This window comes from Hermetia illucens, chromosome 3 (genome assembly GCF_905115235.1).
Source record: "Hermetia illucens chromosome 3, iHerIll2.2.curated.20191125, whole genome shotgun sequence".
Lineage (NCBI taxonomy): Eukaryota > Metazoa > Arthropoda > Insecta > Diptera > Stratiomyidae > Hermetia > Hermetia illucens.
In genome coordinates this window covers 177,684,640-177,828,818 of record NC_051851.1, presented here as the reverse complement: position 1 = coordinate 177,828,818, position 144,179 = coordinate 177,684,640, and the positions used below count along the sequence as shown (strand labels likewise).

Sequence of the window (144,179 nt, the reverse complement as noted above, 5' to 3'; positions counted from 1 at the left end):
GTTGAACTCGCCGGCAGGGATTTCTTTGAATTAACAATTCCTTTCCTCCTCTATCTGCCTCTTGGTAAAAGGAATTGTCTGACTTGAAGGCTTGCTAAGGTGAGACAATGGGAAACCTAGCGCTATTTAATGTGTGATATGAATATTTCTGTAATGAAGGAGAGATGTTTAGTTGGTAGTCGGGAGTTCAAAACTCAAAAAGAAAACAAATTTCTAAGCTCGGAAATTGGAATCATTTACTCTAATTTCAGAGCGGCCAATGTGAATATTATTAACTATGGTTATTTGTTTAAACAATTCAAAAATCAAAAGCCCCGAAATGTTTGGGGAAATACGCAAATTGCTAACATAATAAACAAACCAAACAAAATCCCACAAACATTTATTAGTTCTTACAGTTTTGCGAGGTCAAATGCCTCAGTGGCTTCACGAAAGGGAAGCATTTCTGGTTGTTTCATGGTAAAAAAAGGGTCGTATTTTGTGAGGTCTTGTGTAGAGCAAAACCGTATTTAATGTTTACCCAGCCAGAAATACTATCAAATTATGTACTATCTTTTGAGAATCATTTCCACAGAATAAGATTGTTTCAAGAACAAACCAGCCGCTTAGCATACACTCTCGCATTCTAGTGAGAAAGCTACCGCAACCATCGTAGTTGACCTTAAAACTGAGAGTTGTTTTGCAGGAAATACAGGTACTATGGATGGGGACCTACCTTCCCCCGAGGGAAAATTACCCGAAGGAAAGAAGGAAAGACGGAAGGAACCTAGGCACGGGACGAAAATAAGTTTGATGTGAATATTATGCGGGTCCCCTGTTATTCCTTTCTTTAATTGAAATGTCTATTCCGGACCCCAAGAAAACTTGTGGCCTGGAGGAATCCCTCCACTTCCACCCCCTCTCGTCAGACTGACTGTGAAAGATCATTCTTAACTTTACCGAAGGACCAGGAGCAGGATTTCATAAAGGGACTTATTTTTTTTCGGTTCGGTTCGGTTGCAGTACATTTTGACACCTCTCGTCGGACCTGACTGTGAAATATCATTCTTAATTTTACTGGAGGATCTGGAGCTGTATTTCATAAAGAGACAATAGTTTATCCACTCATCGAGCCACTTTTTGAGTTCGTCGTAATTGGAGAAGTGCTGGTCAGCCAGGCCATGCTGTATCGACCGGAACAAATAGTAATCAGAAGGAGCAATGTCTGGCGAGTACGGCGGGTGGGGTAGGACTTTCCATTTCAACGTTTCTAGATATGTTTTAACGGGCTGTGCAACATGTGGACCAGCATTGTCATGTTGCAAAATAACTTTATCATGCCTTTGCTGGTATTGCGGCTGTTTTTTTCTTGAGTTCGCGGCTCAAACGCATCATTTGACGTCGGTAGAGTTCGCCCGTGACCATTTCGTTCGGTTTTAGCAGCTCATAGTATACCACACCCAACTGGTCCCACCATATACACAGCATGATCTTCTCACCATGAATATTCGCTTTGGCCGTCGATGATGAGACATGGCCGGGGTATCTCCACGTTGTCCGACGCTTGGGATTATCGTAATGGCTGCACTTTTCATCGCCAGTAACTATTCGATGCAAAAAACCCTTCCTTTCTTGTCGTTGGAGCAGTTGTTCGCACGTGAAAAAACGGCGTTCGACGTCTCTTGGCTTCAGTTCATACGGAACCCAATTTCCGACCTTTCAGATAATTCCCATTGCTTTTAAACGGTGGGAAATGGCTTCCTGAGTAACTCCAAGTGTTTTTCCAAGTTCTTTTTGCGTTTGCGATGGATCTTGGTCGAGCAATGCCTCTAATTCTTCATCTTCAAAAATGGTTGGCCGTCCGGCGCGCTCTTCGTCTTCCAAGTCAAAATTGCCACTTTTAAACCGTCCAAACCACCTCTGACACGTTCGCTCAGATAGCGCATGGTCATCATAAACTTCCACCAAAATGCGATGACTTTCGGTTGCTTTTTTTGTTCATATTGAAATAATGAAGTAGAACTCTCCGCAAAAACACATTATTTGGTACAAAATTGGCCATTTTCGTTGATGAAAAAAGTATTGTTGTTTACACTTCAATTAAATAATTTATACTGACGTTTGTGCCTATTGACAGTAGCTTTCCGATGAATGTTTGGAAATGTGGATCAATGGAAATAAAAACAAGCTACGCCATCTATTGTGAAAACCGACAGAACTTATTTGTAAGCCTTTAGTAAAATATTGAAAAAATTCTGAATTTGAAATGGAATATTCTGATTTTGGAATGGAAAATCCGGAATCTGAAGCTAAAATCTAAGTAACTAAACCTAAGTAGCTAAAACCTTAGTAAAATATTGAAAAAATTCTGAATTTGAAATGGAAAATTCTGATTTTGGAATGGAAAATCCGGAATCTGAAGCTTTTTGGAAAATTTGAAATTCTGAATAAGACTTGCAAAGCCTATATACCATATTAAAGAAGAAGCGTCCTTAGTATTAGCAGTACCACAGGAAAACTATGGTCTGCACGGAAGATAATACGCCGAGAATAGCCATTAAGTTATCATTGTTATCAATTAAGTAATATATTTGGCAGTAAAATTCCAACATGAATAATTCCCATTTCAGTTGAAAATTAACACCAGAAAGAACAAAAAACCAGTTTCAAATAAACATGTAAACAACTAAAATGTTGTTTTTGCATTTACGTTTGCCCATCGACAATATAAGTTATTCATTATTGATTATAGGTAAACGTTATTATCGAGGAGTACACACATATACTCATATTAATGGCGACTTTGTAGTTTTTCCGCCGCCATCAGCGATGCTTTAGACCAACAACCATCAGTGAGAATATTTTTCAATTAATTTAATATGCATTTGCCGCAAATAACTTCATTCCCTTCGATTTATTTAATATTTCATAGTGTTATTTGTTACATTTTAATTCAACTTGTGGTATAGATACAAATTTATCTTTTACGAACCGAAAGGCTTGAATTATGATCCATTAATTTATTTCTGCCTTAACTTTATGGAAGTGGTTGCAATAATTCTATACAAAGTCACGATTTCAATTTTCCAACCCAATGTGTTTTCTAGTTATATAATCTTATATATGTATCTATTTATATAATTCAATTAAAATTTATCTTTAATTAACATTGGAATGAGTAAAATGTTATAAGACTTTTCTTAAAAAGCTTTCAAGTGTTATTTGTATATTTCTTCAATGAATTTAATGTTTCTTGGAGCATTATAGCTACTAGATAAGTTGCGCCCTTGTCATGGGTTACTTTGAATGCTATTCTTGTGTTCTCCATGTTAATATCATTTCAACTGAGCTTCCATGGCGGCAACTTCCCGAAAAAAATAGTATTATCTACCAACCCAGGACGCGGCATCAGGATAATCGATATCAAGCAGTATCGGCCTTGCCGTTGAAAGGGAGTTACTTTTTTGAATCCTGGAATGTATGGACCCTGTATTGCACAAAAACAAAATGGGAGCCTCTACAACAGGTGCCTTACTATCTCAGGCAACAAAACGGTCCTGAGGGAAGTAAAAGACTAATTACCCACAATTTTTACAATCGGATAGTCAGAAGGAAGAGGTAGGGAACTCGCCGTGGCATTTGTAGTTGAAGGAAGATTAAGTCAGCTCGTAATTGACCTGAAACCCATTAATGAAATCCCTATCAAGCCGACAATTAGAGCCCTGCTGTAACGAATACAATGGCACCAGTCTATACTGAGAGCATGGCTCACCAATCATAAGCTTAGAGCAGTAAGACAAGCAAAAATACGAACACAAACATTCACGACGAATGGGATTTGAAGCCAAGTAAAAGAGGTCGAAACGCTGGTGCTCAAGCACCTCGAACATCGCACCGAGGAATAATCGAAAAAAAATTGAGGTCGTATAAATATGCCGTAAGCAGAGCATTCAAAATTAAGTTACGAAAATAAAAAAATCTTCATTACTCATACTCATACATACGCTAATCATATTATTTTTTGAGGCTCATTTCTGCAGTAAAAATATTGTCTCGAGAGTATACTATTTTCGAGAAAATAGCGTGCAAGACATACCTAAATCTGTACCGAAATGCAGGGTACGACACCGAAGTTGAAACGCAACTCCATGTTTGTGGCCCGAAGGTCTTTCGTCCGCTCAGTCTTCAACCACAACTTCCATGAATCTCCCACTAGGGTGCAAATCGCTACAACCGGGCAGAGAGTACATGGACCAGGAATTCTTCTGGAACATGTAAATTCGGAGGGCTATCACGATTCCCTTGGTAAGGTTTCGTGGCTCAAGTCACTTCAGATGAGTCCTTATGCAGGGGCTGATTGCCCTAATTAAGCCTTGAATCATTCGGCTACTGCATCACGACCAACAAGTCAAAATGAGTATACCATTTTCCGGTGCCACGACGTGGAGGTTCTCCTCGGCTACTTGGTTTTGGTTTGACGGACAGGGTTGCTTCAACGTCTTCCTCGCCGCAATCTCAGAACACCAGGCTGACCGACAAGTGGATTGGCCTGGATTGGATTGCACAGACTTTATGTCGAGTAGAATCCATACTCTGTCATTCTTTTGGTTGTCAATAGCTTAGCTGGTCATTGACAGTTTTAACTAGACTAGACTAGCATGTAACGGTTTTGGAACGATGAAAATAACTAAATAGATTTTCCAGGTGACAACAAAATCAGTTGAGATTGAGATGATGGTGATCTCCGCAGACAATGTGCCATGCGGATATAATAATCTTTCTTATGGCCCATGCTGCAGGAATGAAATTAAGGTCCTAAACCTATGGCTAATTCTTAATATTGGATTACACTGTCCAGAAGACTCCTTTCCGATCGGTGAGTTCTATCAGTTATGATTGTTTAATTTCTTTTGCTAGCCATAATGGCAAACTATGGACGTTGAATATACATGTTGCTTAAGGAGGCGGCTTCCGATAGTCAATTCAGAATTACTTTTTAAGAGAACTAGGGCTTTTGAAATGTGCGTCAACATCCCCGCTTTTAAGGGTAGTTCACCTATAAGGAAAATTCTTCTTCTATAATATACTAATCTCTCGGATATACTTTTAGTTTTGTTGGTGCTCTTCAAACCGAAAATCGTAGAATCGCCTCTCTGTCTGCCATTATACACGAAGTTGTACCATAAGTCGCTTTCCGTGGGTCTTGTCACCTTAGCACTCGTTTCGGAATTCAGCTATTCCGTAGTCACTCGATATGAATATTCCTTCCACCTTCCGGAGCTTCACATATTTTGATTCTGTTGGTTGTCAAATATGGCAAGCCACAAAATTTGCCGTATACCCACTTCTTTGTCTGGCCCAAAAATCTTTCGCAAGGTCTTCCCCTTAAATGTATAGATTAGAATTTTCGACGCATTTGTCAGGGTCTATCTGGGCAGATTTTGTTACCAGTGAACTTCTTGTATTTACCGAGATTACCTTTGTGACAACAGTTTCAATCGTTTGAAAGTTTGAGTAGTAGGGAGTAAGGCCACCTCCTCGTTTTGGCCCTGACTCAGTCCAGAAACTACGAAATGAGCTCGTTTTGAGTTCGGGCCTGGTACACTATATTCTCCATCATGACTCTTTCTTAGTCAGATTACTTTCGAGGGACTTTTGGCTCCAATAATATTCTATATGATGTGATGTCGTCTATGTTTGTCAGAAATCTAGGAGCATTTGATGTACGTCAACGTCATTCACATCTTAACTATTATTTTTTGGATTTATCTGAGAAGTTCAATCCAGTCTTCTTCCAGAGGTTCTGTAAGAATGATGTTTCCCAGCGAAATGTGTTATGACTGCTGTATTCTGTGCACATGTTGTGTGATATTGAAATGCACTGTAATTTGTGTGATCCAGGCTTCGGAGTGCTACCCTTTTTTGTATGGTTGCTTGCTGCTATTTGCCATCGAGACAAGACCATCGTACAAGGTATTGATCATCGTACAGGATATTAGCGACTTCTTACTTCAACCGCGAGGCTGGCCCCTTTTTTCGCAATGATGGTATGGTCGGGTCGATAGTAATTCACCCGTCGAATGAATGCACTGTACGAAGCAAGTTGAGTTCATTGATAACTTCTTCCTCATCATCAAAGGCGCAACAACCGGTATTCAATATAGGCCTGCTATAATAGAGTTTCCAGTTTTGCGCCGAAGTCCACTCCTGGCCAGGGGCTAGCACGTCTTCTTTTTCTACCATAGACGTTCTCCACCCTCACCCATTCATATTAAGTGACCCCCTGCACACCGCAACCTATCGGCCGGATTTTGTCCCCGACCAATGTGTATGGGACAGATAATACTCTTTGCTAGTAATCAAGCATTGATTCACTCTCCTACACCTTCAGCATAAGTTAATGAACCGCTTGGTGTAGTTGGTAGCCTCCATATTTACCTAGCCTGGCTGTAATTTCTTCGGCTCCTAACGATTTGTGGTTCTTAAGCCGATGGATTGCACGGGCTGTCTCTTCCATGGTTGCTGTTGGGGGTATTTGCCTTTTGCCTTTTGGTCGTTTACCATCGACTTCGATGTTCGGACCAATCTTTGCAAGTGAATTCTCGTTTGCACGAATTGCGTGACCATACCATCGAAGACGCCTCTCTCGCAACTTTTCCACGATCGGTGCAACCCCATAACGATTGCGAATATCCTGATTTCGGACGTGATCTAAACGTGTGACGCCACTAGTTTAACGTAGCATCTTCGTCTCCATTACCGCAAGACGTCGTTCATTGTCTTTTATGGTCGGCCAACACTCAGAACCATAGAGAGCGACTGGAGGGACGACATTGCGGTAAATTTTAGATTTGAGACGTTCGTTGATACGTCGATCACAAAGGACACCAGTTGTGGAACGCCACTTCATCCAGGTTGCGGTAATGCGTGAAGCAATTTCATTACGCAGCTCTCCATTGGCTCATAGCGTTGACCGGAGGTATTTAAATCGCTCAGTTCTGGGCAGATCACTGCCGCTGACAGTGATTGTGTCTGTTTCATGGGGATCGGTCGTCAAAAATTCAGTTTTGTTTAAATTCAATCTGAGACCGTGGCCAATATTTCCTAAGTGGAGTTTAGCACGTTTATTAAGCTTATGTGCCATTGTTTTGCAGTCAACGAAATGTGCTCTAGCTCCCTGCAGGTCTTTCCGACAAGCCTACACTCCTCCTCCTCTCCTGTTGCCTAACCAAAGAAAAGATTTCAACTTATGAATGTCTTAGTTGAGGTGGAATTGTACTAGGAAGCTGGAACTAATTTTGCCGTTAATTAAAGTGAGTAACATTTATACTCCAGTTGCTTTAGTTGATGGTGGTGTTAATAGTGATTTTGGGGAAGTATACGCTATGGGCGTAAGCTTTCTGTAAATTTTGGTAAAGTTCCTTGCTTTAGGCATCGTTTTCTGTAGAGCATTTGCAGTTTCTCCCTGGATCTGAGGGCAATACGTGGGACGAAGTACAATGCCCATTGTGGTTCCGACCCTGTGCCTTTGTTCAAGATACCTAAAACAGAAAGCTTATAGCTGCAGAGCTAGCGTTCATCAAACCATCCCCATTCCCTTTTAGGGACTGCACTGCGTCCTTAAAGAACTATTGTGCCCCTTGTGTCTCAAACAAGCCTATAACTATTCGAAATTTTAGCATATTCCCTACTTCTAAATCTTTCAACTTTGCATCTGGTGTTAAGTGTTCTCCCAGGTGCCTCCACCTACTTTGAACAAGTCCCGGACACTGTCCCAGACCGCGTATAGATGTTTCAACATACTCCGCATAGAACCTGCAGATAGTGTCCATAGATATTCCTAGCTTCCCTAGGTTATAATTTAGTTGGCAGTGACCAGTAAGAATCCCTACTATGATTAGGAGGTTCTTCTTGGTGAGATTTAAACGGTCCTTTGTGCGCTTGGGTTCGTATTCCCCAATAAGCACCCAGGACTGCTCCATTCTTGGTAGGCTTGCCCAGTATAGTTCCCTCCAACGATCCTCTTCATAGCCTACCATAGCTATGAAACTGTTTCCGATTCCACAGAAAGATTCTGGCTGGTGTAAAGGCGTCCCTACCCCTTCTTGTCAGTTCGTCCGCTGTCTTATTGCCTTCTTAACCAACATGGCCTAGAGGCTAGAGTATTCAGACCTTATTGTGCAAGCTAAGACCTCTCAAGGCATTCCCATACAAGTTTAGAGCTCACCTGGTTGGACCTAAGTGCCTTGATCGCCGTTTGGCTTCAGTCAGAATAGCAATGCTCTGTTCCTTGTTGTTCCTTTGGATATTAAAGGAAGTAAATTCGTCTATTGCGTATAATTCGCCTGGAATATGCTACCGTCCTCCAAGTCCATTTTCTTTGGACCAATGACTCCGGCACCCGTTCCCTCTGCTGTGACGGATCTTTCAGTGTAATCAGTTGTTGGGTTAAGCCGTATGTAACAACCACGACCTCCCAGTTTGCTTTGTTACTCCAACGTATTTCAAACTTCTTATCGAAGTGAAACTTCGTTGTCATCTTATCCCTTGGTATCCTTCGGTTCAGACAGCTCCCCGCCTCACTGATACTCCCCGGCATTCTGAAGATTGCCCTTCTTGCCTGCATCTTTATGTGTAGATGGAGAGGGGTTAATTCCAGAAGGATCTGCAGGGATGTCGTTGGGCATGTCCTCATTGCCCCACTGATACAAACCCGAGCCAGTCTTTGGAGTTTGTGTAACTCCCTGGGTTGACCCGATTATCGCCCCATAGGTAACTGTTGACCTTACTATTGCAGTGTATATCCAAATTAGTATCTTCGGAGTGCATCCCCATTTTTGTCCTGCTATGGACATCAGAACCCTCGTAGCACCTCGCCCTTTGGACAACCTAGAGTAGTATTCATGACAATAGAATTTGTACTTGTCGGTTGACCGAGAGATCTCGCGTTGTCTATTTTTAAGGTCTTGTGAAAAACAAAACCTTATTAAAATTGGTTAACTGTTGGTTGCCTGCTATACATGCATTTATGCACTTTACAGAGCCTTCAAGTTAAGGGGTCAGTACAAGGAAACCTTTGCCATCCGGCCCCTCCACTGGTTGAGCTATATCTTCTTTGCAGCGAAAAAGACCCAAACGCAATTCGCAACACAGCTCCACCAGTCAGCGTTCCTCAGCATTTCCTCGACAATGTTGTCTGGGGAGAAATCCCCGCAACTCCATTGCAAATCACACAATCCGGAGATCGTGCCTTTCCAATCTTGTGCAGGTAAAACTGAAAACCTCCATTCAAACTTCAGAACTGGGTAAGGAAATAGTCATTCTCACCATACTTCCGATTTAGCTAAGCATCTAAGTTGGCAATGAGCTGCGCAGTCTATTTGCTTCTAGCTTCATTTTGCAGGTGAGGCTTACCACTCATCTAGAGTGCGCTCTTCTCTTCTCCCTTGCGCTTGTATATGATTTTACGCTCCTTAGCAAGAAGGGCAACGGGGATCAGTGCCGTGCTACCAACGCTGCCGGATCAGTGACAGAGCGATACACAGACGCAACCTCGCAAGGCCCCGTCTCGGTACTTGCGCGAGACGCTTACGATACCCCCTTGCCAAGAGCGTAAGTCCAAATCTCTGCTCCATAGAGCGGGACAGATTGCATTGAACTCAGCAGGAGGCGTCGCATGCTAGACGTGGGGCCCACAATATTTGCCATTAGGCCTTGACTGCTTCACAAAACGTACCTTTGTTTGTTGCCTTTGGACCTAATTCGATTAGGACTCCACCACCTTTTGTTTTTCGAATGGAATACTGGTTGGCTATCTTTGGGGTTGATCTAGTAACGGATTTCACTGAGGGCTTCTGCAAGGGCCTTGCCTTACGTCGGTTTAATAGTAGAGCTGGTGGTCTAGTCCTCCTTCGTCTCTCTACCTTTTGTTTTGGTGCTCCATCCTTCGTGTCCACCCTAATTTTAAGTGGAGGTTTTTCTGATCACGCGATGTGTTTTTGCCTCTTGTCCCTCTCTACCTTCTTCTTTTGAGTCCTGGAGAGTATTTGAATGAAGTCTCCTTCAGATGCCGGTTCCTCTTTTCATTTTTTCCCCAGTTCGCTCTGTAACGGACTGTCTGCGATCTGTTTGGTGCTGGCGGTGCTCCCATCTGGAGGCGCGTTGTTTCTGCTTTCCGCGCATTTACGCTTACTCTTCATGCCCGTCTGTAGTACGAAATTCTGTCCAGGAGCTCCTCCAGCTCCATTAACCTGTTTTTCGCCACCTTTGCTGACGTTTTTCTGGAGGAACGTCGGAGATCACTGGGGGAACGACGCATTTTCGTGTTGGGTATAAACTTAGGCAACCCATTCTCCATTCTCTCGTTCGCATTGTTTGTATTCCTCATTTTTACCAGCTCATTGTGTGCAAGCAAGCGGGCCGCAATAGTTAGAAACTGGTATACCCTTAGAGAAACAGCACTTCAGCGGATTCGCGTAGGCAGCGGATGAAGTGGATCAAGTGTCCGGTAAGTGTGTTGACAATTATGTAGGGGATTACGCATTACAACGTAAGATCCGTGGTAAGATCCGGGAACTAGCAAAAAACCTTACAATCTTACCAATGAATTTTCATAAATTCTAGGAAAGAACTTGATTTGACCATAAAAGGGAACAACATTTTAAAATATCCATTTACATACTTTACGGATTTTAAATTAACGCGTTTTTTCTTCATGTTTTTCTTTTTTGATCCGACTAGAAAGCTGATTTTTAGTCCTCAATGACGTAGTACCTTTGCTCCATTTCAATGATAGGAGCAAGCAGGGCCACTAACATCCAATTCTATTACCTAAGTCAACATTAAACCCGTTTTATAAATTGAATTAATAGTTGATCAGTCCATTCCTAGTTAATAAGATACTTTAATTCGAATCTTTTAATTTTCTAATCAAGTTTGAGAAAGTTAAACCCATTTAGCACCGGATAGCACTGACCTTGAGAATATTTAGTAATAGGGTTCCGGCGCTTTGCGCGAAATTATCAAAAAAGCTTTCAACCATAATATGCGGTACTAACAAACTTAAGCCATTCCGCTGAGTCGGCACTCAAGCGATGAAAGACGTCAGACCAGTAATTCAGATCTAGGATGGCCTTCCGTCTAGTTTGGATATGTTCATATGTTTACTAAAGTGATAGTGATTCGTACTGGATTCTAGCCCTGTTTCATAATAGAATTTCATTTCGATTTTCTCCATTGTTTATCTGAATTTAAATAATCTATTAAACCAGAAACTGGACAATAACGATCTTAAGTATAATTTTATTCATGAATTTTGTGCTATTGCCGTAGCACAACATCCATAGTGCTTCGAGATACGTCACGATTCGCTAAACATAATCATTTGATTATTCAGATTTGTCTATGTTTTATTTTGTGGTTTATTTTGCAGAAAAGCCTTTGATTTACATATTTAGGAATATTTTTTATTTACATACAATTTTTAAGGTTTTGTGTAAAATAAAACCCTATTGAAATCGACTTACCGCCTGTCCGTTTGTCTGTCTGTCACACGCACTTTCCTCGAAACACCTAAAGTCCTAGGCATACAGCGAGTTTGAAGAGGGTTCCCAATACATGAAAAGGGGGGGGGGAGTAGACATTCTTCTCTCTAAATGTATTAATAAGGGGCATCAAATGAAAGATCTCAAATGACACTTTCGCAAGCATAGCTGATATATCTGCTACGAACTAGGGGTCAGGTAGGACTCAATTTCAGAAGCTAATCAAAATCCGTAAAAGTTTACGACGATACCCCTATAGGAAATATGGGTCTCAAAGTAAATCTCATTCCGTTATCCCCTAAAATAACATTTGAAGAAGTATATCACAAGTACAACATTGTGCTGCAATATAAGGCCAATTGAGAGAGGAGTCGGAAGAAGGGAAATCCTTCGAGCCTTTCCGACAGGCCTGAGAATAGAGTCTTTAACAAAATTAGATTGATTGGATTGTGCAGCTCTCACGATGTTTACATCGGGGCTAGATCTCCCCCTTCCTTCTACGTCCCGGCATGGTGCATAATACTGGAAAGTTTCATAGAGATCTTGCTGTTTCTAAATAACATTCAACTTTCACTGGGAACGCTGATACTAACGAAAGTGGATATCGATACAGTACTTCCCAGAATGAAGTCGATACAGTACTTCCCAGAATGAAATAAATGTCTTAAAAAGTGTGGAAAAAATGCACAATTGGAAAAATGGAACTGTCGTTCAGCTAAAATTCTTAACACAAGAAAACACAAAACCCCTTCATACCTGAAAAGGCAGCTTTCGGTTTCCCACTTTGTTATGAGTTAATGAAAAAAGTGGCTCAAAATCTCGATTTTAATAAATTTGACAAGCGAAAAGAGACACCAATTATATATTCTTCAATGGGGTCAAAAAAGTTTGTGATATCAGTGGAATTCCAAACACGTGCTTTACACTTTCGATTCCATTCTTATTTTTGAATATTTAAGCATTGTAGATACTGCTGATGTGATAAATGTTGATGTATCATAAGTTGTTTTCCGATTGAATATTTTTATTTCATATTAAACTCAAGTGATAAATTTGAACTCATTCTTGGCATTCTAAACGAGCTTTTCTTATTATATACATAAAGATAAAGATGAAAGGATCCTTGCAAAAGCTGGACTGTAAATGGGTTCAGTTACACAACGTGAAGCTCTTGATCGCCTCCTATTCAGGAAAGACCAGTAACGATCTTTGGCCATGCCTGAAAAAAAAGTTGGCTCACACTTCCCAATGGTGGTCCTGGATAAACACTAGACAACCGTCGTGTGGTGAGCGAAGGTAAGTGGCGTGCAAGAGCATAATCTAATATTCTGAATCTCGCAAAATGTATAGGGTGGACCCACCCACATGCAATAAAACAACGCAGTGGATTAAATACCTTAGGTAGCAGATCAGTTGTACTGGAAAATCTACATTCTAATCAGGTCGGTGCCACAGATTCTGCGAAGAAGCTTCAATTGCATTTTATCGACCCTTTTAGTAGGAGTTGGAAGCTTACAAGATCACCACCATTGGTCAAAAACAAAACCCAACTTTCAACTTGATCTTGGTATTGAAATAACTGCATTTCCAGATTTTGGACAAGGCAATAAAGGCGGATCTAGTGCTGTTAATGTCTCGAGCAAGATCAAGTTCGCTTCCTAGTTATAGAAATTGGTCAACATGTCCGATGCCCTGCTCATTACTGCAGATAGGGAGAGTACGATGACCCATCAGACTGAGAACCTTGGTTTTGTTGGTGTTTATCTTCCGTCGGACTTTACTTGCTTCTCTTTCCAAATTTAGAGAACTCTGATCTCTGCTCCAAAATGATCCGCAGGGTATAGATGTCTAGCAGGAGAATCATCATCATCATCAATGGCGCAACAACCGGTATCCGGTCTAGGCCTGCCTTAACAAGGAACTCCAGACATCCCCCCCCCCAATTCGATATCCCTAAAAGCTGTCTGGCGTCCTGGCCCACGCCATCGCTCCATCTTAGGCAGTGTCTGCCTCGTCTTCTTTTCCTACCATAGATATTGCCCTTATAGACTTTCCGGATGGGATCATCTTCATCCATACGGATTAAGTGACCCGCCCACCGTAACCTATTGAATCGGATTTTATCCACAACCGGACGGTCATGGTATCGCTCATAGATTTCGTCATTGTGTAGGCTACGGAATCGTCCATCCTCATGTAGGGGGCCAAAAATTCTTCGGAGGATTCTTCTCTCGAACGCGGCCAAGAGTTCGCAATTTTTCTTGCTAAGAACCCAGGTTTCCGAGGAATACATGAGGACTGGCAAGATCATAGTCTTGTACAGTAAGAGCTTTGACCCTATGGTGAGACGTTTCGAGGGGAACAGTCAGGAGAAGCCATAGCAGAAATCAGCCTGCTTCCTCACGGTTAAGTTTTTGGACTGTTCTTTGGGGGATCCAGGATTATTTTTTTTTATTATTTTTACGACGGACAGAAGCACGCATACAAGGGTCAAATTAGCGCATTCAACGGAGGAGACGGGTTCGGATTCTTCAGAAACTTAATGATCATTTCTCTCCTTCACGCACTGGGGAAGATCTCAGATTTCCAATATTTACGGATGAATGGAAGAAGCACCATTGCAGATACAGCCGGAGCCGCGAGGAACAGTTGCCTGGGGAGATGATAAAATCCAGCGGTTTTGCCTCGTTTGAGCGCATTCTGACTAGGCATTTCATCCACAAGAGGCGGACTTTCACCACATCTTATATGGTTGAGAACCATGGTGAAATTTTCCCTCCACCCCTTAAGCTGCCTCTCGTTGTGTTTGAGGAGTGAGCCGTAAACGTTCCTCACAGGACAATCGAGAAATTTGCGACTACTTGTAAGTCCTCTCGTGATGGAGTATGCGGTAGCAAATAGTAATTATGTGAACTGTTCAAGATCCTTGCCGCCTGATCAGCAAGATGATTTTCCCACTGTCGAACAACAGCCAGGTCGCGTACGTGAACCTTGTTGAGCTCTGGGGATCGAAGCTCCTCTTTAATGCGAGAAGATGCAGGTGACCCTCAAGTGATGTTCTCGTTCCAAGACGATGTACACGCCCCTCTTGTTTCCCATAACCAGAAGACAGCTTCTAAAGCTACTGCTAAATTGCGGTTTGATCAATCTGATTATATGTACGTTGCCGGTTAGGTTAGGTCCACCTGACCTTATGGTGGATGCTGTGCTTGAACAATGTGCCAGCAATAACGAAGCGGTGAGAGCTGCAAAAAGGCGCAAGCCCCACCCATGGCGTGTTTTCACATCACATGTTTGAGTAAAGTGTTAACAGAGCCCACTTTGGCCACCCGTTATGATCGTAATGTCCCCTTTAGAAAGCCTCTCCTTGATTACGTGGAGTTGCTCATAGAAAACCTCCTTCTCCTCAACATCGGAAGTTTCCATTGGTGTGCACAATTGAGATGTTCTCTATCCTCGACCAGAATTTCGCAGTTAGTATTCTGTGTAATATCGGTTCCTAGGACAGGAAAGGGCGTTTAATAGATGAGGTAAGTATTCATCCGACATCGGATTACTTATCTTCGTGTGGCAGGAGGGAGAGGAGTCTTCCCCAGACCCCAAAGAAGAGGAAGAAGTTGCTTCTTCTTTGGGGTCCTAACTAGAGAAAGAGTTAAATAGCAAATATTGGCAGATGTACTGACCGTGCTCTCAGCTCACTCAATAAGTTATTCATTTATAAGCAGATTCTAAAGCCCATATGAACGTACGCTATACAGTTTTGGAGCTGTGATAAGCAAACTACAGGGCGCGTACTGTAGCAAACTCTAAGGTGCGTACGGGAGGACATATATGTATGTGGCCATAGCTTTCCGAAACCAGTATATTTCTTTTTGTTCTTTTTCAAATAAGATATGGAGGACTACAACCTAACTCAAGAAGTGAAGCGACATGCAGTTATCGTCGCTATATGCGCAAATGACACCAATTTTCTTAAGTACGCCCGTTCATTCGTTCACAAGGTTTGCCGAGACTTGGAAGCACCAGGTGGCAATGCAGAATCTGTTACAGACGCAAAAAACACGAGGAACGTTCTGACATTGTCCGACCTGCAGAATTATTTCAACAAGTGCAGGCTATCATTGGCGAGGACTCTTCAACATCAACAAGGCCCTTACGAGCTTAATGTTTCTGCCGGTTTTATCCGTCGAGTTGTCCACGAAGATCTCCGGTATAAATCCTAAGTTACGCGCAAAAGACAGTTTATGTCAGAAGAGACAGCGTATTATCTGATCAACACGCCTTCTAAACAAAATTAAACATCCTGGAGTGCCTGAGATGTTATGGTTTTTTTCTGACGAAAAAGTGTTGACCCAGACCAAAACACCAACAGCAGAAATGACAGATTATGTTGATTATGTTACAATCCTACAGAAGTTCCTGTTGTCATGCAACCACCACCAGGACATGCCATGTCACCATACTTCTTTACTCGAGTAAATTCTGCTTCATATATCGAGGTCCTAGAGACAGTATCGAAACCCCGGATTAATAATGTACGCGGTGGCACCTTGTACACCTTCAAGCAAGACTCTCTTCCTTCACACAAACGGATGGAAAACCAACCTTCTTCAACTCTCAAACACTGAATGAACGTTAAGGCTCGGTACTAGACATTACACTCACCAACTCCTCTAGCCCATACTTATAAAATCTCTAACAGCCATCATGTACCCATACCAAAACCTGTCCTCAAAGTTTTCCCTAGAGATTAAGTTACGATTGGATAAAGGCACACATAAGCAAAATTCTGCCACAAACGGACATTCGCGCTCTATCTAGGGAAATGAAGGACAACCACTGATCCTGCAATCCAAATCAAAAACAACAAAAGCCAACCGAAGGCGTGGCGGTGCCTGAACTTCAAACCTTTTTTGAAAAGGTAGTAATTAGAATAGAGACGTTTCACAAAGGTATTGGACACCACAAATTTCCAGCTTTTCTTAGATGCCAAGCGACTATGGTACCTGGCTGTCAACTACACCAAGAAAAAACATTGGAATGAGATATGGCAAGCGTTAACCGAAGCGAGGAATTTGATAACTTTTTGGGGGACAACCATGGGTTTCCGCGAGTATTTCAGTGAAAAACCCCGGTACGGCAGGAAGAACAAAGACTACATAGAACTACTAGTTGGGCAGTTCAAAAACTCACTTCACTTCTCCAACGTCACCTTAAAATACCCCTTAGTTGTTAGAAAGTACTCCACAAACATAAGAAATGATCTGCCCCAGGCACAGACGATATCACGTACCAGTAGACTCATTGGCTCATACCAGAAACCTTCTCTTCCAAGGTCCTCCAAGGTTTAAACTTAATTTGATTACCATTCTGTCCACCGGAAGCTTGGTCAACCATTAAAGTTGTCCCGATCCCCAAAAAAAGTAAAAACCCTGATCTCTTAACCAGTGATCAGTGAGAGATGAGGGGTACAACCCTTCAACTCTCCGAAGAAATGAAATATTTGGAAGTTATTCTAGACAAGAAGCTTCTCTGGAAGAAACATGTAGAGGTAAAGATGAAATGAGCTCTCTGATCTTATGGGCCCTGCAGGCGGACCTTTGCCTCGACATGGGGACCGAGGCCTCAGGTAATAATCTGCATATATGTTGCTATCATTAGGCCAATGTTCGCCTATGCATCCGTACTGTGGTGGGTTAAAGCAGAACAAAAGAATTTTCACTGTAAATTAGGCAATCTGTAAAAAACTGTGTGTCTGGATATCACCAGAGCCATGAGCACACATCCGGCACAGCTCTGAATGCATTACTCAGTTTGCAGCCCTTGGATTGGTTTATTCAGAGCACTTCAATGAGAGCAGCTCATAGACTAATTCGATTAGATCTATGGGAAAACAATGGACGTGGGGTGCATAAAGCATTGGAAGAGTCATTGGGAGAACTGAATCCAGTTTTCGCAATGCCTTCTGATTGTCAGATCCCCATAAATCTGCTTGGTAGAAGATATGAAGTTATCTTGAAACAAAGAGAAAACTGGGGACAAACCAGAAGACTGCATGTCAGAATATACTGAGTTCTCTACACCGATGACTCAAAAACATGGCAGGGGTCTGGAGTAAGGGTCTACATTTCGAATAAAAACGAGACAATATACAACGGGACAGTGTATGCAATCTTAAGGGCGGCAACCTGAATGACTGAGGAGCGATTAAAGGGCAGACGCATCGCAATCTGCAGCGATAGTCAAGCTGCATTGAGTGCGTTGAGTATTACTTTAATCACTTCCAAAATAGTTCAGCAATGTAGAAATCGATTGAACTCGGCTTCAAGATTCAAAACTACTCTGAGTACTCGGTCATTGTTGTGTAGAGGGAAATGAATTCCTCCCTTCAGCAAAATACGGTTCAATTTCCCCCATGCCCGGACCGGAACCAGCAATTAGGGTATCAGTTGGGGTGGCTAATGCAGCTGTCAAAAACTGGGAACAAGGTTCCCATAATGACAGGTGGCTAAGCCTTATAAACATATCAATCTTTTCCAATAAGAACCAAACAAACATACTGCAAAGCTTATCCTGTCGAAAAGCAGGAAGATTCGCAGAAGTATTATGGGTATTCTGACAACGAATCCAGGATATTTCGTTAGACGGGGAAATCGGGTACAATGGACCACTATGGTCTGAGCGCTCAGATGCATCTCCTCCAACTCATAGGGTCCCTTGCACTGTCCCGGAGTCGAATATGATTGTCAGCTTTATCGTTCTGGCTGAGGAGGCTGTGAGAGCTGTAAAGGTTTGGCTGGAAATAACCAGGTTGACCCTGACGAATGAGAAATCAGAACCGGCTTTAATAAGGAATCGTAGGAATCCATAGCGGAGGATATTCGATCGTCCCAAAACAAACTATCAGATACTTAAGGGTAATGATTGATGCAAAACTGAGCTTTAAGAAACACCCAGAGTATGCATGTCAAAAGGCAGGTAATGCCACGAGGGAACTTGAACGAATAATGCCGATCGTCGGTGGATCGAAATACTGTAAAAGATTGCTTTTAGTCGAGGTCGTTATTATTCTAGTGAAAGAAATAAAGAAATAAGTGTCAATATGTATTCACAGTGTTTCCATTTCCGTCCCTAGCGGTGGTTTTTATTTTGAAATGAACAAACAGCATACAGGAATGTGACAAGGTAAAAGCCACCTGATTTCCGATAACGCAAATAAGAGGAGTCTTCGAAGGGTCGGTGGAAGCACAGGCTCATTCCCAACATTGGCCAGTTTCAATTTTCTAGCCAAATTTATTTTATGTCCGGGTTAGGATTTGAATCAGACGTCCAAACTCTTACAAAGTCAAATCAACATTTCGTGACCGAATGTAATAAACTGGGACTTCCACTATACCTAGACAAATCTTAATCTATAACTTTCAGGAGAAGTAGAATGGTGGCCCTTGAAATCAAGATAAATGGCGACATCTCAGTTAGAGATCATATGAATTGTATCGTTCCAAAGGTCCAAAGGCCAAGCAGTTATTTCTCGACTGATCATTTTAGCAGACTTCCACCCCAAAAAGCTTTTAAACTTTATAGATCCTTCGTAAAACCTATCGTCGAATGCTGTTACCTCTACCATGAGTCCTTCAATTCCCTGATTGCAACTTGAGGAGATGCCTCGGTCTCACCAGGATCACCTCAGTATATCAGGTCTTCGCTCAGCCAAAGAACCCCCGCCCACATACAGAAGCACTGTACTTGCTGCCAAAGAACTCTTAAGGTCAAAAGAGAAAAATCCTAGGACTTTCCAACTACTGAAAGGTAATCCTAATGTGGACAATGGGGTGTTTCAAAATCTGTTCTACGTGGTAATCCCAAACTCCATCCTAAAAATCTCGGAAAATTTTCAGGTCATTATGTCCTATGACATAGATGCTACTGGTAGCAGGACCCAGATTGCAACTCCATGTAAGAAGGTCGTTAACCTTGCCATAATGCGGGGTTTATCAGTCCTAGATTTCGCCGGCTCCACTACACAAAATGGATCTGCTGTGTTATAATAGACCCAGGGGAGGCTTTAGTCTCACATTCCGCTCTGCAAGTAAATTCTGTGCTAACGGCCGAACTTTTTGCCATATATCAGGCCGTGATTAAGGCACTCAGGATGGGCAGTATTAAGGCTGCCATAATCTCAGACTCTTTGCATGTTTGCAAGATCCTTAAGCAAATATCATCATCATATTACTTCGGAAATAAAATCCATACATCCCCATTTTCACTGCGGTCGACATCTTTTCCTGTCCAGCACATACTGGACTAAATCCCGAACTATAGGAATTTTTTTTACTGACATTCATTCGGACTGACCTATTATAAAACCTAAGGCCTCATGCCCATTAACGGTTTTGGAAGAAAAACTACTAAACAGACTCCAAACTAATCACTCCTACAACCAAAATTTTCCTAAAAAAAAAATCGGTAACATCAGTTCTGACAGATGTAATTTTGCTAAAGTTAGGGAAACGGACGAACATTTCATTTTTTGGTGCAAGGACTATTTATTTGATAGAGCCAAATGGCGAAACCGATCACGATGAGCTGACCCCGCTTGTGAACGGGACAAAGGCTGAAGAAAAAGAAGAAGCAATCTGGCGCTGGATTTGGTTACAGGGTCTTTCCTCAATAGATTGTGAAACTGAAATATGCATAGGAAGCTGCCGGATGAAGAAACTTTAGTCGTAGTTTAGCGGGAGATGATTTTCATCATCATCATCAACGGCGCAACAACCGGTATTCGGTCTAGGCTTGTCTTAATAAGGAACTCCAGACATCCCGGTTTTGCGCCGAGGTCTACCAATTTGATATCCCTAAAAGCTGTCTGGTGTCCTGACCTACGCCTTCCCGACATGATTTTAGTGAGTAAAAATCTCACATTCCCAGGATACCTCAGCTCTTCCCCCCCACCCCCCCTACCCCTTCTTTTGAAGATATCATTTTTTGGAAAAAATCTTCTAGATTGCGAACCATCCTGCTATCCTCTGTATCATCTGCTCCTTTCCGTTCCGTGGTCGTTAATGATTTTATTTCGATTTTGATTCTATTCTGGTTTTCAAGGTCCTTCCTTTGCCAGTCAACATAGGCTTACCAGAAAGCATCCATATTTTTTTTTAAATGGCCTGTGAGTGACCAAACTGCCAGAGGTTCTATCTTTCAAACTGGTTTGCGTAATAGCCTGACGACGAGTGCCTTTGTGGAGTTGTACTGAAGTAAGGGTGAACTTGAACCTGAACCAAGGTAGACCTTGGTTGTTTCATCATCCTCAAATCAATTCATATTTGTAACAGAATCTAGGGACCGAAAATGCAAAGATATTTGGCCTTGCATTTGAACACATACGGTTTACCATATTTCAGGAACCATTTAATCCCTTCTTCGGAGCATATCAAATGGTTCCCGAGCTGCAGTATATGATGTATTCGAATTTTAGTGTAAAACGGAAAAATCTTCCAATGGTTTTAGTATAAAAGATTACATTGATTGTGATATCATATTGATTCGTTTTTTAGTAACATCATAGATAGTGATAAAGATAGTCGGTTCCATTGGAAGATGCACTATTGAATTAGATATTACTTACGTGCGCCTCTGCAGCTACACACTTGCCGTTACGATGTAAACACGTCAAATCACATTCTCACGATATCACCGATAAATAGTGATAAATCACTTGTTAATTATCTTATGAGGCCAACTTCTTAAGAGTTCGTTTCGACGCCTACGGCAGTGTCTAACTGACCTAGCCACTGATGCGAGACACCCGAAGCCATCACATTTAGATTTGAATGTTAAGTTCTTTTCAGGTTGACTTCATCTAGGTGTTGTCTTACATATGTTGCGACTGTCCACATTAGAAACGCTGATATGTTCGCTGTACAAACTAGGCCCATAGTACATGAATCGTTCTCTTTGTTGGATTATTTCGCGGTAGAGGAGGTTTTCAAGTGTCGGCTTGAAACTTGTAAGTTGACCGAAAGTCAATGACTTTCGGAAGTGATGGAATTTCATAAGTAGTACTGATTTATGTCGATTGAAATTGGGCTGAAAAAATAAGGCTAGATACTTCTAAACGATGGATTTATAGGCGATCTGATTAGAATGTATCAAGCTGGCCAAAGTTTGACTAACATAGCCTGACGATTGGGAAAAGATGTTAAATAGATCCTTATATTCAAACTTACATAAAATGGAGCTATCTTTATAATTTTGTATCTTTTGAATGACCAGTTGACAGACCTTTTTTTTCCGATGGAAGGTGGAAAGCTTCAAAAGCTACCGCAGGCTCCTGCCATCCGGTTATGTGGGACTCTTACCCATTAAAACCACCTCCTTCTCCTTCCACTCTCCCCGCGGGACTCCCATTTGGTATTACGTCGCGGGGCTGGATCAGAATTTATTCTGCGCTCATGTCAACATTCGTGTTCCTCTCGCATTCATTCTTTCAGATGACTTCCTCCTGCCTAAGCTTCTTTCCGATGGCTGTAATCACTTTTTCAATTTCGGTCCATATCCCCTTGACTTTCACCATAAGCTCCATGATATTTTCGGGTGTAAAGTGCTCCCCGGTTGTAGCTTTTAATGTAGCCCTTTGGGTTTCGAATCTGGGGCAGTGAAAAAAGACGTGTTCTGCGTCCTCTGGAATGTTTGCACACTGTGGGTAATATGGCGAATCATCACGCCCAAATCGATACAGATATGCTCGATAGCCTCCGTGTCCGCTCAAGAATTGAGTTAGGTCGAAACCTACTTCGCCGTGAGGTCGCTCGATCCATTTCCGGATATCCCATATGATTTTGTGAGTCCAACGGCCTTTTTCTGACTCGTCCCACTTCTCTTGCCAATCCGCGACAGTTTCAGCTCGTGCGAACTGTCGCCGACGGGCAGGAGATTCTCCGGTGAGGTACGTTCGATCGTAAAGCCGTTGTATTTCTTTCGCCAGAATCTCAATCGGGATCATTCCTCCTATCACGCAAGCTGCTTCATTGGAAATTGTTCTGTAAGCGCAACATGTTCGGTGGACACTTAGCCGATACGCAGCTCCAATCTTTTTCTTATTTATTATATTTTCCAGTGCATCTGCCCATACTGGGGCTGCATACAGTAGGATTGAACTGATCACCCTTGAAATAAGGAGTCGACGGCTCGGCCTTGGACCACCTATATTTGGTAGCATTCTCGCAACCAGCGCTCCGATGTTATATGCCTTGGCTGCTGCACCCTCCACATGCAATCTGAAATTCAACCTCTGGTCAATCATTACACCTAAGTACTTCAGTCAGTGCAGGCTTGGAATAAATTGTTTGCGTTCCAACTTTGATTTTCATGGAAGTGGACTTTCTCCGCTTGGTAATAAGTACTACTATGCTCTGCGAGCTGTAGACCAGCATTCTCTAACCAGGATTTAATCTCATAGACTGCTTCATTTGCATAGAGCTCGGATTCCTCGAGAAGGCGTGCAACAACCGTCACACCAATATCGTCCGCGAAACCAATGGAGGCCACATCAGTAGGAAGCTCTAGGGTCAGTACCCCGTTATACATAATAATCCACAAGAGTGGCCCTAGGACAGACCCTTGTGGAACTCCGCATGTCGTTTGGTAGGATTTCATTCCTTCATCTGATTCGCAGCACAGAGTCCTATCGATTAGGAAGTCGGCAACAATACGCACCAGGTACTTCGCCACGCCTAAGTTAATTAGGGACTCAAGTATCTTGCTCCATCTAGCCGAATTGAAGGCATTCTTCACATCAAGTGTAATCACTGCACAACATTTGGCCTCGTCAAGTGCGGTCTTAGCTGTGTTAGCTACTAGGACAAGTGCATCCGTTGTAGATCTCCCCTTTCGAAAACCGAACTGATTTTCGGAGAGAACGCCTCGACAAACATATTTGAAGCTATTTTTACTGCTGCCTTCAGAGCTTTATTGGGGATGCTATCCAAGCCAGGTGATTTATTTCCAACAATCTTATTCGCAGCTTCGAGGACCTCCTTTTCGTTTACCATGGGAACTTCCGCGGTGTCTATCTCGATAGTGGGAAGGTGAGCGGTACTCACATTCTGTGGGAAAAGATCCGTTACTATTTCATCAAGCAGAGTAGGGGGAGAGATCGGTGGAGAGCGTTTGCCTTTAACTTTCGATATTACGGTTTTATAAGCGCCACCCCAGGGGTTCGTGTCAGCTTCATTACACAGTCGCTTAAAGTGTTCGCTTTTACTTTTCATGATGGCCACATGTAGTTTCTTCCGAGCGTTTTTATATTCTTCATGTAATTGCTCGTATCCAGATCGGTTTCTATTTCGCTGACTGCGCCTTCTGGCCTTGAGGCAGGCCTTGCGGCATTCTCCGATTTCAGAATTCCACCAAAAGTTCGGAACTCGCTTCTGTGGTACAACATACCTTGGCATGGATGCGTCACATGCTCGTCGCAACTTCTCGCCAATCTGCAGAGCTTTATTTTCTGCGCTTCCTTCAAGCGCTGTATTTTGCTGCAGAACCTCTCCGAAAATCTCCTCGTCAAAACTATTAGCTGCCCACCTTTCAGCTCTCGTCCGAGACCGTTTCATTCGTTTACCATGTCTGATTTAAAAAATGATGGCCTGGTGGTCGCTATGTGTATATTCGTCACTGACATACCACTGCAGATCCATCCATCCAAACCTCGCTAACAAAAGTGACATCTATCACGGACCCCATTTCTCTCTTACGAAAAGTGTTCACGCATCCAGTGTTAGCCACTACAAGATTCAGACGAGAAAGAGCTTCGAGTAATATTCGTCCTCTTGCGTTCGTTTCTCGGCTGCCCCATTCGTCAGCCCATGCGTTGAAATCTCCAGCCACTATCTTAGGACTATGGTTTTGTGCGTCCGTTGCTAGCCTCTCCACCAAAGAATGGAACCCCTCTGTCGTAAGGTTTGGAGCCGCATAACAGCTGTAAATAGATATTCCGCCTATTTTTGCTCTAGTGAAGCCATTCTCGAGGATCTTGGTGGTTCCTTCTATGGACCGATTTCCGCATGTCCATATCGCTGCCATTCCGCTCTTATCCGCGACCCATACTCCACTGTCTAGGTTTTTGTACTGCTCGCAGATAATAGCCACGCCGATTTTGTTTTCGAATATCGTCTGCGAGAGCAGGTCCTGAGCCGCTTGGCAATGGTTCAGGTTTAGCTGTAGGAACCTCATTTGCGCATAGTGTTGATCGCCTTCCTATATACCGGACATGTGCTGCTGCCTGTGACATGGGCGCTGTCAATGTCGTTTATTTGCCTGCAGAACAGACAATTGGGTTTTTCTTCGCAGGCTTTTGCAATGTGGCCTTTATTTCCGCATTTACGACACAGGTCGGACCTATCGTGAACGCTAGTACATTTTTTCGCCACGTGCCGAAATTCCAAACACCTGAAGCATCTTTTCAGAGTTATCTGCTCTCGTAGTCGGCAGACGACCCAGCCAATCCGAACTTTACTGGCTGTGATAGCCCTTTTGGCCGCTTCAAGTGTTAGGCTTATGGACGCAGTTTGTGTGCCGCCATATGCATTTCTCAGCCGTAGAATATCTCGCTCCTGGACCGCCTGTATTCCCAACTGGGATCGTAGCGCTTGACAAATTTCTTCCTTCGTTGTGATCTCGTCCAAGTCTTTACACTCAATAACCACACGATTTTGACTGAGCTTCACTTCTGCTGCCTCACCCAGTGACGACTCGATTTTTTTCTGCAAGTCTTCTGACTTGTTTTCGCCTGGTTTGAATTCCAGCAATAGGTCGCCCTTCTGTGTTCGCCTTATGCGGTTCACACTTTCACCTAGCTCCATTAACGAGGTGTCTGTTTTGACCTTGCGCAGAATATCAGCGTACGTAAGCTCACTTGTTTTTCTTATTATTAGCGCATCGGGCCTGCTTCTCTTCTGCAGCTTTTTCTTCTTTTCCACCTTAGTCCAAGTGGAACCTTGATTGCAGTTACCGTCTTTCGCCGTAGGGTCTGGTAGTCTTTCGCGAATTTGCCGTGGAGGCGTTTTCTCCATTTTGCGTTTTTGGCTACGTCGAGGAGATTCTGGTTTCCCCATTAGACTCTCTCGGTCTTTTACGGAGCTCCGGAGTTTCCTTAATAGTGAAGGGGCTGCCCCTAGATGGAAGCAGCACTCTAGGCATTGACTGCAGTGCTGCAGTTTCTCCCTGTTTCTTCCCTTCACTACTTTCTTTTAGTTCTTCTCGTACTTCAAGATACGCAGCTCTAATAGCACGCACTTGGTCTTTAATCGCGTGATGGACATTATGTCGAGCGTTTACATACTCCATGAGGTTTTTTATCATTGTCCCTAGCTTAGTTATCGCCTCCGTTGACAGACCTAGGCGTCCCTTTAGACACCTGAAACGAGGTCTACATTCTTTTCCCTGTGCACTTTCCTAGATTTGATTATGTGGAGGGCCATATAAGCCAATGCAGTTGGGACGGGCACGTGGGTAACGTTGTTTGACAAATTTACCTGAACAGTAACAAACAGGTGTGGATAGACTAGGCTGTTGGAATATGCAAAAAATTGCGCATATCAGTAGACAAGCTTCTAGAACAGTTATGAAAGACGTAAATATAAATGCGCTCCATGTAAATAGATACAAGCTATCTTTAAGATTTAAGGTACAGGAGCTATTTTGTGCAGATCATGAAACCCAGTATGCCAAAGTATACCCGCACTTACTAGAGTTTTTTGAACAACACAGCGCACTTTATCGTAGATGGAGCGTTGGAGAGTTTGTGCCTTTCGAAAGTAAGAGCCAATATTTTATATAATTCTCGCAAAACTTAGAATGTTACCAGGTTCACATCTGAAGACTGACAAAGCAACGCTAGTATACAAGTTGTAGCTGGTCGAACCAAAATCCAAAGACCTAGCGGCAGAAGCATGCCGCCTATTTAAGCACAAGACAGCGAGAGAAATATAACCAAACACTTAACCAGAATAGCAAAGAGAGCGGAGCCAACAGGGGCTCGTGGAGGCGATTATTTAAGGAAAAGAAAACACAAGAGGGCTTTTCTTAAACATCCTGCTAATCGCTTCAAAACACCGAAGGGAACTGATGGAGCACAAATACTGGAAAGGAACCTTTACAAATAAGAATAAGCGCCAAGATACACTCGCATAAAACAGTTCTAAACAATGGAGCCAATAGAACCGACAAGAAACTCGCTAATTCAGTCATGACACTGAGTAAGGTGAAGTGGCAATAAACTCATTCGAACCATATAAGCCACGTGATCCACATAGAATCTATCCCATTCTCTTGCAGCAGGGGATTCCATACGATCCAGTTATAATGTCTAAAATATTGTACTAGGCTATATACTGACAACTTGCAGACAAGTTAGAATGGTTTTTCCAGGAAAGCCAGGCAAAAATCAAACCTTATCTAAAGCTTATACGCCAATGAGCCTCTCTTCCTCTCCTCCTTCTTTGTTAAAACATTCGAAAAACTGGTTGAGAAGCACATGGGGATTGAAACCACACACGGTGTACTGGGTATACCACACCGTGGTGAAGAACATGTTTACCTATTTAGCACTGATATGGTGGACCCCTCAGGGGTCGTCAGTGACTTTTAACGGGTCGGGGTGTGACGTCCCCGAGGTGCCCGAGTAAGTAGTTCTAACCCTTAGTTGGCAGTATACCTGCGTCCTAGGCAGTACTCTTGAGAAAGCCTCTCGGTGAAGAGCGAACCGCGAATGACCGGTACACGTCGGGACACACTGGGAGTCCCCGGAGCCGTCGACAACTCTCTGTCGACGTCGGTGGGGTGATGTGAGACTAGTTCTACCAAGGTGGTAGTTGTGACGTGTATCAGGAGCCAGCCCCTTCGGGACCCGGGCCGGGTTGTGTGCATTGAACTCTGAGCGAGCGTTGATTCCTCCGTGAATTCCAGGATCAGCCAAGAGTAGGTCAGGCCTCAGGGTACACCCGTTCCTGACTACTGTGGCCCACTCCCTTGCACACGATGCGCTGGTGAGTTTTCCATACAGAATAAACCAAAACCAACAAAAAGCCGACGAAATAGCAGTGAAACAGGAAGAGCTGAGTGTGTTTGGGCGCAACATAAAAATGCGTCGTTCACCGCAGCGATCAGCGAAAGAGGCAGCGAGGGTTGACATACCCGATGTGACATCGGGACGCCCAAATAAAAAGGAAGCTTTACGAAGTGGGGCAACTGTCGGTGCGAGGACAGCAAATCCAATCCAATACCCTGTAGCGCCCATGTTCCGAAGAAAGCCCAGTCAGAATCGATAGTCCTGAGCAGATGGATTCCGACACGAACCGAGTCCAAGTGCAGTCGACCATCCTAGCTATAGCCGACGAGGAAAGGCTCATCGGGAAATACGCGGCAGTGATGAAGAGTATGTGGTCGATAACGTTCCTCCAGAGGAACGTCAGCAAAGGCGTCAAAATCGGGCTGATGGAACTGGAGGAACTATTGGACAGCATCTCCTTCAACAGGCGAACGTGGAGAGCAGCGGAGGACGATTGGAGAACAGAAACAGCCGCACTTCCCGCTGAGAACGCTACTTGCGTCAAACGGACTGCAGATAACTCATTTCAAAGCGAACTGGGGAAAAAGTTGAAAGAGGACGACGTGCCGGAGTAGTTTCCAGGGCCCAAAAAAAAAAGGCGAAGAAGGATAAACGGAAACAACTGCCTACGCTGCCAGAAATCCGTCTGTCCAAAGACAAGGAGGCTGCAAATCAAAAGCCACAAAAGACGAGGAAACGAAGGACTAGACAGTCGGCTCTGCTCATTAAGCCATCGGAAGGCAAGAAATTTGCGGAAGTCCTTAGTGAAATCCGCTACAGGATAAAACCCGGGATTTGGACAGCCTCACAGAAAAGGTCGAAGTTGAGGGGGCGATAAAGCGTGAATGTCCAGAGATAACCAATGCCCGGGTAGGTATCTCCTCTGTAAAAGCTCGAGGCCATAAGCTTGCCGTGGTGGAAGTTCCCGAGAAATATGCGAGGAAACTACTTAGCAGCGGAAAGATCAAAATTGGATGGGTATTATGTAAGGTTCGAATGTGGATAGTTCCCACCAAGTGCTACAGGTATCTGGGCTATGGACACACGTCAGTAACATGCAAGGGGCCGGACAGGAGAACAGCATGCCGGAGATGCGGTCAGGTAGGTCACCAAGCGAAGATCTGCAATGAAAGCGAAAGTTGCGTTCTCTGCAGGGATTGTGGCGCGTTTGGTGAGAGCGTCACACACACTGCGGGTTCGGGACGGTGTCCAATCTTTAGGGCGGAACTGGAAAGGGCTAGGGCGTGAGTGGCATGATCAATATTTTACAAATTAACATGCACTGGAGTGCAACCGCTCACAAGTCGCTAGCGAAGTTCTCTGCGGAGGTAAATGCTGATCTAGTGCTAATCAGCGAGCAATATCGAAACAGGGACCCGCCTTCATGGCATCTCGACTTGTCGGGCCCAGCCGCCATCTGTGTTCGGGACGATGTTCAAATTCGTGTTCTTGCCAAAGACTGGGGGAATGGATTTGTCTGGATTCGGTGTTTAGGGGTAACGTTTTTCAGCGTTTACCTGAAGCGGAATGAAACGATGCCGGACTTTCGGCGCCGGCTTGATGCTCCGGAGGACGCCGTTTCGAGCACGGAGGGGCAAAATTTGGTAGGCGGCGATTTTAATACTAAGCCCTTGAATGGGGCATGCCTTACCCAGACGTCAGAGGGAAACGGATTCTGGAAATAGCGACGAGAACCGGGCTCGTAGTTTTAAACACCGTATCAATGCCAGCGTTCGGTGCTCAGGCCGTGAAGGAAGCATTCCTGATATCAGTTTTGCATCGGAATCTCTGGCACCATCGGTGGACGGTTGGCGAGTCCTGGAAGACTTCTCGGCAAGTGATCACCAACACATCGCGTTCGAAGTGGTTGACACTACTTGCCGACGAGCATCAACGCGACGCTCCCTCTGCCTGTGGAATGTATCGAGGGTGAACATCGGGAAGTTCGCCGAAGCTTTTGGAGCAGACAGAGCCGCGCTGGAGGGCGCTCCGCAGCGTGATAGCGTCACAGCTGACACGGTCGTAAATTCAGACATGAACCTGATAACGACGGCGTGTGAGGCTTCCATGCCCCGGAGGGGCCCCAGCTGCGACAAGCCTTCTATGTACTGGTAAACGGCAGAAATTGCAGACATACGAAGGGAGCGCCATAAGCTCCGCCGTTTGGTGCAACGTTTACATGCCAACGAGGAGGCATGTGCCATAAAGGAACAGTATAGATCAGCAAAAAGGAGACTCCGCAGCACGATAAATAAAAGCAAAGCTCGCGGCTGGCAGAACCTGGTCAATGAAGTGAATGAGGCCCCGTGAGGACTTGACTAGAAGCTTGTTACCCGGAAAATCGGGGCTCTGCGGAAGCCATGTATATTAAATACCGACCAGATGGAGCCCATTGTACGGGCGTTATTCCCCAGATATCCTGTACGGGTTGATGTCAATAGTGCGGAAAGCGTCGAGGATTGCCCCCTTTTCACAATGAGAGTTCGAAGAAGCGGTTCTTACTATGAAAAACAAGAGGGCGCCAGGTCCTGATGGCATCCTGGCGGAAGTTTACAAACTGCTGTTCCGCCAACGACCAGACTTGCTGCTTGGAGCGTTCAACGCTTGCTCATCAGGAGTAGACTCACTGAAGTGATCCGCCCAAGGCAGTTCGGATTTAGAACGGGGAAACCCACAGTGGATGCTATTATGGAGGCCGTAGATGCGGCTCATTGAGCCGAGGCATAACGCTTGATGTCAGAAATGCCTTCAATTCCGTAAGATAGGGTAGAAACTAGGCTGAAAATAAGTCTCAAATTATTTTGTTGTTTTGAAGTTGTTGTTATACAAAAATTTGGAGGAAAGGCCGACAGGACTTCCAGTACAGCCTCGAATAAGAATTGAAAACAGTCGATTTTTCTCTCATATAAAAATATTTATTGTTGAAAAACAGTACAAATTACATTTGCCCAAACAAATCATCAACATCCACCTCATCATCCTGGCCCGCACCTGATGCACTTGCTCCAATATTCACTCTGTAAAATTCCTCCGCCTCCTCATCCGTCACACTCACGACTTGTTCACTTTCAGAGGCTGAAATGATACCCAATCGATTTCGCACCACCACGTTTTCCCAGAAATCGACCTTCCTCCTCGTCACAACCGTCGTTTTAACGTTGCGAATCCAATCTGTGTACACATACGGTCCATAGAATTTCGCAAATTCCCGGAATGTTGTCATCGTATCACAAACTTTCTCACTTTGATCCGTCATCGTTTTGAATATCAAATCGTACAGGACATTCGCCAATTGTTCAGAAACTTTCGGGAAAGCGGTTATGTCCTCATTGACAAGCGCTTTGAAATCTTCTTCAGGTGTGACTGTGCCAATTTCTAGGACTTTCTTCGTTTCTTCGGGGAGTTCATACTGAGCGAAGGCTTGGGGGTCAGCATCTGATTCGACGGGGATAAGGCATAGCTTTCGGACGAGTTCCTTTTTGTAAGTTTTCGGTGCTTCTAATGTGAACAGCTCTTTGATTTTCTTAATAGGCTCGACAGATCGGTCCAATACGACCTGGGGCATTTTTAACGCTTCCAATAGGCGATGATCAAATACTTCGACTTTGTATTTAGGGTCCAGTGCTCGCTTCGTCACAGTTTCGTAGATATTTTGAACGACAGGACTCACAAGCTTGTTATGAGGAAAGGCTTCTCCGCCTCCTTCCCCCGCATCCATTAAATCCATTGAATCAATCAGCTCCTCAACAGCCGCGTATTGCTCCGGCGAGGGTTGGGTTTTCTTTGTGCAAAGTTGCGGGAAATACCAATGATGGACTTGGTCAGCAAAGACCATTTCATACATGTTCAACGTCGGAAACGCAGTGCTATTGTTCGGAGTTAAAGCTACCAACTTTGGCTTGTGTCCGTTCATATAAACCTTGCTAGCAATCATAGAATGACCCAGTCGAATCATTGCTTCCACCAACAATCGGAAAAGTTTCTGCGACCGTCCGTCTCCTTCCTTGGCCATAACCAAATAAGTGCCGTTTCCACAGAGAAGTTGAGGAGGAATTGTTGAACTCTTTGTGAATGCCAGGCAACGGAGACCCTTCGTCGTGTTGGGTTTTTTCATGCCAAGCGTTTCATCGTAGGGAATTGGTGTCAAACCAATCATGTAACCTTTTAGTTTGTCCTCGGGGCTAAGCTCAATTTTCTCCCCGTTTTTGAAATATTCAGTTTCCATTTGTAAGGACATGTTTTCGTCCTTTGCAGTTGTTTGGAATTTGAAGTGAGATTCAGCTTTGATCTGTGTAAAATGCGAAGTAGAAGGGAATGAAAATATATCTTACGCATAAAAGCTTGGAACATTGTAAAGAAAGTATTTGGAAATTTTCGAACAGAAGACGAAGGAGGGAATGTGGGAAGGATATAAATATGTATGTTAGAGGAAGGCAGGGGGTGAATTTTTAAATGAAGAATTGCTGCATGCCTGAATCAAATGCTTATGAATTGTCTTTTGTAATGTGTGCAAGCCAGGCTTGGGAATGCAGGGAGGAGGTTATGTCTGTGTGTATCATAGTTAAGAGCCAGACTGTTACTGTGGATCATCCAGCGGTTATTCCCCCAGCAAGAGGAGAGCATCGACACATTCCAACCAACTCTGAATGTGACGGCAATTCCGCCAGTCACCAGAGACGACCTGTTGGATATCTGCGGTAGAATAGGAGACAATAAAGCGCCGGGCCTGGACGAAGTACCGAATAAGGCCCTTAAGCTTGCCGTGAAATCCAGACTGGACATGTTCGCTGAGTTGTTCGAAGCGTGCATGTCCGAGGGGATATTTCCAGCGGCATGGAAGCGGCAGAAGTTGGTACTTCTGCCTAAGCCAGGTAACCCTCCAGGTGAACCATCCTCATACCGACCCATATGTCTCCTGGACACGGTGGGGAAAATGCTAGAGCGAGTAACCTATAATAGATTACTCCCGGTTGTTGAGAGCCCAGGTGGGCTTTCAGATCGGCAGTATGGGTTCCGTACAGCCCGATCAACCATTTATGCCATAAAATTGGTTACTGGCTTGGCCGAAGATGCAATTCACGGAAAGGGTAGTACCAGCAAATTTTGCGTGGTAGTAACCCTGGATGTGAAAAATGAATTCAATTCGGCCAATTGCAATCTAATACGGAAATCTTTAGCGAAGGTTGGTATTGCCGCCTATCTCGCTGCTATCGTCGATAGTTATTTAACTGAAAGGAGGCTCTGGTATGACACCGATGACGGACCCCAGGAGTACGTTGTTTCCGGGGATGTCCCGCAGGGCTCCGTATTGGGCCCACTACTGTGGAACATCATGTACAACGATGTACTTAATCTCCCCTTCCGGGGGAAGCCACAGTGGTGGGTTACGCTGATGACATAGCGCTGGTTGTTGTCGCAAAGCATCTCGAAGACGGTGAGTTATACTCGAGGCAATCGGTGCTGTTAAAAGTTGGCTAAAGAGCTCTGGTCTGACACTTGCGTCATCACTAAGCGCCGGAAGAGAAATTACGCCTGTATTAGGATCGGGAATCATATCATCACTTCCAAGCCGACCATCAAATACTTGGGGGTGGTGATAGACAGGAAGCTTAGCTATAAGCAACATGTGCGGTATGTTTGCGACAAATCATCAACTGTAAGTATGACCCTGGCAAGGATGATCCCGAACGTGGGAGGGCCACGGCATACCTCTAGGTTGTTTATAGCCAGGGTGGTGACCTCAATCATGCTCTATGCAACCCCAGTTGGGAGGGAGGCATTGCGGATGTCAGGGAACGCTACCAAACTGAGTTCAGTCTACAGGAGGACAGCCCTGAGGGTATGCTCTGCCTTCAGAACTGTCTCAAATGACGCAGCATTCGTCATCTCTGGAATGATGCCGATTGGTATCTTGGCAGATGAGATGGCGAACATATACAATGCGAAGCCAACCTCTTCCTCATCGCGGACGAAGAAGACTGAAAGGGAGAGATCCATAAATAGATGGCAAGAGCGGTGGGAACGTTCAGGAAAATGTCGATGGACTCACAGGCTCATTCCTGCCATCAAGGAGTGGTTGGAGAGACGACACGATGAGAGTAATTATAATCTCATCCAGTTTCTCACAGGGCATGGAGGATATCTCCAATACCTTCACAGGTTTAATTTGGAGACCTCACCCGACTGCCCAAAGTGCGATGGAGTCCCAGAGGACCCAGAGCATGTATTCTTCCACTGTCCGAGATTTTTGGAAAAAAGGAGGAATCTAGAGGAGACTCTAGGAGAGGTGCTGGTACCAGAAAATCTGGTGTCGAAAATGCTACCACATCAAGAGAATTGGGATGCGGTCAACTGCATGATCGCATCTATTCAAAATAAACTGCGAAAAGCAGAGAAGAGGAGAAAATATAGAAGAAAGGTGATAAACCTAGAGTGAGCTGACTCCGCCCCGTGATGTAATACCTTATGGTGGTTCCGCGGGGCAGGGAGGGAGTCGGGGGTGGTTTTGGTGGGTAAAAATCCCACACGCTGGTGTGTCCAGACCAGTGTCTTTTGAAGGTTTCCACCTCCTCAAAAAAAAAAGACTGTTACTGTGGAAGACATTAGGACCTGTTAATTTTCACGGACAGAGCGAACTGGACGTTGCGGACGCCTTTAGGATGTCACGCGCGACCGCCTAACTCTACTTCGGGGGATAGTGACTACACTACTATCGCGTCCTGAGAGTTTATTTTTGATGGCACACCGACATCTTTGCCTATCAACCAGTTCCTTTTACACGTGGAAGCTTCTAACACAACTCTCTCAAAGGAGCAGATTTTATTGAAACTATCGCCAGTCTGTCGCACGAATTCAGTGGACCTCTTTTTATAGGGCTCTCGTCAGCAGTTTAAGGGCTCGTTAAAGAACTAGGATATCCTTGGGTTGATGCGATAGCCGAGCAAATTTCTTAACGGAAGACAATTTCGTAGGATTACTATGTTATGAGCTGAGACCCGATGTACAGAGGCAATCTCTTTATTTTACAACCAGTACTGCTCACAAGTTGTATAGGTTCGTGCAGTAAGACCAAGATTTAGAAAAGCATCCCTCTAGTTGGCATTTGACCAATCAAACAGTTTTTCTACTGAGGAAAGTAAATTAAGGATCGAGTTTTCAGATCTAATTTGGTTTGTTGGGAGGATCCTCTAGTTTTCCGCCACGGTTACGGGCTTTCAAAGAGGACCAAGCCCTTATGGTCCAGATGTCGCGTTCCAGATCTCCCACATCCCTCTATCAGAAGCACGTAACTGCATGGTCATTAGTCATAGTACTGAAGCGGTACGGGTCTTCAACTTTGCCACCCAGGGACTTACGCCTCCTCATCCCCTTCCCCTCTCACATTCCTGAGCCAGGCTAGCAGCGAGACGTATAAGCGGGTGTCGACGGGACACTTCAGCAGAGCTACATTCAGTTCCAAGCGGAATTTCATGGCAACGTTCGCAATTTTTTTTTAGCTTTTCGAATATCTCAGCCACCACCGATTCACGTGCGTTGATCTCCTGTGGAAAGTCTCTTGTTCGTACACGATGGAAATTCGCACGCTCCTCCTGAATACGGTACTAAAGAGGAACCGATTGCGCCAAGTCTTTAAGCTCGCGGCAACTAACTCCCCAATGATTGCCGTGCACAGCATTTACAGATTACGGCGACCCCTCCTGGGCTTTGCGGTCGTTGATGTCATCGCCATGAGGAGTATCTCTGCCACCATAAACTGCTTGTCGTTCTTTAAGGTCAACAGCTAATCGGAATCTTCATTGGCTTCACATCAAAAAGCTTCATATCCCCGTCAAATACCACGACATCCGGTCAGATGGCTCGACTGTCAAACTGCTTGACCTTCTAATCCGCCATTAAATACATACGTCTGTCCTGTCGATTATCAAATGCATTCAGGGACTTGTCGACTCCCGTCTCAGGAAGAGTTGAAGCTACTTTTTGCCCTGGAGATCATCCTGGCGAACTCCCTACACCTTGTCCCGAAACCAAAATTAACTTGGCGTGACACGGGCGATTACAGGTGACTCAACGCCAATACAACTGGGGATCACTATCCTCTTCCGATCGTCGAGCAGCTGAGCTAGTCGGTGCCATTCTTTCGGTGATGGACTGAACTCGGTGTTTTATCACATCGCCATCGCGGAGGATATACCGAAGACAATGATCACGATGTCTCATGGGCTTTCCGAGCTTACTCGCTCTTCAGTGAAAAATGTATTATAATCACTTTAGCGATCTCCCATTCGCAAAAGCATATCTGAACGACATCATTATCGTTTCCGATGGTCACACACAGCATCTTTGGCATCCTCGCCGGCTCTTTGAAGCCCTTCGTAGTGCCAAGCTCCGCTGAAAACTGCGTCCTCGGGAAAGAGCAAATAATATACCTGGGATATTTCATCTCCTCCGACGGTTTCAAGCCACCGCGGTCTCCCACCGAGCTTCGTCACTAAATAGGACTGCTCAATTACTATCCCCCACCCGACGATGCATCCCAAACTCAGCCCGTACCATGGTGTCACTTAACAAAACACTCAAAGGTTGAGGATGCAGGGAGTCCGGAGTCTGCATCCACTTGATGACGGACAAGACCACTTGTGAAGTAACTTACTTCCTCTCTCGTGGCACACGGAACTCTCTTTTTGAGTTAAACACTCAAGTTTTTAAAAAAAACGTTGACTGAAGTTATCGTCCAGAGCAGGGGCAACTCATAAGACGCTGCTTTACCTCCGCCCTGAGAGCAGCGTGACCGAAAGCGACGACAAGTGGCAATCGCTCCATTTATTTACAATCGCAAACACGACATGAGTTCGAATTATATTGAAGTGAAATCCGTCCTATGTTCAGACCTAAATTAAATCAAAGTGAATTTTTTGTTGGGGTTGTAGGGAGTCACCAAGTGGATGCGGACTCCATATTCAGTCAACTTTCATTTTTCCACTCAAAGTCGCCATCGTTGAGGATCACTGATCTGAAGCTCTACTGACTTTACTTACTGTCGCTTCGGATATCGCCATCGGTGCGGCCCCCGAATAGCAGGACCCTCACGGATTATGAAGACCTATTGTTTTCTCCTTCAGGAAGCCTTTCGAGAGCCAGTTGCAATATAGCGCCTACGAGTCCAAGGTTTTGACCACTTACGATGCTAAATTCTCAAATGGTGTGTGAGGGCAGATTATTCCTGATCTACACCGATCATAGGCCTCTCGTTGTCGCAATATCCCAATGTTCAAATAAAGCCTCGTCGGGCAAGTGTGCCAGCTGGAGTTTAGCCTTGAATTTAAATCAAACTGGCTCTCGTCAGGATGGCGTAGTGCTCGTCCCCATCGCAACCATCTTCCAAACTCCATTGTCTTGATGCAAGCCGAGAACTAGGAGCTTCAGCAAGTGCATCCCGTGCACATCAAGTCTGGATCTCCAGTCGTTCATAATCGACGGTTTCTCTATCTCCTTCAATGTATTTACGCGGACAGTTAAGCCCTATCTACCAACCACATCCAAGCGCCAGACCTAACATGCCTCATGATTCGCGATCTAAATAGTTGCACGGGCTCGTACGAACTCTTCCAATGAGATAAAATTCATCGGCATAACTGCCCGGCCTTGGGTAACTTTACCACAACGGAGGGGCGGGGTCATCTGTCCTCCTTCCAGATTATCCCCAGAGTCCTCATCGGTGGATAGATCAACCTATATTGGACACCATAAACCATCACGATCGACTAGGGCGCTCATTTTCAATCCGCCTTGTTCTCCAAATTAGTCAAACTCCTGGGATCCTCAAAGGTATGTACTATATAGAAGGGCAAGGTAGAACGATTCCACCGAACAGCTCTCTCGTGTGAACCGAGGACGCCATGGTCAACATTTCTGCTTCTGATCTTCGTCGCTCTCCGCACCAACTTTAAGGGCGATTTGCAGGCATCCTCTGTGGAGATGCTCTACGATTTAGGGTTCTGGAAAATTCTTCGCCACTCAGAGTGATCGAGGCGCCTGCCCTTCTGCTTTAGTGAAGAGTTTCCGCAGCTTTGCACAGACTATGAAACCGGCGTAAGCTTCGAGAAATATTCCAGGGAACTCTGGATGCTCGTACGTATTTAATAGGGTCGAGATAACACCCCCATACCCTGAAGCAAATCAAATCATCCGCCGCAACGACGACTGATCGTAGGCTATAGACGTCACCGGCCACTAACGAAACGTTTCAGCAGATGGAAACCAGCAAATTTCGAAAGGTTTGACGGCCAAACTGACCGTTCTAGTTAATTGTGCAGGAAGTTAAGGAGCCAACATTACTCCCGTAATATTAGGGGTGTCTCCATTAACCATTAGCGACGACTCCCTCCCCTTCCTTTCCTCTTCGTCGCCCCCAGATGAAGTTGCCTTGAAATGGTTGCGTTTTGCCCGCTTACAGAGAACACCACTTAAAGGGGAGTGTTGAGGTCAGGTGAGAGGTGAGGCCAGCCGATCGTTTCTATTGAGCAGGTTGCGAATGTTTGCGAAAGTGACGTATTTTTTTCACTAACGATCACCGAGTGGCGTACCATCGCTACCAAAGCAAGAAAGGAGGAGAACGTTTTCGACCATCAGGTCGTCAGAGCGTGCCCGATATTTTCGTTTATTGTATTTTATCGAATCGCGTTTCGGTTTTAATAAATCTGCTTTTATTGAGGAGTTGTGAGCGGGCTTTCTTTTTCGACGACCTTCTGAAAACTTTAGACAAAATCCCAAAATGATAGCAATACCTGCTGCAATCTTCAACATCTTCTTTTTCCCTTGAGGTCGGCTCATCTGGGTCAAGTTCGCTACAACTCTCCCTTTCGCCTTCGGGTCGTCTTTCGTTGACCCGGATGTTGAGATCAATCTTAGCTAGTGGGTTATCATCTGAGCGGATACCATTGAAAGCGTTTTTCTTGCACTTCTAGACGATCAACTCGATGCCGCATCGACCAAGAATGACCTAATTTCGGAAGGTATTATAGCCAATTATGTGATTGGTCTAGTACTCTATCTTCAAAATCGCGAGGGTGCTTTCGTTGGCCTTGGTTCCTGCTTAACAATTGAAGCTACAGAGCAACAGAGTGGACGGCGCTGCGGTAGAATTTTTAATTTTTTAGGTTCGTTAAGGCGTCGAGTGAAGAGGACGCTAGTTGTGGAATGCCACGCGCTGCAATTTTACGGCGCAGTTCACCTCTGGTTTAGGACACTGATCGAGGCATTTAAGGCACCCATTTTGGAACAGATCACTGTCACTGGCACAGTCCCAAATTTTCCAATTTCAGAAATGGGGGTGGAATCGGAGCCATTTCATGTTTCAATGAGGATTGCATTATTAACAAAAAAGGCGGAGGAGGAGCTAGCAATCGATTCTGGTTAATTAGGTAGGATGAATGAAGATGGTAAAAATCTGCTCCTTAAATTCCAGTAATATTTGCATAGACTCACCGAAATCGTAGCTGCAATTTGCATTTCTAAATCCTTCCCGATCTCTAACTTCGTGTTCCAATACCATAAACGCGATCGTTTCTTCTGAAAGTGCGTAAGATGGTCAATCAAGTACTGAAAGCTCGTCAAGTTGCCATCAGTTTCTTCGATAATTTCAAGAATCAGTCGTTCCGCTTGTACTTGTTGTAAAGGCTTATCGGGCATTTGACTGAACGTAGCTTGCGATGGCCCTTCTGAACCCTCTTCACCAGCACCTTCATCGAAGCAAAACTCGATATTGTCACTTCTGCAAGGAAAAACAAAAACAGGGAACGGTTAGCACTCGTATCTATGACGGAAAGTAGTGAAAATGGATCTACTAGAAAATTTTAGGTCCCGGAAAAATAGGTCAATGCTGTCGTTGGAAGTCGGACGTTTCGTAGGTGAAGATCGTAAAAGACGATTGGAAAGGAGGGAGAAGATAGGAGGAAGGGATAAATTTGATTTTTTGCTTTATGGTCTAAGACAATGTCGGTGGAGATGACAGCCCCTACCCATCTGCTTACATTGCGTCACGCTGCCAAAGATGCATCAAGAAGAATTCCGCTAAGTGGTACCCAAACCGGTCAGACAGCGTCGAGAAAAGGCGACTATATAGCAACAACAGCATAAGTTGGATATCGACGACAGTGACTCAAACGTAGCAAGTCGAGTTCAACTACGACATCAGCCCTAATGAAAAAGAGAAAGAACAAGCCATGATCACAGGTTCTTCTCATCATGCCCAACGAAGGGAGATCTTTTGCGAAAGTTCTTCGAGCAAACCCTAACAATGCCAAACCAGAAGAAGGTAGGGTAGACGTTAAGTCTATCCGGCGGATTCGAACCGACGATATACTTGTCGAGTTTAGATTGAAGACCCATAAGAAGAGTACTTTGTGCGAATCAGTTCAGAGCATTCGAGGCACGAAAGTGGTAGTTTTCAGCCTAGAACCCACGCGTGCTTTCGAAATAAAGGATCTGGGCTGTCTCGCGAACGAAGAAAGGACGATAGAACCGATAAAATGGGATTGCCTAGATGTTAGCAACCTTAAGATGGTTGTAACATCGATCAACTCTAGAGGACAAAAATTGGCCATTGTCACCGTCCCTGAGAAGACACCGAGTCAACTTCCTCGTTGCGGGAAAACAAAGACCAGGTGGATCATGGAAAATAAGGCCAGAAGCCGTTTTGACCTCCTGTTTTAAGTGCTGGGCCAATGGCATATAGCCGTGGTTTGCAAAGGACAGCACGGAAGCAGTTTGTGTTAGAAGTACGAAGAATGCTGTGTTCTTTGCAAGGATCGTGATCTGCATAAAAAAGATGTAATTCATTTTCTTGGCTTCAGGTAGAGCCAGGTCTCCAAAGAGTTGCAAAAAGCGAAAAATGAACCACTACGATCCACATGCTGCATCCTCAGGGTCAGAATTATGTTATTGTCCTAATTATCGGGACCACTTCAACATCCCGATACCTTGGTCGCGAGGGCACTATTCCTGACATGACCATCGCAGTGTAAAGTATGTAACGATGCAAAGTATTGGAAAATTTCACGACCATGGATCACCAGTCATCGGCGCACAAAAGGAGACTATACTTGTGCACTGTATTGGTGCAGGCTGAAATTGCAAATCTACGGTGGAACTGCCTCAGACTTCGTTGGATAGCACAGCGCACAAGAGGCCAAGGTGAGATAAATCTTAAATCCGTGAAACCGTGCGTGTTCAGCGGAGGAACCAGGGATGTGTTTCCGCCAATAGTGTTACCGGGCGAACCTGACGCTTCGCGGATGCGTTTTTTAGCTTCCCCCGGTCCGACGAAAGGTTTTAGTTTCGACAAGGGGACCCATTTGGAACCGCCTTTGAAAGAGTGCTTCCGTTGCTCAAGGACTTCAAAGGGGCCCCTATATGGCGAGTGCAGCGTCCTCCGAAGAGCTTTCAACATGTCAGCATCCCATTGGACTGCGGGTGGTATGCCGTGGTCATATGGCGTTTGAGACCCAGGTCTGGCTGACATTACTGCCCAATCATATGCCGACACCCTCTGTCGAGAATGGATCGCGAGCTTAGGGGCTGGTGATTCATGAACAAAGTCAATGGTCTGCCCTCAAGAAAAAGACGGAAGTATTTAATGGAGAGGTACGCGGCTAGTAACTCACGATCATAGGCGCTGTAGTTGCGTTGAGCTGTTTCGGTTGAGTTGTTTCGAAAAGCGCAACGGTTGCCAGGTTTGGTTCACCCGGCGCCTACCGCTGTGTCTGAGAGATCGATGGACACGGCTAGGGCTGCATCTGGTCGAGGAAGTGTCAGAAATGTAGCATCAACCAGCTGTTGTTTGACGGTTTTAAATGCCTGGACGGCCTCAGTAGACAATGCAACCTCGCGGGAGGTTGGGCCCAGAGGATCGCTTGATGATGAGCGACCTTGGGCAGGAAACGACGATAGAAATTTAACATGTTCAATAACCTTCGCAGATCCTTCACCATAATTGGTAGGGGAAAGTTTTTGATGGTTTCAATCTTGTCTGGGTCTGGTTGAATTCCGTCAGGCGTGATCATTTGACCAAAAAATTTCACCTGCTTTTGTAGGAATTTCTAATGATTAGAACGCGCTCGGCCTCAAGGAGACATGATCCATGTAGATGAAACAGAAGGTTAAGTTTTCTAGGACAAAGTGGACGAATTTTGGAATGTCTGCGCAAATGTCTTCCTGGTGAACTCCAAGAGTTCAAAAGGTATGCAAATAGCCGTTTTCGGTATATCCTCGAGAGTATGGCCGCCATTCAACGTTTGGCTTAGGGACCAAATGAAGTGGAGAGGACCAACAGCTATTGGATGGCCTGCCCTGTTTCATCAAGTCTTCGAACTCTCTCTTTGCAACAGCTAGCTTCTGGGGTGATAAGGGAAGCATCTTTGTGAAGATCCGGGAGTCGGTAGTGTTGGGGGCGGGGGTCTATGTAGTGCTGTATACCGTGTTTAACCGGCTGCGAGAAACTACTTTCGGTATTAATGTTGCGATATTTTCGGAGGAGTGCGCGAATGTGATGGTCGGCAATGTCCTCGAAAACAATGGAAAAAGTGTCGTTTGCGGGAAAAGGTGAAAATTTTTCCCGACGACTTGAAAAAGAGGTGGCGGGGTATATTAAGGCAACAGTCCATAGTGACACAAGAAATAGAGGTGTTAATATCCGCCAAAACGAATCACCACGAAAACGTTCATTACAATCCGAGACTCACGTTCACCTGCCTGTAGCCGTAAGTGCTGATGGGAGAGGAGTTCACGGTAATCACTCGCAAGTTTTGCAGTATTAACCCGTTTGGACGGTGTATGGGCGGAACTGATGCTTCCGTGCCGGTGTCGACCAGAAAGCAACGCCTGCTCAGAGGGTCAAAAATGGTAAGACGACGTGGTACTGCACTTCGGGTAGCCGTCCTCGGGGCACCCAGCGCGCGACTGATCGAACATCCTTCTCAGGAAGAGGACCTCGACCGTGACTGCGATCGAAATTTACTTCCCGAACGCAAAGTACTAAGCCGTAAGCTTGGAACCTGCGTCCACAAGTGTCGTTTAAATTGAATTGAGATTTTCGACCCCATGACAATTTCCGTTGTGATTTAGTGATGACGGACACCTGCTGTGAAGTTGAGTGGATGTTGTGGAGGGACCGATGCAAGCGGTGGCGTGAATCTTCGTGGGATTTTTTCGTTTTTGATGCAGCCACTGAAGGCAACGAATTTTAACTTTTTTTGTAGTTCTTTTTCAATGTTCCATATTGGTTGACAACAGAATAGTTGAATGGTTAGGGCACAAGGCTGTTGTATGGAAGGGCGCGGTTCAAATCTCAGTGGTGGCAGTGGGATTAGTTTTGTGATTTCATGTCGGATACCAGTCGATTCAGCTGTGAATGAGTACCTAAGTCAAATCAGGGTAATAGTCTCGGGCGAGCGCAATGCTGACCACATTGCCTCCTACAGTGTACTGTAGTGTACCGTTACGGTCTTGAATGAAGTGCTCTAACACACTTCAAGGCCCTGATCCAATATAGATTATTGCCCCAACGATTATTATTATTAAAAGAATAAGTTCACACGAGCGTCGGAAGTTCAGATCGGATAGTGGAAGTCCTTGATTTGTCGAAGGTTCGATTGAATGCAATTGAATAGTTCACGTACAAACGCGTCTACACCACACCGTTACTAAATAATCCGTGGTCTTTGCAACAGTCAAATGATGACCACCATCCCCTGGCGAAGAGAACTGATACGTCGAAAAAACTTTTCACGCTATTGGCGTTTTCCTTCCGCTTTGTGCTGACGAGCTTCTGACACAGCAATTGTACTGACGCGAGATCCTCCACAGACAAACTCTTGTACTGAAATTAACGTGAATTTTGAATCAATCGCGAGAATGCGATCACGACCCAATAAGCAATCACAAAACACTTCAATCAGAAGATCGAATTCCATACAATGATTTTGTGCCGTCGTCGGGGTCACCAATTTATCACTAACATGAAAGAAGACAAAACTGTTTTCACAATCAACGATCACTGCCGTAAACTACGGCCGCATTCGCCGGCGGTCGGAACAAGAAGGAAGTGTAAACGCGACGCGCTGACCTCCTGCGGTCTTCTCGCCGATTTGAAACGTTCGTTAATAAGTCGATCACAAAGAACAACACACCACGACTCCAAGGAGCTCTCCCCGCAATGTAAACTCCCACTAGGAGACCAACCGCAAATAACCAGGCCGAGAGCACATCCTCCAGGAATTCTCCTGGAGCATATGCTATTAGAGGACCATCCTGGTTCCCGTAGTACCAGATAACCTCCGATGAAGCTTCGTGGCAAGAGCCACTTCAGATGAGTCCTTTGCAGACTCGGGTCTGATCATCCTTCTCTAGTACGTGGAGACGAGTTGCGCCGACAAGTGGAATTGCTCCAAATGTCGGCAATGCTTCTGAGAGTGGAGGATGAACAAATTCTTCAGTTGAAATCTGCTCGAAATATTCTCGACAGTTGGTAAGTAAAGTACCGTTCTTGTCATTAACGTAACAGAAGTGTTCGATATCCTGTGTGCGTTCGTTTTGACATTTGGCAAGTCAATACAAATCTTTCTCGTCATCCAGAGTGTCCAGTTCATTGTAAAGATTTTTGTGTTTCTTTGGTTCCCGGTTGGCATTCTTATAAATTTTCCAATTGGCTAGCGTTTCATCGTCGGGAAACTTGTGATAGAAGCGTTTTTTTTTTTCACGGATCTTCATTTCGACATTGTCATTCCAAAGCCAAGTATCTCGGTTGATGAACTGCTTACCTGGCTTGGTGACCCCTGAGCGTTGCAGAGGCCGCTTTGTGTATAGTGCCTTCAGTTTGGTTCCACATTCATAATGGGATAATTTTTTCTTTCATCCCACGGAATCGCCACGGTTTTATCGGTGGCTTAATTCACAGGACGGCAATCAACAGCCGATGTTGAGGTGCGATGGTCTGATAGGGAACGGCTTTGCAATCAGTGACGGGGGCCTGTCGTGGGAGCTGTCACCAAGAGAGATCAGGTAGGATTTGGCATAGTGGAATAACTCCAAGTATACCTTATTTATCTCTTTCCCTGATCTCAGCATTTTATTTTTGTTTTACTGAGGATAGTATAAAGTACGTTGCCTCAAGTCCTCCTCGCAGGACAGTTCTCTAAAGAAAATCACATAGATGCAGTGAGCCACCACAATTTCAAACAAAAAAACAAAGTAAACTTTTTAGGGGTTGGGGAATCCTAGGTCCGCATCCACTTGATGCCAAAAAGAGGAGTCCATAGACCATTAAGCGTGGGAGCAAGTTGCTCTCCATTTCGTCCGGTCTGGCATCAAGTGGATGCGGACTTAGGACTCCCCGATCCCTCAAAAAGTTGTCTAGTTCCGGCCAAGCTTTAGTCTGATCTGTAGGCGGATTTGCGTTGATTATAATTCGCACCTTGTCGTGTTTTGCGAATTATAAAGGGGAGCGTATAACATCTGCGAGCCGCTTCAGTCACGCTGCTCCCAGGGCAGAGGTGAGGTAGCGTCTGAAGAGTTGCCTTCGCCCTGGTAAGAAGCCGTAGCTGTCTTCGTCCCTCTTTTAAACAAAGTAAACTTTAGGTTTAGAACCTTTGCTCTAGCGCTTTGGAAAATCTCAGCATATTCTGTGAATCGGACATGGAATGTGGTCAAAGCATCATTTTGAAATGGGTCATCCTCCGTCATTAAGCTTCCCCTGACTACTGGGATCATCATCTCACGTGTAGCTTCATGATAGGTTCGTTGCTTAGTTGGAAGAGTAGGGGGTAGGTAGGTATCGGTGGACGCTCTGAGGAGCCTAATTAGCGCTTTGGTGAGCCGTTTTATTTATTTATTTAATGAGGACAATACACAGAAAGCAAATTTCTTATTACATATTGTCCTCAGAGGGAGGAGCAAGTAAATGACATATTTTGCGCTTAAAGCTAGAGAGGGACATAGAGTCAAATGAACCAAGCTGTAGGGCATTGTACGACCGGCAAAACCTCGGGATCGGAGAGTGAAAGTAAATCTCGAGCTCGGCGAAGGGCACATCAAAAATGTCTGCATTACGTGTGTCATGAGACGAGGCGATACGGAGAGTAATATCCGAGTTGGCGGAGCAGTCCATCAGACCATTGCAGAGTTTGAAAAGAGTACACATATCAAGGAAAATACGGCGTTGCTGTAGGGAGGGGAGATTGAGGGTGCGGAGTCGTGACGGATAATCAACCCGTGGAAGGTTCTTTTTGTAAAAGAGGGTCCGGGTGAATTTGCGTTGTACAGCTTCAAGAGTGCGGCCGTCACGGATGCGGTAGGGGGACCAGACTACAGAGCAGTATTCGAGGATGTTTTTGACAAGGGAATTGAAGAGTGTTAAGGAGGGCTGGATTGAGGTAAAGTCGGACGAGGAACGTAGGATAAAACCAGACATTTTGGAAGCTCTATTGATGATGTCAACGAAGTGGGAATTGAAACGAAGTTTATCGTCGAATATTACACCCAGGTCTTTGAAGGAGGTCATTAGTGAAAGGGGTTGGCCACTGAGAGAATAGGAAAAGGATGATGGGGAGGGTTTCAGGGAATAGCGCATCCAGTGGCATTTGTTGACATTCAGTATTAGCTTGTTGACCGAACACCAACGGGCTAAATTATCAAGGTTGGATTGTAAGAGAGCACAGTCCAATGGAGACGAAACAGAGGCAAACAATTTAAGGTCGTCTGCGTAAAGCAAATACGGACAGGTGAGGATGGAGGCGAGGTCATTGATAAAAAACAGGAAGAGTAGGGGGCCAAGTATAGAGCCTTGGGGAACACCAGAGGAAGGAGAGAAGGAACGAGATGAGTGACCATGTAAAGAAACTTTGCATGAACGGTATGAGAGATAGGAGGAAAGCCAGGAGATGACTGAGGGAGGGAACTCTAGCGAGGAAAGTTTAGAGAGGAGAATGTTATGGTCAACGGTGTCAAAGGCTTTGGAGAAATCAGTGTAAACAGCATGTACCTCCTGTCGTGAATTCAAGCGTTTAGCAACAAAGTTGGTAAAGACCAGAAGATTTGAAGCCGTTGATCTATGTTTCACGAAACTATGCTGCTCTTTGACAATGAGATGACCGAAGTGCGCGGTCAACCAGTCGTTGACGTATCTTTCTAGGATTTTGGAGCAAGAGGAGAGAAGGGAAATGGGGCGGTAGTTCACAGCAAGGGAAGGGTCTCCGCTCTTGAGGATAGGAATGATAAGGGCCTCTTTCCACAGACGGAGAAAGTAGCATTCGTCTAGACTTTTGTTGTAGATTATACACAGGGGGAGGGAAATGTGTTTTCTACAGTTAAGGAGGAAGAGATTAGGAAGCCCATCGGGGCCAGGTCCGACATTGGGGTCAAGGTTACCAATGAGGAACTCAACCAAGGAAGGCGTAAGGAGAGGAATGGCTAGTGATTCGGTGAAGGGCTCGAGGGAGAAAACACTGAAGAGAAGTAGGTGCAGAGAAGGTCGCAGGATTGTTGTGGGGAGTTGGCAGTGGAGTCAGCGAAGCTGATAGAAGAAGGGACAGAATGAGTTGGATAACGAGAGTTGCGAGCGTGAGACCAAAAGAGTTTTAAGTTACCGCGGGTAAGGGCGGCTTCGACGCTCAATAGGTACCTTTTACACGCCTTTCTGACCATTGACTTCACAGTGGATCGTATAGCTTTAAAGTGAGCAAGGTCGGCGTCATTTTTTGAAGCCCGAAACTTCTTCCTCAGTGTATGTTTCAAGCGCATGTTAATATGAAGTTCCGTTGTGAACCAAGTTGGGAAAGAACGTAGGCAGGGAGGGGAAGAAGGGACATAACAGGAGAGGAGATCAGAGAGGATATTGTAGAAGGTGTTAAGAGCTTGATCACACGATGAATTACTTAATAAATGAACCCAGTTGAAAGACGCTAAAGCTGAGTTCAGACCGTCAAAATTGGCTTTGCGGAAGTTGAACTTAGTGGGTTTACGCTTGGTTTTGGGTTTTGAACGAGGGAGCTCCGCTTCAAATTCAACCGCGGGATGGTGAGCGTCGGTTTTTACATACGGGGATGTGCCAGGAAATAAAGAGAGGTGGCGCTCGGGGAGGTTGGAAAGGAAGAGATCGAGAGTGCGGCCCAAGGAGTTTTTGGTGGTGTTGAAATTCAGGGCAGAGCAAGTATACATAAAGGAAGAAAGTGGGAGGGAAGAATGGGAGAGGTTGTTGGAAGGAATTGGAAGACTAGGATGATTAGGCCAGTTGAGCATGGGAAGGTTGAAATCTCCACAAAGGAAGAAAGGGAGGGAAGGGAATCTGACGGTAAGGAGTTCAGACAAACTGTCAAACAATTCTTCATACAGGTGAGAAGGGCTAGCACAGGGGACATAAACACAAGAAACAATGAACGGGAGGAAGTTGGGCGGGGAGACACGAAGAGCAACACAATCAAAAGGAAAGCCAGAGGAGGAGAAGACGAGTTCAGCGGGGAGTGAATCTTTTATAGCAATTAGGACTCCACCGCCAGTGGACTTACGAGAAGCATCCCGGTCCCTGTCACAACGGAAAGTGGAGTACCCTTCGGGGAGCTCGGAGTATAATATGGCATCGTCAAGCCAGGTTTCGGTGATACAGATGGCATGGTGTTGCTGAGCCAGCGCGGATAAATTGAAGGCCCCCAGCTTGGTTCTTAAACCCCTGACGTTCTGATAAAACATACGGACAGTGAACATGGATCCAGTTATATAGCTCGGCGAGGCAGGCGGGTTGCCCTGAAATTTACCCGCGAATTGGGGCGTTTATACGGCTTTATGAATACACCTTCAGGCCAGAAAGAAGGGTTGCCGAGGACATCAACTTCGTGTGGGTAAGTAACCTTGAAAGATGCAATGACCCGGTCGGTGTTGTCGTCTTTTGTGAGTTTAATGCAGGACAGAGGAGAAAGTAAACCAACTTTGCCCCTTATATACTCCAGAACATCGTCCGTAGACGTTGTGAACGCTAGCCTGGAGATGAAGAGCTGTTTAGGTGGGGACGCCAACTTTAACTTGGGGCCACTGGTATGGATGGATGAAGTGCCAGGATATATGGCGGTAGCGGGAAGCGGAGCTTCGTTGGCGACAGGAACGATGTCAGAAAGTGGGGCGGCTGTGTTCCGATTCAAAACTTGCTGAGGAGGCTGCGGATATTGTCTCGTCGTAGGCGCGATGGAGCGAGACAGGATCGGAGGCTCGGTGGACCGTAACTCGTCGCAAGGGGGCCGCTGGATTAGGGGTGAAGAGCCAGTGGAAGCAACCCTGATGTAGAAGGGTATTGCAGGCGAATTCAATACAGAATGAGAGGCCTGGTGCATAGCCTCCTGAGACGATGTTGAGGCCACATTGTTATGCACAGTAGAAAGCGCCTTTTCGGAAGCTACAGTCTCGTCTAACGGATTCATGAGCCGTCGGGAACATGCAGATGACGACGTCGATCGCTGCATTTTTGGCACTGCACCAGTGTTGCGGTTCACGTTATTGGCGGAATTCAGTGATTGGGCTGAATCGGGGGGCTTGGTATGGTCGTCCTTGGCAGAAGGAGATGCAGACACAGCTGGAGGTACAGTAGATACAGTAGATGAAGCCGCCGGTAGAGGGAATCCATTTGACTTCGGTACCAAAGCGGAAGTCTCAACGGCACGCTGAATGGCGGCCAAGGTCGAGGACTGTTTATTGAGCAACTGTATTGCTTGTATGTTTTTAGCGAACTTTGCTCGAATCTCTAAGAATACTGCGGGAATACCTAGACATTTGATGTGGTAAGATTTCCCGCAGATGCCACAAACTCCTAAGACCGTGACTGTTGTTATGGGAGCAGGGAGGCAGAGTCCTGCCGGCTCGGATCTTCAGAGCCAGCCCGCAGCATTCACGAAGGAAAGCAGCTCTCCCACTCTGCAGCTAGAAATGTCTCTGAGATCCGTAAAGAATGGTTTACCCAGTGTCCTCAGCTTGACTCTAGCCAGAGCTGATTCCATGACACAATTTCCAAACGCACAAAAAGTGATGAAATTCCTAAATACGTACATAACGATCAACTCAGTTCCTAAATTCTTCAAATCCCGGACAATAGCTCCCTTCTCGGTGCTGCAATGCCCGACATTAGTGAACGATGTAAACAGGACAATCTTGGTGGCGCCAAATTTCTTTTTCCTGGAAAATAAACTCGCATTAATGTTGATTAAGTTCCGCCTGAATCGGGGAAGGATCTTACTGCAATTCTTCGTTAAGGACGGCAACCGCGACGCCGATAGCGTCCAGCCAATTAGCCTGGGCCGACTCACATGGCGGACACCGATTTATCGCTCTGACTAAATTCCAATTGGGGATATTCAAGTTGAAGGTTTCACAAATGCCTTCATATCCTAGCGATTCGTTGTTGAGGCGGTTTTGCGTTTCCTCTGTTCCCATGAGGATCAGGCCGATCTCGTCCTTTTTTCCCTCGAAAATCTAGGGGAGCGGAAAATGTCAGTTAATCTATGCATAGTTGGAAATATGAGGGTCAGCCTTACTTTTTTCTGGAGCAATTTCGTGCAGCATTGCTTCTCCTTTTCCAGCAGGGTCTGATCGGAACCATCCACGATGCGTGTGGAGTTTTCCCCGATATCGAGGATAATAATGATTGCCTCCTGGAATTGTTGTGAAATTTAATTTGTGGGTTGAGAGTTAATGGGAGAGTGCAACCTACCTTGTTGTACGCCATCGAAATCTTTTGTAAACCTGCTCAGTGGCTGGAAATACCTCTTGACTGAGTCCTTCCCTTTAAACCGGGCGATTTCATGTCAACTTGAAATTCTTCTGAAACAGCTGATTGGCCCAAAACACCAGTGGGGGCGCAAACCGAGAATCCCGCAATCATTTTTTGAAAGAAAACTGGATCCTAAGTATTTTATTGGATTGAGCACTGGATGCAGTTGGAAAAATTGAATGGAAATAGTTTGGTCCCATTATTCTCGGGCAAGAACCATTGTTTTGTGCTATTTAGACAGGAAAAGTGAACTCAGGGGAAATATGCGGAATTAATCAATTGATATGAACCGTTATCTAGCTCGGCGTTAGCGGAAGGCGTAAAGTTCCGTTTTTTACAGTTAAATCTCCGAAATACAGACTTCAGCGGTCAGTTATGTCATTTTCCACTATTCAAAAAAGTTCGCTTCGTCCCACAGAGCAGACTTTCCATTTCTCCCGCGCACCCTTACACCAACACACCCACACTACAAAACCGCTAATCGTCTGCCCAGAAATCAGACAAATGTCAGTCACCTGCCAGCAATCATCTGTCGTGTCGTGTGTGTGTCACCTCGAATTCTCGATCATTTCGAAATCATGTGAAAAAGTGCAATTTAAACTGAATTCGAAGTTTCTTTTCCAATTAGTTTTGTAGGAAATTGATTTTTCACGTGGAAATCGAGTTGCAGAGTGTACCCTGGTGAGGCGACACGTCCAAATGTTTATCACCTTGAAAATAGTAAGTTTTCGTTGGACGAGAAAGACTTCGTTGTTGCCAGCGTCGTAAGCGTGCAATTGAGGACGGTCGGGATTAGAGCGCGGCACGGGCGGATCAGGCGATCATTTGTCTAGAAATATTAGGTGGCAGCGGGCTTGGATAGAGCGCGCGGAGCGAGGCACAGTGGATTGGGGTCGCCTTGAAAACACAAAGAGTGTGAGGTGTCGACTCGCTGACGGGTATCAGTCACGCGCTCTGCCTTTGTCGGACGACCGAGGGCTGTTGAAGGTCTTTCGCACCTGCCCCCGGCCGGAAGTGTACACAAGCGGTCCATACGGAGCGCCCGACTTCCCAATCCGGATCGAGCCGACAGCGTAAGCAATGCTTAACGTTCTGCGGTTCACGGGTGTCTTCAAAAAGCTCCAACTGAACGACCTGACCAAGTTCCTGATCGGTCGCCTGGTGACCGCGGAGAGGACAACACTCGAGAACGCTGCCCAGGCGAAGAGGCAGCCCCAGCAGCAGCTTCAGCAGCAGCGCAACCAGAACCGGGACTCGCACAGCCTGCAGTCGGAGCAACCGTTCGAACCCCCGCCGCGACAGTGCGCGTCATCGTCGCGGAATCACCACATCGCCAGCAAACCTGCGTCGGCGGCCTTAGCTGGTGGCGGTGGATTAGCGTTTGGCAATTGTTCAACGCTCAGCGACCTGGGGACTATCAGTGCCAGCGCCAGCGTTCAGCAGCAACAACAAACGGTTGCGCGCGAGCTCGAGGAAAACATCGAAGTTAGTGACTGTGATCAAGTGATAGAGGACATGTCGACCAAGGGAACACAACACCAAGCGCAGGCCGAAGCCATCAAGGCGGCGGCCGCGGCTGCAGCAGCCTCAGCATCCTCGTCCAGCAACGAGTCCTGTCCCGGAGCCTCCAGTCCTGCAGACATCATCAAGTTCTTGGAGCTTGTGGGGAGTCTAAAGGTAAGTACTCAGCCACTCTATGAATCTATTGTCACTCCCCAATCAACAGTGCCAGAGTGTTCGCCACCCCCCTTTGTGCATCGCGCCCAAGAAAATCTGTCCCTCAGTCGAGAGCGCTCATCCTTCCATTCTTGAGAATAAATTTTCAATTTTGCTTCTTTCCAATCGCATTATATAACGAACGGTTACGTCGGCAGCGACTCCCTCACTTTCGCTTGGAAATAATCGATACACCTTGAGCCCGACGTGCCAGGCTTTTTCCAAGAAATCACTCGCCTGGGCTGGCAGAATCGACGCCTCACACTCCCTGCGGACACTTGCTGGAGCCTTATCGACAGATTAAGTCACTCCGGGATCGCAGCGGTGTCAATAATTCAAAAGCGACATAAACAATGCAGAGCCAATCGCTCCAAGGTCGCTGGCAGAAGGCTACGTAACAATGGTCAGCTGATTCGGTTTATAAATGGAAACGGATATTTTAGACGCGCTCGGCAGCGACAAGTTGGGGATTCGGGCTCGGGAATGGCTTTCTGGCGGAGCAGGCGCAATATCGACCCAAGAAAATTTCTTATTTGCTTCCTTCCCGCAGTGCAGAACGGGGCGGAAGGGTGGTTGCAGTGATTCATTGTGACTGTGCGAGCGGCACACGTGTTTGAACTTTCTTCTGCAGATGCTGCTGTGCATGAAGTCATTGCTTGCTATGGTGGAGAGTCATCGGTGGTTGGGTGATTTGAACATTGGGAAATAACCCGTTTGGTCGCAAAGTTGTCGCAGGTAATCCTCGTCATGAATATCTGGAGCTGAAAACAAACAAGCCAAATGGATGTCGCCTGCATTCTTGAACGGCACTTGTTGCTGCTAAGTAGTTTCCACTGGTTGCACTGGTGGAGTAATTTACGCACAGAGTGTTGCACCCCCGCAACGGTCGGATTACCAACTAAACACCTCCCCATCCTCAGAGAGCTAGCCTGGAACCGTTTGTCACATTACTTCAGGGTAGACCTGGAACTCTCTCGTCTGCGGAGCCTTCAAATTACACAATTCTTTTCATTAACTGGACAGGGAGAGGAGGAAGGGGACTGTCGACTCAAGGAACCCTCTGCCATCCGGCTCCTCCATCGGTCGAGCTCTATCTTCTTTGCAACGATAAGGACTCGAACGTAGTGGGCAACACGGCTCTATCTGTCAGCGCTCCTCAGCATCGCCTCGACAATATTATCTAGAGAAGGATCCCCTTAGCTTCTGACGAATCTCATCCCATCTTCCACAAGAAAAAAGGTGTGCTGGGCGTCGTCCACAACTCCATTGCAAAACCTTCCCAATCTTGTCCAGGTAAGACTGAAAACTTCCATGCCCACTTAAGAACTGGGTAAGGAAATAGTCGATCTCAACATGCTTCCGGTTAACCCACGCACTTAAGTTGGCAATAAGTCTCCAGTTTCCCTCATACCACTCATCTAGGGTGCGTTGCCGTTCTTCACGAGCAACGACCTCTCTTAGCTCTTCTCGCTTGTGCTTGTATATGGTTTGACGCTCCTTTTTTATGGGTGGAGGTGGAATGGATCCTCACCCACTAAAATTACCACCACTTCTCCGCCCATATCCCCACGGGACTACCGTGAAGTATTACTTCGCGAGGAGGGCTTTGGTTTACACTAGCACAAGTAAGTCACTCGCTCCAGTTCCTGCAGCTTCTCCTGTATCGCAGTTGCTGTTCCGTTTATCGCACTTCAGTTTGCCGCGGACTTTAGCATCTCCTCCTCCACGAAATTATGGAGTCCGATAACTACGTTGAGGGCATCGTTTAAACTCCCTTTTTCATTCGCGAATTTCGGACAATGGAACATAACATGCTCCGGGTCCTCGGATGTAGCGGCGCATTCGGGACGGACTGGGGACTCATCCAATCCGAAGTCAGGCAAGTACTTTCTGTATCCACCGTGTCCCGTACGGAACTGCGTTGGGTGGTAATTTAATTCTCCATGCTTGCACTCGACCCATCTCTCAATACACGGCATCCGTTTATGGGTCCAGCGGCCCTTTTTGGAATTATCCCACCGTTGCTGCCATTTCTTGTGCACCTCCTTCCTAGTGCCTTTTCGGAAGCCCGCAGTTACTTCGGCCGGATTCACCCTCCTCCAGTGCAGACAGTGTGCCCTATATTCACTAGAAGATGCAAAATCATCCCCGCGATGACACACACTGCCACACCTGATACCGTCATGTATGCACTTCACACCCTCAGCGCGATTGGCTGGTATGTCGAACTTACCCTTCCCTGACTCACTGTGTTATCCATTTGCAGCATTAGTTGCCAAAGTAGCCAAGTTTCTCACTGCTGAGGCACTGGAGTTGCTGGATATCGACGGCTGGGAGCTCACTTGTTTGCTCTCAAAAACCGCTGGTACTGGGTTTCCATATTTGGTTTGATTTCTGGGTGTCCTTTGCATAGCCAATCTTTATCCACAGGTGGGCGTTTACTTTCCACCTACCCGGCCTGAGCATAAGCACGCCCATTCATGCGCGTCTCCTGATGCGTGCATCCACCAAACGTTCCCTTATCTGCACGATGGCACGCGCCTGATATGGGATTTGGCAACTTTAACGCTCCTTAGCCAGACGGATAACGGGGTCACTCTCGCGATCACCATCACGGCCGGTTCAGAGTCAATATGGTACGCATACGCCACCCACAAAGCTCCCCGTCTCTGTACTTGCGCGATATACCTCCAGCCCATACCTCTGCGCCGTTGTGTTGAACTCATCAGGAGATGTCGCTGCTAGACGTGGGCCCTCAATATTTGCCATTAGCCTGCTTAACACCGAGACACCAGCTGCAGCCTTCTTCGCTGCTGCTTTGATTTACTCAAAAAAACTCATCTTTGAGTCAAGAGTTAGCCCCAGGTACTTTACCACTGTTTTTGATTATCGACTCGCCGAACGATATGGGACGCAGGCTCGGAATTCACAGTCAAGACGACTATTTCGGTTTTTTCCAGTGCAAGGTTGGAACCATGAGCAGTCATCCATCCGCTTACGCGTTGCATCAATATGCCAAGTATGCTTTGCGACTGTTCGACATGCGTCCAGCATCAAACGCCGTGACATCATCTGCATAACCGATCAGGCGCGACTCTTTTGGAATGTCAAGTTTAAGTAGAGTATCATAGGAAGCGTTCTAGACGTCCTGGTTGCATTATACGTTTTTAGTTCGATTCTCGTTTGAGGGTAAATTCAAGCTAGATTTCCTAAACTTTGTTAACGTTGACACAGAGGTGGCCTGAAACCACTTAAAAGAAGAATAGGAAAGTGTATCTTTGGTTGATTACCTGAGGAATATCTAATCATCCCTGAGTAATATACAGGGTGAAACAGGTAGAGCTCGAGGACAGGTGGTTTGACTTCAGCACGGTCAACTTGTCCAGCATGAGCTGCGTCCCAGTGTTGAAGCCGTTTTCACATCCGAAGCAAGCAGGTAAGGATTGGGGGAGGAGCGTTCTAGAATTCGGCAATGAATTGTTTCTACGAAAAGCCCCTGATAGATGACGGATGAAAGATGATTAGCGCTAAATAAGGGCTTTGTTTCGTATGGGGAGGTCGAGATCGATGTTGAGCTTCTGCTTGGGGTCGCACCATCATCTGGGGGAACGTAATAGGCTACGACCCCGTGGAAGGGACTTTGTTCGTAAATGTTTATGATTGCGTTTCTTGACTGTGGAAATCTTATCACATCAAGTGCCTAGATATCCCTGCAGATTAGAGCAAAATTTTTCAAACAACGTGTCCTATCGACGCAACACCTGTCATGGTTCCACGCTGTCGGATGCGATACAGCTGCTTAAAAAGCAGTGTACGATTTTCGTGACAATTTAGGGCGTCGTTGAAGTATAATCCAATATATTTTTACTAATAATAAATTTAATTATAATTTATTTGTTAAATTACAATTCTGGCTGACGGCTGACTGTATAATATACAGTCCGGTTCCTACGCCGGCCCTGTAGCTGCCATCCTGCTAGCGACAGGTAGGCGAGCTACTCAGGCGGGTGAGTTTCGAGTCGTGGTGAGTTTTGCTGCACTAGTTTGGTGTGTAGCTCGGGTGTATCTTCGTTAAGCGCCTCCATGCTACCCCGCCCCCGGCAGATATTGGGTTTCAGCGACAAAACCAGACTCCTGGCCCACCAATTTTAAGGGCGCAGATCGAATCTCACGCGTCGTGTACCTTTCTCTCTTTCTCTTCTTCTCCGAGACCTCAGCCCCGGGAATAAAGGGCTTTATCCTGGACACGGAAACGTTCTTGGGTCTGCCATCGACATCAAGCCTAAAGAAGTGCTCCCCTCTTTTTAATACTTCGTATGGACCCTCATATGGTGGTTGCAGGGGCTTTCTTAAAATATCCACGCGAACCAAGCCATGTTCAGACGTCCAGCTCCTTGAGGACGTGAGCCTTTATCGAAGAATGATGGGATGGCGGGAGTGATTTTAGTTTGGCCAGGGCGTCCGGGAGCAAACGCGAAAGCCCTCTGGTGGAAAGGGCTAACCTGGTGTTGAACATAGGATCGCTAGGGAGTCTCAAATTCTCCCCATATACTAGCTCGGCAATGGGCTGTACGTGGGACTTGCGACCACGAAGAGTCGTCGTGCGTCATTTTAGCGCCCTTCAGTGTGCTATGCCAGCGTTCCAGTATCTCCTTGGATTGTGGGAGGTACATAGTCATCCGATGGCGTCGGAAGCCTAACTCCGAGAGCAGGGTAGCCTGGAACTACACTACCTGGTCAGTAATGACTTTGACTGGAACTCCAAAGCTTGGTATCCACTCCCGAAAACAGCTTCGGAAATTTCGGCCAGAGGCATTTTCTCAGACCACCGCGTGAACCTATCGATGATTGTGTCTTGCAAGGAACCAATGATGTCGATGTGGATCGTGTGAAAACGCTAGGTAGACGGAGGGAATGAGCCTACTTCTTTTTGTACGTGCTTGATGACTTTATATTTCTGGCACGCGATGCACTGTTTGGCCCAGGAGTTAACATCCTTATTCATTGAAAACCCGTCATATTCGCTAGTGAAAATCCCAAGCCGGGTGTTGTCCGAATACCTGGGTGCGCAAGATCCTGTACTGCATGGAGTACTTCCTTGCGAATAGTAGTCGGAATATATGGCTTAGGTCCCTTTGCAGAGGTCCCGCAGAGTATTTCGGAGGTTGCGCCGAAAAGGGGAGACTCCTGAAATTTGAAGCACTGCGTCATCCTTCTGCTGGGGGTGGCTCTGGCCTGGACGAAACCGCAAATCATATATTTTGCAACTTGGGTGCTTGCGCAGTAACGATGCTGCCTGACCTTGCCCTAAAAGCGTTGAACACTATCCCAGGTACTTGGCAATCTGCTTTGAATGACTGCCGTAACCAATTCAACTACCAACTGGACTTCTTTTTCGCTGGATTGTGATCACGGCCGTTTGAGATTTTTTTTCCCTTAGCTCAATCATTCCTGGGCGTGTTCGTTTTTAGTGCGCTTGTGGTCTCCTTAATCTACACTTCAACGCCTTCAGGGTTTCGTGATGACAAAATCGATTTGTCAGGCAACTAGCATTCGTTTTGACCAATCATCGTAAAATAGCTTCGTCGTTTCGTCAGACTATTTCTTTATTCAATGATAGGGAATAGCCAGTTGTAAACAATCCTCTTCCCCTTCCTATCAAATAACAAATCAGACGTATGATGATGGAGCTCTTAATTGCTTTTTGGCCTTCGTCTATAATTTTTTAGTCGTTCTTTCTGCAGGAGAAGACATCGTTACTAAGTTGAGAAAGAGCTGCAGATAGGCAAGTTACTGTGCTTCAAAAACAATTGTATAATTATTCAATGGAACATTGCACACAAAACCTTTCTTACGTCAAAACGATCAGGCAAGGGCTTCTTCATTTGATTCCTAACTGTATTAGTCCCGGTTTTTTTAATTAGATACGTGGATGGCCGCACTTGTTCGGGCCGATGGCACGCTGCACATTCGCTTTGCTTGGTATTACTCCGCCCCTAGGTGAAGTTTCACTGGAGGACCATATAAAGGCCCTCGTATGGTGGCTCCAGCGGTTTCCGTAGGGCATCAGCTCTTACCAGGACGTGGGTACCTACTTTGATTTACCTAGGGGTGTGTACCTTCGTGTGATGAGATGTTGGAGGTGGCTTTAATCTGGGAACGGTCTCTCGTAAAGATGCAACAATTCAATCTCAACAAGGCTGTCTCTTCTGTCGACTATCAGGTCGGTGGGGAGTCGAAGTTTCTCCCCGTACACTAGCTCAGTAGGGTTGGCAGCAAACTCCTCGCGGATTGCTGTACGAAGGCCAAGCAGAACGAAATTCAAGACCTGCGGCCAGGACGGCTCGTCGCGCGCCATTATGGCTGCCTTCAGCGTCCGCTGCCGACGTTTTAGCATCCCAATGGACTGCGGGTGGTGTGTATGTTGTTTTCCGCCGACGTTTAAATCTCAATAGCTTTCCGAGCTCCGAGAAGAGAGTAGATTCAAATTGCATTGTCAGGGGGTAAACCGAACGAAATACTTCCTTACGAAAAGCAGCCGGAATAGATGGCCAAAGTCCCTTTTCAGAGATTTCGCAGTACATAGAGGTATGTGAGCAGAAGATAGGGAACTCTTGAATCTTTATTTGGAGTTTGACTGCAGGCTTTGAAGAACTGCGTCATCCTTCTGGGCTACAGCGATTGCCGAAAAATCGACTGCGATTGGGATGTTGATCCCCGAGTTCCGGGACAAAGCGTCACCGACTAAATTGTCTTTACCGGACATATGTTGAATGCCCGATGTGAACTCGCTGATGTAGGCCAAGTGGGCAGGCAAGGGGCAAAGGGAAGGCAAGGGGAACTTTGCCGGGCTTGTCAGAGCCTTCTGGTTTACAAAAAGCCACGCTCTTTCCAGTCGATGGCACCCCATACATTAACTTGTGGTTCATACTCCTTGCTTTCCTTGATTGTTAGCTATTGTAACCTGAGCCGTCCGAATTGAATAAGGACGAACTAGAGCTTTGCGGAAGGGTTTTTTCGTCATAATTTCGTCAATGGCCTTAAATTGGATGGCGTTCTCTAGCTCTCTGGATGTTTCTTGAACCTACTCCATCTTGCTGGGAGATTTCTTTAGTTCAAGCATTAAATTTCTTTTTTCTCCTATGGTAGGTCCGCCGGGGAACTGTTTTGCTCGATTTTTCCATTTCCAAGGATTTTCCATCAGCTTCACTGACCTTAAATTTTCATGGCGGGAAAGGTTTCAGAAGGATCGAGTTTTCAATGGCACCTCCGGTGCTCGCCTAAGTAAGTCGACGAATGCCCTATTTGTAGAGACTTTGCAATTGGTGTTCTCGGGAGTGATGTATTTCTCCGAAATGTCCCTTTTTTTAGGTGGGGCCAAATAATTCATCACCGAAACAATTTAATGGATATCGGCCATTGGGAACCTGCCTGGTCACTGTAAAGAGCACTAACAATACGGTTCTGCTACTTGCACTTTAAGCTGTCAATTTTCGTTGGCTCCAAATCTTGGGCAATGAAAGAAAGTCTACTCTGGGTATTCAAGGATACCGCCCCAGCTGGCGGAGCTAGGTGAACTGTCCACTTAAATTTAAGCTTGTGGTATTCCCTTGCCGTAAGTTCGTAAGTTCTATTCTCATCTGTCACACCGTTACTGCCACCTATTCAGCGATCCTTTCCTTTTGGCGTACTGATCAGAGGATCTAGGCCCATCAGAGATTCATATGACCTCATCGGTGTGTTAGGTATCGTTTGAAATGGTCCTGAAGACATATCACTTTCTTAGGGTTATCGTTTACATAGGACAATGTTGAAGGGTTTTTTCGGTGGATCCTTAGGGGGAGATGCAGAAATCTACATCGAGTGAACCATTTTCTATTTTTAGAACGTAACCAAATGTTTACCAATTGTATTGGTTACTGAACCTGGTAGACATGGTCATTCTGACTTGTGTTAAAAATAGCGTCGCCTTTTTTATTTAAATCGGTGATCTGCATTACAAAACTGTGTTAATCTTAAAGGCGATTTTGGAGGTGATAAACATGTAGATGCGATTCAAGTATTCAATACTACACGCTTCAGAATATCTTCAATAAAAGATCAGAGTGAATGACTTCTACGCAGGGACTGAAAAAGCGGATTCAATCAGCAACTCGACACGCTCTTGTGAAACGGCCCAATAGGAGACAAGTGGAAATTAACTTTATAGTTTTGGGCCATCATCAGCAGCCTCCAAATCATAATTGATATTCCCAAAACCATATCAAATTGCGAACACATCCCCAAGGCGAATAAATTCACACATTTTTGTAAATTCTAAGAAAAATAGGAACATCAACGTCGAAGCTGATTAACATCGTCTGCGGAGTTAAGATAAGAGCTCAGCGGAGAGATTAGAATTAACGACAATAATCTGTTGTTTACTTTTCCACAATACTCAGGCGTAATCGAGAGAATAAGCTGGTCTGGCCGCTGTTATGAAACCATCGTCGCAACCTTGCACGTGTCAAATAATCTGTTTTTCGAAAAATACCTTGTGCATGTCGATTTCAGTCGGAAAATGGAAAATGATAGAACGCAGAATATAAGGTTACAAACGTATCCAAGATTATTCTGTCCACTTCTTGGCAGCCGTGAATTTATCGTCTATTTTGATGATTAACAATTTGTTGTATTGCAAAACTGAAATCCGAAGATTTTATGCAAAACAAGTTACGTATGTGCTAATTGTGGTTTGCCATTTTGGTTAGAATACAAATAATTGATACCACGCTTGTGATTGATCGTTGTGAATTGTTTGTTACGTCCAATCTTGAAATACGAGCACGACGTTGTCTTTTCACTATCGACGGTCCGTTTTGCAATTAGATTCATTCAATTTTTACTTTGTCAATTGCGTTGGAGAGAATGCAATCAATTAAGTTTAATAACCAAAAAGAGACCTTGAAAAAATTCGCAAGTTATTCTATTTGGTCTTAATTAGACACTTTCTGGTAGTTACTGGTGTCAGAGAGTATTCTGATCATGCAGTTTGCGAGTGACTATCAACCGAATTATGTAAGAAAGTCATACGAACTGGGAGAATGAACAAAATCGAATGACCAGTTAGTACAGATGAAATAGAGACCGCCCTAATCATTATTCTCAGGGAGGTATCAAGCAAAGGATGTTTTCGAGATCAATTTGTTGGTTCGGTTATGCTTTGACAGATCGTTCGATTAAGTTCACGAGGGGTAAGGTCTTGTTTCTTTTTAACCAAAGAGTTCTTTTCCTTTTCCAATCACTTCTTCTTCTTGTTCTCCAGCCTTTTTCCCTTTCACAAGCGGGGTCGACTCGTCGTGATCGGTTTCGCCATTTGGCTCTATCGAACGCCTGATCTGGGAGCGATCTTGAGACTTTTAAACCCCATCCAGCGTATCAAGCCACCGTTGTTTCAGCCATCGACTTCGATGTTCAAACCAATCTCGTTAGCACGAATGACCATACCATCGAAGAGGCCTCTCTCGCAACTTTTCCACGCGGATATCCTCATTTCGGATGTGATCTAAACGTGTGACGCCACTAGTCCAACGTAACATCTTCGTCTCCACTACCGCAAGACATCGTTCATTGTCTGTTGGAGTTGGTCAATACACAGAACACGGGGGCACGGAGGTTTAAGAATTTTAGAAAAGTAATTTGCTTAGGAGCTAGAGTGGGTTCCCATGTGATACTTACCCACTAAAAGACATCCTTGCCTCCGCGATCCTGCCTCCGATCTTGCTTACCTCAAAAGCTGGTGCTGAACTATTATAGCTGCAAAAAGATTGTTACAAATTAGTTTTCATTTGGCTTGAAAATTCCCCAACCTTTATTAAAGGTGCATACATTCGCATCCATTGCGTAGTCCTTCTTTCAAGAATTTGAGGCAATGGAACAGTACTTATATTACCACATTCGAGACAATACGGAGAAACTTCTAGTGAAAAGCGGGGCTTTTTGCCTGTAACAGTCTCTGTGTTCGATGAGAAGACCTGTAAGATTGTTTTTCTGTGACTTTGCTCGATCTATTCCCTGATATTAGGTTTGGAGGTTTGTTTCATCTACGTTGCTAGTGGAATCATTTACATTTTAGACGCACCTTTTTGTTTTGCGCTTATTGCGATGAGTCTATGAAAGTTAAGCATCTTTTCAACTTTAACTAAGTCTTCATCGCATCATGTGGACCCCTCTTAAGTTCAGAAAGGCGCTATTGGCCTCTAGGGAGCTGATAAGGCTCAAAAGATCTGCTCCCTCCTATAGTTTGATCATAGACAATTCCATGGCTAGAAATGGTCTATCGGTAACTTATAAGGATTTCCAGTAAGGCTTTAATAACGCCAAGACGAGGAAAGAGGAGGGGGAAACCTGGTGGTCTGGACTGCGTCAGAGCAGGGAGGGAAAGGGAACAGAAAATGAAATAACCGAACTCAGGAATAGGGGTTTTGCCGTATATGGAACTCATGCAGCAGCATCGGCTGTGGCCTCCAGTTGTGTGGTGAGTCATTGAGGGTTTAACGTGAGCACCTGTGTGGACGACTTAATCCCACGGTCTTCTTGAGACATGGATTGATTTTGTGACCACAATCAGAGCCCCGCTGAGACAAGCAACAACGGTACCAGTCTATACCAAGTGCTTGGCTTAGAATTCATACTGGTGGATGCAAGACTTACCTAAATCTCTACCGAACTAAGGAGTACAGCACCCGTGTTGAAACGCAACACCACGCCGAGGCCCGAAGGTCTCTTCTCGCTTGAGCATAACCAACAACCCCTATGAAGCTCCCACTAGGGGGCCAACCGCAAATAACCCAGCTGTAATCACATACAACGGGAGTTCACCCGAAGTATGAAAGTCCAGGGGCTACCACGGTTCCCATGATACTACCAGTATACCCCTGGTGAAGTTTCGTGACCAATTTGCCACTTCAGATGAGTCCCCGTGCAGACTCGGGTCTAATCGCCCTGATTAGGCCTTTGGAACATTCGCCTACTGCATCACGGCCGGCAAGCCAAAGTGACTACAGCGTCTCCCGGTGCCACCACTATAGAGGTTTTCCTCGGCCACTTGGTTTTGGTTTGGCCGACGGGGTTGCCGCCCGTCTTCCTCACCGCCACCTCTGAGCACCATCAGTTTTGCGGTGGTATCTGACCGTCCTCGAGTTAAAGTTGGCTACAGGATGCAAACAATGATGGTCCTCTCTGCTGCACTGAATGGGATAAACATGGCTACGTAAATGGCAAAGGAAATATAAAAAAAGAAGGTAGCAATAATCACAGACTCCCAAAAACCCTGCTCTTCTGGAGAAGCAAGACATCAGACATTCCATTGTCTGGGAAATAATTGACGCAATAGCGAATTCTGACTTCGAGGAGATAAGAATACTGTGGTGCCTAGCCAAAAGTGAAATTATATTAAAGAAGATGGTGTACTTCGCACCATGGTTTCATTCTTGGCAATTGAGGATGTACTATATTTGGTGCAGGCTCCGACCAGCCTACAACGAGCCTAGCAATACCGGATCCAGTGTCCAAAACCGAGTGACAGTTGGTACACATAGGCCGAAGGCCTGGCCAATTCTCGTCCCTACGTACGATCATCGTGTGCCGGACTTAGCTAGCTCTGTTAGCTTGCCAGGACGTCCTGTTGTAACTAAAACCTGCAATAACAACAACAGTAGATCAAACTATTTGGAGTACAATCTCAGCCTTATCCAGCCTACAGTAATTAGTCGGCATTAGGGAGGCAGGGCAAGAGGCACTCTGTTCCTTGGGAATGAGAGAAGTTATCCCCTTGGTGAAAAATTCTGGAATTAATTTAGGATCCGCAATCATCTGATTAAAATGATTTGCCAATACCCTGTGAGAGCTCTTGAGCCGTTTCAGCCAGAAGTTGTGAATCTTATCAACTCCTGGCGCCTTCCAATTACCTGCCTTTTTAAGGGCTATTTCTACGTCGACTTCAGTTAGGTCAAGCATGGTCATTTCGAGGCGGACCTCGGATGAACGCATAAGGTGTGGGAGCCACGCTGCTCCTAAATTGCAATTTGTTGAGTCCAAATACCCAGAACGGAAAAGTCCTCCTGCGCATACCTCTGTTATTCACTCCAAGATGTTGATTATTGAGATGAATAACTGTGCCAGCTGCAACGTAGACCAGGCTATAAATCTCTGTCGCAGTAATCTCGTTAGCCAAACGATCAAATTCTATCAACGGCAGTATTGATGTTTTTAGTTGCCGAACCGAATTTTAGTTTTGGGATCTTTGGCCTAGCGTCTGGGAGAATCTCAGCATATTCGGTGAATGCGACCTGGAATGCGATCAAAGTCTCATTATGAATTGGCTCAACATCTCCAGTTACTAAGCTTCTCCTGATTGGAGTGCCAAAACATTGAAAAATGTAGGGTCGTGATACTATTTGAAGGAGCTTCTTTCCAATTCGAAGCACTTTGCCTTCTCACCGTAATTTCACGCGCAATTTGCAACTTTGCTCCGAAAAACTGTCTCATCAACTTCCTTCTTCTCATGACATCCTCTCTCCTTCAGAAAATCCTCTAATTTTATAAAATAAAATAAATGAAGACAATAATTTAGTCCCAATCCTTTGTGTCTTTTAATCAACTCTCTTCTCTCCTATCCTCATTTGAATCTTTCCTCAACCGTTGAATTCCGCGTGATTCCAATAAAACGATCACTTCAACCTTAAGAATTTTTGACGGTCAAACAGGAAAAGTGACACTCACTGCATTATAAAATTGTAGGAAAAAATGAAATAAGTTGCACCTCGTCACGGAGTAAAAGATAAAGAAAACCGTGAGAACTCAGCCAGGAACGGAAAACACAGCAATTGCCTATTTTAGCCGTAGTTCCTCCAATAGGTCAAACCCCTTTGCCGTGTCTTATTGATAAAGAATTAGGAATGCTGAAGTTTCACGGTACTGAGGGTAAGGGAATTACAACTCACAAAAAGACCACGAATGCCACTTCAAGAAATTCAGATGGAAGATACTTTACAGCAAATATCGGCTGAGGCGACAGCGACAGTTTAAAGACAGACATAAAACTGCTAACCATTGATGGTATGCTCTGAAGAATGAGTAAAAAAATTACTCAACAATGTATGGTTGCCATTCACCCCTTAGTTAGGCATAGCGCGTCAATCGTGCCTACGCGCCATTATGCAAGGCGTTACAATTCCTTCCAGGATTTCCCGAGACGCTTGCACTCTTCTACTGTTTTGTGCTAATTGGTCCTGGGGCAATTGTCGTCCCTCTTTAATTTGTGACTTATCCATTGTCACTTCTCTCTTCTGATCCAGCCATCTACAGATAAGAGGCCTGTACACCGACGAAGTGCGCTAATGCTACAATGATGAAACCGTAATTGAAGACGAATACAAGTGCACATGGAGTTTAGCCGGGAATCATGATTGAAGGACTAATGTCCTGTCCATCTGTCAATGAAAACCTAAGTTCTTAATTCCTCCGAGTCCCAATTATACTATATTGTAAGATACGTGAAATTTTCTACATGATCTGGGGATGACTGTAGTGTCTAATGAAACTGGCTTACTTTTTCGGGCCTAGCTAGCATAGAGGCAGGCAATAGGACAATGTAGTGCACTTATGTACTTTTTCCTCCAACACGTCGACTATGCGGATGATATCGGTTTGCTCCCTCATCGGGTCATGGACCTTGGTCAAATAACTCAGGATATGGAAAGAGAGGCAAGTAGAGTTGAACTGAAGATAAACACCATCAAAACCAAGGTTTTCAGTCTGACGGGTCATCATACTCTTCCTATGTGCATTAAAGGGCGGAGCATCAAAGGCGTCTAATAATTTATATATCTAGGAAGGGTGGTTGCTGCCAACGGTAGCGTCGAACTGGATGTTGCCCGTTACATTAATGGCGCTAGATCCGCTCCTCGTCGAAAATCTGGAAAGCAGTTAATACCAAGATCGAGTTGATACTGTTCTGTGCTAATGGTCCTATCACATGGAAAGTGACCCCCGCTGCCACTCCCCCTGGAAGGTGGAAGCGGTGACGTATAAGTCATACATTAAGGAGGGCGACAATTGCATTGCTGGCTACATCATGCGGTGGAATCCTCCTTCCCAAAATGAACGACGACGAGACGACGCTCCAAGAAGCATTATAGCGAATGTCAACTTTTTTCGTCTGATTGTTCTCGTTTCGTCTGTAAATATTCCATTGAGTTAAAAAACAATGTCCTTAACAACCCGAAGTTGCCACTTAATCTTTTGCGCTTTGTATGCTTTAATTTTAAGATAAATCGTTGAAAATAATTAGAATCTATGAAAAAAAGATGTTTCGATTTATTCCGGAGCTCACTGTGTACCAATTGAAGCCAAAAATGACAAAACTTGTGGGGTCATCTTCACTCTCCTCTCCTCGTTATTTCATATCAAAGTTTTCTTTGAGGTTCTAAACAAGTCCTCCTTTTTTTTCCTTTGTAAAACCACTTTCAATTCGGCCTTTCTAGGTCAGATCGTCTGATAATTAGATACGTAATCTAGTGAGGAGTTGCTTTTTTTTTATTGCAAAAGATAATTGAATAAGGTTAAATGGTAGATCTAAAGTTTCAATTAAATTAAATTTGATCTCCATTTGGAGATAGTTTTCTTATTTTGATTACGATCAAATTAAAACAGCGAAATGAATGAAGATACGAGGGTCATCGTTTGTTATCTTAAAACTTGATGAGTACGTCAAGAATTCACTGCACCCTTGGCATTCATTTGAATTTATTCATGATTAATTACGTTTTTAGAAAGTCATTCACAAGCTTAGAAATGGCAGCTGTAAAGTAATCATACTGGCAAAGACAGAGGAAATATTTAATCTAAAAACAATGATAAGGTTCCGGTGGATTCATTTGAAGATAAAAGCTAGTTTCGAAAATATATTTTTTTTTGTTGATTCATTATCACATTGTATTCAGTTAGTCAATTTGATGACACTTAGTTGCATAACATGAGGCGGAGTATTATTACGATAAGGTGAAAAATGCTTAGTAATGAAACAAGTGATATTTGGTGATGTTTGGAGAATTCAATATAAAATAAAGATTTAATAATATCCTGGCCACGAAAGATTTTAATGTGGAAAGTATGAACAGAAAAATGTTGTTTTGTTCTGGATTTTGTTTTCTGCAATGGACTTCGTACTATACACATAATTTCGATTCATCAGCTGACTAATCATTATTGTTGCGAAAATTCTAATTAATCCCTGAAACACATTCATTGCTGCGCTGATAAGATTTGATTTGTGTACACAGACGGCGATTATTTTGGACGTTGTCTAGAGTGCACGTGTTTAGTGTAGACTAAATGTCTTCTAGGCTGACGTGATATAGAAGTTCGATTGCTTCTATGAGACTAAACACAATTTTGAATAATATGTCATCATGTGCAGATTTAAATACTATAATCAGTAAGTATAGATGTTCCTCATGTTGGAGGAAGTGAATGAACATATCCAGATAAGAACCACATCAATGAATCTAGGTCACTAGATGTTTACTTCGTTAGTTACAATCGAAATTCTCTCCTTAACCTCAATTGAAATACTATTTTCAATCTTCAACGATTATTTCGGTCCCGGAAAATATCTCAAATTTGCAAAAAGGCTATTTTGTAACTTTGGAAACCTTACTTTACTCAGAATACCTATTTGTTAGTAGACCTTCCCTTTTAGCGTCTTTCCTTTGTTATCTTAATATAAAAAGTAAACAGTTTTGAAAAAATAAGATCGAACTAAATACGGTGCTAATATGATTACGTAATCAGAAAGCTATGAACTATTATGAGTTGTTGCGACTTGTCGGAAACCACAACTAGCGATGTTTATCGCCCACAACTAATCTGTTTGAAATGAGCTAGTGAGCAAAGAACGTCAAAAATGGGGGAGCAGACATAACAATCTAATTTTTCAAAATGGGTCGTCAGATCACTTGTTACTTCCGGCAGGAGTGTGAAGCGTTACTTGATTCGCAATGTTCTTCTGACATACTCCCTCGGATTATCATCGGTTTCGATAGATATCCCCAGTCCTTAGTGGAGAACGCTATGTTTCCTATAAAACTTCCAAAATTTGATCTATTATAATAATTGTCTCGCTTCAAACTGCACAAACTTTAGACAGAGAGTATATAAACTGCGTGAAAGATGACCAAATCGTACAATATACATAAGGTAAGATAATCAATCATTAAATTTCAGATGATCTTGCACTGAGGAAGGAAAAAATGGTTCCCGAAATACTGTACCCCGCGATAGGAAAGTGGAATTTAGCCAAAAACGGAGCGATCTTCCACTGGTTTTTATTTAGATGGAGAAAAGTTGTAGCTGCAGATAGACCACGTTGAATGCTCAAGATCTAAACGAAAGATTGTTGACCTTTAGCAAAGGTCGGAAATTGTGCAAATATTGTCTTGCGTAGAATAATTGTAGCGTATGACTCTCGAATAATATTTATTGGTTCACTCAATAAATAATGAATGTGAGAATTAGATTAGACCAGCTTAACGCAATGTAAGAGAAAATAATAGATATTAACACTTCACTTCACTGTATCGGTGTTATATTTTCCAACAGATATTTTTTCTGTGTATAATTGATGATGTATCTTATTGAGTCTTTCCTAGAGGACATGTAGAAGGTCAATGGATAATGACTGTTTTTATCAAACTTTTTATATCGATGAACAGAATGGCGGAAGTGTTGAGTGGATGTATGTATATTTTGGTAGCGTTTATTCTACTGAAGGGGCCCAAAAGTATCTAGATGTGGTGCATTTGTAATTTTTTTCTGGCACTGTTTGAGGCACCTCTTTAAATTTGATACTGTATAGTGCCTATTGCGGAGATGTTTTAGATTTTTTTCCATTCTCCGAAATAAGAGCAAATGGCACAGAGCTAGGTCTGGTAAATACTGTGGGTGGGGAACGATAGACCACCCCTGGGACGCCAAATAGCAGTTCACTCATAATGCCATGTGTTGGAAGGTGCTAACATAATGAAGTCACCTGACCCTAAAATTCCAGACCAGGGGAAACAAATTCCCAATGTACAATTCCACGATCATCATAAAAGACTGCTCCTGTCTTTTTTTGGCCTGGAGGACTTGGGAGCCTTTCACAGACTTGCGCTTGCTTGGTTTCTAGCTCATACTCATAACATCAACTCTCATCACCTTTAATAGCTTTGGATTGAATCACTTTGAACCTCTTTTTTTTCAAGTCCTGCCTCAAAATTAATCGATTGTTTTTAAGGTTTCGTGTAAAGCAAAACCATATTAAAATCGATTCACTTTCTGTCTGTCTGTCTGTCACACGCACTTTTCTCCAAAACGGCTAAATCGATTTGAACGAAATTTGGTGGACAGATGGGAACTATGAAATCCCACGCATACAGTGAGTGATATAAATTCAGGTGGAGTTTAAAGGGGGGTTCCCCATACATGCAAAGGGGGGATTTAAAAAAAATTTCACCGGAGATAGTCAGAAGAAGAAGTTCAAATGAAAGGCTTCGATTAGTGCTTGACCCGGGATATTTAAATCGCTCAGTCCTGGGCAGGTTACTGTCATTACAGGACTGAGCAATTTAAATATCTCGAGTCAATGCTATCAGCCAATGGAGAACTGCGTTATACTCCTCACATAGAGAAACACAAAACCTTTCCCGACTTTTGTTATCTTGGTTGAGAATTCTTGCAAAAAATTTAGCGGTAGTACGTCTCGTTTACAAATTTTCTGACCAAGTCCCTTTGAAATTCCATCGTTCTTGAAACGACGATTCTCGTTGATTTTTTGTTGGATGTTTATCAACGCTTTCATCGTTTCGAAATGATTAGGGGCACTGAAAACGAGTCTGGTCTACAACACTCATCGCGCTATTTTTAAAGCGGCCAACTTTCAAAAATTTAGGTCCGGCTCATATCCTTGAACGCCTGTTAAAGTATTTGGTAAGCTTCTACAGGCGATTTTTCAATCAGGGAACAACATTTTAAACAGATCTTTTCTCCTGCAAATTTTCCATAAAGTCTTCTTAGGCGGAACACAACAGCAGTAAGAAAAACACACGCAGTGTTGACTTTTTAGTACCAAAAGTACTAAATTTTGTACCTTTTGAAGTCCCATCAGTTTCTTAGTACTCTTTTATTTTTTTAGTACTTTTTTAATAAAATAAGTACTTTCAACAGCAACCAAAGCGAAGTTAATATTTGGTAGTTCGTCACCAAGACAAAATTTCATGTGGCTAGACCACAAACATTATCTTTGGGCGCAGCCGTAGAAACATTACATCGATGACTTCCCTACGACGCGAGGTCACGATCTTCTGCCCCGATGCTATTTCAGACAGAAATCTTTATTCCCATGCAAATCAATGGCCTATAAACAAATTGATTGGCGATATCCTGGTAAAGTGCACCTTTTTTTTCCTTTTTCCAATCGATCTGATGTTTGGGGCGCTCGAGAACTTCTTCATCTTCTTATAATTCCAAGTTGGCTTTGGTCTCCAGAAGACTTTGTCTTAATTTTTTTCGAACGAATGACCGCGTTGTCGAATTGCGGAAGCAGAACAGTGTGCAATTGCCATTTATTACTAAGTCGTCCCATATATTTGAGTAGCAGTGGGGGTCACTTTCAATGTGGTATTCCTATATAGCATCACAAATTCAAAAGTTCCAAGCGTGCGCCAACACCTGTCTCTTAATGGAATAGGCGGGCCTGATTCTATACTATGAAGAACTTGGTCGGTGTACAGGCCTGGGACCTGGCGGAAATGGTAGCGGATAGGTCACATATTAAGGAACGACGACAATTTCAAGACAAGATACCAGAACAGTAGAGAACTAGTGCGGGCGTCCCGGTAAGTCATGGAGGAAACTGAAGTGCAGTTCAAGTAACCGGGAACGATGACGTGTAGTTGTGGTTGACGCGGTATACCCCGCCAAGGGGTAAATGGCAACCATACAGGTGTGTACTCCTATATGTTGCGGGGCTTTCAAAAGATACAACATGCAGAGGCGACGACTGCATGTTCTGATCATTAGAGCTTTCGAATTTTCTGGTTCATCGTATTAAAGACATAATGTTGCAATGACTCGTCAGACTGAGAACCTTGTTTTTGTTAGTATTTGTCTTCAGCCCAACTCTGCTTGCCTCTTCTTTCACATCCAGAGCCATTTGGCCAACGTCCATGATTCTGTGAGAGCAAACAGATGTCATCAGCTTAGTCGAGATGTTTGAAAAAGATGCCATCGTCCATTGAATTTTTCCAGGCCTTCACAAAAAAAATAATATCGGTGACAGGATGCAACTTTGGCGGACTCCGCTTTCGACTTCAAAATCTTCCGAGATTTTACCTTGGTGCAGCAGGTGACATTTTGCGCCATCATATTTTGCTCTGATATTAGCTATTAGTTTCTCCGGAATTATGGATGAGAAATCGACCGTTAATATCCTTCACAAAACCATAGACTATACTGAACTTCTCGGGACTTCTCTTGGTATCGGAGTTTGAATGCGTCATGCCCGCCCGGTTAGTGGAGCCTTTAACCCATTCCGTTGATCGATCCGCTTCCACGACTCCGCAGTCAGCTAGATCTTATGAGGCAGTTTCCAGACGTGGCCGACGACCTGTGCAGCACTCGAGAAAAGAGCATGTTTGATGGCGGTCCAATGCTCATCGATATTCTTAGGCGCGTTACTCAGTAAATCTACCGTTCGATAAGCAAGAGAGCTCTCCCACTGTCGAGCGACAGCTGGGTCGTACAAGCGGTCGATGTTGAACTTAGGGGGTTGCAACTCCCCAACCATGCGAGAGTGACGGACGCAACACGCAAGCGGAAATAAGCAACCATTAGATGGAGATCCCCTTCGAGGCCGATGCCAGCGCCTCTCTTGTTACGTACATCCAGAAGAACACTCCTAAACCTACTGCTAATCGCGAAGTGTTCGATAGGATTGCTCATATGACGTCGGTCAGTTGAAATCCAACTAACCTTATTGCAGGCTTTATGCTCGAACAATGTGCCAACAATGACGAGGTGGTGAAAGTTATAGAAATTCAAGAACCTCCTACCATTACTGTTACGATCGCCTGAGCGTGCCTCTCCATCACATATCCGGGCAAGGTGTTTTCCAACCTTGGCATTCAAACCACCCATCACGATCACAATGTCGCGTTTAGTAAGCTTTTTATTGCTCATAGAAGGCATCCTTCTTCACTAAAATTGTGATGCCTCTTTGATGATGATTTCTAGGTCTTCCCCGATTTTTCGACAACGCATTAGGTAAGGGACTTTCCGCGAAGTTAAGAAAAATCCACCCAAGCACGCATCGGATATGTAAAGTGACTACGCTAAGGGGGGTTGACCTATCTGTAGAATGTTAGCCAATTTTTTGGAGTGTGTATTGACGCTTGGCTTTAATGATAATATGAAAGAATAGATTCACAATATTCCTTTAAACGTGATAGAAGGGTCGCTGAAGTCCTTTTCCTTATTTAGAAAGAAAATGAAAAGATATTAAGCGCTCACCTAATTCATCATCATCATCATCAACGGCGCAACAACCGGTATCCGGTCTAGGCCTGCCTTAATAAGGAACTCCAGACATCCCGGTTTTGCGTCGAGGTCCACCAATTCGATATCCCTAAAAGCTGTCTGGTGTCCTGACCTACGCCATCGCTCCATCTTAGGCAGGGTCTGCCTCGTCTTCTTTTTCCACTATAGATATTGCCCTTATAGACTTTCCGGGTGGGATCATCCTTATCCATACGGATTAAGTGACCCGCTCATCGTAACCTATTGAGCGGGATTTTATCCACAACCGGACGGTCATGGTATCGCTCATAGATTTCGTCATTGTGCAGGCTAATAATAATATAACGTGTGTAACGACGAAAACTATGAGCCATATCGTGACTGGCACTACAAACGTTTATAAATGCAGGTGTATCGAGTAGCTGTCACTCGTTTGGACGAATGGGGAGGAGCTGCAGTAGAAGAGGATAAGGTAGGCTCCACTGTCAGTGAGGGGCGTATGCTAAGATACTAGGAATATGTAAGTAACAATGAATTGTTGATCTTGACGTGAGATCGGTGCGAACCAGAGGCAGCACTGTGAATGTGTAATATAGGATCTCATCTAAACACCACTTAAATTTTAGACCTGCTCGAGAGCAGCGTAACAATGAGGTTCGGCAAGTACGAGCAATGCGTGGCTATGCTTGCCTTATATGAGTATGAAAAAACGGCCAAAGAGATTCATAAAACGCTTAAACGGTACAGAGAAGAAGATGACATCGTAGATCGGCTTACCGGCTAATCGCTTAACCTCTGTGCACCCCTACCAGGCAAGAAGTGTCGAAGAGAGAGACAATGGCGGGTTTTAATGCAGAGTTCACAATTTGGCAAGGCCTTAAGAATGTGGCCAATGTGGTGGAGTTACCCTCCAGATAAAGTTGCCTCATGAGTGGATTGGGGTGATTCTCCGTTCTTTCGAAGAATCTTTCTAACAGGTTGAGAGCGAACTCTCGAAGAGGTTTAACTTTTGCTCGCCTGTACACTTCGGCGTTGCGGCCGCACTTCTTGGTTTTCCAATTGTACGACAAGCCGACGCAGTGTCTCAAAATTTTGCGCTCGAAGGACTCGCACTTCTTCATAGCTTTGGTCGAGCAAGAGATCCATGTAGGGGTTCCGTAGCAAAGAATCGGTCTTATGAGGACTTTGTATAGGGTCAGTTTAGATTTAGCGCAAAGTCCTACTCTTTTACGAAGAATAGAGTAGATTTTACTTAGTGCACCGCGTGCTCTGCTGAGAACGAGATTAAGGTGGGGGTCGAATCGTAGGTATTCATGAAATAGCATTCCCAGGTATTTCATTTGTTGTGAACTGTTTACTACGGTATTCTCGATGCGTAGCTTTAAGCGTTTAGCTTTTCTGTGGATAGATCTAGATCCCAAGTATCTGGATTTTCTCCGAAGAGTAATAACCTGTGTTTTAGCCTCGTTGATTTTTATCCCCCAGGTCTGGTAGTACTTGCAGAGATATGTTAAGTATTTCCCTATAGCATTAGCTGCCTTACCGGGTCGGAGGCTCGACGAGAAGATAAGCGTGTCGTCAGCGAACTGTAATGGTTCTGTGCCGCTCTCTGGGATTGGAGCGTCGGCCGTGAAAATGTTGTAGAGTGTAGGTCCTGAAATGGATCCCTGCGGTACTCCAGAAGTGACCGATAGGAGATCGGAATAATCATTTCTCACGCTGACGTAAAAATGCCTATCTTCGAAGAAACTTATTATAAGTCTGATCACCGGGATAGGGAAATCAAGGCTGATTAATTTGAAGATAAGTCCGTTGACCCACACGGAATCAAATGCCTTTTCGAGGTCTAATGCACACACTACTGTGGGCTTGTTATTGACGTTAAGTCTGCTACTCACTGAGTCGTGAAGGTAGCTTAGTGCGTGTTGGGTCCCGTGCTTTGTCCGAAACCCGAATTGATGGTTCGGAATAATGTTTTTCCGATCGCAATGTTGGACTAATCCCACTGTCCATACTTTTTCGAAGAGCTTGCCCAGGTTGGAGAGGAGAGAGACGGGCCTGAAGTTTTGTGGTACGTGGGAGCCGCCTTTTTTTTTAATGGCGATTATCTTTGCTACTTTCCAAGTAGTGGGAAAGTAACCATTATTGATGCAGTTGTTGAAGACTGCAAGAAGGAACTTCATTGATGCCCTAGGGAGGTTTTTGATGACAATATTTACTATGTCATCTGGTCCAGTTGATTTTTTGCCGTTAAGGCTTTTAGTGATGGCTGCGAGCTGTGATAAGCTCAAAACGGTTTTTGGGTCATTTGGTTTGTAGGATGGGTTAAAGGTGGAGAAGGTAGTTAGTTTGAGTGAATGCTCATGAAGAAAGTCTTTGATTGTCGTGTCTACAATCGAACTGACGGCTCGGTTGTTACTAGGTGAAGGAGAGTTTAGTTGATTTAGGAAAGACTCCGCGAGTATTTGAGCTTTCCTAGCGTCACTGCCGATGTTTTCATTGTTCTTGGTAAGAACGAAGTTTTTGGATCTGTTGCGGCCTGTCAGCCTATTTATATCTACAAACATATTAGATCCGGGTTTCACATCTGCTAGCTTGCGAGTGAGTTCCTTCCTACGGAATTGTTAAACCATTTGACGGATTAATGTACTAAGGCAGTTAATCCGCGAAATTAACACTTTTTATTCCGTGTTAGTTCTGTTGCCATTTTTGTGGAAGTTTCGTTTGAGATTTCTGCGCCAGATTTTTCTGACTTTCAGGTGTTTCATTATCTCGTGCGGCAGTTTATTGAACTGAATCTCATCGATTTTGAGGAGCTTTGTGTTTCTGCGTGTAGCAGAGTTGATGGCATCAGTAGCCGTTAGGTTTTGCGTTCGTTAGGTTTTGCGAGACAGTGATTTTTTTCAGGTTTAGCTGTGGTGCTAATTCTGATCTGAATTTATCCCAGTTAGTATGGGCGAATGATCTTATTGCACTGGGTACTCGCTTTTGCAGTTGAGAGTTTAGCGAAAGTATAAGTTCAACTGCGAAGTGATCGGACATCTCTGGTAAAGTTTTGAACGTTAACACCTGCAGTGTGAGAGTGGCGTCTGCGCACATTAGAAAATAGTCAAGTATTGACTGACTTGCAGGCCTTGTGGGTGTGTCTGGCAAGATCATCTCAAGCTGGTTTAATGGACTTTGATTATGGATCCATTTTTCGAGGGCAACCCCATTTCGGTTTTTTGCCAAATCGCCCCAGGAAGTGTGCCGTGAGTTAAAGTCCCCACCAAAAATTAGGTATTTAGATTTAGACTGGAAATCGCTCAAGATTTGTAAGTCTTGGCCCAGTTGTTCAGAGGGAGAGTTAGATTTTATGTAGACTGCAGCTATTAAGATGCGTCTATTGTCGTTAGTTTTAACTAAGGCCGCTGCCGCGGAACAGGTCTGCAGGTTTTTGATGGAGATTTCCTCAAATGCATAGTCTTTTCTGACTAAAAGGGCGGAACCGCTGTTGGTGTCGTTCCGGATAATGTTATATCCGGTAAAATTAACGTTGTGCCTGCTTTTTAAATGTGTCTCTGAAACACAGAAGAAGTCTGCTTTCAGGGAATCGACCAACTCTTGTGCGGTGGCACGTTGGGCGTGTGAGACCAAGGACGACTTTTAACTCCATAAGCAGCGATCAAGGCACTTAGGTCCAACCAGGTGAACTCTAAACTGGTATGGGAATGCCTTGAGAGACTGAATACACTCGGCTCGTCCAACAAGGTCTGGATACTTTGGGTTCCAGGCCATGCTGGGCTGGAAGGCAATGAGGCAGCGGATGAACTAGCCAAGAAGGGAGCAGGGATGCCTTTATACGGGCCAGAACCCTTCTGTGGAATCGGAAACGGTTTCATGGCTATGAATCTAAGAAACGAAGAAAAACGGTTGAGGGAGCTATATTGGGCGGGCCTACCAGGGATGGAGCAGTCCAGGGTGCTTATTGGGGGATACGAACCCATGCGCACAAAGGATTGCTTAAACCTCACCAAAAAGAACCTCCGAATCATAGTGGGAATTCTCACTGGTCATTGTCGGCTGAACTACCACCTAGGGAAGCTAGGGATATCTACGGACACTGCCTGCAGGTTCTGTGAGGAGGAGGACGAAACCTCTATGCACGTCCTGGGACAGTGTCCAGCACTTGTGCAAAGTAGGTCGATACATCTGGGAGAACACTTAATACCAGATGCAAAGCTGAAACTTCTGGAAGTGGGGAACATACTAAAGTTCCTAACGGTTACTGGCCTGCTTGAGATACTATGATCAACAGGTACACTATAACCAGTAAAAGGGGCACAATAGTTCTTCAAGGACGCGGTGCGACTTTCCCTTAACAAAATAATAATAACTCCATAAACTCATCAAAAGTTGGATAGAGGCTAATTGTCGCTGTTCATTTGTTTGGGCCGAAGCGAGAGTTTCGACCAAGTTTTGGAAGGCCAATTTGTTGCCTTGAGGGACTTGAGGGGCTGTAGTTCTAGGAATAGTGTTCCTAGTTGTTTGGGTAAGAGGAGTTTGGGGAGCGGCCGCTCTAGGGAGAGTATTCCTAGCTGCTTGAGCGTAAGAAACGCTCGGTTTGGCCAAGCTTTGTGACATCTGAGTCACCGCCTGTTTGGCTTTCATGATCTCGGCATTTTTTTTCGCCCTGCCAGCTTCCCTTCTGGCAACCATGTCCTTGTATGCCGGGCATCCGCGGTAGTTGGCGGGGTGTCCGGCCTGGCCGCAATTGCAGCAAGTTGGTTTGTCTGCGGTGGGATTTGAGCATTCCCCTCGCAGATGGGTTTTCGTGTACCTCACGCACCGGTGTACGATGGAGCAATTGATGGCGATATGCCCGAAGTTTTGCTACAACTAGCACTGCACTTCTTGAAACGGCTTGACTTTCTCAAGCGAAATTTTCTGGTGAAGGATATATTTCACCCTAAATGCTTCGTTTAGATCTTGTTCTGGCTCGAAAGTAGCCATGAACAGCCCCGATTGCGACTTCAATGGAAGCGCCGGGTTCAGGCTGTGGGCCAGTTTGTCGGCTCGTGTGACTAGATTTGAAACACTTTTCAACTTCAAATGCGGGTACTCTTCGTTGAGTTCGCACATTATGTCAGCCGGCTCAGTCTCTCTATGAAGACCACGGATGACCAAGGACTGAGTCCTTAAAGCCGGAGGGGTACTGGTCGTGGCATGTAGTCCCTTTTCCTTAATAAGGTTGAAGATCGCTGCGTGATCCTCAAGACTTTGAGCAAAAATGAGGGTCCTATCAGCCCTCGTATTTTTTAGGGTTGCTTTTAACCCTTTCTCTTTTAATATCCTCAAGAATTGAGGAACATTAATTTTATACCCAGGGATGGGCGGAATTTTTGCCTTTTTTGGGCGGGTAGCCTCGGGGGAGGGTGCCTGAGGGTTTGCCGGAGGGGCATTAACTCTACTTACACTCACCTTTTCTTTGTTTCTCTTTTTCCTCCGCTGGACGAAGTTGAACTCGTCGCCTTCCTCTTCTTGGATGACGACGCACATCTCTCCATCTTGATGATGTTGTTGATCCTTCTGTTGTTGCTCGTGTTGTTGTTCATGTTGATGTTGTTCACGATGATGTTGTCGTTGCTGCTGCTCCGACGTTGCGATTGGCATCCTCCCTTCGGGGGATGCCAAGCGATCCTCTAGCCGCTTTATAATTTTTAGCTGACAGTCCAGCTGCTGGACCATTGCAGCCTTTTCTTGCTTTAGCTCCTCGATTTTTTCGAGGAGGGTCGCGTTCATTGCTTGCAGCTCTGGGGAGCTGCCTTCTTCTTCCGTTGACATCTCCTCGGGGTGTATCATCTTACACCTCTTGGCGGACATCCTGTCCTCAAGCCCGTATTTGCTGTTGTGCGCAGCCGCTCTGGAATGTAACAATATTTTTTTAATTTAATGTTCTTATAATAGTTACCCTTTTTCGGACGTGAATGGCACCACTGTCCAGAACGTATACTTCCTTCTGGATTCTTGTTCAGCTCTGCTCTTAATGACCGTTCGCTTCGAGAGCTCGGAGCGAACCCTGTTGTGAGAAAGTACGGATTTGGTTCGGACAAATATGAATTTGCTCGGAAAAAATGGGATCTTTGTTGGGAAAATTACGAATTTGATTGGAAAGGATACAAATTCGGTTGGGAAATAGATGAATTTTTGTTGGAAGTGGAATTGAAATTAGTTGGGGAAAGTTTCGAATTTGTCTAAAAAAATGCGAAATTGGTTGGGAAAATATAAATTTCGTTGTGTAAATATGAATTTGGTTGATCAAATTACCAAGTTTTCGGGGAGAAATATGAATGTGGTTGAGAAAAATTCTAATTTGATTGGAAAAGTGGGAATTTAGATTGGAAAATTTGAAAAACATTCGGAACGGGTAGTTTTTAGTATGGGTTCCAAATAGGCAAGTATGCTGAACTAGAATTTTGGAAGAAATTGCAGATTTTATGATATGTACGTCTTCTCGGATTTTTTCACAACGAATCAGATAAAGGGGCCTTTGTGCGAAGTTAACAAAAATCTACCCAAGCAGGCATCGGATATGTAAAGTGACTACGCTAAGGGGAGTTGACCTATCGGTAAAATGTTAGCCAATTTTTTGGAGTGTGTATTGAGGCTTGGCTTAAACCCTTCCGTTAAACGTGATGGAAGGGTCGCTGAAGTCTTCTCTCTTATTTAGAAAGATACTAAGCGCTCACTTAATTGCCACATATATTTCCGCCTTTTTCATTTTCAAAGACAAATATTATCACAAAGCGCCGAAAAATGTCTGATGCAATGTTCGAATGTTTTTCATATGAAATTGTACATTTATTTTTCAGCACATTAAACGAACTGGTTGGGTGATGCGCAACGTAAAAGACTGTGAATCAATTTCGGGCCATATGTATCGTATGGGTATGATGACGTATTTACTGGACGGTAAAGACGGTTTAGATCGGACAAAGTGCTTAGAATTAGCGATGGTGCATGATTTAGCGGAATGTATTGTTGGTGACATCACACCATTCTGTGGTATTTCACGGGAGGAGAAGAAAATGCGCGAACTTCAAGCCATGGAGGATATATGTAAACTTATTCAACCGTACGGAGTGAAAGTCTTGGAGCTATTTCAAGTGAGTATCGAGATTTTTATAATTGTGTAGCTTTTTCATGACGTTGGAATCAATTTTTATAGGAATACGAGGATGCGAAAACTCCCGAATCGAAATTCGTTAAGGACTTGGATCGGTTGGATATGGTCCTCCAGGCATTTGAGTATGAAAAACGTGATAATTGTGTGATGAAGCATCAAGAGTTCTTTGACTCGACGGATGGTAAGTTCGAGCATCCATTTGTTCGGCAACTGGTCGACGAGATCAATACACAGAGGCAAGCACTGTCCGCACAAAAAGAAGCTAATCGAATTTGCAACGGAAACACGAATGGTTTCACAAATGGACATCATGTCGACGCTGATATGATCACGGAGAATGGTGAACGGAATGGTCACGTTGAGGTTGTTTCAGGTGCAAAGAAAGCCTCCACGAGTTGATAATGACGCCTTCTTTGTTAGCGAAGAATAAGATTTTCCCCGAAAGTGGAGAGACGCAATAGATAACTCTCATCATTCATTTCAAAAAAACAGTTTTTTTTTTAAAGTCATCTTTTATGAGTGACTATGCTGATATCTGCGCAATCTAATGCTCTTTTGTTTTATCTCAGAAATATCATTTAACACGTAGATAATTAAAGACAAACTAAGATAGTTTTACATAATAACATAAAGTTGATGTGAGGATTCTGGATCCTCCAGCCGGAGCGCTACCCAGTTCATCAAATAGTGATGGACGCTGTCTGTATTTCATACCAACCCCACAAACTCGCATACACTTTATTTGGATGCCAACACGCCCAATATTTCAAATGATATTTCAACGCATAAAATACTTATAATTTTTATTTAAACTAAATCTAGCCTAAAAGAGATCACGACTTACTAATTTGATTAGTGAAATTTAACTATTTAACTAATTTGGTCGTTATACGGGTATATGAGAAGTAGATGTGTTTTTGTAGGTTTTATTTCTCTTAAATTTATTTATTGTCTATGAGAGGAATATTGTGAATGTACAAGGTACTGTGTAATGTTTGTTTAGTTTAATTTCAGACCTTTCAAGTCGTAGCTGCATGTCCCCAGCCCCAAGTGTCACGGTGCTTGTCAGCCTTTAGGGGACATGTTGTTATTGAAATGGTTGGATATTTTGTTGTTCAGATAGATAGCTCGAAACAAATTCTAGAGAAGCGAGATCTAAAGACATATAGTGAATGTTATCTTATTTGTATAATATATTGCAGGAAAGTAACCGAAAGTAATTTGAGATTTATTTAAGATGAAATATTTTTTGTTTTTATAGTACGTCTATATGCAAGTGGAACAAGAATGGAAATACAAAACAAGAAATAGAAATACGCATTTGTCTTTTTTTGATGGCGGCTTGATCAGTGGCAAGTTGGAATAGTTGAAGGTGACCCGGATTGAGTAAGAACTCCTAAGCACCACATATTTCACTTTTAAACTTATAAATAGAGCAAGCAACCTTCTACATCCTATGAAGACAACACTTTTGAAAAACACCTATTTTTTAGCATAACATGGAAAAAATGCATAAACAACATTTTCGAAAACACTTTAGCTACTAAAATATTGTAAATAATATTCCTTTTCCCAAACTCATAACACACGTGCAGTTTACAGACACTTCAATAGTACGACAGAGTTCTCAACATCGTTCCCCTGGGAGAATATTTCCGTTTTTCATTAACACAGCCATGAAACGAAATCGCCGGGACTATTTGGCAGCTTTAGATCTTTCTGAATAAAAATAGTTTAGAATTTAGCTCTTTTTTTTTTCATCGGCTCTGACGACCGTGCTGAATCGACTTAAAATATTATAGCTTTTCGCTTTCATGCCCTTGTCCCCGCGATTTGATAATGACCTGAAATCACGGGCGGAAAAATCTTTAAGAGGAAAAAGCATGTGACTTTTCCCTCAATTATCTTGTCTATTCGATTTTCAGTTGTGGGATCGAATGAGTAAAGTTTGTACATTGTTTGGAATGTATTTTTAGATTTAAGCAATGAAATTTTATTGCCGATCGGTGCTTATGTTGTTAAGGGTTTTTTTTTGAAAATATTTTAAATAGTGTTTGGTTTTTTAACTACGCCATTGACTTTTCCGAGCGTTGATTCCAAATTATATTGTGATCTTTTCTTGTTTTTCTTTCCAAATGGATTCATAATAATGTGATCCTATGCAAACAATTTCAGTCACAAGATTTCGGGAACATAAAAAAGTCAAAGACCGCACGAGCATTTAACCTAGTTTTTTTCTACGGGGAATTGGGTATCAGTTTGGAAAATGTTCGTAATTTGCTGTCATTTGCTTTTTTCAATTGGCCTAAGTGGACCCAAACTTGATCAGCCCAAATAAGCAATATAATATGATGACAGCGGTGGATACCTAAAAGCAAGCAAGGTCAGTTTGAACTGTATCGAGGATAGCTTATTGATGAATTCGATACATGGCAAATATGCGGGGTTTTAAAAAAAAAAATCATGAGGCACAGGTTTCCGTACTGGCGATATTGGAAGTCTGTCGATGACTGGAGCCTGATTCGAGCCCCAAGCGTAACATAGCCATTCTGACCGACAGCCAAACGGCGAGCCACAAATCTCGGACAGTGGAAGAATACATGCTCTGGGTCCTCTGGGACTCCATCGCAATTTGGACAGTCGGGTGAGGTCTCCAATTTAAACCTGTGAAGGTATTGGAGATATCCTCCATGTCCCGTGAGAAACTGGGTGAGATTATAATTAATCTCACCGTGTCGTCTCTCCAACCACTCCTTGATGGCAGGAATGAGCCTGTGAGTCCACCGACCCTTTCCCGAGCGTTCCCACCGCTCTTGCCATCTATTTATGGATCTCTCCCTCTCAGCCTTCTTCGTCTGCAATAAGGGAGAGATTGGCTTCGCATGGTATATATTCGCCATCTCATCTGCCAAGATGTCAATGGGCATCATTCCAGAGATGACGAATGCTGCATCATCTGAGACAGTCCTGAAGGCAGAGCATACCCTCAGAGCTGTCCTCCTGTAGACTGCATTCAGTTTGCTAGTGTTAACTGACATCCGCAACGCCTCGCTCGAAACTGGGGTCGCATAGGGCATGATTGAGGTCACCACCCTGGCTATAAGCAACCTAGAGGTATGCCGTGGCCCTCCCACGTTCGGCATCATCCTGGCCAGGGCCATACTGGCAGTGGATGATTTATCACAAACATACTGTACGTGTTGCTTATAGCTGAGCTTCCTGTCTATCACCACCCCCAAGTATTTGATGGCCGGCTTGGAAGTGATGATATGATTCCCGACTCTAACACAGGCGTAATTTCTCTTCCGGCGCTTCGTGATGAGGACCGCTCCCGTTTTTTCCTCCGCAAGCGTCAGACCAGAGCTCTCCAACCAGCATTTGACAGCACTGATTGCCTCGCTTGAGTATAACTCAGCATCTTCGAGATGCTTTGCGACAACAACCAGTGCAATGTCGTCAGCGTAACCCACCACTGTGGCTTCCTCCGGAAGGGGAAGATTAAGTACATCGTTGTACATGATGTTCCACAGTAGTGGGCCCAATACGGAGCCCTGCGGGACATCCACGGAAACGACGTACTCCTGCGGTCCGTCATCATTGTCGTACCAGAGCCTCCTTTCAGTTAAAAAACTATCGACAATTGCGGCGAGGTAGGCGGGAATACCAACCTTCGCTAGGGATTTCCGGATTAGATTCCAATTGGCTGAATTGAATGCATTTTTCACGTCCAGGGTTACTACCACGCAATATTTGCTGGTACTACCCTTTCCGTGGATTGCATCTTCGGCCAAGCCAGTAACCAATTTGATGGCATCAATGGTTGATCTGGCTTTACGGAATCCATACTGCCGATCTGAAAGGCCGCCTTGGCTCTCAACTACTGGGAGTAATCTATTATAGATTACCCGCTCTAGCATTTTCCCCACCGTGTCCAAAAGACATATGGGTCGGTATGAGGATGGTTCACCTGGTGGTTTACCAGGCTTAGGCAGAAGCACCAACTTCTGCCGCTTCCATACCGCTGGAAATATTCCCTCGGACATGCACGCTTCGAACAACTCAGCAAACATGTCCGGCCTGGATTTCACGGCAAGCTTAAGGGCCTTATTCGGTACTCCGTCCAGAACCGGTGCTTTATTGTCTCCTATTCTGCCGCAGATCTCCAGAAGCTCGTCTCTGGTGACTGGCGGGATTGCCGTCACATTCAGAGGTGGTTCGAATGTGTCGGTGTTCTTCTCTTGCTGGGGGAATAACCCCTGGATGATTTTCAACAAGAGGGCGGGGCACGTGATCTGCGGAGACGAACGGCCTCTAAATCGTCCCATCACGATTCCATAAGCTCTCCCCCACGGATTTACATCCGCTTCTGAGCAGAGCTCCCTAAAGCATTTCCTCTTGCTTCGCGGGCTGCCTTGCAGGCGCACTCTTTCTGCCCTTGATCAATTCTACCTACCGCCCTCTGAGCCGCTCTTCTCGCTCGGTGGCAGGCTGATCGAAGGCCGGTCAGTTCATCATTCCACCAGTAGTTTGGTCTTCTACGGGGGAATGCGCACCTCCTAGGCATGGACGCGTCACATGCTTTGGCGATGCATTGAGCCAGATGGACAGCTCTTTCCGTAGAGGCGCCTGCTATATCCGGTTGATCCAACCACATCTCTAAGAAGCTCTGCTCATCCAAAGATTTTGCAGACCAGCCTGAAATCTTTTTCGGTTTCGGGCATGATAGCTCTTTGCCATGAGGTTCGACACATGTCTCAAAGAAAACTGCCTGGTGATCGCTGTGGGTGTAGCGTTCGCTGACGCACCAGGACATACCACGCGCCAGCGAAGGGCTGACAAAGGTCAGGTCTACAACCGAGCCTGATCCCCCTTTCTGGAAGGTGTTTACAGCACCTTCGTTAGCCAAAACTATGTCCATCTGCGCAAAAGCTTCTAATAAACTGCGCCCCCTAGCATTTGATTCCCTACTACCCCACTCTAGGGCCCAAGCATTGAAATCACCAGCAATCACCTTTGGACTTCATCCCTTCGCGTCGAGAACAAGATTATCAATTCAGACAGTGTCAAACTTGGCGGGGCGTAACAGCTGTATACATATACACCACTTATTTTCGCCCACACGAAGCCACTGCCTGCCTGACTTGCAGTACATTGTATGGCCTGTCGACCACAAGCCCATATTGCCGCTCCACCAGTCGAATCTTTGACCCATATGCCACCGTGACGATGTCTATACGGTTCGCTTATGATAGCGATTTCCATCTCAGATTCGAACGTGGCCTGCTCAAGTAAATCCTGAGCGACCCTGCAATGATTCAGGTTTATTTGAATAAACCTCATTTTCTCATTGCAGTGAGAGCCTTCCTAAATTCTGGACATTTACCACTCCCGGCAATATGCCGGTTATCCTGTCCCTCTTTTACTTCGCACAATAGGCACTTGGGGTCCCTATTGCACTCTCTGGCAATATGGCCTTTCTCCCCACACCTTCTGCATCGATCGGATCGATCAATGCTGCTGGTGCATGCCTTCGCGAAGTGTCCAAACATGAGACATTTAAAGCACCTCTTCAGTGAAATTTGTTCCCTTAAACGGCAGACAACCCATCCAATCCGAACCCTTCCGGCAGCCAATAACATCTGTGCTGTCTCCGCTGGTACTCGTATTGTGGCTGTTTGAGTACCACCATAGGCTTTTCGTAAGCCCACAATAGACTCCTCGGTGAGTTCTTTCAACTTGAATTGCTCCTTCAGAGCAATACAAATTTCTTCTTTCGATGTTACTTCATCGAGATCCTTACATTGAAGGTAGATCTCATGTTTTTGGGCACGCACTGCGGCATTCTCCCCAAGTGAGTTTTTCACTTGAGTGCGAAAGTCATCAGTTTTGCCCACGCTGGATCTTTTCAGCTCGAACATGAGATCCCCTTTCTGAGTTCTTCGGATTCGGTTTACATTTCCGCTCAGATCTTTTAGGTCGGGATCCGCTTTGACCTTTTTGAGTATCTTCGCGTAGGACAGATTGCCCTTACTGGAGATAACAATTACATCTGGACGAGTTCGCACTTTTGCCTTTCGTTCCGCTTTTTTGTTGGTAACTTTAGTCCATCCATCGTTTTCGCTGGTCTTAGGCTTCGCAACGCTGGTCGAGTTTCCTAGATTCGCTGTACGGTTTCCTCCTTCTGACCTGTTGGTGTTGGTTTTCCGGATGTCCTGTCCGCCTTTTTTTCTCTTAGGCGCCTGCTGATTACTTAAAGGATCCCCCTCTTTTTCACGTACTCGCTTATTTCGCTGGGATTCGATGGTAGTACGGTTAGGCGTCACTTGGGTCGCTTGTGATACTGTTGGCACAGCGGGATTCGGCGTGTTCTTATTATTCTTTTCCTCCATCTGTGATCTATTATAGAGAACTCTAATAGCCCTCACCATATTCTTTATGGCTTGGTGCACGTTGTGCTTGTCCTTGATAAACTCGGACAGCTCAACTATTTTTGCCCCAAGCTGGGTGAAGGGTAATTCCTCCGGATCGGGACTCTGCTCCCTATAAGTCCCGGCAGGGTTACTTCTTTTACATGGTCCTTCACTTTTGGCCTGTTCTTTATCCTTCATCGTCTTTGGCATTGGTGGAGATCTCAAAGTTGATGAGCTTCTTTTGAATGGATCTCTTCCTTGTTCCTGGAGCACCTCCTGCTGTCGAGCATCTTGAACATGTGCGGTGGGTGTTGTCACGGTTTTTGTTGTCCAAAAAGCTGCTTTTAGTTCATTTTTGTTTGGTCTTGTTATTGTTGTTCTCGGTAAAGTCGTACTTCGCTTGAATACTTCCTTCTTCAGATCCAAATCACTTGTAGCATTATATGCCAAGGTGGCCAAGTTGTCCACCACCGAGGCACTGCGGTCGAGGGATATCGACGACCGGGAGCCCGCTTGCTCACTCCCAAAAGCCGCCGGTACTGGGGTTCCGAGCCCCTGCACCATAATTTTCCTCCTTCTCTCGTCTTCCATGGTGGTTTATGTTCTGGGTATCCTTCCCATAGCCATTTTGGTCCGCGCCCCAGAGATGAGCAAACACTAGCCCATGCACAATCAAAAAAGAAAAGTGCCTGAACACATATTTACAGATCAATAGGTATGCCCCTATCCGCCAGCTGGGGTCGCGCCTGATGGGGGATCTGGCCACTCCTCACAGGGCGCTCAACCATCTGGGCGGCACGCTCAAGGTCATTCTCCTCTGGGTTCCCGGGCATAGGAACATAGAGGGGAATGTGCGAGCTCACGGATTGACCAGGCAAGGCTCTGCTCTTGGCAGTCCCTCGGCGAATACAGTCGGTGTTCCGCTGGCGGCTGTCGGGGGCGGAGTCTACTCGCACTAGCAGCCACGGGCCTGAGATGGTGAAGGTTTACAAGCTGTGCCAAGTCAAGGAGAATTTGGCCCGCTTATAACATAGCCCGATCACGAGAGCTCCTGTGCCAGACGCGTGCAAATGCATTCAAGATTACGGCGGTCTGCACGGGGCACTGGCCCATAGGGGGCCATGCCGCTAGGCTCGGCATACCCTACAACTCGCATTGCCGAAGCTGCGGAGAAGGAAGGGAAACCCTTATGCACTTTCTCTGCGATTGCCCAGCTCTGGCTAGAGTCAGGCTGCGGACACTAGGTAAACCATTCTTTGGGGACCTCAGAGAGATTTCTAGCTGCAGGGTCGGAGAGCTGCTTTCCTTCGTGAATGCTACGGGCTGGCTCTGAAGATCCGAGCCGGCTGAACTCCCCTTTCCAGCTCCCATAACAACAGTCACCGTCCTAGGAGTTTGTGGCATCAAAACGGCGCACCAAAGCGCTAATTGGGCTCCTCGGAGCGGCCACTGATACCTACCTACCTACCTACAGGTTTCCGTTCATTGAAGAGAGAAGTAGTACGCAATGTGAACGGGACAAAGGCTGAAGAAAAAGAAAATTTGATCCTTAATTTCCCAAGGAAACAGAAATTTGAATCACGCGTGCGTTTAAGGACTGTACGACAAAATACTTTAATTTATGAAAGAGAAAAAAATGTCGAAAATATCAATGGAAAAAATTTGAACTGTTCATCGTAGACGCCAGACAGCTTTTAGGGATATCGAATTGGTGGACCTCGGCGCAGAATCGGGACGTTTTGAATTCCTTATTAAAGCAGGCCTAGACCGGGTACTGGTTGTTGCGCCGTTGATGATGATGATAATCGTAGACTTCATTTGATATCCAAAGAGCAAATTTAAAAAAAAAAGCTGTATGAAGTGTAGCCGGTGAGTAGAACGGGATAAGATTTCAAATAAGCCGAAGAGCAGTTGGGTCGAATCAACCAATCAACGGAGCAAACTGCGAGCTGGTTTGTTCGAGGTTATCCCTCCTTTACGATGTTCATTAGCTGATTGCCTCGTGGGTACTTTCAATACATAAAAACTAAGGATATTTTCCATTCTAAATAGAGGAGCACTGCTCGGAGATAATCGTACGCACACCTCTCTTCTCGGCTGTTTCTGCAAGTTTATGTTATAGACCGCTATAATCCGATCCCACCAAAATTCAAGTTGAGTTAGATCGACACCTTTCGGTAGGTTTTAAGCTCGTGCGCTTCTGAAGGCTTAGACTACTGTTAGTGCTGTTATAAATGCGAATAATTTGCCCTGATGCCTCTAATAATTTATTGTAGTAAAATTGCACAATTTTGCATGGAACAATTACTACGGAATTAATCCGTCTATTATAATTGTTCAGTCAGACCAAAGGTAAACTACCGCTAAGAAATGAAGCGGTCAACGAAATATCTCGGCTTAGAGTGTTAATGAATTACTTGTTCATTGAAAGTTGAGAACTCTCTGGAATTCTGTGCAGAACACAATGCAAAACAAGCCAAGGTAGCATGAAGGAGGCCACTCATAACGAGGAGGAATAGCATCGGTGAAAGAATGCGGCTTTGTCGGACTTCAAATTCATTGGATACAGTACGGTACAGAAAGAAACCAGCCCGCTGTTTTTCGATGAGGCTTTCGAGTTGTTGCTATATGCGTTCCTGGATTGTTTTTTTATTATCTTTACGACTGCAAGGAGTATACAATTACTCCACCAATTGCTGTCCTTAAGACATGTAGAATCTTAATCATCCCGGATTTCCAGGATTTACGAAGAAGTGGAAGTGAAAGCGGCTGCAAAATACGGTTCTGCATGTTGATGGCAAAGTAGACCAAATTTTTATTTGGGAGAGGGTCCTCTATCGACATCTAATGGTGACTTGGAATATTATCCACAAAAGGTGAAACTTTCGTCATGCAATTGAAAGTCGTGCTGAAATGCTCGGTTCATCTCTTGAGCTGTTGTGGATGGGAAATCTACCACTAACGTGCCCCACAGGACCATTGAAAGGCTTACGACCATATGCACACTCGTTCGTAATACAGTATATGGTAACGAGGGTATCGTCTGTAATTGCCTTGCATGCTACTTCTCGTGCATTTTCCCCCTAAAGGGGCTCTACAGCGCTGCGCTTACTTTCCCTCGCAGCTATCACTAGGTCCTGGTGTCACTTGGTTTGCTTGATACTTGCATATTCAATCAGGTCTTCTGACGTTATTTCGGAGGGTGGTGGAAAAATTGGCCGTATCAGAGATAGAGGCACTTTTGATACTGACTCTCCCTGGGCGACCGTCGAATTGTAGAGATGGCTCGCATTATTTTTTGCTCCCCTGCGAGCAGACATAATAGCGACACGTTAGGGTGGGGTACCGTAATTTAAAACCGACTTTTAACTTCTTCTTTTTTTCAGTCTTTGTCGCTTTCACAAGCGAGGTCGGCTCGTCGTGATCGGTTTCGCCATTCGGTTCTATCGAATGCCTGATCTGGATACAATCGCGAGGCTTTTAAATCCAACATATCAAGCCACCGTTGTTTCGACTTCGATGTTCAGATCAATCTTGGCAAGTGAATTCTCGTCAGCGCGAACTACGTCACTATACCATCGAAGACCGCTGTCTCACAGTTTTTCCATGATCGGTGCAACCCCATATAGATCGCGGATGTTCTCATTTCGGATGTGATAAAAAGGTGCCAACTCGTTCAACGCAACATTTTCGTCTCGATTACCGCAAGAAGCTGTTCATTGTCTTTTATAGTCAGTCAACACTCAGAAGCATAGAGATCGACGGGACGAACGGTAAATTACAGATGATCGAGCAACAATAACTTGTCTTCAGTAACTGCCAACCAAAGATCGCCCCAATTTTCTTTATATTCTTCGCTACTGCCTGGTGTTGGTCCTTGATTTTTCGAAATTTTCGTCTCAATTCTTCAAAGTCCAGCAATCGCGGCCTCGGATTGCAAAAAACAACCAGCGTGTAATTTTCATTATCCACTGAGGCCTCTCATCTGCTTCGGGATTTTCCTGGTGGTCGTTTTCCTTCCATCTTGTTTCTGAGTAGGCGCCTGGCAATCCTTTTGTTGACCATGCATTCTACATGTCTACCCAATGAAGTTTTCGAATCTGAACATGGATCGCGGCTTCTGATTCGTTGTATAACAGGCATAACTCACTGCTGTATCTCATTCGCCATTCACTGTCCCCATCATTGAGCCTAATATTCTCCTGAGGACACGACGTTCCAAATCATTGATTTTTTGTTCTATGACCTGGTTTGTCGTCCACGTCTGTCCACATGACAGGCCGGATCAAAGTTTTATGTAAATAATGATAATCCGCTTGATGATTTTATGTGTTTCGTTATTGCCCTCTTTTGTAAGAGCTGTGCCTAAGTACACAAAACTGTCGACTCGTTTGAAGTGATAATCGTTTAGTATCGCGTTTTGTCTGAGTTGCGTGTTTCTTGTTGGTGTCATTATTTTGGTATTCTCTTCGTTTATTTTTAGACCAACTTCCTTCGCTGCTTTATCAAACTCATTGATCAGGGTCTCTTTTTGCCTTCTTTCAGTGGTGCCAGGATATTTATATCATCCGCATAGGTAGCACTCAATTCAGGTCCACTACCATCTTTCGGTTTTCATATTTCGGAGCAATGTTGCCTAATTTTGTGGCCAGTCCATCGTCTTGCCTTAATTCGGAGTAATTTTTTTGGTTGATTTCATATTTTTACTTGAGCAGAGAGAAAACAATGAAGCAGAGTTGGTTCCCGAAATATGATATTTGGTTTGGTGTTTGCACCAAATTTTTAGGAAATAATCTTCTCAACTCTTTTAATTTTATTTAAATCTAATCAGTTTCGAAAATTTAGTGGACGTTATATTAGGACTTCTCTAGTAACTGCTTTACTGAGAATAGCCGACCAATCATTGATTTTCCATGTTGAAATAATCCTCCTTGGTAGTCGACGATATTTTGTAGAAGCCTTCGATCCTTCGTTCGATAACTGACAGCACATAATACGTACACAACAACGATATAGTTCTCACAGGTGAGTTTGTCATCTTTTTTAGAAATAGGGCAACGACCCTTTTGCACTAATCTTTGGGCATAAAGTTTATCAGCACATGAAGTCTGGCCTCCATCCCCATACACCCTCATTTTAGTAGCTCCGCAGGTATTTCATCCATACTCGGCGCTTTGTTCTTTCCCAGTCTTTTTAGTGCATTCTTGACTTCATCACGTGTAGGTGTTGGGGGGGGGGGGGGGGGGGGGGGGGGGGTTGGGGCGTGTCTGTGCAGCTTCCGCTTCTTCGATGAGCGGGAATTAGTTGTGGTCATATATGGCCAAATATTGCGCCCATTTGCTCCATGCTTCCAATAAAATTTGCCACTGCGTCCCTGTAAAATATGTTCCTGGACTGTAATTCCCTTGCCATTCATTGTCTGTAATATAATTCCATCAAGGAGTTCGTCAATTGCGACTGGCGATATATCGCTGCATTAGATTTCAAAGATAAGAGAGGCATGAGTAAATTGGAGGTTTTCGTTTGGTAACGAGGGATATTCCTTTTGCTGGCCTTCTTTGGTCGTACTGTGCTGATTTTCTTCTTTGATGCTAGTGCTCACTGCCTCCTGGTTGTCAATCAGGTTGCATTTAGAACTTAAGGAGAGGAGATCATTTGGTGGACGAATTTCGTTGTTTTATAGATAGTGTATGCTACCCGGAAACTTGACCCGTAAATAAATTTTCTTTTGATATTTTTGAAATCGTTTCTGCATGCTCGATTGCAACCTGATTACAGACTTGTAACTTCGACTATGTTTACAATTTGATGCGACCAAATATACACATGTCTCTAATTTGAGAAACAATCTGTTCTTTCTTTCAAACATCATCATCATCATCAACGGCGCAACAACCGGTATCCGGTCTAGGCCTGCCTTAATAAGGAACTCCAAACACTCCGGTTTTGGGTCGAGGTCCACCAATTCGATATCCTTAAAAGCTGTCTGGCGTCCTGACCTACGCCATCGCTCCACGTCAGGCAGGGTCTGCCTCGTCTTCTTTTTCTACCATAGATATTGCCCTTATAGACTTTCCGGGCTGGATGATCCTCATCCATACCGATTAAGTGACCCGCCCACCGTAACCTATTGGGCCGGATTTTATCCACAACCGGACGGTCATGGTATCGCTCATAGATTTCGTCATTGTGTAGGCTACGGAATCGTCCATCCTCATGTAGGGGCCAAAAATTCTTCGGAGGATTCTTCTCTCGAACGCGATCAAGATTTCGCAGTTCTTTTTGCTAAGAACCCAAGTCTCCGAGGAATACATAAGGACTGGTAAGATCATAGTCTTGTATAGTAAGAGCTTTGACTCTATGGTGTAACGTTTGGAGCGAAACAGTTTTTGTAAGCTGAAATAGACTCTGTTGGTAACCAACAACCGTGCGCAGATTTCAATGTCATAGCTGTTATCAGTTGTGATTTTCGACCCTAAATAGGAGAAATTTTCAACGATCTCAAAGTTCTGGTCTTCTATCTTCATTGTTTTCGTTTAAGCAGTGCGATTCGATGTTGTTCGTTCTTTTGGTTTTGGTTTTGACGCTGACGTTGCCACTATGCACTTCGTCTTGCCTTCATTAATGTGCAGCACAAGATCTCGCGCTGCCTGCTGGACCTGGATGAAGGTAGACTATACATCTCGGGTTGTTCTCCCCATAATGTCAATATCGTCAGCATATGCCAATAGTTGGCTGGACTTGAAGAGGATGGTGCCTCTCGCATTTACATCTGCATCGCGAATCACTTTCTCCAGGGCCAGGTTAAATAGGACGCACGATAGGGCATCCCCTTGCCTTAGACCGTTGTTGATGTTGAATGTCCTCGAGAGTGCCAGATATCCTTCACTTTGGGTATGCTTATCCAGCGTGTGGATTTCTCATAGTGCGAAGATAATTGCCTAGCAATCGCAGTCCTCTCTAACTTGCAAGGACATACCCCGCGCCAGTGCAGTGCTGACAAAAGTCAGGTCTTAAACCGAGCCGCACTTCGCTATCCGAGAGGATAACTTTCACTTTGTCTCTTCCCCAATGTGAGACTGGGTTGGACGTACACCATATATTTTTATTTTGTTTGCTCCAAACTGCATGAAAGGTAGTTTCTCCCGGTCTTGGCTTTGTTTTCTATGAACCTTAGCCAGATTTTTCCTTTTAAGCACTCCTTCCTTAGCATTTTTTGAGCTTCCTCGGGTTTCTGTTTTGCGGCCTTTGGCATTGGAGAAGACCCGATTTATATTAATACATAACTAAGTTTTCAACCAGGAAAAACAGTTAATGCCAAGTCTGGACCCGAGTTCGGTGAGAAGCAGGGCGTGATCCATAAAATCAAGAGATTTGAAGAAGTCTGTAAAGATTGTACGAAACGCGCGAAGATTGTAGAAACGCGGCTGCATTGAAACTCATGCTGGTCCTTCACAATAAGGTGCTTGAATAAAGACGAGGGGGAATGTTTTACGTATCGCTCGAGACCTTTGGCGATGGAGGATAAGAGCAACAGTGGGCGGCAGATTTCGGATCGTGTAATGTTAGTTTTTTTGTGTAAGGTAATAATACAAGCTTTCTTCCACATATCCGCAAATATGAAATTGGACTAGCTCTTGTTAAAAATGACAAAAAGTAGGAAGGGTAGCTCTTTGTACGTATGTCTTTTAGAAAGAGTTAGGAGCAGCCACCAGAACCATAACTTCCATCAACATTATCGTTGCCGAGAAAAAATCTAACAGGAATTCAGAAGAGCAAAAAGAGTAAAGACATAAGCTGAAGCAGACATCCACGAACTGATTTATCAGATTGAGAAGTAAACTCAGTGGAATTATTTCTGATAGCCGAAGTGGAGAATCGCGGACGAGTGACCAGAAGAGCTCCAGTAAGACCAAACGTTTGGAGTGGGCGTTGGTGATTAAAGTTTCCAATAGATGAAAACAGGGCTATAAAGTTACTCTGGTCTTCATCATTACCGAAATATCGAAATCACAAGTGAGAGTTGTATGTTGGACATCTCAAATTTGTGTAATGAACTGGAAAGGGTAATTACGCAGCCTAAGATGAGCCGGGAGAACAGACCCGAGGAGATTTTCCAAAAAACCATGAAATGCAAAATCTGCCTGAATGAGTAAATTGTTAAAGGAAACTTATTTGGGGCGTGGAAATCGGAAGATTGGATCTATTCACCTGTGCCTGTATCAATGCGTTCAATGCAAAAATTGCGGGGCAAATAGCACACACGATAGCACACATTTTCGCTAGCAATGTATACCCAAAACTGAGATAGGTGTTAACTGAATTAATTCGACACCAGTTTCTGAGGACTCGTTCATAATATCTAGGAACAATTTCCAAAGTGAATCATATAGAAATATTCATAATAATGTATGGAGCACGGGTAAGACCGGTGGAGCTACAACGTGAGCGCCCGCGGTGAAAATATCCGAGGTTGCAATGCACAATCTACAAAATATGCCTCTACTAAACACGAGGAAGTGGTTAGGTTTTGCGCATTTGGAAATAGTATTGACCAACAAGAGTGATATACTATAAATACGAAAGGGACAATCTGGTTGAGTTATAGGACTGACTCGAGGTATATAAGGTTTGGTCCTAGTGACTTGTTCGTAATACCTTCGGATCTGGTGCGATTTCTCCCTGTACTTTTCTAGTTCAGAGACTTGTTGGTTCTCCCAGGCTTCCTTTTTCCGTTTGTGAAGTCGCTTCTCCGCTCGACGGAGTTCATGATAAGTCTCTGCGCGTACCCGCGTTCTTTGTGAATGCAACATTACTCGGTATGCAGCATTTTTCTGTTCCGTTGCTAGCTTACATTCATCGTCAAACCAGCCACTCCGATATCTCTTGCGGCTGGGGCTAAGTATATTTCTGGCCGTATCAATGATAACACTTTTCAGGTGTGATCATTTGGTGATGCTTCATCTCCAGGATCTCTGTTGACTGCGGTTATTGCGGCATCCATTGCCTTCTTAGAGGTGTTGCGGAGGGTTGTGTGGTGAATGGCTTCAGTATTCACTCTCATCTGATTGTCAGAGGGGATTCTAGGTGGTATCGTAATTCGAGCTCGGAGCACTATGCCAACGAGATAGTGGTTCTCGTTTTAACTGAGCAAGTAGCAGAGTCATTATGGATACAAATTTCGACTGTTATATCAGGGCAAAGGTTGGAATTTCGGATGTAAGCACGCTCGTTTTTAACAATATCTATGATGCGTGCAGGTAGAAAATTTTAGGTGTAAAAAACCGGAAAAATTTTGCTTTCTATGAAAAACTCAGGAAACTACAAGAGAGGTACCTAAAACTGTGCGAGAAATTTGAATTACAAGGTATTTTCTGACAAAAGCCTTATGAAATATATCTCACAAAAATCTGTCTAGCGACATAAGCCTGTCTCAGATTTCTAGTTCGTTGAAGACGGCCTTTTAATCATCAAAACCGATATCTTGTTCGAAGTTCATCACAAGATACCTACAATAGCCTGCCTCCTTGATAAAAGGAAAGGTTTCTACTCTGTATGACAATCCGGATTGGCTTCTACGCTCAATAATATCATAAATTTCCACCTGCACCTCCGTAAGCTAATCTTTAGCTTTTTAGATGGTCGACAATCCCCAGTGAAATTTTAGTAACAGCTCTCCTATCCCTTTTCTAGGGTTCCTGGAATCCCACAAACATTTTCTTGCTCTTCACAATGAACATTCCCAAACCCCCTCCTAGCTACAATCATAGCAAGATCCTCTAATATGTTGATGACTTCATAGTTTACACTTTCATGAAGTACAGGTTATGCGGGCAAGTCGGTCGGAATTAGTATTTGGATGAACTTCATTGAGGAGGCTATTGTTCTCTGCGGCAACAGAATGAGGATGACTCCGAAAATGTCTGCTAATACGAAAAACCTGTCCTTTGAAATCAATTAAATTCCCATTCCAACCTGTCAATAAGTCTATCTAGGCGTCATCATTACCTCCAATAATAAGGTAGTAAACCTTGTGAACGGCGCCTTCAAATCACTACATCCTACCCTTCAACCTGTTCCACAAAAGATCAGAATTTTCTGTTACCAACAGTTGATCAGACCTTTCGTCACTTTCGGATTCATCTTCTGGAAGGATGTCTTCCCTAGACATATAGAGAAGCTCAAGAGGCTGCTTGATGGGTATCGTCGGTAAGTTTTCATACTTTGACCTTTTGTACTTTCCCAATATACAGGGTGGGGTTTAATTATGGAAAATTTAAGACTACACATTAAAATCGAGAAAACGTGGTCTTGATATGGAGCAAATTCACTTAAATATGCAAAACCGGGCCTGGACCACTTTCTTCATGGAGGATATCGTTAATTCGTGCGAAAAAAGGCAGAACTTTGTCGATTACACTTTGAGCCAGAGCTGAAAATATTATTGTTCAAGGATTGAGGGGTCCTAAGTCTACATTCACTTGATGTCGGACCGGACCAAATGGGGAGCAACTCACTCCGACTTTTTTGGTCCACGAACCCCTCGTTTAGCGCTTAACAGACTTCAAAAAAGTCTTGGGGTTGTACTTGAATTGCGAAGTATTTAGCTGGCTATTTAAGTATCTGGAGTTATTGATTAATTATAGGTTTATGACATGACCAAATATCTCTAAACTAGACAGAAGAACTATGATGGAGCCTTCTCAAAAATTTTTCAAAAGGGGAACTAGCTCTCCTTTACAAAGGGATGAACTACGTTTTGGTTTAAAAGTGAGATCGAGGCGGCCATTCAATACCGTAAGAAAAGATCTAACCAATTAGACCCAAAAATAGACAATGCCAAGGACAATGGGATCAAAAAGAGGAATAAAGAAACTGCCATTGTCAAGGGGTTTAGTAAAAAACCCGTTTTTTACATAAACGCGGACAAGGAAATGCGATTGTGATCATAAATCCTTGAACAACGGCAACTCCCATGATCTGAGGAAAGACCCAATACCAGAGTCGATCAAACGGATGGAAAAAATGATAGAGGAGTGCGAAGGTGACATTGAAAACCTCTTAAAGGTGCGAATGTCTAATCCAACCCTTCCAACGATCAGGTGCCCGCCTAAAATCCATAAAGTTGCTAACGAAGTAAGGGAGATAATCGCTACAGCAAACCCTCTAAACCAGAAACTAGCGAAACGTATCGAAACTAAGGACGGGGGTCAAAAAACGCGGCGAAAAACAGGGAAGAGCTCATCGAACGTATCCGCGAAAATCTAAAAGAAATAGCAAATGAAGAAATGCTGGTATGCTTCAATGTGAAAAATCTGTTCCCTAGCATCCCTGTAAAAGAGGCGCTGTTCTACCTGGAAGAAGACCTTCTGGAGGGAGTGAGAGAAAGATGTTCGACAATATAGAAAATTGCCTCCTTATGTATGACTGCAACCTATTTCATTTTTGGAGGTAAATTCTACAAGACGACCTCAAGAGTTGTAATGGGTAACCCTCTTTCTCCAGTACTCAGTGAAATCATCATTAAAAAAAAATAGAAAAGAGAATAGAAAAAGAGGGAATAATCCCTCCATGTTGGGTAAGATATGTGGATGATGTCCTTGCCGTGGTCAAGAGGCAAGGCGTAACCTCCATGTTGGCAAGTTTCAACAATATCCATGAAAAGATTGCCTTCACAATGGAGACGGAAGTGGAGCAGAGCCTTCCTTTTTTGGATTTTAAAATAATAAACAGGGATGGAAAGGTAGAATTTGACATCCAAAGAAAAATCAGTCACACCCGACGAACCATTCCAATAATCTTTAATCATTCATGGAGTCAAAAAATTGCCCTTTCTACTCCATGATCCATTGCATGTACACCGTCCCTTTACATAAATGAGCAAAATTTTGAGAAGAAGAAAAACCCGCGAAGATGAGCGGCAACAAGGAAAAGGCAGAAGGGTATCTAATAAGACGAAAGGAGAGGCGATTGAAGAGGCGGGAACTAACGTAGCAGCCAACAGCAAGAAAATCCAGAAAACAGATTCCCTTGAATCTATTCAAGGGCAACGTGTACCTTTGATAAATTAATGCTAAAAAAAACCTGGTACTGATGTTTACAAACAGGAAAGGAAGCAGTTAAAACAAAAACTGACTTTCCCAAAAAAACTGCCTGTAACAGAAAGAAAAGACTGGGATCTACAAAATCAATTACCCGATATGCGGCGAGATCTAAACAACTTTTGTGTTACACAATGTATAGAACATTGGTTCGAAAGCATACGAAGAGGTCTACTTTGGTTCTAATAACTAGTCCTTAATCTGCGATCCCGTCAGTAACAGTCGCTTTGATGTGCTCCGTCCTGATGTGAATTTTCAGCAAGGATTTGCTTGTTACCCTTAAATTGGTACCCTCCATAGAGTTCTCGGAAAGTAGCGAGCGTTTGGATCCCTCACGTATATTTTTTATAAAATCAACGTGTCTATACCGATGCTTCGGTCCGGACTGGATCTAAAAATAACTCAACGAACAAGGGAATTCGCGATGGCCTAACGAGATAAACCAGAACGCAACTAAACCTCAACTAAACCTGGAAAATAAAAAAATGGCTAGACCGCGCGTTGGAACCGTGAGTCTCTGGACCTGATCCGCGATCGAGAGGGAGAAATCCACGACGGATTACAGCCTCAATTATTGTTTCCTCTGCTTCAGATTTTCAATGAGGCGCGGCCCCTGAGGTTCCCTTCGTTGGCATCCTCCGGCCACTATTTTGGAGGATGTCCCTAATATATTCGTGTTTGTGGGGTCAATCGAAGTAGCCGATTTCTTTTAGGTTTTGGGATAGCTCTTCCCTCTAGGTCGTCTTCGGCCACTCAGGATGGTCGTTTGATCATCCTATTTTCCATCAGGTTTATTACAAATATTTTAGACCAATACTATCAGTCAATTGTGGACTGCGTTAAGAAATTACTTTACGCATCAGCGTAACTTGGATTTGTGGTCGACATATCAACGAACGTTTCAAATTAAAATTTGACCCCATTGTCGTATGCCCTGCCGTTATGTGTGGTTCTGAGTGTTGGTTGACTATCAATTACAATGAACTGTGCCTCGCGTTAATTGCTGCTTGGTTAATACGCAAGATGATGATTTGAGAGCCTCTCGACTCCATGCAGATTCACCGAGTAAAATGGCGAAATCAATCTAAAAGAGCTCTGTTTCGGGGCGGGATAAAATCTGAATAATGAGATGATGGTTCTGAAATGTAATCTTTAGAAAACAGGGTATTATTTTTTGATTAAAATTAAAGAATTAAACAATGGATTTTAGTGCTACTTTACCGTAGAATTCTCTAAAAACAGTTTACCATTCTATATTAAAACTTGAATACTTTATTGCTATAAAATCATTGCTTTCATACATATAATTATAAATAAGATACCGCCAGCATCTTCAGCAGTTTATGACTATAATGTACAGCAAATAGAATACAGGAACTGAAGTAGTACTGCCAGGATTGAGGTTTACACAGCCTGACTGCCGTCCGGAAGATATAGCAGGAGTTAGTTCTGTGAAAAAATGGAACAATTTAAATAAAAATTAAAATAAGGAGCCAAACTCATCTTATACTTACGAATCAAATTTTCTATGATATTGTCGTTAAAATTATCTGTAGCCGGCGAAACTTGAACCAAAGGTGGAGCTTTTTCTATGAATTATGAAGTGGCAAAAAATGTAAGGACTAATCGGAAAATTTATGAACTTTTCTCAATTATTGTTACTTACGAAAAACCGTGATGACCTTCTCTGATTGTCCCAATGAATTTTTCGCGATGCACTTATACTCCCCAAAGTCCTTAGTCTGTATTGGACGAATTGTTAATCGCATCACTATCTTAAAGATATTCTCCAAAGTGACCGACTCGTAGGTGCCTCCTTGGATGAACTCCTTATCACGAAGCCAATAATTCACTGAATTCGGATGAGATTCAGTAACGCACTCTAGAACAACTTTTTGTCCTGGACTAACAAAGATTTCCTCCTGGCGAGTTCGAATGTTCGGTGGGACTAAAGTAGATGGAAAATGATGAGGAACTTAGAGAAAATTAAGGAGGTGAAGTCACTTACAGTTGACAACGAGTAAAACACGTTTGCTGACGGTTGGTGGGATGCCGTTTGAGGCAATGCAGAGATAAGCACCCATGTAGTGGCGATTTACATTCTTCAGTGATAGATTTTGGCTTTCTATGCTGAACACTTCCTTCCCTCCTACAGAGAGGATGGGCTTTTCCTTCTCTCGACGCCATGTGATTGTTGGCGGTGGAAGACCTGATGCCGAACACGTGAGGGTTGCATTTTGACCCTCGTCGACAACAATATCACGACTGGTTTCGAAGTCGAGGATATCGGGGGGTACTTTTAGATAAATTTAAAGAAGATAGTATCACTTGAAATAAGATATTCATATCAATGTTACAATAAGGATCACAATTATAGATGGGACCAATTTTTGTGACTGAACCTTTGATGAAGAGACATCAAGTGAGGGCTACCTAAATACTTCTCCTTTCGTTACAGGATTAACATCCTTATTGGTATCTTTTCGATGTAACATAGAAAATTTTGGAAGTTAATGCAAAACTTACCAACAACATCCAAATATCCGACTTGACTCTTCATCGGGTCCGTATTTATCTGGCACATATACCATCCTCGATCCGATTCGCGTACATCGCGTATCCTTAATTGCCAAATACGATGTTCCGTGTGACTAATTCCGATACGTTGATTTTTCGTGATAACATGATTTTGAATAGTTAGTATCGTCTGGGTGTCAACACGTAACCACGCTACCTGCAAAAGGACGAGAAACGGCTACGATAAAAATAATACTTCGTGCAAGGGAACTTCGTCTATGAAGTCTATAAAAGAATTACTGATTAGTGGTGAGTTTCCCTACACTGGCAAGTAGAACTAATAATTTTGTTAAATACACCTCTTACAAATGTACGTGGAGAACGTTAGAATGCATTTTTGTTGAACGCGGAGGAGGGGACTCAGATGGAATTACTCACGAAAAAAACGCTCATTCATGCCGAAGATGAATGGGTACTGGTGCATGTTGCGTGGTCTTAATATGTCCTCCAAATTCAGATTGAGGTATAAAGTCTGGCCTTTAGAGAAGTCATTCAGGATTTCAGTTTGTAACATGATATGGTGGTGGTTTAGATTGCCTACTTACGGTATTTGATGTTAATTTGAATAATTGTTTTATTAAGGGCCATAATTTCGATTATGAGGTAGAACCTTAATAAGATTCTGGAAATTGCAGGAATGCATTTCAATGTGCTTTCCCGTGAAATAATATATAGTTTCTAGCACAAAAGAAATTAGTCATTATCCATTATTTTTCTGGGATCTTAATTCCAATAGGAAATCCTGGAAAGGATGTTTTGAATTTAGACTCAGACTTTGTACATTAGAAAACTGCTGCTTCTTGAGCGTGTGGCGCGGCAGGATCTGCAGCACGCAGTTCATGACTTGGCGCACCCCGGCATCAGGACAACAAACCGGTTAGTCACCGGCAAATACTTCTGGCCCTCCATGAACAAGGATATCAATTCCTGGGCCAGAGGGTGCATCGCATGCCAAAAGTGTAAAGTCTCCAGGCATGTAAGGAAAGAAATGGGCTCATTCCCCCGCACTACCAAGCGTTTCCACACGATACACCTCGACATAATAGGGCCTTTGCGAGACTCGCACGGCTACAAGTATTGCCTCACAATCATGGACAGGTTCACGCGGTGGCCTGAGGCAATACCTCTGAAAGACATTACGGCGCAATCTTGTGCCGAAGCCCTCTGCCGAGAGTGGATACCTCGCTTTGGCGTCCCTGCAGTGGTCATCACTGACCAGGGAATGCAATTTGAATCCACCCTTTTCTCGGAGTTAGGCAAACTCCTGGATTTTAAACGCCAGCGGACTACGGCATACCACCCGCAATCCAATGGGATGCTAGAACGTTGGCACTGGACGCTGAAAGCCGCCATTATGGCACGCGACGACCCGTCCTGGACTCAAGTCTTGCCTCTCGTCCTACTCGGCCTTCGTACAACCCGCCGAGAGGAATTTGCTGCCAGCCCCGCGGAGCTGGTATACGGGGAGAACCCAAGACTCCCAAGCGATCCGGTCTTCAACAAGAGATCGGGTCTCACGGAGTCGGGGTTGGTGCGTCTGCTGAGGGACAATCTCCGACGCATCAAAGCGCCACCAACCACTCGACACTCGTCCATACCTGCTTGTTCGCCCAAGGAACTGGACACATGCATGCACGTGCTGATCAGGACGGATGCCGTCCGGAAGCCGCTGCAGCCTCCATATGAGGGCCCGTACCGCGTTCTCGAGGGGGGAGAACATTTCTTCCAGCTCGAGATCGGTGGACACAAAAAGGCGGTCTCTTTGCCCAGGCTGAAACCCGTGTGCGCCCCGAAGCAGCGTCTTGTCCGCTTTGTGGATTAACGGGGAACGAAGTTCCGGGATCCGTCGCCGAAACCCCCTAGGTTTCGTCTGGGGGCGGAGTGATGTGGCGCGGCAGGATCTGTAGCATTCGAAATTTATTTCGAATGTTGCGGATGCGGACGGGTAGATGGCGCGGAACTCTCCACTCACTCATTTTAGAACGCACCAAGGGAGTGGAGAATTAGCGGTGGAAAAATTCCGTTGGTTGGGACAGTAAGGACCGCATGGAAATAAGCCGGTCTCTTCTGTTTCCAACCGCGGCGGTGAATACATTAATACTGATCTTTGTTCTGAAGTTTACCATCCATTTTGTATCGCCCTTGATTATTAAATTAAAATTTAAATATTCGAAATATGGTTCCCTATTGGAATTCCAGGACAGAATGTTCTATTGAAGCGTTCTTTTAACTTCATCGGTCTCCTCTTATTTTGTCGCAAATGCCGTGTAGCAATCACTTGAAGGAGAAAAATATCGTAAGTTGATAACGTGTTAAAAGCGAAGACACATGCAGATACTATGCACCTTTTGGTATAGTTTGTTTGTTTAGTTTAGTGGGGGGAGCGCTGCTCCCAGTAATCAGTCCTTTGTTAGGCCCATTATACTATCCCCGGAGATCGCCTTTTCATCGGTCTCTCGCTGACTGCCTTCGCAGGCTCTCGCGATTGAATGCATACACTCTTCGCTGAAGAAAACCTTACCCAGGTATCTTCGTCTGAGGTCTGAGGAGGCCGGTCAGGTGCATACGAAATGCAGGGCCGTCTCTTCCTCCTGCTCGCATTGGTTGCATATGAGACCACGAGTCCGATTTTTCCATGCATGTAGTTTAAGGGGCGGTGTCCCGTTAAAAGCCTCACTAGGGTTTTTATGTCTCATTTTCTTAAGGGACAACAAAGATGCCCTAGCGGCCCCGGGCCCCTTCACAAAGATTTTAACCTGCTTCCAGAAGTTCAAATTTCTCCATTCGGCTGCGTGAATCCTTGCCGTTTTCCCCTTTAGGATAGAGTTGACAATAGATGACCGAATGCCTAAAGCTGGTTCTGGCCCCACCATTGTGGATTTGGAACCTTAGCAAGCCAGTCAGCTTCCTCGTTACCAGGCGTGTTTGAGTACCCTGGCACCTACATAAGGAATATTTCGTTCAGTCGGCTAAGTTTCGGCAGCACCTGATGATAACTCCACACCAACTGGCTCAATATATCGTTTCTGTTTAGTGCTGAGAATGCTGTCCGACTGTCGGAACAGATTCGAATGGTGCGACCCCTCCATTTTTGCCGCAGACATTCTTCTGCTGCCAATAAAATGGCATACATCTATTGGTCGGTTCATCCCGTGATATTTATGTCAGTTAGAAGTCAATTTCTTGCTTTGTAGGTCCTTTCTGGTAAGGCTAACATTTTGGGTTTGAACAGATAGTTCGGAATATTAGCTAGAAGATTGTCTCAGAGTCCATTTGTCCGTCCCGAAGGCGACACTGAGTACATAAGGTGGGAAAGTTACTCAATTAGGTGATTAGTAAGTTGCAGTATATCACTTTTTGGCAGAATTTAGATTCTGGAACCTGTTGATGATATCTTTAATTTAAATAACGTATGGAATATAAATCAGTGGGAGGAAAGTATCTGGCCTTGATGAGAAAATGTTTGTTTGCCTAAAATCTATTTTCTTTGTCCACGTAAAGCCTTTCCACCTTCTACCCTCGGAACCGCTACGAATCATTACTTCGCGAATACGGAGTTCATTGTGTGTCAGTTTTCCTTTCACCTCTGCATTCCTCCGAGAGTGTTTTGCGAACTTCAGCTGAATTTTAGAGGATCTTTCAAGCTACTTTCTGAAAAGAAGCGCGGAGAGTAGCACATGATGTGCCCTGAGTTTTCAGGTGTAGAAACATATTCGAAACAGAAGAGAATGTCATCCAAACTGATGCAGATATTTCTTGTAACTGCCATACCTTCTCAGGAAATGCGTCAAGTGCTAGTTGTTTTCGCCTTACCGTCGAGGAATTCACTCCTTAAAAGGGCATATCAGTATATGGGTCCTCTTGCGAATCATTCCATTGTTGTTCCCACTTTTTAGTTGACTCTTGTCTTGGTGTTTCTCGGCATTCTGTATTCTTTTCAGGTAGATTCGTTTTTCGCAGGCCTCACTTACCAGAAGATTCATTGGAACCATTTCTGCAATAACACACGCTGCCTTACTTGAGATGTCTTGAAAGTATAGTACACTCTGAGCGTTATTAAGCGGCTGGTCATGTTTACTATCCTTCGATTGCTTTCAGAAGTCAGTGCTTCTTTCTAGATTGAGAGAGAGTAGACAGATCCATTCCGATACAAGTGACTAGTGGCTGTATCTTGGTCCTTCAATGTTGGGCATCTTTCGTGCTATCGATATGCTGCCATTTACCGCTTTTTCATGGTCATAGTCCAGGCGCTTTTTGAAATTAATTATTCCCAGATGCTTCAATCAAGGGTAATCAAGTTCAACCATTTCAAATGAGGTTTTTATGGCGTCGATGGTTTCATTAGCATCCACTTCAGAGTAGATTATTCTGGGCCAACAACCATGGCCACATAATCCGCAGAGCCTATTATAGTAGACTCCTTCGGAAAAGTCCGGGGTGCCCATGAGGGAATATGAACCCAAGTACTCGAAAGATTGTTTAAACCTTACCAAGAAGGGCCTCCGGATTATATTGGGAATATTCACTGGTCACTGTAGCCTAAACTATCGCATTTTTAGGTCTCAACCAGTGGTCTTGAATTTAAGCAAGGTTCAATCTGATATTACCCCATTGTAAATTCCTCGCACGTTGGGATTATTTTTCGTTAAACACACATTTCAACTGAATGTAATTATGCGGTGTTTCCAGCGATTGGGGTAATCCTTAGTGCAGGAAGGTCTCCTATTAACTGCTGACCATGACCTTTGGTGTATCGTACACAAGTAATACAGCGATGAAGTTCGTTTCGTATTACCCTCTGGTCGTTAAAGATCCAATACCATATTTGTAAGTGATTCCGGATCGTCTGGATGAAAAGTATTCTTGTGGGTTTCCCGGATTACTAGGCCAGTAACATAGGGTTTTCCAGGTAGAAGTATCGGATGTTTGTGTTCATCTGATATGATTGCATTCCCTTGTCGTCCTCCAACCTTCAGGGTAGCCCTTTGGATTATTTTTCACGACGTCCACGATCTCCTTGTTAAATTTAGTATTTTGCACACAACGAAGCATTTCATACTCCCCCGAAGAGATCCCTTTCCTTTCGTCGCAAGACGCAGGATGTATGCCGTTACTCTTACGAACTTCGATAATGACGAGAATCACTGTAATAGATCAAAATTATTGCTTAGGTCTGCAAAACACTTTACGTCCTGAGGTATGCAATTCTCTGTAAGGTAGGGGACGCCCTATGAGCTTCTTAGGGCTAATTCCTCTCGAGCCGCAGTCTGGTGGATAGTTACTCAATTTTAAGTATACCCTAGACCAGGGTGCCAGTGTACCCATCGAGGGATTTGAATCGATTCCAGCATTAGAAGATAAGACCGGAGGTGATTATCATCTCCAGAGGAGGTGAAGGGTCATATGCTGACTTTTAGGAGAGTGAAGGCAGATCCCAAACTCACCAGCTTAAGAGATAATGTCAGCCGCATAAGACGGCCTTCGAAAGGGGGTCTTATGCTACAGCTCAAGAAACCCAAATCTGTAACGGCGGACAAATTCTTAAGTTGAATCGGAAAGTCGCTAGGGCAGGAAGTCGACATAAGGGCTAGCAGACCGGAGATCACTATAACTTGCAAATGTATAGACGAAATCAACACGAAAGAGAAAAGAAGCCAAAAGAACTGCTTCAAACAGCTGTGTGACCATGCCGACATAAACTTTTGGGGCGAGGCTTACAAGATGGTAATGAAAAGGCTACGGAGATCACCCGAAGTGACCTGTCCGCGCCTTCTGAAACAGATTATTACCACTATATTCTCTCACCACGAAAATAGGTGAAGGCAAATGGTTGCCCAGCTAAATAAGGGCATATTACCTCCAGTAACTACGGAGGAGCTGCGGGAAATATGTGGCAGGATCGGTCACAATAAGGCCCCATGTTGGATGGCATCCCTAACCGAGTTTTGAAACTGGCAGTGAAGGCTAGGCCCGACCTTTTCGGCAATCTTTGAGGCGTGCCTAAAAGAAGAAATTGTTGGTTCCGAAACCTGGCAAGCCACCTGGAAACCCGGTGTCGTATTGTCTTATCTGCCTGCTGGATATAACGGGGAAGATGATGGAGAGAGTCATTTACAATAGACTCCTACCCATCGTCGAAGCCAGCAATGGTTTGTCGGAACCCTAGTTTGATTTCGGACGTGCCCGCTTTACGGTGGAAGCAATTAGTATGTTAGTAAACCTGACAAAAGGCGCACTGATTTCTGGCGGCTGCTGTGCCGTGTTGGCGCTGGATGTCAAAAAAACATTCAACTCGGGCAACTGGAACATAATTAAAGGGCCGTTGGCTGACATAAGTGTCACCGGGTATTTAGCCAATTTGGTGGAAAACTACTTTTCAGAGACGGAGACGGGACGGATGAGGGCCCCAAAGATAACATTGTCACAGCCGAGGTATCACGGTATCGGTATTTGGTCCCCTGTTGTGGAACTTCATGTATAATGGGGTGCTTGCTCTTTCTGTCCCAGAGGGGACAACGATTGTCAGCTTTGCTAATGACCAAACTGTGGTTATTACAGCAAAACAGGAGGAGGAGATGTGGAGGTCTACTCGACGGAAACAATAAGAGCGGTACAGTCTTGGTAAGAAAGAACCAGGCTGACCCTAGCGGACGCGAAACCGGAAGCGGTCTTAATAACCAACCGCACAATCCATATTGGATCAGGGCCTTTAAGGTTGTTAGAGCACTTCATTCAAGACCTTAACGGCATACTACAGTACACTGTAGGAGGCAATGTGGTCAGCATCGCCAAGATGTGAACATCAAGACTTAAATGCCAAAAGGCAGTCAGTGCCATCGCAGCACTTACAAAAATGTTGCCGAATATTGGTGGGCCGAAATACTGTCGGAGGCTGCTTCTAGCTGGAGTGGTGTGTTCCATCCTGTTCTACTCTCAGAAACGGAAGCAGGTGAACTCGGCTTACCGGCTGATGACTTGGAGGGTTTGCAGTGCTTTTAAAACCACATCAGATGAGGCAGTATTAGTAGTGAGAAGCATGATCCCTGTCGACATTCTGGCGAAAGAAATGAGTGTGCTGTACCATGCAAGACGTATGGAGGGGCATACAGAGCGTAGAAATGCGGTAAGATCAGAGTCGTATGATCTCTGTTAACGCAGGTGGAACGAGTCTTCGAAGGGTCGGTGGACGAACAGGCTCATTCCCAACATTAGGGTGTGGCTTGAGCGGAAACATGGGGAGACCAACTAGCACATTATGCAGTTCCTTACCGGATAGGGTGGTTGCTACAGGCAGTATCTGCACCGCTTTGGGTTAGATGATTCTCCGAATTGTCCTAGATGGCCTGGGTGGGATACTGGAGGATCCAGATATCTTTCACTGTCCAAGATTTGCAATGGACAGGAAAGAACCTAAACCAAATATAGGGCAGGAGCTTGAGCCCGGAGAACTTAGTTGCGGAGATGCTGACGTTCGGGGAGAGCTGGCTTTCGGTTTGCTCCGTCCAAATAATGGAGGAGTTGCTGAAAGAGCAAAGAAGGAGGAAAGTCGAAAGGAGGAAAAAGACGAGTGCCTAAGGGCAAAGGGTGGTTTTTATTGGGTTCGTATCTGACACGTGTCCGTTGAAGCCCCGGCATTTGTGCGCCGGAGCTGGGGCGGACGTGTTTTTCTAAGATTTTCCACCTCCATGTACGAACAAAAGACCAAAAAAAAGTTAGCCACTTTAATCTGTGTATTTTCAGCTGATATTGGATGTATAAGAAGGGACCCTCTAAGGACATTGCAGAATGGTTATAACTAGGCGAGGTACATGTACTGTTCGATGATGTCCTTATTTTGGGAAATTTCATGACGATTTGAGTATGACAAACAAATAATGAACTTATTTCAGTCCTAGAGTAAATAGACAGGACAGAAGGGGTATCTGAGTTTCAAGGATATTTTGTTGGTTCGTTCAAACTAGATTGGTTTCACTGAAATGAGGAAAATTCGTCTTGTACTAGGTCAAAGTGAAGGTGGTAAACAGGATAGTGGTAAGCTTCCAGACAGGTTAGGGCAGGTGGGAAGGGATCTTTTGTACACAATCAAGGAGCACTAGACTAGGATCAACTAATTTTAGAGGTCATATTTTATTGGAGGTAGGAGGGTTTTCGTGGAAAAATGGAAGCTTGTGGCGAATTTAATTCGCAGAAATATGAATAGTCATCCATAATTTCACGTAGGCGTATGTTTGGGAGTTCATTCACCGTAACCGCACCCCGTTGTCCCCATGGAATTCATAGATTGCGCTGACTTTCTATTAGGTACTGCAAATAATGGGAACTTCTGCGAAATTAAGATTAGACTTGATGCCTGAAGGTTTCGTATTTTCTGGGAAATTCAGGCTCCACAATTTTCTTGCATGCGTGGGTGGAACCAAAACACATTATTCAATATTTAAAATGAGGTTCCATAATTAGCTCGATAATTTGGCAAGGATATGACTGAGCACCTACGAAGCACGGAAGGGCAATGAATATTCATGTTCCCACTTCCATGTTACACATAATTATCAAAATAACTCAAATAATACACATGACATGGGGGTTAGTCTAGTGGAAAATAGGAAGCAGGACTCACCTTAAACGCCACCAAATCGTGGACTTTGCACGTTAGAAATGCATCCCTTCCGACAGGAACTGTAACATTGACAATTGGGGCGGTGAATGTTGGGTCAGCTGAAAAGAATAAAACACGAAAATTCATAAAATACTGAAGATTCCTTCCTCCATCGTTCAAAGGCGGAATTGTAAACATTCAACCTTTCGCCTGATGTCTTATTATAGCGTTAAATCTCCTGGAAAAATTAAATTGACGTGGATTTTTTTGCATAAATAGCGTCTTGGGGTTGGTAGTCAGGCGTCCATTCGTCTAGTTCCCGTGTAAATTATATCAGCATTTTTGCAAACAAATTTCTTATGTCCAATTAACATTTATTCGTGAAACAAAGCAAAAGGACGTCGATCTAAGTCGTCCTATTTGGAGATAATATTTCGTTATGTTGACTGAATCAGAACTCAGGCTATCTTGGCCTTGGCTCTAGTCAGGGTACTTTTTGAACTGGCATTGGACTCCTGTCGTATTTTATAGCAGGCCCGGAGGGAGTGATAAAATGTTAACGTGACATTTTAAGGTAAATATCATCGGATTCGGATGTGAATTGAATTGAAATGAATTTATTAACGCCGATGCTGGCAGGCGGAAAATACTATTAAATCGCGTGCCTACTCCGGAATGGAGTGCGTTCAGGTGAAATCTAAATTGTGGCCGATGCCAATGTGTCTGCTTTAATTTGATGGAGACAGAAGGAGGAGGAGTTAGTGTTTGGTCGTAAAGTTTTCAATGCCGCAAATAAGTATCGTTGTTGATTGCAGCGATAGAAAGGAATTTCCATTCCAATGCACATTCCACAATGGGGGTGGTTACGGGGTTGCGATCTGCCATTAAAGGTATTTGCCAGCGTGTTTAGGACTTTTGGAATTTTACAATATAAATTTGGATTCCTTGAAATGGAGAATTTACTTGCATCGGATTCCTTTCTAGGATACATTACAATCTGGAGCTGCAGTTACGAAGGGAAGCATAATATATCCAACGCATAATTGATAATTTTTTAAAATGCGCGCCACTCAGTTAGTTGATGTCATAGTGGAGCGCTAGTGGTCTCGTTCAAGAGGGAATACTGTGAAGTTTTGTCCCGACACGGTTCAGTCGCCATCATGCGTTGGAATAGTGAGGAGCGTGCCTTTGCCGTTGAGGTTTACTTTTCAAGCGGATGTTCGGTTATTGTAACACAGCTTGCATTTCGGAATCGCTTTAATTTAGCCCCGTTGGCTCCCGTCCCAGACCGCAAATCAATTGTTACATGGGCCACTACATTCAGACAAACTGCAAGTGCGACAAAAGGAAGAACTGGAGTCTCTCGGCCCGTTAGATCACCTGAGAACATTGAAGCAGTGAAAGCGTCAATGATGTGATCGCCACGGCGTTCTGCGCGCAAACACGCATCTGCCCTTGGACTATCCGATCGTTCTGTGAGAAGAATTCTTCGTGATGATCTTCATTTTCATCGCTATAAGATGGCGATAGTGCAGGATCTTTCAGAACGTGACTTCAATTCTCGGATGAACGCGTGTGAGCTTCTTCTTGATGTCGTTCCCGAGGGTGCTATTGTTTTTTTTAGCGATGAAGCCCGTTTTCATTTGTGTGGGTCGGTTAACAAACAAAACATGCGCTACTGGGCTGACACGAACTCTCGAGAATTGCATCAAAAGCCTTTGCATTCACCCAAAGTCACAGTGTGGTGTGCAATTTCCTCAGCTGGAATTATTGGTCCCTGGTTTTTTGAGGAAAATGAGGTTACAGTGACAGTGAATTCGGACCGGTATGTAAACATGCTACAGGATTTTTTTTTGCCATGGCTAAAAAATTTGAATTTGGGGGACACTTGGTTTCAACAAGACGGTGTAACAGCACACACTTCAAGAGCATCGATGGCTGTTTTGAGGGAACACTTTCCAGAGCGCCTTATCTCAATTAGAGGCGATTTGGAATGGGCGGCACGCTCTCCCGATCTGTTCCCTTGTGATTATTTTCTATGGGGTTTTTTGAAATCCCGTGTTTATGTGAACCGTTCAAGAAGCCTACAAGATTTGAAGACTAACATCCAAGAAGAAATTGCCAACATAACACCTGCTATGCTAACAAGTGTCATGACAAACGCCAGAAATCGGTTTACGCAATGTATGGAGAATGGGGGACGTCACCTAACAGATTTGATCTTCAAAACAATGTAAATAAAAACTTTAGACATGTACCTACATTATAAAAAATAAATAAATATTTTTCGATGCATACAATAGTTTTTATTGAGTTTTGAAAAAAGAATGTTATGCTGCCGCACCCTGTATTTTGTTGTAAGTATTGTGATGTTTGTGTGTTCAGTGATTTTTTTAAATGGATCGTACGAAGGGAGAAGAAATGATCACTTTCAACCCCCCGCACTCCCCACGTTTCCAAGAAATGTCAAAACTAAGACCGGCTTCGAAAAGTACTAATCGAGACCTTTAATTTGATACCCCACATGACTATATATGATGAAAAAAATGTTTACACCCCCCTTTTACATGTATGGGGACCCCTCCCCCCCCCCTTAAGTTCAACGTAAAAGGATGCAACTCACTGTATGTGTGAGCGTTCACAGTTCCCACCTTTCCACCAAATTTGGTGTTAATCGCTACAACCGTCTCCGAGAAAAATGCGTGTGACGGACAGACGGACAGACAGACAGACAGCCACGTTCGAATCTGAGAATCTCCATCATAAGCGAACCATACAGACACCGTCACGGTGGCATATGGGTCAAAGATTCGACTGGTGGAGCGGCGATATGGGCTTGCGGTCGACAGGCCATACAATGTACTGCAAGTCAGGCAGGCAGTGGCTTCGTGTGGGCGAAAATAAGTGGTGTATATGTATATAGCTGCTTCGCCCCGCCAAGTTTGACACTGTCTGAATTCGAGCAAATGCTTGATAATCTTGTTCTCGACGCGAGGGGACGTAGTCCAAAGGTGATTGCTGGTGATTTCAATGCTTGGGCCCTAGAGTGGGGTAGTAGGGAATCAAATGCTAGGGGGCGCAGTTTATTAGAAGCTTTCGCGCAGATGGGCATAGTTTTGGCCAACGAAGGTGCTGTAAACACCTTCCAGAAAGGGGGGTGAGGCTCGCTTGTAGACCTGACCTTTGTCAGGCCTTCGCTGGCGCGTGGTATGTCCTGGTGCGTCAGTGAACGGTACATCCACAGCGATCACCAGGCAATCTTCTTTGAGATATTTGTCGAGCCACAGGCCAAAGAGCTATCATGCCCGAAACCGAGAAAGATTTCAGGCTGGTCTGTAAAATCTTTGGATGAGGAGACCTTCATAGAGGTGTGGTTAGATCAGCCTGATAAAGCAGGCACCTCTACGGAAAGAGCCGTCCATCTGGCTCAATGCATTGCCAAAGCGTGTGACGCGTCCATGCCTAGAAGGTGTTCATTCCCCAGTAGAAGACCAAACTACTGGTGGAATGATGAACTGACCGGTCTTGGATCAGCTTGCCACCGAGCCAGAAGAGTGGCTCAGAGGGCGGTAGGTAGAGTCGAACAGGGACAAAAAGAGCGCGCCTATAAAGCAGCCCGCCAAAAACCTCAAGCTCGCCATCCAGCGAAGCAAGAGGGAGTGCTTTAAGGAGCTCTGCTCAGAAGCAAACATAAACCCGTGGGGGAATGCCTACAGAATCGTGATGGGACGATTCAGAGGCCGTTCATCTCCGCAGATCACAGGGGTTATTCCCCCACCAAGAGGAGAGTACCGACACATTCCAACCACCTCTGAATGTGGCGGCAATTCCGCCAGTCACCAGAGACGAGCTGTTGGATATCTGCGGTAGAATAGGAGACAATAAAGCGCCGGGCCTGGACGGAGTACCGAATAAGGCCCTTAAGCCTGCCGTGAAATCCAGACCGGACATGTTCGCTGAGTTGTTCGAAGCGTGCATGTCCGAGGGGATATTTCCAGTGGCATGGAAGCGGCAGAAGTTGGCACTTCTGTCTAAACCAGGTAAACCTTCAGGTGAACCATCCTCATATCGACCCATATGTTTCCTGGACACGGTGGGGAAAATGTTGGAGCGGGTAATCTATAATAGATTACTCCCGGTTGTTGAGAGCCAAGGCGGCCTTTCGGATCGGCAGTATGGGTTTTGTAAAGCCAGATCAACCATTGATGCCATCAAATTGGTTACTGGCTTGGCCGAAGATGCAATTCACGGAAAGGGTAGTACCAGCAAATATTGCGTGGTAATAACCCTGGATGTGAAAAATGCATTCAATTCGGCCAATTGGAATCTAATACGGAAATCTTAAGCGAAGGTTGGTATTCTCGCCTATCTCGCTGCTATCGTCGATAGTTATTTAACTGAAAGGAGGCTCTGGTATGACACCGATGACGGACCCCAGGAGTACGTTGTTTCCGCGGGTGTCCCGCAGGGCTCCGTATTGGGCCCACTACTGTGGAACATCATGTACAACGATGTATTTATTCTTCTCCTCCCGGGGGAAACCACAGTGGTGGGTTACACTGACGACATAGCACTGGTTGTTGTCGCAAAGCATCTGGAAGATGCTGAGTTATACTCAAGTGAGGCAATCGGTGCTGTTAAAAGTTGGCTAAAGAGCTCTGGTCTGACACTTGTGGAGGAAAAAATGGAAGCGGTTCTCATCACTAAGTGCCGGAAGAGAAATTACGCCTGTATTCGAATCGGGAATCATATCATCACTTCCAAGCCGACCATCAAATACTTGGGAGTGGTGATAGACAGGAAGCTTAGCTATAAGCAACATGTGCGGTATGTTTGCGACAAATCATCCACTGCAAGTATGGCCCTGGCAAGGATGATGCCGAACATTGGAGGGCCACGGCATACCTCTAGGTTGCTTATAGCCAGGGTGGTTACCTCGATCATGCTCTATGCAACCCCAGTTTGGAGGGAGGCGTTGTGGATGTCAGGAAACGCCACCAAACTGAGTTCAGTCTACAGGAGGACAGCCCTGAGGGTATGCTCTGCTTTCGGGACTGTCTCAGATGATGCAGCATTCGTCATCTCTGGAATGATGCCGATTGACATCTTGGCAGATGAGATGGCGAACATACACAATGCAAAGCCAACCTCTTCCTCATCGCGGACGAAGAAGACTGAAAGGGAGAGATCCATAAATAGATGGCAAGAGCGGTGGGAACGCTCGGGAAAGGGCCGGTGGACTCACAGGCTCATTCCTGCCATCAAGAAGTGGTTGGAGAGACGACACGATGAGGTTAATTATAATCTCATCCAGTTTCTCACGGGACATGGAGGATATCTCCAATAAAAACTATTTGCCAGCGTGTTTAGGACTCCTGGAATTTTCCAATAGAAATTTTTGAATTTGAATTGGAATTTACTTGCATCGGATTCCTTTCTAGGATACATTACAATCTGAAGCTGCAGTTACGAAGGGAAGCATAATATATCCAACGCATAATTGAAATCCTTCTAATGAAAATCTTGATAACCACCCCCTTCCTAGACCATACATATACACAAGAAATCCACCCCCGAATTATCGTATAAATGTTCCACGTAACGACACTATAACCTGCCAATTTTTTCGACCCCTTCTTCAACATTATTGAAACTTCGATATGTTTTCTTCCTGTGCCCATATCCCCCGATGTCGTTCGTACATTTTTAACAACTTTGTAACGGCCGCGACTGAGTCAAAAAGCCAAAAGTGTATTTCGATTGCGACCCCCAAATGCAAACAAAGCCACCTATAATCATATTTTTAGCATGCAACAATCAAATTACATGATCGCAAATTATAGGCCTCATTTGGCGAACGTAAATGTTATATAGGCAGGAAACAGAAATATGCCTGCATAATGAAATCGAGAAACAGGACACCCGGGCTGAAGGGATTGGGGAGGAAATGTCTTACAATAGTTGGCGGTTAGGAATAGGGTTAGGAATTTTCAGAACTCTGATAGGGGATGGAAGAAAGGGAATTCTGTCGTGAAATATGCACTTGAAAATAGTAAAGACTAACTGATGTTCGTTGGGGGAGTGGGTGATTAGAGGTGATTTCCACATTATGCATTTGCGAGGGAGTTAGTTGGGATGGTTCAGTTTCATATGTGCCTGGTCCTAGTTTTGGGTGAATTGAATATAAATCCTTTCTTTTATTACATTTTTTATTGACATTTATTAATCATAAAGCAACACAAACAATATTTTTTTCTGGATAGTGTCCCCAATGCCTTGCACATTTTTTTCTAGCATTTTATTCCTTCTCCTAAGGAACTATGAGGACAAGTTCAACTAATTGTACACGCGATCCATAACTCAACAAATCCTCCAGTTACTGGTGCTTCTTACAAGGGCGCAAGACAAGAATAACAAGGGGGTGTCGATCTTAAGCTCTCATACAAGAAGGTTCCTAAGTTTTTTTCTCGGGTTCAACCTTCACCAACATCTTTCTACGCGGCTTGGCCTTGCCATGAAGAAAGATGATTCCCTTCTGATAGGGATATACCATCTTTCGCCTTTATAGATTGGTCTGCCATCGCAGAACCTCATTAGTGGGAAATTGGGTTGCAAGAGGAAATAGTGGAGTGAAACAAGACTCTACACCAATTCCTTTTCCTATCAGCTCCAAGCTTGGGTGGTCACCATCAAGAGTAACGCTACTCTTTGCCGCAAGACTCGGAAAGGAATGCAGATAGTCCCCGGATTAACATTGATGTTTGCAGTGCAAAAGGCGAAGGTAAAACGTAGCAAATCAGAACAGCAGTTCTTCCACTGGGAGAACCCATCAATTATCTGTGTGCTTCAAGGAGAGGCGAAATATCAACCCAAAATATCAGGGCTCTGATACTTGACCTTAAGTTCTCCTATATTACGACACTAGAGGTGAAAAACGCCCAAATGTCAAGTGACAAAGTCACGCGAGAAACGCAGGTGATACCTCCTAAACCCAAGGAAGGTAAGAAGGTGGGATAAAGGGGTAGGGATGGTATTACTGAACGCTTTGGTAGCCAGCAAGCGGTCAAAAAAATCCTTCTTTACCGAAGAAAGCTGAGTCGACAAAAGTTTTGAGTGAAATTGATTCTTAGATTATGGCCTCAAAATTGGTAACGGATGAAGCATCGGCCACTCGTAAACCGGAGAAGAAGATTCGTCCGAAAATAATCATTATTTCCAAAAAGGAGATATATCCTTTGCTTATATCCCTCGGAAAGTGAAATCGAATCCAAAATTGACAGATTTGGGTGGTCCTGTAAATCGTATCAGGTGAACGCAGAAAGGGGATCTTATGTTATAGCTAAATAAATCCAGGAAAAATCAGCGGATAATTTGTATGGCCAGGTAAAAAAGTGGCCTAAAAAAAGGAAATAGCAGCTTTCGGTTTTGTTGTCAAAAGGAAGCAAAAAATCTGGCGGTCTGTCGTCAGATAGCCCAATATGCCTTATAGATATTATACAATGGGGAAGATACAGGAAATAAAAGGGCTTTTTCCGAGTTTGGATTTAGGAAAGGTCGCTCCACCGTTGATGCAATAAAGGTGGTGGTAGACACCGCTGCCATTGTCATAGACGCGGAGAGATGGCGATGCGGGTCAAAAGACTACTGCGCGGGGGTCACGTGGGACGTGAAGAAAGCTTTCAAGTCAGTAAACTGGTCGGCCATCAAAACGTCCTTCATCCAAATGTACACTCCACGCTACCTGAGAAAAATAGTGTCTAACTATTTTACAAACAGGGAGCTAAAGTACGAGAGCAAGAAACACAGAAATGACTATCATGTCTCAGGTGGAGTCTCCCAGGGGTCGGTACTGGGTTCATTCTTGTGGAACATCATGTATGATGGAGTTTTCCGCCTGCACTTACCAGAAGAGGTCAAACTAGTAGCTTTCTTCGAAGATATTGCTATGGTCGTAGTTGCAAAGCACATTCACGAGATTGAGGCAACAGGCAATGAAGCAATCTGCAAGATCAAGAGTTGACTCGGACTAGTGCTTGCAGATCACAAAACAGAAATCGTATTGGTAACAAACCGGCATAACACTTCAAAATTCGAGTTGGAAGCCTGACTATCAAAAGCAAGGAGGCGGTGAAATATTTAAGTGCGATGCTCGACAATAGACTCAAATTCAGAGTACGAAAAAAAAGGCAGCACATTTCCAGACAGCACTCATGTGAACGCTGCCAAATATTGGCAAACCCAAGTACGTCAGATGGATATTGCTGTCTTGAGTTTTAGGCCAGTCTTGCTCCATGCCGCTTTTGTATGGGCTGCAGCATTGACGACTAAGGACATCAGGAGAAGGTAGATATCTTTGCTGAAGGGATGTCACGAATTTACATCAGGAGAACGACAATCAAAAAGGCTGTGCAATTGATCAAGAGCGAGGAAGAGCGATAGGATAGATCAACGAGAAGCCAGTGAATGCATAAGCTGATTCTGATCGTTGGTATGTCGGTCAATCATCATCACGGAGCCTGTAGTTAACAGTTATCACAATTTCTATCTGGTCACCCTGGGTACCGCAAATATTTACACAGATTTGGGCATGATGGCGCGCTACCATGCCCCTGCCCAGGCGGGGAAGAAGACACAGAGCGCAATATTTTATTTCAGTCGCTTTGTGGGGTGGAGAACCAATATTCCGAGCATGTCGAGGAGACAATTTTGGCTCGAACAATGAACCACGTGCTCAACAAGGTAACGGTATTGATGACGATGAACTGCGAGCAGATGTTGAGTGGAATACATCGACAAATTTACGATGACTTGCTGAGACAAGAAATTGGGAAAGTGAAAAAACTCATTCGATGGGTTGCACATGAATTAACCGAAAGAAACAAAATTCCTAGAGTAGAGTTTTCTTCTTCATAGCTAATGCGACATATAAAGGAACCGTTTTTGAAGAGAATTGTAACTTGTGATGAAAAGTGGATTTTGTGGTTGAATGGCGGAGAAGCTCCGATGCACCAAGCAAGAGCGGAACTACACCCTAAAAAGGTCATGGTGACTGTTTGGTGGACTTCAGAAGGCGTCGTTCATTTTTCTTTCCTGAATCCCAGTGAAAAGGCAATTGCGGATTCCTACTGCGCACAACTGGACGAAATGCAAGCAAAATTGCGTTTTAAACAACCTTCTCTGCTGGATAAGCATGGACCAATTCTGTAACACGGCCGCATGTATCCTGTGACCGTTCAAAAGTTACTGGAGTTGCAGTACGAAATTTTGGCTCACCGCAAATATTTTCCAGACCTTTCACCAACAATATATTACCTTTTTTGGAATCTGGGAAACAGAGGGGAGAGAGGACATAGGTCAGAGGACACAGAACAGAAGACAGAGGGCACAGAGGATGGAGGGCAGAGGCAGAAGCAGAGGACAAAGGTCAGAAGACAAAGGGCAGAAACCAGAGGACATACGGCAGAGGACAGAGGCAGAAGCAGTAGACAAAGGACAGAGGTCAGAAGACAAAGGACAGAAACTAGGGGATAGAGGCAGAAGCAGTGGACAAAGGACAGAGGTCAGAAGGCAGAGGACAGAAAACAGAGGACAGAGGACAGAGGACAGAGGACAGAGGACAGACGACAGACGACAGACGACAGACGACAGACGACAGACGACAGACGACAGACGATAGACGATGATTCAAGACCGAGGACAGGGGATCGACGACCGGGGACCGGGGACCGAGAACAGGGGACAGAGGGCAGAGGACAGAAAAAAGAGGGCAGGGGCAACAGTAGAAGGGAGAACAGAGGAGGAAAGACGACAAAGGACAGAGGTGCAATCCACCATAATATTTCACAATTATTTTGAGGATATATCATGGGGCGGAGCCGGCTCACCGTGGCTAGACCATTTTTTTTCTATACGGTGCTCGTAAGGGTGTCTTCCTGGTCTTTTAGCGCTTTCGCTGTTTGCCCGGGATAGATCCGATCGTCGCATCCCAATCTTCCTGGAATGCTAGTATTTTCCACACAAGATTGAGAAGAAGTTGGGAATATTAAATGAGGTGTCCGATTTAAATATGTTTTTTTCTTCAGTCTTTGCCCCATTCACAGGCAGGGTCGGCTCGGTTACTTAATTTTATTGTACCAAAGGCCTGATATGGATGCAGTCGTGAGGCTATTAAATCCCCATCCAGCGTATAAGGTCATAGTTGTTTCGGCAGGCCTTTTTTTCGCTCGCCATCGACTTCGATGTTCAGGCCAATATTGATGAATGAATTTTCGTTAGCGTGAATTACGTGACCATACCATCGAAGACGCCTCTTTCGCAGTTTTTCAAAGATCGGTGCAACCCTATATCGATCGCGGATGTTATCAACGCATGTAGCGCACTTGTCCAACGCAACATCTTCGTCTCCATTACCGCTAAACGTTGTTTATTGTGTTTCATAATCGGCAAACTCTCAGAACCATAGAGGGCGACAGGGCAAACGACATTTCGATAAATTTCAGATGAATCAGCTTTGAGTCGTTTGTTGATACGTCGATCACAAAGAACACCAGTCGTGAAGCATCACTTCATCCAGGTTGCACTAATGCGTGAAGCAATTTCAAGTTCCCATTGGCTGATAGCATTAACCCGAAATATTTATATCGTTAAGTTCACTGCCATCGACAGTGATGGTGCCTATTTCATGGGGATCAGTCGTCCAAAGTTCAGTTTTATTCAGATTTAGTCGGAGATCGTGTTGCATGAGGCGGTCATTCCAATTTTTGGACAAGTTGCTCGAGATCGTTTTTGCTATTAGACACTAGGAAAACATCATCTGCATAAAGCAGTGTATAAGGCGCTGGACAGTGGATGTCCCGTGTGACAGTGTAGAGCTAGGATATTCCTCATGCATCATGAGGAACTAGGTGAGATTATAACTGGTCTGCCTATGATATCTCTCCAGGAGCTTTCTAATGCTAGGGATCAACCCGTGTGTATACTGATCCTTTTTAGAGAAGCCTTGTCGTTGCAGCCATCTATTGGAGGGGTGGATAGGTGGACTTTGGAAATGTTGGCGTAACGTGTAAGAAAGGATCAATCCGGAGAAGTTGACTGCTGCATTATCTATGCCGATCCTGAATATTCTCTAAGGGTTTTTTTCTGAAGAGCAAACTCAGTTTTTGTGTCTACTTAAAACAGCAGTGCCACTTCCCGAATTGGGGCTGTATGTAGTAAGATGTATATAAATCCTCTTATGGTTTGTTTTTCTTGAGCAATTGTTAAGCCGACGCTCTTTGATCAAGCTTTAAGGAGGCTGATTGCTTTGCATGTATGTAGGTTAACATTCTCGATATGCTTTGCCTCCATAACCAGCGCTGTGTCATCAGTTTAATCCCATGGAATATTAAGTACATCATTGCAAATGGAGTTTTACTACATGGGGTGCACTACGGAACCTCTGGGACACCTGCGAGGACAACGTACTCCTTGGGTCAATCAGTGGCGTTATATCAGAGCCTTCGTTCTTGCAAGCATCTATCAACAATAGTAGTAAGATACGTGGGAACACCAATTGTCGCTAGGTACTTCTGTATAAAGCTCCAATTGGCCGAATTGATTGTAGTTCTGCCGAACGCCGCGTAATATCTGCTCAGATTGTACTTTCGGTGAAGCCATTAACCAATTTAGTGGTATCGATAGTTGATCTCGGTTTATGGAGTTCATACTGTCGGCCTGAAAAGTCTCCTTGGTTTTCAACAGCTTAGAACAATTTATTCTAGGTTATCTACTCTAACAGTATCCTTAGTGTCTCTGAGAGGCATATGGGTCTACAGAATGACGGTTCGCTTGGTGGTTTACAAGTCTTCTGCACCATCACCAATCTCTGCCCCTGACCTGATGCAGTAAGAGTCCCTCTGGACATGTGCGCTTCGAAAAACTTAGCGAACATATTCGGTTCGGACTTCACGGTAAGCTTAAGGGCTGTATACCCTCCAGGCTCGGAGAAGGTTTTTAGGAGCTCATCTCTGGTGACCACGGGAGTTGCCATTCGTTTGTCATACACGCTGACTTTTCTCAGAAATCATTCTTCCCTTTGATGCGAAATTTGGTGAGAAAATTGGAATTGTGAACCCCCACGAGAGCACCATTTTACGTTGAGTTTCAGGAGGGGGTTTCCATACAAATAGGTCTAAGACGGGTGTTACTAAGTAAATTAGGGCAAAGACTTCACAAGGTTTCAAAAATGCAGATTATCAATCCCTCAAATTCCGACTGGAGTGAGATAGTCATGGGGCGCTTAACACTGGATACTTTCAAATAAAGATGTGTCTTACTGCCGTATATTTTTTTTTTGGGGTAGGGTAGGTGAATGCATTTACGCACACAGTGTTGGACTCCCGATTCGGTACGTCGTCGGACTATCAACTAAACACCTCCCCATCGTCAGAGAGCTAGCCTGGAACCGTTTGTCACATTACTTCGGGCTAGTCCCCGAACTCTCCCGCCTTGCGGAGCTTTCAAATCAGGGAATTCCTTTCATCAACGGGAGGGGGGAGGGGAGAGGGGGAAGGGAACTGTCAGTTCAACGAACCCCCTGCCATCCGGCTCTTCCACCGCTCGAGTTCTATCTTCTTAGCAACGAGAAGGGCCCGAACGTAATGGGCAACATGGTTCCACCTGTCAGCAGTCCTCAGCATCTCTCCGACAATGTTGTCTGGAGAGAGATCCCCTGTGTTTAAATAGAGCTGCTGACGAACCCCATCCCACCTTCCACAAGAAAAAAAAGTGTGGTGGGCGTCGTCCACAATTCCATTGCAAAACACACAATCCGGAGAACGCGCCTTTCCAATCTTGTGCAGGTAAGACTGAAAACTTCCATGCCCACTTAAAAATTGGGTAAGGAAATAGTCAGTCTCACCATGCTTCCGATTCAGCCACGCACCTAAATTGCCGATGAGTCGCGCAGTCCATCTGCCTCTAGTTTCATTTTGCCAAGAGAGCTGCCACTGGTCTAGAGTGTGTTGCCGTTCTTCGCGAGCAACCACCTCCCTTGGCTCATCTCCCTTGCGCTTGTATATGGCCTGACGCTCCCTAGCAAGAAGGGCCACGGGGATAACTCCCGCGATCACCATGACGGCCGGTTCAGAGACAGTGCGGTACGCAGACGCCACCCGTAAAGCTCCCCGTCTCTGTACTTGCGCGAGGCGTCTACGATATACCTCCTTGTTAAGAGCGCCAGCCAATACCTCTGCGCCGTAGAGCAGGACAGACCGCGTTGAGCTCATTAGGAGACGTCGCCTACTAGACGTAGGAGCCCCAATGTTTGCCATTAGCCTACTTAACGCCGAAACTCCAGCCGCAGCCTTGTTCGCTGCTGCTTGGATTTGCTCAGAAAAGCTCATTTTTGAGTCAAGAGTCAACCCGAGCAGGGGAAATGCCCTCTTTCAGGCTCTTGAATGCGCCGAGCAGTAGGTCTGGCCGGTGTTGGAATACCAGTTTGTATACCTCTGCTGGAATACCATCGGGTCCTGGCGCTTTCTTGTTTTTCATAGAGAGGACTGCCTGTTCCAACTCTTTTATAGAGAAAAGTGGACAGTCATCTGTGCTCTCCGCGCCGACGTCACCATCCCATACGGGGTGCGCAGGGAAGAGTGCCTTTACAATGCGGTCCATCTGCTCGGCCTTAAGCGAACAGGGTTTCCGCAGAGCCCCGATTTTTTGGGTTACCAGTTTGTAATCGAATCCCCACGGATCCCCATTCACCTCGTCGACCAGATCTTGCCAGCAGCGAGCTTTGCTCTTGTTTATTGCGCTGCGAAGTCTCCTTTTGGCTGATTTGTACTCCATCATTATGATACATGACTCCCCCCGGTCGCCTAGACGTTGTGTTAAGCGGCGGAGCCTGTGACACTCCTTCCGGAGCTCTGCGATTTCCACTGTCCACCAATACATAGAAGGTTTGCCGTGCCTCGATGTCTTTCTGGGCATGGAGGCTCCACAGACCGTCGTTATCAGGTTCATAACTGAATTTACGACAGTGTCAGCTGCGGCGTCACCGCCCCCAGGAGTACCCTTCAGCGTGGCCCCACCTGTTCCCAGAGTTTCAACAAAAACTTCCCGGTGTTCACTTTCGCGACGTTCCATACACAGAAAGATCGCTGGGGTGGCGCACACGGAGAGTTTGTGTCCACCACTTCGAAAGCAATGTATTAGTGGTCACTTGCCGAAAAGTCTTCCAGAACTCGCCACCCGTCCACCAGCGACACCAGTGATTCCGACGCGAAGGTTACGTTTGGAATGCTTCCTTCGTAGCCCGGGCGTCGAAACGTTGGGGTGGATCCGGTGTTTTGAACTACCAGTCCTGTTCTCGCCGCCATTTCCAGAATTCGTTTCCCTCTGGAATTTGTGTGAGGCATGCCCCATTCAAGTGCCCTAGCATTGAAGTCACCCCCGGCCAGGATCCGCCCATCTGTGCTTAAGATAGCGTCCTCCAAAGCATCAAGCCTCCGACGAAAGTCCGGCATTGTCTCATTGGGCGTAAGGTAGACACTAAAAAACGTTATCCCTGAACACCGAATCCAGACAAAGTCGTCTCCTCGGCCTTGAGTAAGAACCCCCGGGAGGGTGCCGTCCCGAACCCAGATGGCAGTGGTACCTGATATGTCGGGGTGCCATGAAACTGGGCCCTTGTTTCGGTACTGCTCACTGATGAGTACTAAATCAGCTGTAGTCTCCGCAGCGAACTGCGCTAGCAACTCGTGAGCGGTTGCACTCCGGTGCATATTGATTTGTAGAATGCGAGTCATGTTGACCGTATCCTAGCTTTTTACAGTTCTGCTCTGAAAACTGGACACCGCCCCGATCCCGCAGTGTGCGCAATGCTCTCATCAGTCGCGCCACGGTCCCTGCATAGGACGCAGCTTTCCTTTTCATTGCAGCTTTATGGCCTGCCTGACCGCATTTACGGCATGTTGCCCTTCTGTCAGGTCCCCGACAGTTTGCAGATGTGTGCCCATAGTCCAAACATCTGTAACATTTGGTTGGGGCGGCCCGAATTCGTATCCTACACACTACCCAATCAATTCTTATTTTCCCGCTGTTTAGAAGCTTTCTCGCGTATTGCTTGGCAACTTCCACCACAGCGAGTTTTTGGCCTCGGGAGTTTGCGGAGGTGATATCAATCCGGACATTGGTTACATCCGGGCATTCGCGTTTGATGGCCTCTTCTACCTCGTTCTTTTCCATGAGACAGTCAAGGTCTCGGATTTCTAAAGCACACGTGGGTTCCAGGCTAGAAACTAAAGCTTTTTCTCCTAGAAGCCCCTTGACTGCTTCACAGAACGTGACTTTATTTATAGTCTTCGGGTCTAGTTCGACTAAGACTCCACCACCCTTCGTTTTACGTATGGAAGACACTTCTGCTCCGTTGTCTTCGGGTTTGATTTTGTAACGGATTTCGCTGAGGACTTCCGCAAAAGTCTTGCCTTCCGTCGGCTTAATTAGCAAAGCTGGCGGTTTAGTCTTCCTTCGTCTCACCACCTTTTCTTTTGGCATTCCGTCCTTCGTGTCCGCTTTAGTTTTAGGCAGAGGTTTTTCTGATGGTGCGACGTGTTGTTGTCTTTTGATCCTCTTCGCCTTCTTCTTTTCAGCCCTGGAGAGTACCTGAGTGAAGTCTCCTTCAGATGTCCCTTCCTCTTTTCGTTTTTTACCAAGTTCGCTCTGCAATGGGGTGTCAGCGATCCGTTTGGTACTCGTGGTGTTCTCCTCGGGTAGCGCGGTTGTTTCTGCTTCCTGTGGATTTTGTCTTACTTTCCATGTTCGCCTATAGTATGAAATCCTGTCAAGGAGCTCTTCCAGTTCCATTAGCCCGTTTTTCACCCCCTTACCGACGTTTTTCTGAAGGAACGTCGAAGATCGCATGTGCTTCACAACTGCCGTGCATTTCTTAGTAAGTCTTTCCTTTTCAGCTTGCGCCAGAGTAATCGACAGTCCTTCCACTCGGCTTATATTCGAAACCATTTTACTAGTTTCGGGAGTTTCCACTGTGCCTCTTTCCCCAATTATAGCACTGTGCGGTATGGTCTGGGTTCCTATCTGTGTTGCAGGTGCCGCATCATTTTTCGTGTCTTTCTCTCCGTCTGCGCGTCCCGATGTCTCGTCGGGTATTTCAGCCCTTGTTGCGTCCTTCGCTGGGCGCTGGGGCGAACGGCGCAATAAACGCAGCCAGCTCACTCTCCATTTTCACTATCTTCTCGTTTCTTTCGTTTTTATTCTCCATTTGAGTTGTTTACCAGCGCATCGTGTGCAAGGGAGCGGGCCGCAATAGTCAGGAGCGGGTATACCCTCGGGGACACAGCCCTTACCCCAGTTCCCTGAGGCCTGACCTACGCTTAGCTGATCCCGGAATTCACGGACGGATCAGCGCTCGCTCGGGGGAACGCGGTCTACTAACATCGGTTCAATGCACACTACCCGACCAGGGTCCCGAAGGGGCTGGCTCCTGATACACGCCACAACTACCACCTTGGCAGAGCTAGGCTTACATCACCCCATCGACGTCGACAGGGAGTTGTCGACGGCTCCGGGGACTCCCAGTGTGTCCCGGCGTGTATTGGTCATTAGCAGTTCGCTCTTCACCGAGAAACTTTCTCGAGGCTACTACCTAGGACGCAGGTATGCTGCCAGCTAGGGGACAGAACTACTTACTCGGGCACCTTGGGGACGTTACACCTCGTATCGTAAGCGACCCGTTTAAAAATCGCTAACGACTCCTGAGGGAGTTACTAAGGAAATTAGGACAAAAACTTCACAAGGTTTCAAAAATGCAGATTATCAATCCCTCAAGTTAGGACTGGAGTGCGATAGTCATGGGGTGCTTAACACTATAAAAGACACTGGATACTTTCAAAAAAAGATGTGTCTTACTACCGTATATTAACAAGGAGGAGGAGGAGCGTTCAAAAAACAATAAATCTATTTTAGTGGAAATGTATGCAAAATAAATTCATAGGTTAGCGACACAAAGAACAATCCATTATTTCTCCCCAATACCTCGAACCCCATCAAAAACCATTAGCGAATCACATTTTTTCGCAGAATCATCAATAAAAACACCAAACAATTTACTCTTCTTTTTAACAGTCATAAACTAACTTTCTACGGCCTATTAACGGTTATAAATCACAAAACATTCACTTTTCCAGACATAATCGCTTGAACCCTATATGCCAGTAGACATTGCGTGCTATCGTAGGTTTCTGGATTTTCCATACATAAAATCTCCACAACTATTATTGACAAGTCGAGGATATTCCTTGGCTCCTTTGGTAGAAATATGCAAACTAAAGTTAATTGATATATCCTGGAAGATACTCATTCAGGAAGAGTTATATGCTTAGATTGGTGACTCACTTGTATGAGACCCGTATGCATGCATGTCAGACATTTTGGAGAAACTATTTGAACAACTGAAAGGATATTTCCATGAGGGGCAACGCGAATTCCCTATAAATAAGGAGCACACAATAAAATGTTTCTATGGGAACCACAAACAGGTCTAGGGTAGACTGGAGATAAGTCACCCTGATGACCTAAGTATGGGGTATCTGGAGGGACCGGAAACCAATTGCTGTTTTTCATAAAGAAAGAAGGACTCCATAAATAAGCTCAGAAGATGGAGTAGAACCTAAACATTAGGACATCCCCCTCACCACAATTATGCAAGATTTAAACATGCACACCAAGCATTCATCCCCCGTAGAGTGTTAAATCTCAAGTGTAAGGTTCAATTATTGTGTTACGGCTCAGATTTTCATTATTATAATTTTTTCCAGCAAAAAGTGCTGAAAAGTCCTCTTTCCAAAAATATAATACGCCGGGTCTATGAATTTTCCGGTTTGACTTCGGAACATCCTAATTTCAAATATTATCATTGCTTTCCGTTGCCTTCGTTTTTATTTCCCTTAAGTAACTCGTGGACCAGCTAAACTCTGCAATGGTAACCGAACCATCGCCTACCAAAGTTGCTATTAAAGAAATAAATATGTCATTTTTAAATAAATTAGCGGATAATTAATTATTAATGGTGTAAAAAGGGATGATTCCGTGGGAGGAATATTTTCATTTTCCTCAAGAGGGTGGATACAAACACTGAATCTCGTTGTTCTTACTTGGGGTGAATGCCATTGGGTGAAGATACTAATTTCACGTTTTTTTTTTTGCGTCTTAGACAGAAAAGGACTTCTGGTTTGTGTTGCAGCTGATAAACTTGTCTTGTTTGTAAGGATTTGTATAGTAAAGGGGACTAATTATGATTTTCAGGGTGGATTCTTTCAACGGTGATGAGAAAGCAAAATTAGAAATTGCAAAAAAATATTATTTTTTTTTGTAATGTCTGCAGTGTTTTCTGCGAAACGTATCTAACTATAAGAAAACTATAAGTCCCTTAATAAAGATAAAGATTCATTTCTTTTTGGAATCTCCGGAAATTTTAGATTTGAAAATATTCATTAAAAGGTTTTGCATGCGTGATGACTGTACTATCCTTATTAAAAACAATGAAACTACCGTCAGCAGCGGAAGGATACATGCCTTGAATCCTTGCACCTCCGTAAGTTATTCTCAGAGAAACCCTCCTTCTATTCAATCTTCTTGATGCAGAATATCGATATATAGTCTCTCTAGTGGATTCCCTTCTAGGGTCGTCAACGGGTCGCTTACGATACGGGGAGTGGCGTCCCCGAGGTGCCCGAGTAAGTAGTTCTAACCTACGTTCTATATAGTAGTCTCGGGAAACACTGGGATTCCCCGGAGTCGTCGACAACTCCTTTTTGAGGTTGATGGGGCGATGTGAGCCTAGCTCTGCCAGGGTGGCAGTTGTGGCGTGTATCAGGAGCCAGCTCTTTTGGGACTAGTAGTGAACGGGCTGATAGAGTTGAAAGAGCTCCTGGACAGAATTTCATTTTATAGAGAAAATCCTCGGGAAGCAGAAACAACCGTGCCTCCCGTTGAGAACACCACAAGCGCCTGTCGGGGACCTTGCAGAACACCAATATGTGGCAAATGCGGCTAGGCGGGCTATAAAGCGAAAACCTGCAACGAAAAGGAGAGTTGCGTCCTATGCAGAGACCGTGCGCGTCGGATAAGAACGTTGCGCACAATGTGGTGTCCAGTCTTCAGAGCAGAACTGGGAGAGATAGAACTCCGCTTTATGGCACTCTGACATATCAGGTGCCACTGCCATTTGGGTTTTTGGGACGGCACTCTCCTTAGAGTTCTTGCCTAAGACTGGATTTGGTGTTTAAGGGTAATTTTTTTCAGTGTCTATATAACACCGAATGCGACGACGCCGGCCTCTTGACGTAGGGTTGATATTCTGGAGGACGCTATCTTGGGCACAAAGAGACAGATCCCGGCTGGGGGTGACTTCAATGCCAGGGCACTTAAATCAGACATGCCTCACCAACACTCCAGAGGAAAACGAATGGCGGTGAGAACACGATTGAAAGTTGTATACACCAGATCCACCTGAACGTTCCGGTGTCCTGGCTGGCGAGGGATGCATTCCAGCCGTAACCCTCGCGTCGGAACACAACTAACACAGTCAGTTATGCACTTGATAACGCCGGGCTGCAGAGCCTCCATATAAAGGAGGGCATCGAGACGTGGCAAAACGGCGGAAATTGCAAAGTTTCGGAAGGAGTGTTACAAACTTAGTCGCTTGACACAACGTTTAAACGACCGGGAGGAGGTATGTACCACTTTGTCAGAGTATAGATCAGCGAAAAGGAGTAGGGCAATAAACAGGAGCAAAGCTCGCTGGTGGCAGGATATGGTCGACGAGGTGAGTGAGGACTCGTGGGTACTCGATTAAAAACTGGTAACTGGAAAAACCGGGGTTCTGTGGAAACGCTGTTCACTTAAGGCCGAGCTGATGGACCGCATTGTAGGTGCACTATTCTTTCCGGACTCCACACGGGATTATCACGTGCCCACTCTTTTCTATAAAAAAATTGGAGTAGACAATCCTATCTATGAAAGACAAGAAGGCGCTAGGACCCGATGGTATCCCAGCAGAGGTATACAAACTGATCTTCCCTCATCGGCCAGACCTACTGCTCGGCGCATTCAAGGCTTGCCTGAAAGAGAGTAACTGCTCATGGTTTCAACCTTGCACTGAAAAGAAGTGAAGTAGTCATCCTGACTTAAAAAAAATTCCGATCCTGCGCCCCATATCGTTCGGCGAATCGATAATCTCGCCAAAACCAACGGCAAAGTACCTTGGACTGACTCTTGACTTAAAGACGAGCTTTTTTGAGCAAATCAAAGTAGCAGTGAACTAGGCTGTAGCTAGAGTTTAGGGTTTATTTAGGTTAATGGCAAATATTGGGGGTTATACATCTAGTAGGCGACGTCTCCTGATGAGTTCAAAGCGGTCTGTCCTGCTGTACGACATGGAGGTACGGATTAGCGCCTTTGGTGAGCGTTTCGTGCACGTACTAAGAGAGGGAGCTTTGTGGGTGGTACCTGCGTACAGCACTGTCTCTGAACCCGCCGTGACGATGATCTCGGGGGAGATCTCCGTTGTCCTTCATGGTAAGGAGCGCCAACCCATATACAAGCACAAGGGAGAAGAGCCAAGAGAGGTGGTTGCTTGCGAAAAACGGCAACGCACCTTAGACGAGTGGCAACTTTCTTGGCAAAATGAACATAGAAACAAATGGACTGTACGACTCATTGGCAACTTAGGTGCTGGCTGAATCGGAAGCAATGGAGTTGTGGACGACGCCCAGCACACCTTTTTTTCTTGTGGAAGGTGGGATGGAATTCGTCAGCGGCTCTATTTAAACACAGGGGATCTCTATCCAGACAGCATTGTCAAGGAGATGTTGAGAAGCGCTAACAGATGAGCCATGTCGCCCATTACGTTCGGATCCTTCTCCTTACAAAGAAGATAGAGCTTGATCGGTGGAAGAACCGGATGACACGGGGTTCCCTGCGCTAACAGTTCCCTTCCTCCTCTCCGCTCCCGTTGTGGAAAGGCTGTGTTAAGGCAGGCCTAGACCGGATACGGAAACAGCTTTAGGGAATTCTGTAAAGGAATACAACAAACCACAGAAGCAACCAGGCTATATAAAACTATTGCCAAAGGCAAGGCAATATCTTTTGTCTGTCTGAAGAAGAAAGATTCATCGAGGATGAGGAACACCCATATATTTCCTTGTTGTTTTTCGGGATCCGACCCAACGGTAGAGGGTAATAGCGTTCTGCCTGACACCCCAATGATGGACAGAAAGAGGAAAAGCGTTGGATTGGGAACAAACAAAAGACTAAAATTTTATTGAAGAAACGAGGAATTCCCTACACCATTCACTTAATGGCGCAATATCATAAATATCAATCACTGATAAAATTTTACGCTTCTAAGAAAAACTAAATTTTCCAAGGTTTGGTTAATCAACGTACATTCTCCCGTCAGAGTGTTAGAAGAACTAATCTTGTAGACGTTAAACCATCACCAAGAAGCTGATAATCAGCTGAAAGGCGCAATCAAGACGGCTACAGGGAAAACCTCGGCGAAAAAAGAATGAGTGGCTTGACGAAGAGTGCCAGCAAGCTTTTGATGAGAAAAACGCTCTAAACAAAGAATATCAAGAGGGATCTAAAAGAGCTAAACGAAGCGGCTGTCAAAATAACGTGATCTGCAGGTTTAACGATATCTTTGACAGAAATGCCATGGTTTTTATTGAAGCTACGGGGGAAGCTGGAGAAGAGGTCTGCACATACACATGCAGACATGGAAGGCGATCTGCAAAATGTCCGAGAGTACCAGTGAGACAAGTTTGAAATACATTGGCTTAAGAGGGCACACCACCAGCAACTGATAACCTGGTACACTGACGAATCCCTTACTGCAGAGGAAGTAGGAACTGTCGTCTCTGGTCCTGGAAAACACACTTGGATCCAATGGGTAAGCATATTTCACGCGGAAATATATGCCTTAGACAGGTGTGCCTCTTTCAACCTCGCAAGAGACTATAAGGGACAGAATATTGCTGTTATAACCAACTGCCAAGCGCCTATTAAAGCAATTAGGGCCTACCAAGTAAATTCCTAACTGGAATGGGAAAGCTTTAGCAGACTGAATACGCATGGTTCGAAGGCTATGAGACAGCGGGCCAGCTAGCCAGGAAAGGAGCAGCAAAAGGATTCTGCGGAGTCCGACTCGGGTTCATTACTGCGACGTTGAAAAATGAAGAGGAGCGGTTAAAGGAACTTTACTGGGCGAACTTACCAACAATGGAACAGTCTAGGGTGCTCATGGGGGATACAAACCCAAGCGCTCGAAAGATTGTGTAAATCTCCGGATCATAGTGGGAATACTCATTGGTAATTGGAGGTAAAATTATCACCTGGGGAAATAGGGATGTCTACGGATACTGTCTGTAGCTTCTGCGAGGAGAGAGATGAAACCTCCACATATATTCTGGGACAGTGTATGACACTTATGCATAGTAGGTTCAGACACCTGGGAGAAGACTTAATTTCAGGTAGAAACACTTATAAGTAGGGAACATAACAAAGTTTGCGGCAGGTATAGGTTTGAACGACATACTATAGTTTAAAGGTATACTATAATCAGTAAAGAGACACAATAATTCTTTTAGGACGCAGTGCGATATCTCTTGACGATATTTTTTATAAGGGAATCCTAGCTAACCTCAATGTTTCAAGGTTTCAGAAAAATGGGTGAGAGATAAAAGAGGAGGAGATCAACATTCCTAGAAAACCCACTGTAGCTGTTGTGAGGACATAGATGAGTGAGAATTTTTTCTCTATTTTGTGTTAATTTTCTATAATTAGGACCTCGTTTCTGTATACTGAATAGAATTTCAACATACATGACTAACGTTGTTGGTTGATATTCACTAAAACTCTGGAGTTAACAAATGGGGAGTGTGTTGAAATGAAAAATTGCCGCGGACAAGCAGAACGTTTCCCTTTGTGTTCGTCCTCCCTTACCGATTCTTCCCGTTCAGGGGGAGTAAATCTCCTTAACAAATCCGTAATCCGGGGTGAAGGGATCGACGCGCCTATCGGATGAATTGCAGTGACGTTACACTGTATTTCAGCGGCTCCCCTCCAAATACCTTCCCTACCTTTGGAGGTAACCATGGGGCATTGCAATATTGGGGCTCTGTTGCAGGGTTGACTGCCTCCCCAATACTCGTGGGAATAAAATTGGGGAAAATAATTCAAATTTTTTTGATGGGACCCCAGGGACACGAAGACAGTACCCAACACGGTTAAGGGTCGTTCAACAACATCAGAGCGGCTCTTCGCCCTTGGATGTTTTGGCGGTTATGACGTCAACCACCAGGGACGGGAGACCTAGGCGTCGTATGGTTTGGACGAACCAACTCAACGAATTTATCGTCCGCGCCTATTACCGTGTCACGGATTTGGAACGGAATCCATCAGGGTACAGACATCGACTACATGACGCGTTCATAACCCGATTTCCGGAGCTAAGTCATGTTCCGGAACATAACGTCGTCAACCAGTACCGGGTGATAGTGAATAACAACCGAGTTGCTTTACCAACTAGGCAACAAATCTTCCAAGAGGTTTCACTTGAGCTCGGGCTGGAGTCATCAAATTACCGGACTAGTCAAAGGAGTAACACAAGTACTCCACCTGTAAGGCACTCCATGAATCCAGTAGTCAGGAGAAGCTTAGTAACTGGAGATGTCGACCCAATTTATAATGAGGCTTTGACCGCATTCCAGGTCGCATTCACAGAGTATGCTGAGATTCTCCCAGACGCTAGGCCAAAGATCCCAAATCTGAAGTTTACTTTGGCAACTACTAACATCATTGCTGCCGTTGACAGAATTTTGGCTGATCGTTTGGCTAGCGAGATTACTGCTGCAGAAACTTGCGGTATGCTCCAATCGCATCCGTAGGTATCAGAAAAGCTTTCAGCGAAGGACAGACAACACCTTGTTCTTCCAGAATCAACGGGGATTCTACAAAAATCTCACCAACTCAGATAGGGAAAGTAACCTCGATCTGGATCAGGCAGGAGACTTCTGGAGAAGTGTTTGGAGCGAATCCAGCAATTTAGAGGTTCAAGAGCACTCACAGGATATTGGCAAATCAATTTAACCAGATGATTGCCGGGGATAAATTTCCTCATCCCCAAGGAACAGGGTGTCTCTTGCCCTTTAAAATGTCGACCAATTACTTGTCTTCCTACCATCTACAAGGTGTTCACCTCAGTTCTGTGCGAGAACATCTCAAAACATCTTGATGTTCATAAATTGATAGCTGAGGAGCAAAAAGGATGCGCAAAAGGCTCTCGAGGCTGCGTAGAACAGCTTATAATCGATACGGTAGCTGTAAAGCAGGCTGTCCACCAAAAACGAAACAGCTCGACAGCCTACATCGATTATAAATCAGCCTTTGACTCCATATCACATTCGTGGTTACTACAAGTGTTACGCTTGTATAAAATCAACCCGAATGTCGTTCTTCTTCTGAGAACAGTAATGAGGAAGTGGAGCACGAAGCTATCGGTATCCTCACAAACATCAGGAGAGATACCAATCAGGCGTGGCATTTTCCAAGGCGACTCTCTAAGCCCACTGTGGTTTTTTTTGGGCTTTGAATCCGCTATCCCATCTTTTGCATGAAAGCAAATACGGGTTCCAAGTCAAGCATAGCATATTGTCGAAATGTACATTAAGCCATTTAATGTACATTGACGACATCAAACTGTATGCCAAAGACGAGAACCAACTTCGCTCCTTGCTGGACATCACCATCCAGTTCAGCAGGGATATCGGCATGCAGTTGGGTTTGGAAAAATGTCGCATAAAAACAATTGTTCGGGGAAAACACACCGACAACGAAGGATACAGCCAAAATGACATCCGAATTGAGGGTATGGAGGGTGGTGGTGTCGCAGCTGACACCGTCGTAAATTCAATGATGAACCTGATAACGACGGCGTGTGAGGCTTCCATGCCCCGGAGAGGCCCCAGGCGCGACAAGCCTTCTATGTACTGGTGGACGGCGGAAATTGCCGACCTACGGAAGGAGTGTCATAAGCTCCGCCGTTTGGCACAACGTTTGTACGCCAACGAGGAGGCATGTGCCATAAAGGCACAATATAGATCAGCAAAAAGGAGACTCCGCAGCGCTATAAATAAAAGCAAAGCTCGCGGCTGGCAAAAGCTTGTTAATGAGGTGAATGATGACCCGTGGGGACTTGGCTATAAGCTTGTCACTCGGAAAATCGGGGCTCTGCGGAAGCCCTGCATATTGAGCACCGACCAGATGGACCGCATTGTGCGGGCATTGTTCCCCAGACACCCTGTACGGGTTGATGTAAACAGCGCGGAAAGCGTCGTGGATTGCCCCCTTTTCACAATGGGAGAACTCGAAGAAGCGGTTCTCACTATGAAAAACAGGAAGGCGCCAGGTTCTCATGGCATCCCGGCGGAAGTTTGCAAACTGGTGTTCCGCCAACGGCCAGAATTGCTGCTGGAAGTGTTCAACGCGTGCTTGAAGGAGGGCATTTTTCCTTGTCGCTGGAAAGTGGCCAGACTCGCGTTGATCAGTAAGGGTAAAGGAGACCCGGAGCTCCCGTCTGCATACCGACCGCTGTGTATGCTTGACACGGCCGGAAAAGTGCTCGAGAAGCTCATCAGAGGTAGACTCGCTGAAGCGATCTGTGCTGCCGGGGACTTATCTGCAAGGCAGTTCGGGTTTAGAACAGGGAAATCTACAGTGGATGCTGTTATGGAGGTCGTAGATGCGTTTAATCGAGCCGGGGCACACAGCCGCCGATCTCGACGGATAGTGCTGCTCATAACGCTAGATGTCAGAAATGCCTTCAATTCCGTAAGATGGACAGATATGCTAGGCACACTAGAGAACTCTTTTCACGTGCCAAGCTATCTCTTGCGGATATTGAGGGATTATCTGAAAGACCGCTCCCTGTTCTATGAGACGCTAGAGGGCCAGAGGAGGATGGAAATCACGTCGGGAGTAGCGCAGGGATCCATCCTAGGGCCGGACCTCTGGAACGCTTCCTACGATAGTCTGCTGAGACTCGATATGCCTGAAGAGTCGCGCCTGGTCGGTTATGCAGACGACGTTGCGGCACTTGTTGCCGGGCGCACTGTTGAACAGGCGCAAAGCAGACTTGGCATATTAATGCGACGGGTAAGCGGATGGATGACTGCTCGCGGTTTCAACCTTGCGCTTGAAAAACCGAAGTAGTCATCCTGACCAGAAGGAGAATCCCGACCTTGCGTCCCATATCGATCGGCGAGTTGACTATAGAGTCAAAACCAGTGATTAAATACCTTGGTTTAATGCTCGACTCGAAGATGAGCTTCTTCGAGCAAATCAAAGCAGCAGCGGACAGGGCTGCAGCAGGAGTCGCGGCCTTGAGTCGGCTAATGGCGAATGTCGGCGGCCCTATATCAACTAGGAGACGTCTCCTCATGGGAGCAACGCAGTCCGTCCTTCTCTATGGTGCGGAGGTATGGGCTGATGCCCTTGACAAGGAGGTGCATCGTAAACGCCTCGCTCAAGTGCAGAGGCGGGGAGCTTTGCGAGTGGCGTCTGCTTATCGCACGGTCTCCGAACCGGCTGTGATGGTGATTGCGGGAGTGATCCCCGTTGCCCTCCTTGCCAAGGAGCGCAAAGCTATCTACCGCCGTAAGGGCGAAAACTTAAGAGAAGTGGTTGCCCGTGAAGAACGTCAACGCACCCTTAACGAGTGGCAACTTTCTTGGCAAAATGAGCCAAGGGGCAGGTGGACTGCGCGGCTCATCGACAAATTAGATCCATGGTTGAACAGAAAGCACGGTGAGATTGATTACTTCCTTACCCAACTTCTAAGTGGGCACGGAGGTTTTCAGTTTTACCTGCACAGGGTTGGGAAGGCGCGATCTCCTGATTGTGTGTTCTGCAATAGAGTGGCGGATGACGCTGAACACACCTTTTTCTCTTGCGAGAGGTGGGACGGCCTCCGCCAGCAGCTTTATGCAGACACAGGGGAGCTCTCTCCTGATAACATTGTGCGAGAGATGCTGAAGAGCGCTGGCAGCTGGAATCGTATTGCGCACTATGTTCGGGCTCTTCTTACTACGAAGAAGATTGAACTCGATCGGTGGAGGGATCGGACGGTAAGGGGTTCCCTGAACTAACAACTCCCTTCCTCCCCTCCCCTCCCGTTGGTGAAGGGAATTCCCTGACTTGAAAAAAAAAATATTGTCGAAATGTACATTAAGCCATTTAATGTACATTGACGACATCATATTGTATGCCAAAGACGAGAACCAACTTCGCTCCTTGCTGGACATCACCATCCAGTTCAGCAGGGATATCGGCATGCAGCTGGGTTTGGAAAAATGTCGCATAAAAACAATTGTTCGGGGAAAACACACCGACAACGAAGGATACAGCCAAAATGACATCCGAATTGAGGGTATGGATTCGGACGACGTCTAAAAATACCTCGGCATATTGCAAGCAACAACACCTGCTGTGGCAATAATTAAATCTAAGTTGTTGGGGGAATTTGAACGGCGTCTGGATCTTGTCCTTAAAACTGAGCTGTACGGGAAAAATAAGATCATGGCAATCAACACCTTCGCCATTCCCGTCCTTCTATACACTTTCGGTGTGATACAGTGGAGTAATACTGATTTAGAATCTGTCAATAGACGGGTAAGGGTAGTTCTTGCAAACAACAACATGCACAATAGAGCTGCCGAAAAATTGAGGATCACTATCACGTCACGTCATCAGGGAGGAAGGGGGTACTTGATTTAAAAACGTTGCACTACAATCAAGTGCATTCTCTTCGTGAGTTTTTCTTTGAGAAACAATCCTCAAGCCAAATACACCAGGCTACCGTCATGGCAGATAATAAATTATCTCCTTTGAACTTGAGAAGCAGAGAATGGGATCCCATGTTGAATGTTACTTCAGTCCAACAGAAGATCGACATGTGGAAAGAGAAACCCATTCACGGAGGTCATATAAAAAATTTGTTGTTGTCAGGCATTGACATCGAACCCTCCAACAAATGGTTGACAAATGGTGTACTTTTCTATGAGACCGAAGCATTCCTAACTTCAATTCAGGATGCTTTGCTCCCAACAAAAAATTATACACAGTGTTAATCATAACAGACCCGATCTAGTTCTGCTTCTGAAGGAAGAACGAGCGTGCTTCATAATCGATGTAGCCGTACCGTTGGACCGGAACACTGTTGAAAAACAGCACGAAAAAATCCGGAACTACGGCCCCTTGGCAGACGATATGAAGCAGACTTGGAGACTGCAAAAGATCGAAGTAGTCCCAGTAGTAACTTCAGCGACGGGATTAGTCCTGCAGAACTTACATAAAGCGCTGAGAACGCTCGATCTTAGGGCTGGACTATACATGGAGATGCAAAAAGCGGTTATCCTTGCAACCTGTGCTATAGTCCGAAGAGTCCTGTCCTGTTGGATGTTGCCTTCAGCCCATCCTTAGGTTGGTCGCTCCTCGGTCCGGTTGGACGGGAAGAGGGTCCGTGGGCTTTTTGATCTATATATATATATATCTATATATCTATAAATTCCAACTGCAAATGATATTTGAAAATAAAGGAACAACAATTTATGAAATGTACAGCATGACAAAGCTGTTCAGCGAATTTAGGAAAAATCAAGAAATTCCCATCAATGCATGCCACTGGATTTCTTGACTAAGAAAATTAGTCTTATGGAAAAAATAAAATTGCAGAAATATCCTCATCCTATACTCTCTGAAAAAGAAATTTCACTCTCCTGCCTTCTCACTTTATTTCCCCCAATTCTCACTTAAACTACCGCAAAAATACCAAATATGCAAGTCAACTTTCCCAGGAATACTTCTAACTTATTCATTTCTGAACATGTGCCTCTGATATGAGGCCAAAGATTTGTTCATGCTCAACACTGAGTCGGAGGCAAGGAAGTACAGATAATTCAATCAATAGCTCCAAGATTAGAGTTTTCCATAAAGGATTTGTTATCCTGAAAGAGTTGACTTTCTGACTTGCATCACTCTCTGAACCGCAATCTTTTAACTTACATCATTGCTGTACACAATGGTCTATACAAAGGTTTCTGAAAAAATCACTTTATTTAGATACAAAATAAAGCCACCTGTGGAGTTTTTTTGGGGACTGAAAAGGTCCTTTCCAAAAATTATTGGTGGAAATATACTCAATAATTAGAACCCTATATACCACCCACTTCGGTTTAATCCTATCCCATTCCAAACTTCGACCTCTAAACAAAAACATCAAAAAAGGACACAATACTAAAAAAATCTTACGGTTGATATCCGATGGTGCGGTAATAGTACTTTGCAACAATCCGAACCAAACTAATCCAATCACAACCGCTTTCATTACTACGATTACGATTAGCCACTCAACATGTACACTCTATAAAACGACACCGTAAAACGTGTCCTTCCGTTGACATGTGCGAGTAATGTACACAAAATTCGTTATATTCCCGTTGCAAGACGTTTGAAATCTTTTCATATCCAAGTTCTATGACCAACTGACATTCAAGGAAACAAATTCGCCGACAAGTTTGGCGGCTAGGAAGTATCCATATCAAATTCCCGCGTGACTTTCAAGACGGCAAAAAGACGTTGAAGGAGCGCATGTCCTGTGGAGCACGGTTGAGTTTATTGTAAAAACGGTTTCGTGGCAAATTGATAGTGAAGGCAGTTGGATGAAGACGTTTTGCATGTGAGAAAAGATCCTTGAAAGAATGGTACGTTAGGTGTATCTGAATTGTGTCAGGTTTTGTCAGTTAGCCCCGGGAGGTAGTAGGATATGAGGAGACAAATATTAAACTGTAACACTTGGATTAGGGGAACTGTTTGGAATAGCTTTTTAGTAACTTTTCAATCAATGTTCGTCTCCATGTTAGTCCTTGGACGAGAAATCCTTATTTAAGAAAATGTCACCCAGGACTATCCCAGTCACTCCTAATAAAACAATTAAAAACAACTACCTTTGGCTTCGTCACCTATAGGAAGGTTAGCAAATGGGAGCACAAAATTGGAAGATAAATTCCCTGGCGTCTGCAGGACTCACTCTCCTGGCAAATACCAAGCCAAGTATCCAAATTATTTTAGATTCTCGCTAACTTCAGCAAAAGTTAAAACCCACTGAGATTTCATGATTTCCGATTAATTGCTTCCTTTTAATTAGGAATTGCCAAATTATAAACCTGACATGTATGACTTAACTCGCGTGGTGGACCACGAAGCAACCCTTGTTGATATTTCTGCCAACACCGCCACCCACCAGTAGTCATTGGGCGTTCTCGAAGATCTTACACCTTCCTGAAGGCATTTCGCCTTTTTTTCTTTCCTTCGTTTGTTTGTTTGTATTATTGAGAATTCCGCAAGGAACTTTCATTGAACGCCAAACGAAAATATTCCATTCGTCAGGATACAACTCATGAGGAGAAAGGGTGGTTAATTGTAGGATCCTCATCCACCGATGTTTCTTTTGCACTGGGGGAGACGACTGTAGTGATTTCAAGTGCGATAATGTCTGAATAATTACATTCCGGAGGAACATGGGAAGGGTAGACAGAAGGACCTTCTCGTGATTTCTCGCAAAGAATAGGTTGCAGTGATATGGAGATGGTAATTGTTTATGATTTTATGATTATGATTGTATGGTAATTTCGATGAACTTGAGTTTTGGTGAGACTTGATGATTTTTGTTGGGTAAGCATTTAGGGGAGAAAATGCGATTAAGTGGAGATTAAAAGCATATATTTTAGTTTGGGGGTGAAGTGTGGCTATTTAGAGAATACTTTTGAGGTGGGACTTTTTTGTGTATTTATAGAATTTACGCAATTCAAATCTTCCTCTCCGTCCGTTTAAGATGACTTCCTCGCCAGAAGTCAGACGTTGCTTAATAAGGTGAAAATGGGGGTTGTGAAATGATATGCATCGAATTTTTGGAGGAAAAGTCACGAAAAATGACTGCAGTGTGAGAAGGTGCATTATCGCGAATAAACTGAATTGAACCATGAATTGTTTGCCCACAATTCTGGCCTCTTTTTGCGAATAGCTCCACGCAAAAGACGTATAACACTCAAATAATAATCTTTGTTGACGGTTTCGGTGGATGGAAGGAATTGTGAACAGAAGACATCATGATAATCGAAGGAAACTATCAACATGACCTTGATTTTCGGACGATTTTGGTGTGAAATTTTCAGTTTTGGTTCCACATTTTGCACGATATTCACTGGACTGGTTGCTGTTTGTTTTGGAATTAACTTCTGAATTTCAATACCACCAAAAACTCTTTGGGCCGCACTCTCGATCTCTTCCTTTCCAATCTCGCGCCACATCTCTTGATTTCCTTGTACATCCTCGTATGTCAAAACCGACGCTCACCATCACGCGGTTGAATTTGAAGCGGAGCTCCCTCGTTCAAAACCCAAAACCAAGCGTAAACCCACTAAGTTCAATTTCCGCAAAGCCAATTTTGACGGTCTGAACTCAGCTTTAGCGTCCTTCAACTGGGTACATATATTAAGCAATTCATCGTGTGATCAAGCTCTTAACAGCTTCTACAATATCCTCTCTGATCTCCTCTCCTGTTACGTCCCTTCTTCCCCTCCCTGCCTACGTTCGTACCCAACTTGGTTCACAACGGAACTTCATATTAACATTCGCTTGAAACATACACTGCGGAAGAGGTTTCGGGCTTCTAAAAATGACGCCGACCTTGCTCACTTTAAGGCTATACGCTCTACTGTAAAGTCAATGGTCAGAAAAGCGCGTAAAAGGTACCTATTGAGTGTCGAAGCCGCCCTTGCCCGCGGTAACTTAAAACCCTTTTGGTCTCATGCTCGCAATTCTCGTAATCCAACTCAATCTCTCCCTTCTTCTATCAGTTTCGCTGACTCCACTGTCAACTCCCCACAACAATCCTGCGACCTTCTCTGCACCTACTTCTCTTCTGTGTTTTCTCCCTCGAGCCCTCCTCCCTCCACACCTTTCATAACTACAGACTCCTCCGAATCTCTAGCTATCCCTCTCCTTACGCCTTCCTTGATTGAGTTCCTCATTGGTAACCTTGATCCCAATGTCGGACCTGGCCCCGATGGGCTTCCTAATCTCCTCCTCCTTAACTGTAGAAAACACATCTCCCTCCCCCCTGTGTATAATCTACAACAAAAGTCTAAATGAATGCTACTTTCCCCGTCTCTGGAAAGAGGCCCTTATCATCCCTATCCTCAAGAGCGGAGACCCTTCCTTTGCTGTGAACTACCGCCCCATTTCTCTTCTCTCCTCTTCCTCCAAAATCCTAGAAAGATACGTTAACGACTGGTTGATCGCACACTTCGGTCACCTCATTGTCAAAGAGCAGCATGGTTTCGTGAAACATAGATCAACGGCTTCAAATCTTCTGGTCTTTACCAACTTTGTTGCTAAATGCTTGTATTCACCACAGGAGGTACATGCTATTTATACTGATTTCTCCAAAGCCTTTGACACCGTTGACCATCACATTCTCCTCTATAAACTTTCATCGCTAGACTTCCCTCCTTCAGTCATCTCCTGGCTTTCCTCCTATCTTTCATACCGTTCCTGCAAAGTTTCTTTTCATGGTCACTCATCTGGTTCCTTCTCTCCTTCCTCTGGAGTTCCCTAAGGCTCCACACTTGGCCACCTACTCTTCCTATTTTTTATCAATGACCTCGCCTCCATCCTCACCTGTCCGTATTTGCTTTACGCAGACGACCTTAAATTGTTTGCCTCTGTTTCGTCTCCGTTGGACTGTGCTCTCTTACAGTCCAACCTTGTTAATTTAGCCCGTTGGTGTTCGGTCAACAAGCTAACACTGAATGTCAACAAATGCCACTGCATGCGCTATTCCCTTAAACCCTCCCCATCATCCTTTTCCTATTCTCTCAGTGGACAACCCCTTTCACTACTGACCTCCTTCAAAGACCTGGGTGTAACATTCGACGATAAACTTCGTTCCAATTCCCACTTCGTTGACATCATCAACAGAGCTTCCAAGATGTCTGGTTTTATCTTACGTTCCTCCTCCGACTTTACCTCAATCCAGCCCTCCTTAACACTCTTCCATTCCCTTGTCAGAAACATCCTTGAATATTGCTGTGTAGTCTGGTCCCCCACAACGCAAATTCACCCGGACCCTCTTTTACAAAAAGAACCTTCCACGGGTTGATTATCCGTCAGGACTCTGCACCCTCAATCTCCCCTCCCTACAGCAACGCCGTATCTTCCTTGATATGTGTACTCTTTTCAAACTCTGCAATTGTCTGATGGACTGCTCCACCAAGTCGGATATTACTTTCCGTGTCGCCTCGTCTCATAACACACGTAATGCAGACATTTTTGATGTACCCTTCGCGGAGCTCGAGATTTACTTTCACTCTCCGATCCCGAGATTTTGCCGGTCCTACAATGCCCAACAGCTTGGGTCCTTCGACTCTATGTCCCTCTCTAGTTTTAAGCGTAAAATATGCTATTTACTTGCTCCTCCCTCTGAGGACAATATGTAATAAGAAATTTGCTTTCTGTGTATTGTCCTCATTAAATAAATAAATAAATAAATAAATAAATAAATAAATAAACTAGCCAAGTTTTTACAGACGTTCAAAATGGTATTTGGCCCTGTCAGTTGGGGGTTAAGACTACCCTCAAAGCCTTTTCTGCTTAACGTAAGAGCCGACTAAAAGGGATTGAAATTTGTGGGCCAGCAACCTGCAACTTTTCAAAACTTTTTGTTACCGAGGCGTCAACATCGTCTCGGATAGGAACTGACCTTATGGCAAGGAACTTTGACTATCGAAAACGGACTATGATTGGTTCCTGGAATGTGCGTACGCTTCTCGACAACTGTAGCGAGGGTCCTCAGAATGCTTGCTTTCTTTAACTTGAGCGGGAATTTCAGCTGGACATTCTGGAGCTAAACGATGTAAGATGGTGTAACTCTAAAGAGTAATCCTCTCCCTCTTGCCACACTAATGCCAATGTGTTTTTGCAGTCTGAAAGCCAAGTGGTAGCAGACGTGAATCCGGTGTCGGAAGGCGCGCTTTCTTGACCTGAGAGCTGGTTTCCGACAGACTTGTAACTGCAAGATTTCGGTCCAGGTTAGGTAGCATCACAATTATACGACGCTACGCACCAACGGAGACTTCCGATGTATTGGAGAAGGATGCCTTCTACGAGCAATAAAACGCGGTTCCGGGATGCTTACTAATGGCGACATTGTGATTGTGAAGGGTGATTTGAATACCAAGGTGGAATCTGACAACACCTTGCTCAGGTATGCGATGGGGAGGCACGATCTTGGCGATCGCAACGGTAATGGTGGGAGGTTCGTTGATTTCTGCAGCTTCCGCCTGGTCATTGGTGGCAGATTGTGCGAGCACAAAGCCTGCGATGAAGTCAGTTGAGTTTCAACTAACCGACGCCGTATGAGCAATCAGATCGACCACTTCGCGATCAGCAGTAGATTAGTGGTTATCTTCTGGGTGTG

At 44.7% G+C, this 144,179-nt stretch overlaps 3 protein-coding genes across 3 annotated transcripts; 1 reads left to right on the top strand and 2 right to left on the bottom strand.

Moving 5' to 3' along the window:
* Positions 1-30,526: 30,526 nt before the first annotated feature.
* Positions 30,527-50,896, bottom strand: LOC119653234 (X-ray repair cross-complementing protein 5-like). The gene is made up of 6 exons (XM_038057823.1): positions 50,369-50,896; positions 50,193-50,309; positions 49,895-50,130; positions 49,708-49,833; positions 39,112-39,397; positions 30,527-31,915 (listed from the first exon to the last, which is right to left on the bottom strand). Exons 1-6 carry the CDS (start codon positions 50,381-50,383, stop codon positions 30,566-30,568), a joined length of 2,130 nt encoding a protein of 709 aa, XP_037913751.1. The 5' UTR covers positions 50,384-50,896; the 3' UTR covers positions 30,527-30,565.
* Positions 50,897-50,956: 60 nt separating this feature from the next.
* Positions 50,957-81,222, top strand: LOC119653235. The gene is made up of 3 exons (XM_038057824.1): positions 50,957-52,105; positions 79,591-79,884; positions 79,947-81,222. Exons 1-3 carry the CDS (start codon positions 51,509-51,511, stop codon positions 80,301-80,303), a joined length of 1,248 nt encoding a protein of 415 aa, XP_037913752.1. The 5' UTR covers positions 50,957-51,508; the 3' UTR covers positions 80,304-81,222.
* An 18,504-nt stretch (positions 81,223-99,726) lies between these two features.
* Positions 99,727-139,167, bottom strand: LOC119652355 (neurotrimin). Its single transcript, XM_038056438.1, has 7 exons — positions 138,953-139,167; positions 109,610-109,707; positions 100,942-101,149; positions 100,424-100,711; positions 100,082-100,363; positions 99,930-100,004; positions 99,727-99,864 (listed from the first exon to the last, which is right to left on the bottom strand). Exons 1-7 carry the CDS (start codon positions 139,026-139,028, stop codon positions 99,749-99,751), a joined length of 1,143 nt encoding a protein of 380 aa, XP_037912366.1. The 5' UTR covers positions 139,029-139,167; the 3' UTR covers positions 99,727-99,748.
* Positions 139,168-144,179: the final 5,012 nt, after the last annotated feature.

Excerpts from the sequence above, each read along its gene's own strand:
- LOC119653234 (XM_038057823.1), bottom strand. Across the intron at positions 49,834-49,894 it reads GTCCTTAACGAAGAATTGCA|GAAAAAGAAATTTGGCGCCA; the intron begins GTAAGATCCTTC and ends TTTATTTTCCAG. Across the intron at positions 39,398-49,707 it reads GGAACTGAGTTGATCGTTAT|AAGTGACAATATCGAGTTTT; the intron begins GTACGTATTTAG and ends TTTTCCTTGCAG.
- LOC119653235 (XM_038057824.1), top strand. The coding sequence starts at position 51,509 with ATGCTTAACGTTCTGCGGTTCACGGGTGTCTTCAAAAAGCTCCAACTG. Across the intron at positions 52,106-79,590 it reads AGCTTGTGGGGAGTCTAAAG|CACATTAAACGAACTGGTTG; the intron begins GTAAGTACTCAG and ends TTTATTTTTCAG. Across the intron at positions 79,885-79,946 it reads AAGTCTTGGAGCTATTTCAA|GAATACGAGGATGCGAAAAC; the intron begins GTGAGTATCGAG and ends CAATTTTTATAG.
- LOC119652355 (XM_038056438.1), bottom strand. The coding sequence starts at position 139,028 with ATGAAAGCGGTTGTGATTGGATTAGTTTGGTTCGGATTGTTGCAAAGT. Across the intron at positions 101,150-109,609 it reads ACGATTTGGTGGCGTTTAAG|GTAGCGTGGTTACGTGTTGA; the intron begins GTGAGTCCTGCT and ends GTCCTTTTGCAG. Across the intron at positions 100,005-100,081 it reads GAAGGTCATCACGGTTTTTC|AAAAAGCTCCACCTTTGGTT; the intron begins GTAAGTAACAAT and ends CATAATTCATAG.